Raw genomic sequence first — 144,179 nt, forward strand, 5'->3', positions numbered from 1 at the left:
AAAATCTAAGGTCAAGGAGCTGACCCAAAGGTCTGGTACTGAGTGCGTGCTTTATATGCAGGAGACCCAGGTTGATCCCTGCTCCATGTGGCTCTCCCTCCCAAGCAATGCTGAGCATAGCTCCTAGCACCACCAAATATGGCCAAAAAAATAAATAATAAAAGTAAAAATCTATGAAACTGATGGAACTTCTGACACTGCATATCAGCTTTAGCGTATAAATAGTTTAGGATGAATACAAGAAGAAAGGGAATTGCAAAATGGCAGGTAGGAATTGAGACATATGAACAGAAGGATATTATGCTTTATTATATGCTCCAAAGAGAACATAAATTCTATTTCACCCCTTCCCCTTCCATTTGCATGGGGGCCGCCCTGCAAGAAGGGCAGACAAGTCATCTCCATGACTACCTACTCAAAGTTATTATAGATCTCGGAACAATGTTATTCACAAAAAATTTCTTTGCTTCAAAGCAGATAGTCCACCCTTTCCTAGAGCCAAGATTAACATAAGAGAATCCAAGCCCACAGCTTTAGAAAAAATGAATTTCACTATGACCAAGAGGCACCTTTTTTTTTTATTTACTTATTTATTTATTAAATACTATTGAAACCATTGTGATTTACAAAGTCCTTCATAGTTGGATTTCAGGCATATAGTGACTGTGAATTAGGGCATTCTCACCACCAGTGTTGTTCCCAGCATGCATCCTATACCGCCACCCTTCGGTCCCTGGCCTGCCAGTGTAACCAGGCCCATTTTAAGTTTAGATCCTTATCATTTGGATCTCTTGATTCTATTATTGACTTTGGATTGGGTATTTAGTTCTGTCCTTTTTTTCTTTCCACCAGGTACCTGAGATTACTTGGCCCCTGGCCCCCATTCATTTTTTTTTCTTCTCAAACAAATCAGTGCCAGGTGGCATTAGGGCCTCCCTTGGTAGACGTTTGATTCTTGGTGCTGGTGCAAAAAACCATGAGGAGGCACCTTTTTACCTTTTTTTTTTTTAAGGCTCCTATTTTTACTTTGAAAGTCTACAGGTCACTGATTGCGTCCATCTTTTTCATGGTTCTGTTTTTTTTATAATAATCATTTACAATAGTTCAGATTATCTGTTTTCCAGATACACTCCTAAAAGAACTCTTGAACTGGGAGGTAGAAAAAAAGACTAAAACACAATACCTTATGTCATTTTAAAATAAAGCACAAAATTTATAAAGCTGATAGTTTTGGATTATTTTATTTACTCAACACTCTAAGATAAATTTTAATTGAAGACTGCTAAAAGTATGCCTGATTCATGCTACTTTCTTTCAAATACATGAAATTCATGTGCCATAAAGATATATAAAAACAAGTGTGCTTTTTATTTTGTTTGTTTGTTTGGGGGGCGACACCCAGCGCTCCAGGGATACTCCTGGCTATGTGCTCAGAAATTGCTCCTGGCAGGCACAGGCACCAACAAAATGTCAGGGATCGAACCCAGGTCAGCCGCATGATACTCTCTGTACTATCATTCCAGCCCCAAAGCTGTGCTTTTTAAAATCTATAATTAATACTATTCTATCTCTAAGACTTTTTAAATATTTGTTTGTTTTGTTGGGTTTTTATTTGTTTGGTTTTTTGTTTGTGGGTCACACTCTGCTGTGCTCAGAGGTTACTCCTGGCTCTGTGCTCAGGAATTACACTTGGCAGGCTTGGGAAACAATATGGGGTGCTAGGATCAAATCCAGGTGAGCCACAAATAAGGCAAATGCCCTACCTACTATGCTATCTCTCCAGCCCTAGATTCCCTTTTTAGAGAAAACTCTATCATGATGGAACAGCTCAGCAAATTTTCTATGCAAAATGTCAGGTAAAATGCAGTGTTGTCTTCTAGCTAGGAGTAAAAGAGAAACGTTTTTCCAAAACCATCTGGAATCTCATTCCAGCAACCTCTGTGCTATATTTTTTTCCTCCCAAAATGCGCCACTTAACTATCAAAACAACTCCTGCCCCGTCTACCTGACCACATTCTGAAGCTGTAGCTTTCCCTGAATTCACTTCTCAACAACACGCTGCTCATACAGAGCACCTAGCAAGCCGAATGTGATGATCTGCTCGTCACTTTCTTCCTTTCAGGGAATACTGCTGCCCATCAGAGGAAGTAATTAATGGGTTTATTATGTACGAAAAGCGTCATCCATCCGTTTGCTGTCTGGCTTGAATAGCTCACATCAGCTCTTCATTCATGCCAAGTGCTCACTGTCCACAGAGCTGATAAAACCGTCCCTCCTTTCAGATTTTCCCTCACTCTTCAAAAATCAGAGTAGCGCAACTATGTGATCCAGAGACTAAAAGTGACAGAAGAAATCTCTTCGTCCTCTGCATAAAGGAAGCTAAAGGACGAAAAAGACTAAACAGAACCAGGGAAGCCAGAGAGGGCAATGCTAGCCTAGCCTCAGTTCAGTCCAGATCACCGTTTGAAAGCTACTGGATTTGGGAGCGTGTGTAATTCTCAAATATGAACAACAGAACTTTTCCAGAAGATAAAGCATCTATAGAAATAAACGGGATTGCTCACTGCTGAAACATTGCATGAATTTTTAATAAGTTCTGAACACTCAAGTTGTCTGTGGTCAGATCAACTGCTGGTATCGGAGAAGGCAAAATGCAAGCTCCTATTCCTATAATCCTATCCAAATGGAACCTTTACCTAACTCACGTTGTCCTAACCAAGGCTGCAGGATTACCAGGAACACGGATAGAGAGAGACTGCAAGAAATAAACCCCAGTGTCAGAGAGAACACAGAGCAAAGTACAGAAGGCATCTGAAGTGCTGAAGCTTATTCCAACCACATTACTGCTCCTCAAACAAACCACTGCCAGGTAAGATTTCATTTATAACATTAATTTATATCTTGCTACTAAAACTAAACCTGCTGATGCTTTTCAGTGATCTAGGAGATTTGAATTTCATGTAATCCTCCTGCAAGCTTTATGCAGATTGAAGCGTCCTGAGTAAACACTTGTTTTTACTTAGAATGCATAAACCATTCATAACCAGATAATGAAACTTAAATCCTTTCCCACTGGATTTGTCCCATCCTTGTTTTCATTTCGTCATCCCATTGTTTATTTATTAGCTTAAAAATGTACAAAGATATATAAGAACCATTCATAGATGCTATTTACCAAAATCCTTGAATGATATTTACTTCACAGGACACTTGGTTAAACCAATTTTATGCATTTTTATCATGTCTATTAATGCAAATGAACAAAGCTCAATGACTGGCATTTAAAAGACCCCCCAAAAAGGCTGTGATGTCACTGTCATTCACACTGAAAAAAAACAATCTCTAGTAAACTAGGATATAATACTTCGGCAGAATGAAGCCAACTGAGCCTACAGGTGCCAGGCATGTTTTCATAACAAGCTAGACGGGGACGTTTATTCTGATTTAACAACAGACCAAAAAGATGCCTCCTATCCTAATAACTCAAAGCTTCATTCAGATCAATGGTCCAAACTGTGAAATACAAAGAACTACTGAAGCCACTAAAGAACTGTAATGGATGGGTGCAGTGCTTTTTGTAAAGTCCCTAGAAATCCCTTCATAATGACACTATGTTATGTTTAAAAAAGAAAAAGATTGTCAACATTTTAATTCCCTCCATAGATTTTCAGCCAAAATTCAACCATAATATTTTTATATAACCTTCAGTAAGACAAATTCTTTAATGCTAAGTTTTAATGTAAAAGGCTGTCCAACAACTAATTATCCTTCTATTACCACAGGAAATAAGCAACAGGGAAAATTAAAAAAGCAAATCATGCTAAACTATAGAGATCTGAAAATGCAAGGAGAAATATCAATTGCCATTCATCTTATCTATAAATTCAAACTGGTAATTCTTCTCTATTTCACTGCATTTTTCTTTTCTTCAAATGTTATTAGTGAGGTGAAATATAAAATCCTTTTGCCCTTTCAAGGCAATCAGTAAGTAACATTAAATAGCATAAGACTTTTGCTTCTGCTGATTACAAAAATTCTCCCATCATTCTCCAATATCAAAAGAAATACAAGCAGTGATGATAGAATATGCCAATTTGTTTCAGAGGAAAACATTGAACTTTGCAAATAAGTCACTTGTGTACCAGCATTTTACTAAAAAGTAAAATTACCTACATTTTACCTACATTAAGACTTACCTGAACCCTTATGGTCTTTCATCTTCTTTCCTCCTTATTGTGATGCTCTATTTTGTAAACTGACATGATTTGAAAATGTGTATTTGTAAAATGTACATTTTAAATGAAAATATCAATATTAGAACTCATAACTAATTTTAAGCAGGCAATACCTGATTATTTATAACATACTCAAATAATTTGCTCCTATTAAGTATAATTAAAAGGGACATAAATTACATTTCTGAAATCTTCTGGGTTTCATTTATTCAAGGCAATGGACACCAATATGGGGACTTCTATGCGTACCTTCTTTTGACAAGGAACCAATATCATCCTTCTCACCTTTGGCCCTTATCAACATCAATTCCAATGAATCTTCCCTCTTTCCTATCCTAATAAAGGTTTTCAACTACAATAATCCATCCTGACTAGTGATTATAGTTTAAATTACAGCTTTTAAAAATCTCAAAAGCAGGGGCCGGAGAGATAGCATGGAGGTAAGGCGTTTGCCTTTCATGCAGAAGGTCGGTGGTTCGAATCCTGGCATCCCATGTGGTCCCCTGAGCCTGCCAGGAGTGATTTCTGAGCATAGCGCCAGGAGGAACCCCTGAGCGCTGCCAGGTGTGACCCAAAAACAAACAACAAAAAAAAGTCATCCCTGTCTGAAATAATAAGCAACATGAATTTATATGTAAAACCATAAATATATTCCAGTATTATAATTTTCCAGTTTTAATTAGAATTTTTAAAGAATTTCTTTCATTGCAATATAATGGTCGTGTTTCAAGCATAATTCAAAGGAGTGTTTCAATCAGTGAGTGCATTTGTTCTTCATTATAACTGATTTTCCTTATGAAGGACCAAATTAAAATAAGGAGGACGATTCACAACCAAGATTCATCTCTTCTCCAGTTTTTCCTGCTGAGAGAATAATCTTTGGCTTCTGACATCACAATCTGTAGCTGGGAAAGCGACTGTGATGTCAAACAGATGATTATATCCTTTGAGTGGGAACTAGCTGCAAAGGTGTGAGCACTATCATCTCAAGTCGTATCACAGAGATGACAGAACTGAGTTAGACAGGGACGCTTACACTGTACTTGACACTTTCAGAGCATCTGCTTGTAAAGATCAAAGTAGCATTTCACAGCTTTCTTCATTAAAAATTTAGAAGATAAACATTTTCGTGTTGATAAAAGTCAGATGATAAAAAAGGATGTGAACAACACCAGTTAAAAACAAGCTATTCGGAGAATAAGAATGCAGAGGACTAAGCAGTAGGTGCAAAATTTCACCTTAATACAAAATTTCTACTAGTCAGAAAACAGAAAGCCAACCTACTCAAAACAGGAAAGTATTTCTCTAGATGAGAGATTCCCAAATATAGAATATGACAAAGTGATCTCATGATAAAAAAAATTTAATGTGCCATATAAAAGAAGTACTGTGACGTGGTGATAGGAATAATGTTGGTGAACATCCCATCCATTTCTTTATTAGAAGAAAATAATTCGCATTAGTAGGCAAAACTCCTGTCTCCTATGAAGCGCAACAAAAATGTACAGAGAATTATCAAAGTATCTGGAAGCCAGAGTTTCACAAAGGAAACAAAAGAAGTGTTCCTCTTAACAAATACATACTCATGCCTATATCTCACTCTTTTTATCATCATTTAGCAGCTATCACTACCAAAAACAAAGCAGATCACAAAACCCTTCCCTGCAAGAACATGCAGCCTCTCTGTTGGTGAGCTATAGTAGTCCTAATTCAAAATATCTAACTTTTTTATTATGCCTCTTAGATTCAGAACATAAAGATTATGTGTATTTAAAAATATAAACAAATGACTACAAGTCATAAGTAGTAAATCTGTTTATCTGCAGTTATACTGTTGATTAGTGGTATATTGAAACATTCTTTAAGCATTGAATCTTACATCGGGGTGACAGCTATCACTACATTATTATTTATTGCTGTCTAAATATCCTGCCATTTCCGTTTCTCAGATAATACTGGAAATATTAGTGGCCTAATTCCAGACTCCAAACCAACCACAAAGCCTGACCACTTTTTGCAGACCCGTAATCTGATGTTACACTTTTATCATCAATAAAATATGCGGGCATTTCTATTAACTAAGTACCATTCTATAAACATAGCACTGAATCAAGTGCAATTAGAGTATCAAAAGCCAAAAACAAGTTTCAATTCAATTATCCAAATAAAACATTTAATGGTTTATAGAATTTTCTTAGTAGAATAATCAAATATATTGGCTCATGCACAATCAATCAAGCTTAGAATATAACACAGTGCTAGAGTACAAATGGCACCGCACTCATGTGGTTTTTGTTGTTGTTGTTGTTGTTGTTGTTGTTGTTTTGGTTTTTGGGTCACACCCGGCGGTGCTCAGGGGTTACTCCTGGCTGTCTGCTCAGAAATAGCTCCTGGTAGGCACAGGGGACCATATGGGACACCGGGATTCGAACCAAACACCTTTGGTCCTGGATCGGCTGCTTGCAAGGCAAACGCCGCTGTGCTATGTCTCCGACCCAACTCACGTTTAATTCTTCATGAACTGCATGTTTCCTACACGTGGTTGCAAAAGCACAGTCCTCTGCATAAGTCATTTCTATAATGTATGATAACACCTCATAACACTTTTTCATACCAAAAACTTGTATTTGATTTTTTAAAAACTCTTTGAAAAGAGTTGTCTAATTGCATTGAAAAATCTATACATACACTTGTTCATCCTGATCTCTGCATTTTAAGGATTAGGGCCTCAAAAATAAAGTCAGGCAGCTGGCTCAAAGGGCTGGAATGATTACCTGTAAAAACAGAACCCCAGATTTGATCCCCAAAACTATATGGCCTCCTAAGTACCACCATTGTGTTAGTTCTGGTGGCCCCAGAACTGTGCAAAATACTCCCATATTTAAAAAAAAAAAAAGGAGGGGTCTATCTCCTTCATTAGCCTAGTCATAGCTCATCAATGGATGTGTTACATAATGTAAAAATGCATTTTGTTTGCTTCCTTGCTTGCTTGCTTTTGGGTCACACCTGAAGGCGCTTGGGGGTTACTCTTGCCTCTGTGCTCAGGAATCACTTCGGGCAGGCTCAGGCAACCATATGGGATACCAGGGATCGAACCTGGGTCAGCCACGTGCGAGGCAAGCGCCCTACCTGCTGTGCTATCACTCCAGCCCTCAGAAAACGCATCTTAATACTATCTCAAGTCTAATAGAAGAGTGATCTAAAATCTATTTCCCCCTCAATTCACCAAACATGAGTAAACAGGACAAATACGGAAAAGTCTCAATATGGAGAACTTAGAGCAAGCATACTAAAACCAAATCTTATTTTTTTTAAAGAATCAGCTCTGTTAATTACAGAATGTTATGAGGTATGCAAATACAGAATAGCAGATAGATCCCTTAAATGTTTGCTCTATTTGGCATATGTAAATCATGTTTAACTTACTCAATATTTTATATTCACTTCATCAATAGTCCAAAAGGCTCTAGACCTCCTGTAATTGTAATTATAAAAGAATGTGGGAAAGAATTCTGTGAAGAAAATTGAACAGAAACCACAATCAAATTACCAAAGATTAAGAGTGAAAGAACTACTGAACTTAAAATTTTTATTCTGGCATTTTATTCTTTCTGCCATCATCCTCTCTATGCCCCACCTCTCCCAATCCCATTCTCTTCCTCCTCTCTGCCTCCTCCTCTCTTTCCTCCCTTGGTGTGTACATGCAAGTATGGTCAAGTTTTCTTTCTGAATTTGAGAGCCATGGTAGATTTTACTGTTAATTCATGCCAACAATGGCAAACTCTTTCAAAGTAAAGACAAAGGCGAAAAAGCTCATCCATACCTCATCATCTCAAATAGGATTGAAGGTAAGAAGAGTGTTGAAGCAGGCTAAGACGAACGACTCTAGAATTCATGAACATGAACGTTAGGGTGATGTCACTTAAAGTCAATGTCTCTAGACATGCTCAAGGTATGTGGCTGGACAGTGGTTTGATGATTTCTGTGCACAATTCAAGACTTGTTTGTTTAGTATGGTCTTGTTTAGGAGGGGTCACACCACAGCAGTACTCAGGAATTTACTTCTGCTGCTTGGGGGACCATATGGGGTGCTGCAAGATCAAATCCTAATTTAGCCTTGTACAATACTATTGCCTCCAGACCTCTCAAGACATGTTTAGCACTCTGTTTGTGATGACTATCATTTTATAGCAGTTATAACCAAAGATCTTCAATAAAACATGAAAGGCATACAACATATAAGAGTAGATTTTTCTCATTGTTTAAGATGGAAAAAACTTGGAATCCTCCTCACTAGAAAACTGCCCTTTTCCCCTTCATCTTTCTTCTGCTTGTCCCCCTGCCCCACACTTTTGGACTGTCTCCTAGGAAAATTTGTCATAATTGTTCTGCCATCCTAGAGGGTTCCATGACAGGTATTCTCCATTTTTAATACTATTACATGGTTCTACATAGATAATGCCAAATACAGCCCATCTAAATTCTTGGTACAAATTATATCAAGCGGGGCCAGAGAGAGAGCATGGTGGTAAGATGTTTGCCTCGCATGCAGAAGGCAGTCGGTCTTGAATCCCCGCATCCCCATAGGGCTCCCCTGAACCTGCCCAGGAGTGATTTCTGAGAATAGAGCCAGGGAGGAATCCCTGAGCGCTGCAGTGTGACCCAAAAACAAAAAACAAAAAAAAAAAATATATATTAAGCAACAGTCTTATATAGCAAGCAACAGTCTTATCTAGTCCAGTGGACAAAGGCTACAAAGCAATGCTGCTCAGAATTTCAAAGTGCTAATTATTCTTTTTTTTTTTTTTTTTTTTTGGTTTTTGGGCCACACCTGTTTGACGCTCAGGGGTTACTCCTGGCTATGCGCTCAGAAATCGCCCCTGGCTTGGGGGGACCATGCGGGACATTGGGGGATCGAACCACAGTCCGTCCTACGCTAGCGCTTGCAAGGCAGACACCTTACCTCTAGCGCACCTTCCCATGCCCCTCCTATCAATTATACTGTTGCCTCCACAATGCTTATAAAGATATGACCCAGGATTCAAGAAAACAATACATTGAATAAATAAGGAGTAAATCTATTATATGGCTTATAATATCCCTGGACACGTAATCTCAGAAATTATACCATTTGCTATGGCAGAATTGCAAGAAAAAATGCTTTACAGTATTCCTTTATGTATAGCATACCAAGCATTTTAATTGCTTTTAGTTGGTTTCCAAATTAGGCTTTATCATGCACTTCAATTGTAGAGAGAAGTGGAGTTCAGTATATGCAATAAAAACCAGGGCTGGAGAGATAGTACAGTGAGTAGTAGAGGACCTTGCCTCGCACAAAGCCAACCCAAGTTCCTATCCCCAGCATTCACCTATAGTCCCTCAAGAACCACCAGCAGACTTCCTGAATGCAGAGGCAGGAGTAACCTTAAAATATCGTCAGATGTAACATAAAAACCCAAAATATATATAGGGGCTGAGATATAGCACAGTGGTAGGGCATTTGCCTTGCACACAGCAAACCCAAGATGGACCTGGGTTCAATCCTGGCAGCTCATATAGCCCCCTGATACTGCCAGGAGTGATTTCTGAGCACTGAGCCAGGAGTAACCACCTGAGCGCTGCAGGGGTGTTATCCAAAAAATAAATATATATAAATATATATAATAAAATATTTAAAATGAATAAAAGCCATCTTTATTTTATGAGTGTCTTCAATTGCCACCCACCCCACAAAAAAAGAAAAGCACCATTTCCACTATGGTGATATGCTGGTTATGTAAATATTAATTTATTTTACACTTCATGTCTTTCTCTAGCACCATTTCTTGTTTAGTAAGTTATTCACAACATTAACGCAAAATCTCAAATGATTCTATTTTGAAGCTAATTTCCCTCCTTTAAAATGTTTGACACATATTGGGAAGAAATGAGAGTACAGTAGGCAGCATGATTGTGCTTTAAATACAGTCTGTATACAGCCAACTTAGGTTCAACTTCCAGCATTCCAGTTGATCCCTCCGTGCACCATCAGGAGTACTTCCTGAGAGCAGAGCCAAGAGGTAAGCCCTGAACACACCAAGTGGGGCCCCAAAACAAACAACAAACCCCAAAAAAAATTTTTTTTTTGGTTCTTGTTTTTGTTTTTCAGCCACACCCCGTGTGCTCAGGGGTTACTCCACTGGCTGTCTGCTTAGAAATAGCTCCTGGCAGGCACGGAGCTGGGATACTGGGATTTGAACCAACCACCTTTGGTCCTGGATCGCTGCTTGCAAGGCCAACGCCGCTGTGCTATCTCTCCGCGGCTCCCAAAAAAACAATTTTTTTATATGTTTTGAGGCATATTGTTGAAATTCTACTTTTTAATATTTTAAATGCTATGATGACCAATGCTCATGTAGTTAGTTCTCCATCTTTGACAAATCAAGTTTTGCCATTTTTATCAGATATACATCCTTTACTTTTGACTTCTCTCTCTATAAATAGATCTGGGAAGAGAACCTCTAGTGAGCAATTCAATTTTATCTTGGATATAAATTAGAAGCTTGTAATAATTTATCTATCTTTAATGTTTTCCAGTGTAAATATACCGAACTGTCTGTAGTTGTGAATCTGCAATGACTTCTCTTCCATTACGGGGTAAGGGGTTAGGGCACACCCAATAGTGCTGAGCTTAGTCCTGGTTCTGCTAGCGTGTTTTGAGGACTATACAAGGATCCAAACAAGTGCCTACTTGCTGTGCTACAAATTTGGTAGGCTGTGGGGAGAGGGCATGGGTCACACCTGGGGATCATATATGGTGCCAGAGAGAGAACTCAAGTCAGTGCACACAAGGCAAAAGTCCTAACCACTCAACTATTGCTCTAGCCCCGAATACCAATATTTTAAAGAAAAGCAAATATCAAGACAAAGACTTTTGGTTTTTGGTGTTGGGCCCCACCCTTAGCTCAAGCTAAGTCCTGGCTCTGTGGTCATGGATCGCTTCTGGTGAACTTGAGGGGACCATGTAGGCTTTGGGGATTAAACCCAGTGACCATATACTGCAAGGTTTCTTCGCCGTTATCTTGGCTGGGTATTTGTGAATCCAAGAACAGTCCCCAGAATGAGAAATTACTTCCATCACCCTTGTCCCCTTTCGGGGGAAGACCTTGGTAATATTTATCCGCAGCAAGTAATAAATCCACACAGACGGGCCCGGGCGGGTGGCGCTAAATGGTAAGGTGTCCTGCCTTGCCAGCACTAGCCTAGGACGGACCGCGGTTCGATCCCCCGGTGTCCCATATGGTCCCCCCAAGCCAGGAGCGACTTCTGAGCGCATAGCCAGGAGTAACCCCTGAGCGTCAAATGGGTGTGGCCCAAAAACCAAAAAAAAAAAAAAATAATAATCCACACAGACAAGAACGATAGGGTTTAAAAGATCGGGCAAGGAGAGCCAGAGAATCCTCCTGTAGCCAGCAGCTTTTCACAGAAGGACCCCTCACTCCTGTCCCTCAAGCTATTTATTGCCAACTCCACAGCGCCCCACCTGGAAGGGTTAGGTGGGGCAAAAGTCACAGAACAATCCTAAGGAAACACTTTTATATACAATTCCAAGAATCATCTTATGGAAACTTTTTCATATGCTACAATATACAAGACAAATATCCTACCTACTGTACTTTTACTCTAGCCCTCAATCACTTTTTAATTTGTTAAATCTTTCATGTCTCAAACATTCTACAGAACCTTGGACACAAACACTCCATACAGCAAGGCAATGGGCCAGTTTAATCACCTCAAACATTCCTGGAGAGAAAAAAAAAAGAAATCATGAAGTATCAACAATGATTTCTTATTTTTTTCTTGTTTTTTTTTTTATTTTTATTTTGATCATAATAGCTTACATATCTTTCACAGTAGTATTTTAGGTACATATTAACATTGAATCAGGGGAATACCCATCACCAAATTTGTCCTCCCTCATCCCAGTTCCCTTTCTGCAACCCATTTACCCCACCATCCCTCCCCCAGGCTGTCTAGCTTACTATTAGTGATCATATATCTGTTTGGTACTGGTGCCCTCCCTTGTTTCCCCCTCTATTTAAGAGCCGGTGCTAGATAAATCGAGTTATGTGGTTTTGTTTTGAAAGAAGAAAAGCAATACATTGGGGTACAAAATAAGAAAAAAATTAAAAAATTAAAAAAATAGAAGTCAAATACGCTGAAAATGGGTGAAGTCCTTCTAGCAGGGGTCCTCAAACTTTTTAAACAGGGGGCCAGTTCACTGTCCCTCAGACCATTGGAGGGTCTGACTATAGTAAAAACAAAACTTATGAATGAATTCGTATGCACACTGCATATATCTTATTTTGCAATGAAGAAACAAAACAGATATAAATATAATATGTGGCCCGCAGGCCATAGTTTGAGGACCACTGTTCTAGAGGCTTTCAACCTCAGTTTGAGAGAGGATGTGAAAAAGGTAATTGAAACACCACAACAATACAGAAAGAAATATCAAATTAAATATCCAGTGAGCACTACAGCAATAAAGACAAGCACCACACAATAGTCTCGGTTCTGAAATCAAATCATGCCGGAGTGCAAAAAGAAAGAGAAAGATAAGATAAAATAAAGTAAAATAAAATAATATTGGAGACATCAACTTCAATCTCTACACCAAAATAAAGATGTCAAAAAAATCGATCAATCGATAAATAAATGTGGAAAAATGATTGTTTTGTGCTTTTTTTTTCCCCCTTTTTCTTTTTCCCCTTGCATAGGCACAGTAACTACTGGGGATATTATAGAGGGAATTCCCTTGGCCTAAGAGATACAGGGTTTCTCCACCCCTGAAGTATACTGTCATGGGATTAACTATAGACTCCTTGCATGATCAATTACTCTCCCCTCAGTGCTTTCGTGGTGTATGGAAGGAAGACTTCTGCTTCATCTTGAATGGTAAAATCAGACTTCTGTATCTAGAGATCTTGGTGACTGTGCAGCTTAAGGAATGGAGCTTATGGTGAAGTCTTTCTTTGTGGTTCTAGCAGTTCTGCTTCTTCGGTGTCATTTTAATCCATCTTCTGTAGTTGGTGGTCTTGGTCATTATGATGCTCCTAGAATGGAGCCTGAGATAAAGTCTTTCATTATGTTTCCGGAAGACCCGTTCAGTTGCGGCTGTCTAAGTCAGACCTCTGGAATTGGAGATCTTGTTTGTTGAACAAATCGTAGACCAAAAGCTAGGCTAGAGCTTTTTGTTGCTGTTGTTGGTCCCTGGATGCGTACTGTCCAGTCCTGGTTGTAACAACCAGTCATCTGTATATAAGCGATCTTGGCTTTTGCACAGATCAAAGGGTGACATGTTTCCTGATTTTGTCTTATCGTTGGCTGATGAGGAAGGACAACTTGCTCTTAGATCAAGTTGTTCCCATTTCCTCATTGTCAGGTTATCAATTTAGAACTGGCGCATGTTGGCGTCAGAGCAGCATTATGAATGCCCTGGAGGGGGTTTGGCTCCTGGAGCTGTTGTGGAGAACTCTGTCATTTCTATGTCTGGGATCCAGGAGTCAAAGTTGGGCTGTCGGTGTCTAGTTCCCTGGAGCCTAAGTTGTTTCCCCATGACATACGTTCAGGGTGGGAGATGTCCCTGTGTTGTAAACAAGTATGAGTTCGTATCCCTAGTAGATAAGAGCTTGTTTTTACACATAAAATTTCCCCTTTGTTTACTATGTCTTAGCAGGAACAAGTGGTGCTACATTATATTGCTGGTGGATTTGGGGGTGGAGAGAAGAAAACAGACACCCAACAAAAACTAAAACTATAATCTCACACATATCTAAAAAAAAAAAAAGTTTCTTTAAAAAAAAAAAGATTAAATAAAAGACATAATTAAAGGAATAAAGTGGGGCCGGGAGAGATAGCATAGAGACAAGGCGTCTGTCCTTCCAGCAGAAGGACGTTGGCTCAGATACCGGCATCCATATGGTCCCTTGTGCCCACCAGGGGCGATCTCCGAGCATAGAGCCAGGAGCGCCCTCCGAGTGCCGCCAGGAGTGACCCAAAAGAAGCAAAAACAAATCAAATCAAAAAACAAAAACTGAAACAAAACAAAACGAACAAAAAAAACAAACAAGAATAAAAAAGAAAAAAAAAAGAAAAAGGGAGGAAGTGATACAGGAGATTACATTTGGGGAGAAACAACATAAGAGATAGTGTTATATAGGTCTATACTTATGATGAAAATATAGGCCTCCCCATTGTCTTTTGAGATTTCCTTGTGAGGTGTGGAGTCCAGGCAGGGAGGTCTTGGGTAAAGTTCTTGCAGTGGGGGTCCTTTGGAGCTAGTTCCGGTATCAAGCCACAGTCCACATTAGGGAGAGGTGATTAGGAGGGCCACACTGCATGGGTCAGTCGGGGTGTTGGTTGTATTTTCTTGCCGGGAACGAGGTGAGAGTTTGAGTGGGTGTCTCTTCACTTGGGTAATGGGTACTGGCTCTTTGGGGTAGGAGGTCGGTCTTGATGCCTAATGGATTAAGAACTGAGGGTGAAGAGTTATAATGTGGTGGGGATATCGGGAGTGGGATTGAGGGGTGAAGGGATAGTCGTATTTCTGGAGGAGGGAGAGGGAATAGTATATGGGAGGGGTTATATAGGGTAGAGGTATGGGTTGTTTGTGGTTTAGGTTTGTCCCTTAAGGAGGATTCCTATCTGTGTGCTCCTGCCCACATATAAACATATGGAAGTTAGCTTAGGTGTATATTAATGTAGAGAGGTGAGGAGGGCAAGAGGTGCATTGAGTACAGAAAGATAGGTAAGTATAGTACTTGTAAGGAAAGGAAACTAATAGATCAATTTTTGGATATGTATAGGTTTCGTGTCTCAAGTACTGACCATTGTGTTAGTGAGTTTTATCTACATAGGTGTTTACTCTTTGCAGTACTGTCCTCAGCACCCTATATGTCAGCTTTCCTTTCCTATAGAGGAGGTAACCATGTGGTTTTTACTTGACATAGATTGAACTGATGATAGTAAGGAAGAGAAGGTGAAGAAGAGGGAGACAAGAAGAGAGAATAGGGGGCCAGAGAGATAGCATGGAGGTAAGGCATTTGCCTTTCATGCAGGAGGTCATCGATTCAAATCCCGGCGCCCCATATGGTCCCCCGTGCCTGCCAGGAGCAATTTCTGAGCCTGGAGCCAGGAATAACCCCTGAGCACTGCCGGGCGTGACCCACAAAAAAAAAAAAAAAAGAAAAGAAGAGAGAATAGGAAAAACAAAACAAACCAACAATCAAGCAACAACAACAACAACAACAAAAATACGAAGTAATGAGAAGGGAGGGTATAAGAGCAAGGGCATGTTAGTTTGGTTGAACGTGTTCGATGCTTAGGCCCTGTGGTAAAAAAAAATCTGTATGTCACAGTTGTTGCTTCGGTGATCAGGCTGGTCATGTGCTTCAGGACCTAAAAGAAGGCATAATCTAGAGATAAAGGTTATGTTAAAGTGTTTTATCCAGCCATTTTCATGATTCAAGCAAAGTATGGTGCCTCGTGTAACTGAACACTGAGGTACCACCGTAGGATGTTCACCCTTTGTATCCAGGAACCCCTATGGACAGAAAAACTGAGAGGTTATTTTAAATGTGGTAAGGTTGAGGCATTCAAACATAATGTTTTGAGATGTTTCCCGTCTTAATCTTTACCTGTAATCCTGTATAAGATCCCTAGTAAATTATTATGGGCCTTTGTAGTAAAACGATAATTACATACCTGTTCTCTCTACACTGCTGTTTCTGCTGTTGCTGGTTTCTTTATGATATAATGTGTAGTCAGGCTTTGTGTTGTTTCTCTTCGTTTTGGGCTCTACTACCCAGTATATGGTGATTATTACAGTGTTTGAGGTTTCTATCTTGTTACACCCTGTTATTTAATCGCGGGGTATTGGTTGTATATCTGGTGTATATTCTAGGTACTTCAGAATAGTGCTATCATTATGTTTATCTTTCGTCTTCTGGCTTGCTTCATTTAACATAATATGTTCTAGGTCCATCCATGTTGCTGCAAAGTCCGTGATTGTATCATTTCTTTTTTTTTTTTTTTTCTTTTTTGGTTTTTGGGCCACACCTGGTGGTGCTCAGGGGTTACTCCTGGCTGTCTGATCAGAAATAGCTCCTGGCAGGCACGGGGGACCATATGGGACACCGGGATTCGAACCAATCACCTTTGGTCCTGGATCGGCTGCTTGCAAGGCAAACACAGCTGTGCTATCTCTCCGGGCCCTGATTGTATCATTTCTGACTGCCATGTAGTATTCCATTGTGTATAAATACCACATCTTAATGATCCACTCATCTGTTATAGGACATCAAGGTTGGCTATTATTCTGAGTGCTGCAATAAACAGTGGGGTGCACACATACTTTGGGATGAATGTCCATCTGACTTGGGGGTAGATACCTAGGAGAGTAATTGCTGGGTCAAATGGCAGCTCAATTCTGAGTTCCTTGAGCACTCTCCAGACTGTTCTCCATAGGTGTTGGACTATAGGGCATTCCCACCAGCAGTGGATGAGAGTGCCTTTCATACCACATCCCCACCAACACAGATTGTTCCCATTATTTTTTATGTGAACCATCCTCACTGGTGTAAGGTGGTACCTCATTGTTGTCTTGGTTTGGATTTCCCTAATGATGAGTTAAAGTGAGCACGTTTTCATGTGTTTGTTGGCCATCTTTCGGTCCTCCTCGGAGAAGTGTCTATTCATTTCATCTCCCCATTTTTCTATGGCTTTATTTGGCTTTGGGGGAACTCAGCTTTCTGAGTGCTTTGTATATTCTGGTTATCAGCCCTTTATCTAATGTGTTGAGTGCGAAAAATTTTTCCCATTCAGTTAGCTGTCTTCTTGTTTTAAGTTGGGTTTCCTTCGCCATGCAGAAGCTTCTTAGTTTGATATAATCCCATTTGTTTATGTTTGATGCTAAAATCCTTGCCATTGGTGTTCCATCCTCGAAGACTTTTTTAATATATAGTACTTCTAGTGTTCTGCCTATTTTTTCCTCAATAAACTTTATAGATTCTGATCTAATTTCAAGGTCTTTAATCCATTTTGAGTTGACTTTTGTATAAGGAGTGAGGTATGGGTCAATTTTCAGTTTCTTGCAGACGGTTTTCCAGTTGTACCAACACCATTTGTTAAAGAGACTTTCTTTGTTCCATTTCAAGTTCTTGGCTCTATTGTCAAATATTAGTTGACTGTATATCTGGGGATTTATGTCTGAAAATTCTGTTCTAACCCACTGGTATGAGGCTCTGTTTTGGTTCCAGTACCACGCTGTTTTGATCACTATGGCTTTATAGTACAGCTTCAGGTTAGGTAAAGAGATGCCACTCAGCTTCTTGTTTTTCAGTATCTGTTTGGCTATCCTGGGTCTTTTGTGGTTCCAGATGAATTTTATGATTGATTGTTCTAACTCTTGAAAGAATGATGCCTGGATTTGGGTGGGGATAGCACTGAATCTATATCAATTTCTTTCTGAAGTGTTTTGAAATTTCCCTGGTATAGGTCCTTCACTTCCCGTGTAAGGTTGATTCCTAGGTACTTGATATATTTTTATACTATTTTAAATGGAATTGTATTTTTAATCTCTCCTCAGCTTCGTTATTTGTATAAAGAAACGCTACTGTCTTTTGTGTATTGACTTTGTAGCCAGCCCTTTGCTGTAATAATTGTTTCTAGGAGTTTTACTGTGGACTCTTTAGGGTTTTCGATGTATATCATCATATTGTCTGCAAAAAGAGATAGTTTGAGTTCCTCTTTCTCAATTTGGATTCCTTTGATTCCCTTCTCTTGTCGGATTGCTATTGCAAAGACTTCTAAGATTATATTGACTAGGAGTGGAGAGATTGGACAGCCTTACCTAGTTCCTGACCTTAGTGGAAATGCTTCTAGTTTTTCACCATTAAGGATAATGTTGGCTGTGGGCTTTTCATAGATTGCTGTAACTATCTTGAGGAAAGTTCCTTCTAACCCTATTTTGCTGAGTGTCTTCAACATGAAAGGGTGTTAGATTTTGTGAAATACTTTCTCTGCATCGATTGATATGATCATGTGGTTTTTGTCTTTCTTGTTGATGTGATGTATGATGTTGATTGATTTGCGTATGTTGAACCAACCTTGCATTCCTGGAATAAAACCCACTTGGTCATGGTGTATCTTTTTGATGAAGTGCTGGATTCAGTTTGCTAAGATTTTGTTGAGTATCTTTGCATCTATGTTCAATAGTGAGATGGGTTTGTAGTTTTCTTTCTTGGTGGTGTCTTTGCCATCTTTGGGAATAAGTGTGATATTAGCCTCATAAAAGGAGTTGGGGAGGATTCCTGTTTTTTCGATGGTTTGGAAAAATCCTGTGGAAAAATGGTAGTAAGTCTTCTCGGAATGTTTGATAGAATTCACCTGTAAATCCATCTGGGTCTGGACTTTTATTCTTAGGGAGTTTCTCAATTACATCTTCAATTTCCTCTGAAGTGATTGGTCTGTTTAGGCTTTCTAGGTCTTCCTTATCCATTCTCAGAAGATGGTATTTTTCCAATAATCTGTCAATTTCTACTGGGTTCTGTAGCCTAAATGAGTAGTTGTTCATAATATGATCTCATGATACGTTGTATTTCTTGGTGTTCTGTTGTAATCTCTCCCCTTTCATTTGTGATCCTACTGATTTGGGTGTTTTCCCTTTTTTTTTTTTTTTTTTTTTTTTTTGTCGTTGTTGTTGTTGTTGAGTTTTGCCAGTGGTTTGTCTATCTTGTTTTTTTTTTTTTTTTTTTTTTTTTCGAAAAACCAACTCCTGGTCTCATTGATTTTTTGTATTGTTTTCTTAATTTCTATGTTGTTTATTTCTGCTCTGGTTTTTACTATTTCTTGCCCTCTGGTTGTGGTTGGATTTCTTTGCTGCTGTTGTTCCAATTCCTTGAGGTGATCCTTTAAACTGCTGATTTTGTCATTTTCCTCTTTCTTGACATAGGCCTGTATTGCTATGAGTTTCCCCCTAATTACTGCTTTTGCTGTGTCCCACAAATTTTGACAAGTTGTCTCTTCATTATCGTTTGTCTCAAGGAATCTTTTTATTTCTTCCTTGAGTTGCTCTTTGATCCAGCTGTTATCAACAATGATTTCTATGTAGAAAAGATATTCCTGAATTCATGATCATGAAGGCATAGATTAGTTATAATAAGGTTAATTATCTTATAAAGAAAAGTGAAGACCAGAGCAACAGTACAGAACTTCAATTCTTGATACACCATATGGTTCCCTGAAATTGCCAAGAGCACTGAGCCAGGAATAAACCCTGAGTCCACCACAGCCCACCAGATATGTCCTTAAAACAACCCCCCCAAAAAATGCATTTTAGCTCTAGTTGGTACTACAGTGCAAGGAAAAGTAAGTGTGAGCTTCATAATGACAGCCAGAAAGTCTCCCCTCTCTCCTTTTGTTTCCTTTTTTTATAATTTTTATTTATTGAGACTGTGGTTTATGATCCTGCTAATGATGGTCATTCATGCCCATAAGTCCAGCCCACTCTCCTTTTAAAAATAAAAAAAAACTAAAACAATAACAACATGTAAGAGAAACACAAACTGAAATTCTACAGTGAGGCAGAGAAGCTTGACCTCAGGGTAACAATTAAAAATGGGCTCCAGGGGCCGGGAAGGTGGCCCTAGAGGTAAGGTGTCTGCCTTGCGAGCGCTAGCATAGGACGGACCGCGACGGACCGCGGTTCGATCCCCCGGCGTCCCATATGGTCACCCCAAGCCAGAGGCAATTTCTGAGCGCATAGCCAGGAGTAACCCCTGAGCATCAAACGGGTGTGGCCCAAAAACCAAAAAAAAAAAAAAAAATGGGCTCCAGGGGCGGGAGTGGTAGCACAACAGTAGGGCACTTGCCTTGCATGCGGCTGTCCCAGGATGGACACGGGTTTGATCCCTGGTATCCCATATGGTCCCCGGAGCCTGCCAGGAGTGATTTCAGAGTGCAGAACCAGGAGTAGCGCCTGAGCACTGCCAGGTGGGCCCCCCACCCCCCCAGCCAAAAAAAAAAAATGGGCTCCAGACTCTCACTTTAAAAGATACTCTTGGGGCCAGAGAGATAGCATGGAAGGAAGTAAGGCATTTGCCTTGCATGCAGAAGGTCAGTGGTTCAAATCCAGGCATCCCAAGACAAGAAACCAGGTGTTGTGGTGGGGGAGGGGTACAGGGAACATAATTTATTGTTTTTTGTTTCTAAAGAAGAGGAGGAGCTGGAGAGATAACACAGTGGTAGGGCATTAGCCTTGTATACAGTCAACCCACAACAGATGCTGGTTTGAATCCTAGCATCCAATATGATTCCCTGAGCCTGCCAGGAGTGATTTCTGAGCACAGAGCCAGGACTAACCCCTGAGTACCACTGGGTGAGACCCAAAAAAGGAAGGAAGGAAGGAAGGAAGGAAGGAAGGAAGGAAGGAAGGAAGGAAGGAAGGAAGGAAGGAAGGGAGGGAGGGAGGGAGGGAGGGAGGGAGGGAGGGAGGGAGGGAGGGAGGGAGGGAGGGAGGGAGGGAAGAAAGGGAAGAAGGGAAGGGAGGGAAGGAAGGGAAAGGAGAGAAGGAAGGGAAGGGAGGGAGGGAGGGAAGGAAGGGAAGGGAGGGAGGGAGAGAGGGAGGGAGGGAAGGAAGGAAGGAAGGAAGGAAGGAAGGAAGGAAGGAAGGAAGGAAGGAAGGAAGGAAGGAAGGAAGGAAGGAAGGAAGGAAGGAAGGAAGGAAGGAAGGAAGGAAGGAAGGAAGGAAGGAAGGAAGGAAGGAAGAGAAATCATGGCTCATAAATATTCCCCTTTATTAGTCTCTGCGAAATCTTGAATTTGGAAACTCAAGACCTGTAATTTTTCCAAGTTCCTAATAAGAGGATCATGGACAGCAATGGCCCTTGTTCAGGCAGCTGCACATCAATCAGAGACTATTTCAAACATCATTGTGCTTTCTTTAAACTATCAAGAATCTGACCCAGAAAAGCTTTGAGTAAACTAGAGAAGCAAATGAGTCCCGTAGCAACTGGCCATTTTGCGAAAAGCAGCACACGTGTGTTACCAGCATTTCCTGAGCACTCTCTGAGCACGATGTGATACTGGACTACAAGTCCACTGTACATAGAGGAGGTCACTAGAGGAATTTAAAAAGCAAAAAGAACAAGAGAGTAGTATAACAATAAAAATATACCAAATAAAAGCTACGTTTTACAAACATCCATAAACAGGGAAACAAATCAGTCTGTTTGTTTTTCCTTTTCCATGGTTATAACATGGAAAGGTAAGAAGCATAGAATATAACAAAAACTTAGAAACTAGTGAGTGATGCTCATACTTACCTTGAAGTCCCAAGTCTAACAGAAACAAATAAGAAAAATAGAAGAAGAAATATGTCCCTATTAGACAAGAGTAGGGAGGAACGAAGGAACAAGATAGATTGATCAAAAAAGGAAGCGATTACTTTTTAGGATACCCCAGGTTTGCCATCCTATACAAATCTTTATAGTAAAGACTTGAAAAATCTTTAGAAAATTCAGAATTTAAGTCGGGGGGGGGGGGGTGTGTGAAAATTTTCACTTCTCCTCTAATTACAGTTTATCCCAAAGGAATCAACTCCAATTACTCTAGAAATTAAAAAATTAAATTGGTGTCTATGACTATAATTTAGAGATAATACTATGGACTCACAGGAAAGATGGTTATTGAAATAATTATCTCCAACAAATATCTCTATTCTCCTAAGTTAAACTCCAGACTTTAAACTTCAGTTCTCCAATTTGAGAAGTGAGATGTTTGAGCTAAATGATAGCTAAGATTGTTTTCACTGTCAACATTCTATGAAGTCCCTTAAGGAATTAAAAGAAAACAAAAACAAAAACCTAAGATTCTGAACACACCACCACTCAAGTGTTACTGAGAATCCTGAAAATTTTAAAGGTCACAGACAGAGAAACAACAGGGATCTGAAATGGTCAAAAAGAAATCATATTCAGCTGCTTATTTTCCTGATGTCAACTGCTGTTTCAAGAATAGAAGGAAAACTCCCAGAGATTTATTTATGGCTAGACAAGAAACTATATGGGTGAACACTAACTTGTTCTAATTCATTACATAGTGACAGCTCTTAAATCTCTATTGTCAACCAAAACAATGAACAGCTCTCACTTGCACTGATTTTGAGTATTACGTTTTAAAAACATAAGCATAATAGGAGAGAAGACATCAAATAATCTCACTGAATTATATCTTTTTAAAATACATAACTGAACAAGTAAACTAGTATGGTCCATAGCAACCAGGCAAAGTAAAGGTATAGACCAAAAACAAAGAAAAAAACAAGGATGTAGCACGAAAAATCCATTGTTTTAAGCTACATAAGAAGCAGCAAATTCTTATTTAGAAGATATTCTCAAGCAAAATGTCCTCTGATTTCCCCATTTATGGGCAAATGAACCCAAAGTACAAAGATAACATAAAGAGTATGAATTTCTTAAGAAACTCAGAGAAGGGCCCAGAGAGATAGCACAGCGGCATTTGCCTTGCAAGCAGCCGATCCAGGACCAAAGGTGGTTGGTGCGAATCCCGGTGTCCCATATGGTCCCCCGTGCCTGCCAGGAGCTATTTCTGAGCAGACAGCAAGGAGTAACCCCTCAGCATAGCCAGGTGTGGCCCAAAAACCAAAAACAAACAAACAAACAAAAAAAAAACAGAGAAAACAAAAAAACGATTAAATCTAGTTTACCCTAATCCTGCTATCACTAAAGCTTGCAATAAAAAAATTGATAAGATTCCAAAATATTTTGCAAATAAGTTCACTCTCAGTTTAAAACAGAGATAATCTTTGGGGTCAGAGATGTAATTCAAGTGGCAGCACAAATTTTCACATATGCAGATCCTAGAGTCAATCCCTGATGCCTCATACACCTCAGGAGGCCCTTAAGGCACCACTGAGTCTCTCATCCCCACAAGTGACATTATCTTAAAAGAGATCATCAGTTTGCAAAAATGCTTACTGATCTACTCAAGGTCAAATTGAGTCAATGACTGGGTATAAAATCGTAATTTCTTAGACTCCCAGCAACTCCTTTTGATTTCCTCTTAAAACTATGGGTTTTGGACCAGAGTACTGAGGATAAAGCACTTGCTAGCCTGGCATATGGTCAACCTCAGTTCAAATTTCCCACAACAAATATGGTTCCCTGAGCTCAACCTAGACTGATCTCTGAGCAAAGGACTAGAAATACGTGCTGAGCAGCAACAGGTGTGACCCCTCACATACACACACACACACACACACACACACACACACACACACACACACACAATATATATATATGTAAAACATAAAGGGTTTTAAATATTTAAGCAAGAAATTCAAGAGGCAATGTGAAAAATATTAATAGTGATGTCTTATCAAATTTTTCTAATATAATGTGGATGAATTTCATTTACACACAGGATACATAGCTTGGCACATAATTATCTTTTTGCTTGAGTTAATTATCAACAGTCAAGAAAAACTAATTTTCAGATTAGAGCTTCTGAGAGCTCTTTCATAATATATGTAAGACTGTTAAACTACATCCTTTGTTTCCCAGATTTTTCTATTTAAATAAAACAAGTAGCACAAGTTGTATTTCCATTGTCACAAGATTAAAAGGCACCAAACTACTCAAAGAACTGAACAAGGAGAAAGCGTTTAAGGTTATGGCCACCAAGCAAGCAGTGCCTCAGCAACTGAGCTGTCTCCCAACCACTAACAACTTCTTGACCAAACACAAACCCTCTCCTAAGCTGAAAAGTTTCCAACCATGATTCCAATTCTCCTTGAGATATCAAATTAGCATCTCATGTACAAAATGCACAAAAACAGATCACCTAAATCCCTCAAATTTTAGGTAAACATACTTGGATTTCCCCATTACCTTTAAGATTTGGAACACATAATTACTTAAACTTTTTTCAGTCTGCTATTTTCTTTATCATCATAAGCTTGTCATTCATCCTGATCATCTTTTCCCATTTTTAATCATTTTTCAAGCTCCCTGTTTCACTTGTGTATTTGTAGACATGGAAACAGGTCAACAAATTACATAAAAGAAATTAAGTAAAAGAGGAAAGAGGAGCCAGGGATATGGCTCAATGGTAGACTAGAGATAAGGCATGCATGTTGTGAGGCCTGGGCTCAATCACCAGAATCAAAAAAAGAATGAATTAATGATCCTTTTATATTGAACTAATGATCATTTTATACTTTATAATCCAATTACATATGCAAGTACTATCATTGGAAATTTTAATGACAGACCAATGATAAAGGCCTCAATTCACATGACTTCTTTTTCTCCTCATTTATATAGTATATCTAGCCAAGAATAGAATCCAAAGTCAAATTTCAGTCAGCGTTTTTATTTTCTTTTTTCTTTTGTCTGTAAAATAGAACTAGAGAAGCCTAGGTTCAAAAGGCTCAAAAGACTGGCACATGTTCTGCATGCAGGCAATCACACAGTATGGTCATTTGAGCACAAGCAGGAATGAACCCGCCTCCCAACCACCAAGCCAGGAGTAGCCACAGATCATTACCAGGGGAGGGAGAAGAGGAGGGAAGATGGAGGGAAGGTAGGAGGATGGAAAGGAAGGAGGGAGCAAGGAAGGTGGGAGGGAAAGTGGAAGGAGGGAGGAAAGGAAGGTAAGTAACTGTAAGAAAACCAGAATCAATAAGGAATATTCATCAATAGTGTGTCTTCCTTTTCACAAAATATGTATGTTACACTTCATATTCACTTACTGAAACAGATGGCTTTGCTATCACAATGAGAAAGTTTTATTTGGCCTTTTCTTGTATATTATCGTATTTATATTAGAAGAGATTTTACCGGGGCCGGGAAGGTGGCGCTAGAGGTAAGGTGTCTGCCTTGCAAGCGCTAGCTTAGGATGGACCGCGGTTCGATCCCCCGGTGTCCCATATGGTCCCCCCAAGCCAGGGACAATTTCTGAGCGCATAGCCAGGAGTAACCCCTGAGCATCAAAACGGGTGTGGCCCAAAAACCAAAAAAAAAAAAAAAAAAAAAAAAAAGAAGAGATTTTACAATTACTTTCATTAACACGTTTGCCAAATAACTTGCTTCCTTTCTCTGGAGTGAAAAAGAAGTTATCAGCTTCCACTTTTTTTTGTGTGTGTGTGGTTTTTGGGTCACACCTGGCAGTGCTCAGGGGTTATTCCTGGCTCCAGGCTCAGAAATTGCTCCTGGCAGGCACTGGGACCATATGGGACGCCGGGATTCGAACCGATGACCTCCTGCATGAAAGGCAGACGCCTTACCTCCATGCTATCTCTCCGGCCCCTCAGCTTCTACTTTTGACAATGCTCAAGAACTTTATTTCTCTGATTCCCAAAATTCTCCTTAAAACAAAAGTTCATTTGGAGCTGAGAGATGTACAGAGGGGAGGGGACTGGCCTTCCATGTGGCTACCCAGGTTCAATACGCAGCATCCCATAGGGTTTCCTGAGCATTGCATCACATCACACTGGATGTGACTCAAAAACAAAAACAAACAAACAAAAAACAGAAGTTAACTGTCTTTATTAAATTCCCATGAAAAGTTACTTTTTTTTTTTTTTTTTGGTTTTTCAGCCACACCTGTTTGATGCTCAGGGGTTACTCCTGGCTAAGCGCTCAGAAATTGCCCCTGGCTTGGGGGGACCATATGGGACGCCAGGGGATCGAATCGCAGTCCTTCCTTGGCTAGCGCTTGCAAGGCAGACACCTTACCTCTAGCGCCACCTCACCGGCCCCAAAAAGTTACTTTTTAAGGGACCTACGAGTTCTTAAGAATAAGCCAAGAGGAAAAAGCAGTACTTGAGAGTATGGCAGGTGCCATTAAAATAAATAAATAAATAAATAAATTAGCTAAAGCAGCCCATTAGACATTTATCTATCGGATCAGTGTCTAGAATAACAGTAAAATCCAAAAGAGGTTTACAGATGTGCTGTGATTAAGATAGTTTCTGTAAGAACAATCTAAATTAACTATCCAAACATTCCATTACGATTAACTTGACACACTGTGGTCATTGTGAGCGCTTTCATGGTTCACTATGTGGCTTCTTTGGCTACAGGGAAGACAGCCAACATAGGGACTGAAGAGAGTAGAGAGCATAAGGGACTGCTGTGCACACTGCTGCCCCAGGTTCCATTCCCTGCAACACATACGATCCCCTGAGCCAGCCAGGAGTCATCCCGAAGAGGACAGCCAGGAGTAAGGCCTAAACACTTCCAAGTGTGGTCACAGAATCAAATAAACAAACCAAACAAGATCTACAACAGCTAAAAATGTGACCGTGAAAAACAGCTGCTCTGGTACCAAAATTTGACAGTAAATTACAAGTTTTTTAAAGACTTTAGCTGCCAAGAGACAAATTTTTATAGGGACAGATTAATCTAAGTAAAAGCTTAGGACCTCTGGAGATAATAAAAATTCAACAAATTGGACTGCCTAGCAAATTGGACCTTGATATAATAAAGATTAAGCAAAATCAAAGACAATACTCACGGAAATAAAGAGCAACTTAAAAGTCAAGAGTTCCCCACACACAACCTTTTCTGATCATTAAATGTTTCTCAGATGAGTAACGAATATAAAAATTATGTAAAATCATATCCATTTATATGAAGATTCCCAGCTGATAAAACCCCTAGTAATATAAAAGTAAGATTAGAAGATAAAGGTCAAGCACAAAATATTCTAATGAGAAACATAAGGCATCACATAGTCTTTAAGAGATCAAAATTCATAGTGTCTGGTTTTGCTAAGAAATTGATAGACCCCAGGTCAAGAGCATAAAGACAGACTTTCTTTTTTTAGTTCTTTTTTGGGGCCACACCAGTGGCATTGAGGGTTACTCCTGGCAGACTCAGGGGACCCTATCGGATGCCGGAGAGCAAATCTGAGTCGGCCACGTACAAGGCACTGTGCTATCGCTCGGGCCCTGAAAATTTTTTAAATTTGGGCCCGGAGAGATAGCACAGCGGTGTTTGCCTTGCAAGCAGCCGATCCAGGACCAAAGGTGGTTGGTTCGAATCCCGGTGTCCCATATGGTCCCCCGAGCCTGCCAGGACCTATTTCTGAGCAGACAGCCAGGAGTAACCCCTGAACAACGCCGGGTGTGGCCCAAAAACCAAAAAATAAAATAAAATATTTTTTTTAATTTGTTGACATTCTTTAAAATTTTATTTTGGGACCGAAGAGACAGGACAGCGGTAGGGTATTTGCCTTGCATGCAGCTGACCCAGGACAAAGCGGGGTTCGATCCCCAGCATCCTATACAGTCCCCTAAGCCTGCCAGGAGCAATTTCTGAGCACAGCCAGGAATAACTCCTAAACACAGCTGAGTGGTCAAAAGAAAAAAATATTTTTATTTTATCTGCTGGCTATTAACTGCAGGATTTCATCTTTTCTTATCTACCACCTCACACTGTACTTCATTCTATTCTATTGCAAATTGATAATGTTCTCTTTTGGGGAGGCACCACACCAAGAGGCGCTCAGGGGTTACTCCTGGCTCTGTGCTCAGGAATCACACCTGGCAGGCTTGGGGGACCATATGGGATGCTGTGGATCATACCCAGGTCCATCCCAGGTTGGCGGCATGCAAGACAAACACCCCACCCCTGTGCTATCGCGCCAGGCCCAAGACACAGACTTTCTGATGCTTTCCGAGGAAGAGTATTGTGCAACAAAAAGAGTGAATAAAGGGCCGGAGAGATAGTATGGAGGTAAGGCATTCACCTTGTATGCAGAAGGACGGAGGTTCAAATCCCGGCATCCCATATGGTCCCCCGAGCCTGCCAGCAGTGATTTCTGAGCATAGAGCCAGGAGTAACCCCTGAGGGCTGCTGGGTGTGACGCCCCCCCCCCCAAAAAAAAGAGTGAATAAAGCAAAATGAAGTTTAAATTGAATAAGAACAAAGGAAAACAAGAAGGGTGGTATATGTTTCTTCTTTTTTGTTTGTTTGTTTGTTTGTTTGGGGTTTTTTGGGGTTTTTTTGGGCCACACCCGTTTGATGCTCAGGGGTTACTACTGGCTAAGAGCTCAGAAATTGCCCCTGGCTTGGGGGGAACCATATAGGACGCAGGGGGATCGAACCTCGGTCCTTCCTTGGCTAGCGCTTGCAAGGCAGACACCTTACCTCTAGCACCACCTCGCTGGCCCCGATATATGTTTAATGCAATCTCTAGAAGAAAAATATGGATGTCTGCTGAAATCTTTGAATGCTCATCAGACTCGTTCAGAATATTGACACTTCACTTTCTCAAATATTGAGGAAATAAAATACACAGACTTCATCCAAGAAGCAAAAGAGAATAATTCTATTTAAAGCTAAAGCTGCCCCGGTTAAAGCCAAAGAATCCAATAATTGGAAACGACAATGAAGAAACAAATAAGAGAGGTGGGAAGGACTCAGAGAGGGGAAAAAGGAGTGTTGAGGCAGGGAATGAACAGGTGTGAGCCAAATGGAGGTTCAGCAAGATCCCTAAACAAATAAAAATCAAAAGGTCACCACTTTAAAGGAGAAGGCGATGGAATTAAAGCTGCCCAGGCTGAGTCTACTAAAAGGAAAGTACAGGTTGAGGCCAAGGAAATGAAAGTCAGTTGAGGTCAATAAAAAATGGTACATCTAGAATAGTAAAAAGAGATAACCTGCAGTTCAAGATACTCAACTGCTTTTATCTTTGCAAGTTTGAGGGGTGAGGGAGGATTTTAGAGAAAAGGAGAAGAATATGGCAGATGTAAAATGCTAAAATACAGATTAGCTAAAGCAGTCTATTAGACACTTCAATGCCCTGCTATAAGAAACCACAGATTGGGGGCCAGAGCGATAGTATGGTGGTAAGGCTACTGTTTGCCTTGCATGCGGCCAATATCGGACAGATCCTGGTTCAAATCCCAGCATCCCATACAGTCCCCCGAACCTGCCAGGAGTAAACCCTGAGCACCATCGGGTGTGACCCAAAACAAACAAACAAAAAGAAACCACAGATATTTGAGGCTGGATCAACAGCACAGCAGGTGGGGAATTTGCCTTGCATGCAGCTGGCACAGATTCAATACCCAACATCCCATATGGCCCCAGAGCATTGCCAAGAGTAATTCTTTTTTTTTTTTATTTTTTATTTTTAAGTATGAGAACAAAGATGCAAAGAAAGAGGACAAGGTAAAGTTACAGTGGAAGGACAGTCACCCATAACATAATTCTCAGATGAAGTCCCCTTGCTGATATCTTAACTTTGAACTTTCAGCCAAAGAACATTAAGATAAATAAAACAGAATCCATGTACAATTACTTTGTCCCTCAAGTCCCCAGATCGTAATACATTATAATATTTCTTAGCAGCAGATAAGGCAATCTAAAGCCATAAAACTTATGTAACTCCTTAGACATTAGAGGCATAGTATTTTTTTACATTTCCATGTACATGCATATTAGTTTAAGTTAACCTCAAAAGTTTAAGTGGATTTTTTTTTAAGGATTAGAGTCAAAGGAGCACAGTAAAAACGGTGTTAGAGTGGCAATTGTTGTTTGCATAGGCCCACCAAAATATGAGGGGCATGGAAAAGAATAACCTTGGCCTTAATACAAAGAGACCCTACCCCTGAAGTTTCCTGGCATAAGACCAACTCTAGGCTCCACGCAAGCTAGATTGTCCAATCCAAGACATTGTCTGTAGTGCCAACACACTTTTATTTTTCACATAGTCTCTGTTGTTGGTAACATGTTTCTGTATTAAAGATCCTGGAATCTGCATATCCTACACTGAAGTCAGGATGTGGAGGGTCCTCTAGTTTCACCTCACAATTAAAGGGCAATGCAGAGAGCCCTGTCCCGTAAGCAGGTCGTTGTTGTTGTTAAGTCTTCTCAGTGTTAAGGGAAGTCTCTTTTGAGCAGGTCGATGTCTGAGCAATGGTAGGGTCTTCCGTGGTAGAGGATTGCTTCCAGGTGATGTTATAGACAAACTTGGATGTTTCATTGATGGCTCCCCTGGTTCAAGGGTGAATGGAAAATGCCCATTCTTCTGAGGCCTGTGCCAGGTCGTTATATCAATGTTCAGGGTGTAAGGTCCCTTTACACTGCAAGATTTGTGTGTTCCAATCTCTATTAGATAAAATGTTATTTGTATGTATAGTATTTTCCCATTTTAATGTGCCTATGCAAAAAAGGAGTAATGCCACGTGGCGATACTGGCATATATGGGGGCCATAAGAACAAGTCCAACAATCCCCATGACAATCAACAGCATTAAACTGGGGGACTCTTTCACCAAACTTCCTTATTGAACAGCTCACAAAGAGAAGATAAAAAGTGGTTAGAATCATGACTGTGTAAGAGAATATTTAGTAAGACTAATAGCTGTCAGAGAAAAAAAACACATAAAATATTCAAAAGAAATACGTGTCCATTCTATGTCTTTTGAAATAGTTGGGGGTTGTTACACACAATGCACGGCTTTGGTCTGTGATTAGGATTGTGCAGTACTGAAGTTAAAAAGAATAATGTGGGTTAGTGTTGTTTGGGGGGGTGAGAGAGTTAAGGAGTAAAAATGAGCTTTGTAGGCGTGTGGGAAAGGGCAGAATACAAAATGGACATTCTGGATACGCAAAACATAACATAAGGATAGGGAATACTCTAGCTAGCCCCCGCGCGTTTTTCCACATGTAGACTGGTCAGAAATTGACAGTGACAAACTTAGTGCAACCGAGCAAATCTCAGCACACCCCAAGTTAGGACCCACCATTTCTGGCCGCCTGGGCTGGAACCCAGGGAAGGCCTGGAGGCCAGGGGCAGAAGAGGGGATGGCTAGGGCCTATCAAGGCACCCAGCGCACTCAAGTTAGGGAGAAGCCTTCCACATGGGGTCTCCCCAAACCCCATGCCGGCTAGAGCTAGCCTCCAGATCAAGAAAGGGTCGATAGAGAGCCGGAAGCCAGGATCTACCCGCCCTTCACCCTGTGCCCTTCCCACCCTAGTGCAAGGGGAAGGGTGGGGAAAGCTTGGGACCCCATCCAGGAGGGACCCCCCACACATACCCACCTTGTCTGGCCACCGGGGCTGCCACCCCAGGAAGGCCTGGAGGCCGGGGGCAGAAGAGGGGATGGCTGGGGGCCTATCAAGGCTCCCAGCGCACCCAAGTTAGGGAGAAGGCCTTCCACATGGGGTCTCCCCAAACTCCATGCCGGCTAGAGCTAACCTCCCGCCAAGAGTGATTCTTAAAATCAGCACCAGGGTAACCTCTGAGCATTGTCAGAGGTATGAATGGAAAAAAAAGAAAGAAAGAGGGGACGGAGCAGTGGCAAGGAGCGATAAGGCATCTGCCTTGCTGGTGCTGGCCTAAGACAAACCGCAGTTCGATCCCCTGGCGTCCCATATGGGCCCCCAAGCCAGGAGCGATTTCTGAGTGCATAGCCAGGAGGGAGGGAGGAAGGAGGGAAGGAAGGAGAGAGAAAGGGAGAGAGAGAGAAGAAAGAAAGAAAGAAAGAAAGAAAGAAAGAAAGAAAGAAAGAAAGAAAGAAAGAAAGAAAGAAAGAGAGAGAGAGAGAGAGAGAGAGAGAGAGAGAGAGAGAAAGAAAGAAAGAAAGAAAGAAAGAAAGAAAGAAAGAAAGAAAGAAAGAAAGAAAGAAAGAAAGAAAGAAAGAAAGAAAGAAAGAAAGAAAGAAAGAAAGAAAGAAAGAAGAAAGAGAGGGAGGGAAGAAAGGAGGGAGGGAGGGAGGAAAGAAGGGAGGAAGGGAGGAAAGGAGGGAGGGAGGAAAGAAGGGAGGGAGCGAGGGAGGGAGGAAAGAAGGGAGGGAGGAAAGAAGGGAAGGAGGGAAGGGAGGGAGGGAGGGAGGGAGGGAGGGAGGGAGGGAGGAAGGAAGGAAGGAAGGAAGGAAGGAAGGAAGGAAGGAAGGAAGGAAGGAAGGAAGGAAGGAAGGAAGGAAGGAAGGACGAGAAAGGTAAGAAAAAGGAAAAAGAAAGGATGGGAGGAAGGAAAAAAGAATGAATGAAAGATATTAATCAATTAGAACAAATGCAAGTGCCCTTCTATTGACTGGGGAAGGGGCAAGATGGTTCATAATTTATTTTTAAGGTATAGGCTGTGAAAGGCCCGAGCAGTGGCACAAGCGATAGGGTGTCTGCCTTGCACACGGTGACCTAGGATGGACTGTGGTTCAATCCCCTGGTGTCCCATATGGTCCCCCAAGCCAGGAGTGATTTCTGAGAGGATAGCCAGAAGTAACCCCTGAAAGTCACCAGGTGTGGCCCGAAAACAAAAAAAAAAAAAAATTTAATTAAAATTAAAAAATATTAAAGTATAGGCTGTGGAAACTGAAATCAGAAATAAAAGCACACATATAAATAATTTCTTTATAACAGATCCAGAGCATATAAGAGTATGGAAAGTCTGTTTAATAAAGTGTTAGAGACATTGCCTTGCATGCAGTCCCTGGGTCAACCTCCAGCACTTCAGTTCCCCTAAGCACAGAGCCAGAAGTAAGACCTAAGCACCTCCAAGTCTGGCTCCAAAACCATGGGAAGGGAAATCAAAGGGAAGGATCAAGGGAAGGAGAGGGGAGGAAGATAAAAAGAGAGAAGTAGGGGCCAGGCGGTGGCGCTAGAGGTAAGGGGCCTGCCTTGCCTGCGCTAGCCTTGGACAGACCACGGTTCGATTCCCCGGCGTCCCATGTGGTCCCCCAAGCCAAAAACCAAAAAGAGAGAGAGAGAGAGAGAGAGAGAGAGAGAGAGAGAAAGAGAGAGAGAGAGAGAGAGAGAGAGAGAGAGAGAGAGAGAGAGAGAGAGAGAGAGAGAGAGAGAGAGAGAGAGAGAGAGGTAACTAGAAAACCTGAAACAAAGAAAATACAAAGAAGCTAACTGGTTTCCATCAAACTAAAAAGCTACTTACAATGAAACTTGTATCAAAATGAAAAGACATCCTACCCAATGGAAGAAAATATTTGTATATAATCCATCCAACAAGGGACACTCAAAACTATCAAGATCAACAAGGGCACTCAAAACTATCAAGAATTCAAATCAAATAAAACAAAAATCAGATTTGGGGGCCGGAGTGATAATAAAGTGGATAGGGCATTTGTCTTACATGCAGTTGACCCAGGTTTGATGCCCAGAGTCCCATAAAGTCCAAGTCTGCCAGAAATGGTCTGAGTATAGAACCAGGACTAATCCCTGTGCACTGCCAGGCTGGCCCAAAACACAAAAAGCAAAAATACAGGATGTTTAAAATAGACTAACCATCAGGCCTTATATGTGGCCAACCCTGTTCCATCTCCGGCATCTCATATGGTCTCCTGAGCCTGCCAAGAGTGATTTCTGAGTGCAGTGATTTCTCAGTGCCGCTGGGTGTGGCCCAGAAAGGGTAAACACGGTGCAAAAAAGTTATCTAAAGACCTACCTTATTATATGTGCATGCTATTCGAAGTGGAATACCAGTCACAAAAGTCATGGAAAGTGGGTACTGTAAAATCAAGGTTCAAAAAGAAAAGCTGAAGGCAGAATATCAGTGTCAGAAGCTTCCAGAAAGAGTTCTAAAACACGATTCCAAAAGAAAGGCTAAAGGCAGAGTATCGGTGTTGGAAGCTTCAGAAAAGAGTTCTAAAGCACTGTCTACATATTCCTGGTCCTAAATTCTAGCTGATCTCACTCATCTTTGGTATATAAAGTCTTAAAAGAGAACAAACAGATATGAACAATAACAAACCTTTGACCTTAGATTACAAAACTGAAATGATCAGTGCGGGGAGGGTGCAGAGAGAATGAAGATCAGACTACAGGTGAGTCTGGGACAGTGGTGGTGAAGAGGCCGTTGTCACTTTTGTACACTAGAGCCAAAATTGGGAGCCGGATCACTACTACAATGGGCCTTGCATGCTCCCAGACCAAGTCCTATAGTGATACCCACTACGGACCAGTGAGTCAACCAGGAGTGATCCATGTGTGAGAGGCAGAAGGAAGCACTGAGCACAGCAGGTGTGGCCCAAAAACCAGAAACTTAACATTTTGAAAATAAGAACCATTCCAGGGTTACAGCCAACCTATCTAGAGAACATTCTCTGCATTGTATCATGATGAATCCAACCTCTTACTAGTTAAGTCGATATGATCAGGAAGAGATGGCTGAAAGAGCTGCATGTGGGAGCCCTGGGTTCCATCCCCAGAACCACAGGCTCTTAGAACAGTGGCCCCAATTCCAAAAGACATTGAGCCAAGTATAATAAATGCGGATTATGGCAGCACTTCTCAGGCTTATGACAGAATAAAAATGGAAATGATAAACCAGCACCAAAGTGGGTAGAAACATAAGCACAATTACAACTCAGGAACTGTAACCGTTGTGATCTTCTAAGATTTTTTTGTTGTTTTTTTTTTCCCCCGTTGGAGGAGACCACCCCCAGTGGCACTTAGGGTTTACTCCTGACACTGCACTCAGAAATCACTCCTGGCAGGCTTAAGGGACCAAATGGAATCCCAGGGATCGAACCTGGGTCAGCCGCGTGCAAAGCAAACACCCTACACGCTGCACTATCCTATTTGCTCCGCTCCTCCTAAGATTTTTTTTCTTTTTTTCTTTTTTTTTTTTTTTTGGTTTTTCGGTCACACCCATTTGATGCTCAGGGGTTACTCCTGGCTAAGCGCTCAGAAATTGCCCCTGGCTTAGGGGGACCATATGGAACGCCGGGGGATCGAACCGCGGTCCTTCCTTGGCTAGCGCTTGCAAGGCAGACACCTAACCTCTAGCGCCACCTCGCCGGCCCCAGATTTATTTTTTTCTAACAGTCCTTGAGAGAGATGAGAAAGGAAAGACAGGCCACAAGAGATACGCATGAGACCTCAACCATGCCAGGCTTTAAGCATTAAAATAAAATGCTTAAATAACCCAGTTCATAATCCAATATGCACACCTTCCTGGTTAGACTAAAATTCTGAATTACTTTCAAACATGTATGTAGTATATTTTATGGCCATACAACCTATTCAATTACATTCATAGGAAGTCAATCTTTAAATTTCATTACAGTAACTCAAATTTCCCCTAAATCTTTTTGCAAAATGGTTAACAAGAACTGAAAGTAATTGTTAGTGCCCATTATGAAGTGCTTATAACCCAAGGCTTGGCCAAAATGCAGGCAACAAGGGGAAAACAGTCAAGTGATTAGCAAAGAAAAATGAGCTTTCCGTTCAGGAAACAACCAGTAAGTTTAAAGTTAGCAACAAACCTCATCCTCAAGTGGTTACGTGATAGGTAGTGGAGCTTAATGGCAAAGTACTGAACCTGCTCTTCCACTGAAACTCTCTCCTCTGCCCTTTCTCCTTATTCTATTAAGTTGGAGAAAGACCACTGCTCGATTTTTAGGCATTCCAAAATACAGATGACAGAAGAGAAGAGAAAAGAAAGAAAAGAAAAGAAAAGAAAAGAAAAGAAAAGAAAAGAAAAGAAAAGAAAAGAAAAGAAAAGAAAAGAAAAGTATAATTCAACAGGAACAAAAAAAATGAGGGAAAAGAAATTTAAAACAAACTGAAAAACATGTTCCTTTATTTCTCCATTTTTCAAATATTCAGTCTTTCACTTTTTTGAACTTGGCAGTAATATTTTATATAAATTATTATAGATTCATGAGCAGTTGTAAAAAATAATGGAGAGCTCTCCAATATCCTTGGTCCAGTTTTCCACAAAGACAGTGACATTAGGAAACATTAGTGTAACATAACGCTCAGAATGCTGACAGATAATACACTCATGTCTTATGTATATTTCCCAATTTCACTTGTACACATTTGTGTGTGTGAATTTCTGGACAACTTTATCACTTGCATATGTTTGTACAACCATCACCCAGGTCCAGACATTGCAAAGCAGAGCACTGCAAGGATCCCTCAAGTTACCTTTATAACCAGACGCCCCTCCTCTGCTCCTATCCCTCACCCTGAACAATTATTGATCTAGCCTCTATTCATTTTATTTTAATTCTTACACTATGTACACCCAGCCCTGCTCCGTTATTTCAACTTCACTCAGCTGCACACAATGGGGAAAATCAATCTTAAGCAAGCTGGTCAGAAAATAAATTAGTTGGGTTTTTGTTGGTTTTTTGGTTGTTTTCCATTTTGTTTTTGTTTTACCTTATTACAGAGAAAACCTTCCAAAAGCAAGACAGAAAAGTTTTGATGGTAAACTGTACAGGGTTCTTTTAAGTATACATATACTACATGCATCTTCAAAAAAATGTAAACATTCCAGACACTTTGTAAAATGTTATATAAACATAAGTACTTAATTCTCTTCACTTTAAAAAAAGATACACTTAATCAGACTACAGAGCCAATTTAGATAGGCATAATTCAGCATTTTTCATTTCTACAAAACCTTTTAACCATTTCAACCAGTACATAAATCATTCTGTAGTCGGTACATGAAAACATTAACTTACACTTTCAAGCCATAGATATGAGGAGAAGGTGGAAGCAAAGGAAGAGGAGGAGGAAGAGGAAGTGAAAGAGAAGGAGAAGGATGAAACAAAGGAGGAAGAGGTGGTAGTAGAGGAGGAGGAAGAAAAAAAGAAAGGAGGGGGAAGGGATGGGGAGGGGGGCAGGGGAGGAGGAGGGGTGGAGGAGGAGGAATAGGGGGAGGGGAGGGTAAGGGGGAGGAGGAGGGGGAAGGGGAAGGAGAAGGAGAAGGAGGAGGAGGAGAAGGAAAAGGAGAAGGAGGAGGAGGAGGAGAAGGAGGAGGAGGAGAAGGAGGAAGAGAAGGAAGAGGAGGAGAAGGAGAAGGAGGAAGAGAAGGAAGAGGAGGAGGAGGAGAAAGAGGTGGAGGAGGAAGAGGAGGAGGAGAAAGGTGGAGGAGGAAGAGAAGGAGGAGGAGGAAGAGGAGGAGAAAGAGGTGGAGGAGGAAGAGGAGAAGGAGGAGGAGGAGAAAGAGGTGGAGGAGGAAGAGGAGGAGGAGGAGAAGGAGGAGGAGGAGAAGGAGGAGAAAGAGGTGGAGGAGGAAGAGGAGGAGGAGGAAGAGGAGGAGGAGGAGGAGGAGGAGGAGAAAGAGGTGGAGGAGGAAGAGGAGAAGGAGAAGGTGGAAGAGAAAGAGGTGGAGGAGGAAGAGGAAAAGGAGGAGGAGGAGAAAGAGGTGGAGGAGAAAAAGGAGAAGGAGAAGGTGGAGGAGAAAGAGGTGGAGGAGGAAGAGGAAAAGGAGGAGGAGGAGAAGAAGGAGGAGGAGAAGGAGGAAGAGAAGGAAGAGGAGGAGGAGAAGGAGGAAGAGAAAGAGAAGGAAGAGGAGGAGGAGAAGGAGGAGAAGGAAGAGGAGGAGGAGAAGGAAGAGGAGGAGGAGAAGGAGGAGAAGGAAGAGGAGGAAGAGGAGAAGGAGGAGGAAAAGGAGGAGGAGGAGAAGGAGGAAGAGAAGGAAGAGGAGGAGGAGGAGGAAGAGAAGGAAGAGGAGGAAGAGAAGGAGGAGGAGGAGGTGGTGGAGGAGAAGGAGGAGGAGGAAGAGGAGGAGGAGGAGGAGAAAGAGAAGGAGGAGGAGGAGAAGGAGAAAGAGAAGAAGGAGAAGAAAGAGGAGGAGGAGGAGGAGAAGAAGGAGGAGGAGGAAGAGAAGAAGGAGGAGGAGGAGGAGGAGGAGAAGGAGGAGGAGGAGAAGAAGGAGAAGGAGAAGGAGAAGGAGAAGGAGGAGGAGGAGGAGGAGGAGGAGGAGAAGAAGAAGAAGAAGAAGAAGAAAGAAGAAGAAGAAAGAAGAAGAAGAAGAAGGAAGAAGAAGAAGAAGAAGAAGAAGAAGAAGAAGAAGAAGAAGAAGAAGAAAGAAGAAGAAAGAAGAAGAAGAAAGAAGAAGAAAGAAGAAGAAGAAGAAGAAGAAGAAGAAGAAGAAGAAGAAGAAGAAGAAGAAGAAGAAGAAGAAGAAGAAGAAGAAGAAGAAGAAGAAGAAGAAGAAGAAGAAGAAGAAGAAGAAGAAAGTTGTAATTAATAAAGTGCAATTGCAAAAAGAACCTTAAATGTCCATGACTTTCAGGACACTAAACACACATGTAGCTGGAATTCATACCTGCAGAGCTGAGAAGGACACTGAAATCTGTTCCCCTCTGTGACTCTCCACTTTCATTATCGACCTCTTTCTCAACATCTTGATATCGATCCCAGTTAGAGACTATTTTTCTTTTAGAGTAATTTCCCTGTTCATCATTCTCTTCTCCAAAGGTCTCTGCATCACTGTCTTCAACCTGCAATCATTAGAGACAAATCAATAAGCAAGCAGTGGAAATCTCGACCTTAGTCGGAGAGGTACAATAAAAACAAAAAGTAATGCCTGGCATGGGTGTTATGATACACAGCAACTTGGAAGGCCACGCTCTCTGAGAATGATCTTTCAGAAGAAACCAGTTAAAAGCTATGGGAGCGTACAGAAATAAAAATGCAGAATATGAACAACTGAAAAAGACAAAGGGTCTAGTTTATTTCTTTGTCAAGTAAGTTGCGGGTAGTGGTGGGAAATAAAAATATAGTTTAGAATTTAATGGTTACACTACCCACTGCAATGTCAATAGCTTACTTGTACTTTGAAACGGAGAGAAACCACTTACATACTTTGAGAACCATAACCACTGACTAGATTCCTGCTCACATTGAGAAAACAGTTAGGGGGCTGTAGTGATATTTACCAGGCACCCAGAAGACCAGTTTCAATCCCCAGCATCAATCCCCAATATTCCTTATGGTCCCAATTACCAGGAGTGATCCCTGAGTATACAACCACTGAGTACAGTTAGAGGTGGCACAAAAAAAAAGAAAAAATATATGTTATTTGGGAGCCGGAGAGATAGCATGGAGGCAAGGTGTTTGCCTTGCATGCAGAAGGACGGTGGTTCGAATCCCGGCATCCCATAGGGTCCCCTGAGCCTGCCAGAAGCGATTTCTGAGCAGAGAGCCAGGAGCAGCTTCTGAGTGCTGCCGGGTGTGACCCAAAAAAACAAAAACAAAAAACAAAAAAATGTTATTTTACCATATTTTCCAGCATATAATATGACTTTTTAACCCATGGAAAACTTCCTAAGTCAGGGGTCATCTTATACACTGGAAAATACTTGGTATTCACTGAGAGATCAAGATTGTGATTTTTTCAATATTCTAAATTTTTTAGAAATAAATATTAAAAAATGGATGGATGGAAAGACATGCATGTAGAATTTTCTTCAAGTAGGTGGAAAGCTGGAAATGTGGCCCAATAGTAAAGCACAGGACTCAAATCTGTGAGGTTCTGGGTTCAATTCCCTGCTAAAAATAATGTTAATAGTTGGGGCTAGAGTGATAGCACAGCGGTGGGCATTTGCCTCGCAAACAGCTAACCCAGGACAGGCCTGGGTTCAATCCCCGGCATCATCCCATATGGTCCCCCAAGTCAGCCAGAAGCGATTTCTGAGCAGAGCCATGAGTAAACCCTGAGCACCATCGAGTGTGGCTCAAAAAAAAAAAAAAATAATAATAATAATAACAATGATCTTTTTTTGTTTGTTTGTTTTGTTTTTTTGTCTTTTTGTTTTTTGGCCTCACCCGGTGGTGCTCAGGGGTTACTCCTGGCTGTCTGCTCAGAAACAGCTCCTGGCAGGCACAGGGGACCATATGGGACACCGGGATTTGAACCAACCACCTTAGGTCCTGGATCGGCTGCTTGCAAGGCAAACGCCGCTGTGCTATCTCTCCGGGCCCAATAACAATGATCTTAATAGTAGGTAGAGAATAATGATTGGAAGGGTGAGGGAAAATAGACTATATAATGGTTAACTGCTAAAGCTGTGTGTATGGAAATTTAATATAATCCTATTTTTGTATCCCAAAGATTATAAAATGTTTACCAGTAAAAATACTTGTAAAATGGGGCTGGTGAGATAGTATGGGGGTAGGGCATTTGCCTTGCATGCAGAAGGACGGTGGTTCGAATCCCGGCATCCCATAGGGTCCCCCGAGCCTGCCAGGAGCGATTTCTGAGCGTAGAGCCAGGAGTAAACCCTGAACACTGCAGGAGGTGACCAAAAAAAAAAAAAAAAATACTTGTAAAATGTACTAAAACAGGGGCCGGAGAGATAACAAGGAGGTAGGATGTTTGCCTTGCATGCAGAAGAATGGTGGTTCAAATCCTGGCATCCCCCAAGTCTGCCAGGAATGATTTCTGAGTCTAAAGCCAGGAATAACCCTGGAGCACTGCAGGGTATGACCCCCCCCCCCAAAAAAAATCTACTAAAACAATACACCTGTACAGATGGGCTTATACACACTTTTTCTTTTTTTTTAATATTTTTATTTGAAGAAAATGCATCACATAGTTGGCATAACTGATCATAATACATTTTTCAAGATAAGAAAAAGCAAAGTTATTGAAAAAATAAAAGAAAATAGAGAAAGGGCCGGAGAGATAGCATGGAGGTAAGGCGTTTGCCTTTCATGCAGGAGGTCATCGGTTCGAATCCCGGCGCCCCATATGGTCCCCCGTGCCTGCCAGTAGCAATTTCTGAGCCTGGAGCCAGGAATAACCCCTGAGCACTGCCGGGTGTGACCCAAAAACCAAAAAAAAATAAAAAATAAAAAGAAAATAGAGAAAAACTAAAAAATAAAATGGGAAAGAAGAAAAGTTCAGTGGCAAGTATATTTGTGAAAATTATTACAATAGAGAAGGTTTAGTAAGCTTTTTTCTAAGATAAGAGATTAAAAAGTACAACACAAAAGACGTGTGTACACACTTTTTCTAAAATAAGATTTTGTCAACACAAAAGCAGGACATGTGCGTTATCAGAAAATTAGGATGGAGAGACAAACAAAATAAACTCTACCACGTTCTGACCACTAGCGTATCAGTACTTACACCTTAGTGAATATATTTCCGATTCCTTTCTGTGTATTTTTTGCATCTACTTTTTCTGGTAACCATATCTGAGCCATTCCCAGCATGGCTCAGGGCTTATTCCTGTCTGTGCTCAGGGATGACTACTTGCAGTGGTCAGGGGACTGAATGAGGTACCAGGGATTAATTGGGGGCCAACTGTGTATATGCAAAGCAAGCACCTTAACTGCTATAATATCTCTCTTACCTCATAACTATATATATATTTTCTGGCTTTGGGGTCATATCCAGCAGTACTCAGGGGTTACTCCTGGCTCTGCACTCAAGAAACACTCTTGGCAGTGCTCGGGTAAACAGAGGGATACCGGAGATCAAACCTGGTCAGTCACGTGCAAACCCAGAGCTTCACCCACAATACTACCCCTCTAGCCATAGCACCCAGATTCTTTTTTATTTTTTTTGGTTTTTGGGTGATGCTCAGGGTTACTCATAGCTATGCGTTCTGAAACCACTCCTGATAATGGGATGCCGGGGATCGAACTGAGGTCTGTCGTGGGTCAGCCACGTGAAAGGCAAATGCCTTACTGCTGCACCACCACTCCGGGCCCAGTAACCGTATTTTATACCAAATTTTGAAAACTAGATTTTCATACTTCTACCTCTCCATTTCAGTAAATTTTCATAACATTCATATTATTTCCAATTTCCCTGACCCAACACATTTATTTCCTGGTTTGCCAAAGCCAGCATGCAATTCAATTAATTGTATTAATTCATTATATATATTATATATGCTATATATTATAATTATAATATAATTAATTCGTTAATCATATCTCAATATGGCTAATTTTCTGAGTCAAGCATGATTTCTATTTTTTTCTTATGGTCTGGAGTGGGGCTTGTAGTTGGGGCTGGAGTGGCAGCAGAGCAGTAGAGCATTTGCCTTGCATGTGGCCAACCCAGGACAGGCCTGGGTTTGATCCTCAGCATCATCTCATATGGTCCCCCAAGCCTGCCAGGAGCAACACCTGATGTGTGCCCTCCCCCAAAATAAACCATAATCAAAAACCCTTACTTGAATCAAATGTTATACCCTTTCATGAAGAATTAGCTTTTCAAAACCACTTTCAGTTGCAAACATCATAGCTTCGAATACAGCAAAACAGAGAACTGTATTGTAACCCAAAGGCAAAGACTTCCTAAAACCTAAAAGACTCTTGCCAGGCCCACAAGTTTCACTCAACAAAAGATGCTGGCAATTAAAAGCTCTTTTACAGAAAGACCAAATACCATGGACATTCCAGAAAATAGGGTTGTAGGGCCAGAACGATAATACAGCAGATAGGGTGCTTGCCTCGGACAGAGCTAATTTGGGTTCAATCTCTGGCTCCTTATATGGTACCCCCGAGCCTACCAGGAGTGATTCCTAAACGTAAGAGTCAATAGTAAGCGCTAAGCACTGCTGAGTGTGGCTCAAAAACAAACAAAAAAAATTTTATAACTGAGGGGAATTTAGAAGACAGAACTAGAGCTAAAAACATCAGCAGATTTAATCTAGGAAAATCCAGTATTCCTTTGTTGCCCCTCTGAGTAAACAAGTTCAGGGAGCTTTCTCGAGTTAGTACAGAACTTGTGAATGAAACTCTTTTTTTTTTTTTTTTTTTTTTTTTTTTTGGTTTTTGGGCCACACCCTGTGACGCTCAGGGGTTACTCCTGGCTATGCGCTCAGAAGTTGCTCCTGGCTTCTTGGGGGACCATATGGGACACCGGGGGATCGAACCGCGGTCCGTCCTAGGCTAGCGCAGGCAAGGCAGGCACCTTACCTCCAGCGCCACCGCCCGGCCCCGAATGAAACTCTTATACATGGTCAAAGCATAAACCTGTTCAAAGCTGTTAGTTTTGATTCAAAGAAGGGCTAGACAGTGAAACTCTTGAACAACTATTGACAAAAATAAACAAGCGCTTAAATGGGAAGCAAGAGACCCAGACAGAAGTATTGGCCTTACCATCACCATCTTTTAATATTTACAAAGCGTTCATAATGGGTTGGGCCTCACACAGCTGAAGGAGTCACGAATCCCTAATTCAGAAGAATCACTAAGCAAGGAACACATTACCCACTGCAGAGACAAGGGTGGTCATTACGCTCAGTCACTCGGGGGTAGTAAGAAAGATGAAGTTTAGAAGACATTTTTTCTAATTCAGAGAAAGGTATAGAGGCCAGAGAGATAGCACAGTGGTAGGGCGTTTGCCTTGCAAGCGGCCAACACAGGACTGACGGTGGTTCAAATCCCGGCATCCCATATGGTCCCCTGAGTCTGACAGGAGCGATTTCTGAATGTAGAGGCAAGAGTAACCCCTGTGCACTGGCTGGGTGTGACCCAAAAACAAAACAAAACAAAAAATCCACCCAGGATAGAGAAAGGTACATCTTTATATTTAGGGGCCAGAGTAGATCAATAGGCTAAAATGCATGTAGAGTCCCAGGTTTGATCCACAGGACCACATGATCTCCTGAGTTATGAGAGTACCTGAGCACTGCCAGGTGTGACCTACAAAACTAAAAAGAAAATAACAGCGATGAAAAGGGGTTAAGGTACTTGCCTTGCACAGTTGTTCCTGGTTTGATAACCAGCACCACATATGGCCCCCAAAGCACAGAGCCAGGGGTAAACTAGTCCTAAGCACAGTCACATGTATACCCAAAATTCAAAATTTAAATAAAGGGGGAGGACTCATTCACTTGTAAGTGTATATGACAGGTGCCAGAAAGATAGTACAAGAGTGAAGTACAAGTCTGCATAAGGCCAATTGGGGTTCAATCCCTGGCATCACATATGATCCTCTGAGCACTGCCAAGGGAGAGCTGAGCACTGCCAGGTATGGCCCAAAAACAAACAAACAAAAAATACGGTATAAAATAATACCTATAAAGTCCCAAAGGAAAAGGTCAGTACAAATAAAATATTGATGAAAGCAATACAAAAACTTATTATAAATATAAAAGCTGTTACTATTTTTAATCTATTGCTATTATTTTTACATCATAAAAAATATGATGTCATGTACTCTGAAACTCTTAAAATTACAGAAAACTGGGGCAGAGTGATAGCACAGCAGTAAGGTGTTTGCCTTGCATGCAGCCAACCCAGGACGGACCCAGGTTCAAGCCCCAGCATCCCATAGGGTCCACTGAGCCAGCCAGGAGCAATTTCTGAGCACAGAAGCGGGAGTAACCCTTGAGTGCTGCCGGTTGTGGCCAAAAACAACAACGTAAAAAATTACAGAAAACAAAATATACCAAAATATACCCTTGCTCAATGATTAGAAAACTAGTGTCAAGGGGCCGGAGCAGTGGCGCAGCTGTAGGGCGTTGGCCTTGCACACGAGTTGCACCTGGGTTAGATCACTGGCGTCTCATATGGACCCCACAAGCCAGAAGCGATTTCTGAGAGCATAGCCAGGAGTAATCCCTGAGCTTCACCAGGTGTGTCCCCCCCCCACCAAAAACAATCCATTCAAAATGAATTAAAGCCTTAAACGCAAAACTTGAAGACCTGAAACCTTCAAACACTAAGAATAAAACAGGATATGGAGTAACTTCTTAGCTTTGGGCTAGGCAATGCTTTTGTTTGTTTGTTTTAGATTTGTCAACAAAGCAAAAAAAATGAGACGAATAAGCTAGAAAGCTTCTGTGCAGGCAAAAGAAACCATCAACAAAATGAAAAGACAACCTCTGGTATGGAAGAAAATAATTACAAATCATATCTAACAAGGTTCCACCCAATAATTTATTTTTAAACCTTTCAGAAAATAGAATTCAATGTGGACATAATCATCTATCTGTATATTTTGGAACAGTACATAAAGGAGGTGAGTGGGAGCAAAACTGTTAGAAATTACTGCGCATAGGAACTCAAATACAAGAAACAAATAAAGAAAACTAGAAATAGAGGGTACCAAAGCTATAAATAAAATGCTTATTCTTCTTTATGTCACACTCCCTAAAAGACACAAAATTAGGATAATAAGCTCAATAACAAATTACCGTTGTAATAACACATTTGAACAATGCCCACCATTAAAGAAATGAAAGGGAAACAATTCAATAGAAGTAATACTTCTCTATCTCGCAAAACTGAGTCAAAATAAATCGGAAATAGGTCTGGGTAGGCTCAAAAGCATCTGGTAAGCCTTAGATCACTAAGAAAATGACCTTTTATTTTGTTCTTGTTTTTTGGTTTGGACTGCACACAGTGATGCTTAGAACTTACTCCCGGCTCTGTACTTGGGCATCACTCCTGGCAGTGTTCAGATTGAGTGGAAGTCAGAACAGTCGGATGCCAGGCAAGCACCCTTCATGCTGTACCATCTCTCCTGCCTCATGAAAACAAGTTTTAAAGAGTAGGAGTAAAATGGGCCAGGGAGATAGCTCAACAGTCAGGGGATGCTCAGGGATTGAGTTGAACCTGACATGTGTCCCCACTTCAGACGATCTAGTAAAATTTGAGAAACGGGGCTCTCAAATACAATAGTATAGTACAATAGGTCAGGCACTAACCTTGCACGTGACAGACCCAGATTTGATCCCACAGCACCACATATGAACTCCTTCCCTCACCAGGAGTGATTCCTAGTTGAGGAAATTAGAGTAAAAGGAGAACCTCTTTGAGAGTAAAGGTGAAATAACTTTCATGGAACTCAATAGTTTTAAACTATGTTTTGTGGAAGTATTTTTATGGAGTCTTTGTAGAAAGGAAACAGCAGCAAAATCAGTTTCCCTTTACTGAGACTTTACATTTTGAGCTTCATAGGAAACTTGGGTTGGAAACATTTTTAATCCCTTGGTTAGGGCTGGAATGGATAGGCCGTTTGCCTTGCATGCAGCTGACCCAAGTTTGATCCTCCAGAGTCCATATGGTCCCTTGAGCCTGCCAGGAGTGATATCTGAGCACAGATTCAGTAGTAATCCCTAAACGACATCAGATATGACCCCAAAATAAAAAATAATAACCTTTTTAGTACTGCATTAATATCTATCAAGTTTGCAAGGCTCAACTCCAGGTAAAATTCTATCAATCTATCAACTAGATTAATGCCAACACCTTTTACAACTCCATATGGAACTATAACCAGGATGATGTGCCTCTTCGTGTAATTATGATCTGAGAAAAAGTGTCTTACATTGCTGATCTAGTGAAGAGACACACAAATGAGATGCACATAAAGAGGCCTTAAAGAGATGCATTAAAAGTCAAAATGTCTTTGTGAAATCATTTAAAAGTTTCATATGAAGGATGGAAGCAATAGCACAGTGGTAGGGCGTTTGCCTTGTACATGGCTAACCCCAATGAACCTTGGTTCGATTCCTGGCATCCCATATGGTCCCCCGAGCCTGCCAGGAGCGACTTCTTAGCACAGAGCCAGGAGTAACCCCTAAGCGCCCTCGGGTGTGACCCAAAAACCAAAAAAAAAGAAAAAAAAAGAAAAAAGAAAAACACTTTGCTGCAAAGCACGATTTCACAGTTATAAGTATGTAACCAGAATGCATAGATCTCTTTGGTGACCACTAACTTTTTCTTTAGATTAAAATATATTTTTATTATCAAGAGCACTTATACACCACTTTAATATAAAGAGAAAAGAAAGCCACACTCTGCAGCCACTCCCTTACAAGTCCAGAGAGATCAAACAATTTTTTTGCAAGATTGGATTTAGAGAGTCCAAGAGAAGATTCCCCAGAAACTCGCCGTGATTCCAAGTACAAAGGATTTGAAGAGGGAATAGGATAGAAGCATTTGCATCAAATCTGAAGCCCACTTTAGTCAGTCAATGCATGAGATCTGGAGGATGCTCAGCTAACACCCTCGTTTCTAGCTGAACTGCACTCTCCTGTTTCTCATTCAACAGCTGGATGGCCTCATGGCCATTACATATTAGCTGAAAACAATCCGAAACACTGACTAAAATTGAGAAATAAAGAGATTGCACCTGTCGGAGGCAGGTATCTGAGAAACCATTTTTCCCTGAAAGTACAGAATACAATTATCTGCATTTCCCTCTGCAGTTCTTTAAAACTGTGACCTTTCAGAAGCTCTTCCAACATTAGGAAGAAGAAAACTTTAATTAAAAGAAAGGGCAGCAAAGACACCTAAGGAAGGGAGAGTGCTTCTTACCCTGTGTTACTGTAAGGTTTCTTAGAGTTCCCCACTCAGAAGGACAAAATGCAAACCTCTGGGACAGGATTACACAAAAGCACAGACATGCCAAGGCCCACAGCACAATGAGCCTGACTTAAGGGTGGTGAATTTTTCTCTAAGTTCCAATTGCTGCACACTATGAGCATCTTATCTTTTGAACAAGTATGAGTCAATTTATCTCTAATTGAAAGGAACGCTTAATTCAGTTACACCTTCTCTCTAAATCCCACCATTTAAGTGTCCAAATATCCTTCTACTGAAAGCCCAAATTAAACCTCAGTATTGTGTTTCTTTAATGAGGCCTACAGATTTAAATTTGTAATAGAAACTCTCCTGAAGAATAAATCTGAAAAAAGCTAAAGCCTACAAAGTATGAGCTCTGGCAGAACAAAAATGCGGCCTGTCTTTAGAGGCAACCTGGACTTAAAGGAAAAAGCTAGAAATTCAAAGTCCTCCCCTGAGAAAAGCACATTGTCGGGCCCGGAGAGATAGCACAACAGCGTTTGCCTTGCAAGCAGCCAATCCAGGACCAAAGGTGGTTGGTTCGAATCCCGGTGTCCCATATGGTCCCCCGTGCCTGCCAGGAGCTATTTCTGAGCAGATAGCCAGGAGTAACCCCTGAGCACCGCCAGGTGTGGCCCAAAAACAAAAAAAAAAAAAAAAAAAAAAAAAAAGCACATTGTCGTTATCCTAATTATGATAAGGAGAGATAAAAGAGACTGGGAGAGTGCTCCACCCTAGTTTTCTAAATGGGCTCACTTGGAAACTGCCCTTTTGTATGCACAAGGGGCAAGGGAGAGGGATAGAAAAATAGTCTATCCCAGGGGAGTTGTCAGGGTGAGCCATCAAGAAGACAAGCCTCACTTCTCACAATCCCCAGAACAGCCATCAGGCTTTAGCCACAGCAGTTCAGTGTGTTCAAGTTAAAGGGGAAAAAAAAGGAAAATTCCTTCCCGTGTTGAGTGATCCTGAAGCCACCCCAAGAATACAAGAACATAGTTCCTGGACTGGGGCGAGCACAGGGAGCTCATGCCTTCATGCGGTCAAACCCACTTTAATTCCCAGTACTTCGTGGTCGCCTGAGAACTTCTGCCAGGAATTATCTGTGAACACAGAGTTGGGAATCAATAACACACCCCAGCAGCACCAAGTCCCAGGAGAAATGATCTGTGGAACCCTGAGTTCTGCGTGGTGGGCCCACCCACCCACCCCCCAAAGAAGGCAAGTAGTAAACAAAAAGTAAAGTTAGATAAGGAGTTGGGGATTAAGAGGAACCTTTGTTTATATGAAACAATGAGGGAAAACCTTTGGAGATATTTGAGTCGAGAATCATAAGAAAGCATAATAAAGCGAGTATGCAAACATTGGAGCCCCAAGGCAGAGGGTTCCCGGCAGCATGAACACAGACTCTCAGGAAACAAGGGGCCAGAAGGATCCTCTGATTAGGTGGCACAATAGTACAGCACGTTGGTCACTTTTCTTGCATGTGCCTGATAGGAGCTCCCTCCTCATATCCCATATGGTCCCTGAGCCCACCAGAAGTGAAACTGAGTACAAAGCCAGGATTAAGAGGGGCCACCACTGGGTCTGACTAAAAACAATCAGTGACGCTAGTAAGGCATTTATTTGCCTTGCAAGCGCTAGCCTAGGACAGACCAAGGTTTGATCCCCGACATCCCGTCTGGTCCGCCCCAAGCCAGGAGCGATTTCTGAGCACGCTGCCAGGAGTAACCCCTGAGCATCACTGGGTGTGGCCCAAAAGAACAAAATAAAAGAACCAATTGATTATCAAGAGGTGTGGGGTATGAGGTGGATGAAGATGGGATGAGAGGTGACACAGAGACAATGAAGAAGGTGCATTTTGGTGGTGATAGGGTGCAATAATTTGATACATTAATATTATAAACTTTAAACAGTAATTTTACCTATTACTTGGAAATGTGATGCCAGGGATGGAAATGAACTCAGGGTCTCTCTCACACAAGTCAACCAACATCCCTGATTTTGATTTTGTTTGTACCTGCAATCTCCTGCTAACCTCAAATGTACAGATAGACTTATTGTTTGGATGGCTGGTTTTCAGGCCACATCCAGATAGTTCAGGGCTTAATCCTGGCTCTTAATCTTAATCAGAGATCACTCCCGGCAGGACTCAGGGGAATTTATGAGGTGTCAGAGATTGAACCCAAGTTGGCTACAGGCAAGGCAAATCCCAGTGGTGGGACTGGTGGTGGAATGTTGGGTCCCTGTAACAGCCCTGGGGCTCAGGGTTTCTTTCTCAGCAGAACCAGAAAGTCACTTGAGGTAATTATTCCTATTTAAAGACATTGTGTTGTTAAAATCATTTCACTTTTTGTTTTTTTAATTATGTATCCTGCAATTTCAAAAGAAGGATTCTATCCCTAACTAGCCCTCATGCTCATGCACAAGCTCTCTTTCTCTTTCTCTTTTCCGTTTTTTCTCTCTCACTCTCTCACACATACATTACTACACACATACAAGGGGCATGTTAAGGGTCTTTTCAGTGTCTCCAGTGATAGGTACAATGAAATCGAGCAAACCTTAGCTACAGAGGTAATCAGCAAGACAAAGCATACACAAAAAAAAAAAAAAAAAAAAAAAAAGCTCTAAATCTTTAGACAACCAATTCTTGAATTGGGACACAAAAATAAACAAGATGAATCTAAGCATGTCCCTGAACAATATACGTATACTAAGACCACATACTAATAAAAGCTCTTGCCTAGTAGGAGATGGGCCAGAGCAGTAGCACAGTGGGGAGGACACTTGTCTTGTAAGTGGTTGACCCGGGTTCAATGTCCAGCATCCCATATGGTCCTCCGAGCCCACCAGGAGTGATTCCTGAGTGCAGACAGTAGTAACCCCTGAGCACTGCCAGATGTGCCCCTCTTCCTCCAAAATAAAGCTATAGCCTAAGGAATGGAGCAACAGTACAGCAGGTGGGGCATTTGCCTTATATGAAGCTAACCCAGGTATTACCTCCTGTAGTCCCCAGCACTGCTAGGACTAATTCCTGTGTGCAGCACCAGAAGTAACCTCTGAGAATCACTGGGTGTGGTCCAAAAACAAAACATAATAAAAAAGCATGGCCTCATCTTACTAACTGCTTAAATCAATACAACTATGTCACAGAAATTTAGTTTCAAACCAACTAGAATAAAGATTGCTAGTCTGGGCCCAGAGAGATAGCACAGCGGCATTTGCCTTGCAAGCAGCTGATCCAGGACCAAAGGTGGTTGGTTCGAATCCCGGTGTCCCATATGGTCCCCCGTGCCTGCCAGGAGCTATTTCTGTGCCAGGAGTAACTCCTGAGCACAGCCGGATGTGACCCAAAAACCAAAAAAAAAAAAAAAAAAAAAAAAAGATTGCTAGTCTTTCACCTTTATTGAACAAGCTATCTGTACTTTACCTATCTCTTACATTTATGAACATACTTAGAAAACATATTAGACTGAGGCAATAATAATTACTAATGAGGAAATGAAGATGATAATAAGATTAAAGCAAACACTGGGTTAGTCTGAAGCAACGTATGAATGATGGGTCTCAAGGTCTAAAATAATGCACGTGTCTAAAACCCAGCCTGAGTCAGGCTATAACAGGTGTAATGAACTTATTCAGCCTACAGAGCTGGAGGGCAGAAAACTGGTTACGTGAGCACTTTAAGGAAAAGAAAACCTCTGATAGGCTGGGCCGAAACCAAGGTTTAAGGCACTTGCCTTGCATGCAGCTGAACCAGGTGCAATTGGGAAACCACAAATGGTCCCCCGAGCACATCTAGAAGTGATCCCGTGCACCGCTGAGTGGGACCCAACACCTCGCATTCTCAAAACGAAACACAAATAGTTATCACTGACCACAAAGCAGAGTTTTGTTTCTTGAGCGGGCATGAGTTGAAAGGCTGAGAAGCATTACTCCAGAAAGGACAGGCTGCAGATCAAGATCTCTAACAGGGGTCCGATCTGGTCGTCTGAGTCCCACCAGTGAAGTCATCATTCAATACTGTCTTTTCCCTTGTTCTGTTTCTCTCTATATCTACCACAAGTGAGATATTTGTTTTCCCTTTGACTTATTTAACAGAATGCCCTCCAGGTCCATACAAATTGCAGCAAATTGCAAGATTTCAATCTTTCCTTATAGCTGTGTAATATTCCTTTGTGTTTATATGCTACAATTATCCTTCATTCATCTGCCATTTGGGCTCTTTCCACATCCTGGCTATTGTACTTCGCATTGCAAGTGAACATAGGTGTGTACATATCTTTTTATTTTAGGGAGATGCAAATCGAAGCAACAATGAGATAACATCTCACACTTAAGAGTTGCAGTTGGTTTTGTGGCAAGATATTGATCGTTTCTCTCTTCTATTACCATTATCTAAACTCCCTTCATTCCTGTCTAGCATCTTCTTTAGTCTAGGTTTAGAAATACCTGGAGCTTGAGCCTTTCTACTCCATGTTGGTTTTCTGTTTTGTTATTTTCTGTTTTGTTTTGGGTTTTTTTTGTTTTTGTTTTTGGGCCACACCCGGTGACGCACAGGGGTTACTCCTGGCTATGCGCTCAGAAGTCCCTCCTGGCTTGGGGGACCATATGGGACACCGGGGGATGGAACCACGGTCCATCCAAGGCTAGCGCAGGCAAGGCAGGCACCTTACCTCTAGCGCCACCGCCCGGCCCCATGTTTTGTTATGTTTTAATATCTTTATTTAAGCACCGTGTTTACAAGCATGATTGTAGTCGGGTTTCACCAGTGCAACATTCCCACCACCAGTGCCCCCCATTTCCCTCCTCCCCAACGCTTACCTGTATTCGAGACAGGCATTCTACTTCTCTCTTTCACTTTTCACTCACTGAAATTGTTCTGATAGTTGTCAGTGTAATAATTTCTCTAACTGCACTCAGCACTCTTTGTGGCGAGCTTCATATCGTGAGCCGGTCCTTCCGGCCTTCATCTCTATTGTTTCTGGGCATGACTACAATAATGTCTTTTATTTTTCTTAAAACCTATAGATGAGTGAGACTATTCTGTGTCTATCTCTGTCCCTCTGATTTATTTCACTCAGCATAGTAGTTTCTATGTCCATCCATGTATTAGAAAATTTCATGACCTCATTTTTCCTAAGGGCTGCATAGTGTTCCATTGTATATATGTACCTCAGTTTCTTTACCTACTCATCTGTTGTCAGGCATCTGGGTTGTTTCCAGATTCTGGCATTTGTAAATAGAGTTGCAATGAACATAGGCATGCAAAGGGCATTTTCGTATTGTATTTTTGTGTTTCTGGGGTATTTCCCTAAGAGCGGTGTTTCTGGTTCATATGGGAGCTCAGTTCAACCTGATTTTTTTTTGGTGGTGGTGGTTTTGGAGTAGATATGAGGATTCTTTTTGCACTCTATTCCCACAAACACTAAATGGGATCTCACAGTCACTTTGATTTGCATTTTCCTGATAACAAGTAACATTTTTTTATGTGCCTTCTAGCCACCATGTGTCCTTTTTGGGAAAGGGTCTGACTATCTCTTCTCCCTATTTATGGATGAGGTTATTGGTTTGTTGTTGTTGTTGTTGTTGTTGGACTTTGTGAGTATTTTATTTATCTTCGGCATTAAACATTTACTTACAGTATTTATTTCTCTATGTTAAGACTGTTAAGACTGTTCTAGTCTAACAAAGCAAGGATGAATGTCCACTGTTTCTAAATTTTTCACAGTAGTTTAAAATAATCTCAACAATAGAATAGTCTAAATTGTGGGTTAAAAAATTAAGAATGGGGCCGGGCGGTGGCGCTGGAGGTAAGGTGCCTGCCTTACAAGCGCTAGCCAAGGAACGGACAGCGGTTCGATCCCCCGGCGTCCCATATGGTTCCCCCAAGCCAGGGGCGATTTCTGAGCACATAGCCAGGAGTAACCCCTGAGCGTCAAACGGGTGTGGCCCAAAAACCAAAAAAAAAAAAAAAAAAAAAAATTAAGAATAAAAAAAAAATTACGAATTGTGGGCCGGAGAGATAACATGGGTGTGGCCAAAAAAAATTATGAATTACAAGCAAGTTTTGTGTCCTTATTAATCTATTCTGCTTAGGTTCGCCTCAGCTTCACTTATATTCTGAAGCAGTTCAATCATGGACTAACATAGGAAATGAGTTTTCCCTTTGGGGAAATGTCAGACTGTTACTCCACCTGCTGTTCGCTACTCAAATTGCTTTAGTTGCTAGTTTCGTATCATAATCAGCAGACACATCCTGGGTAGCAGATGATGTCTGGGACTGACCTGAAATACTTTTGTCATTTTAGTTTGAGAACTAGACAAGGTGTTTGAATTAACACACCTAAGATCAACCCACATTTGCTAGAAGGCTTTATTCTCTTTTTTTTGATTATCCTAGAAATAAAAATGCACCTGCACATTTGTTTTTAACTGTACAATCCACTTCATGTATTTGTATTTTGCTGGACCCTCATTCGGTGCATATATGTTTAGGAGTGATTTCTTCCTGCTGTACATATCCCTTGATTAATATAAAATGTCCATCTTTGTCCCTTACAACTTTCCTGAGTATAAATAATATCAGCATCATCTGATATTAGTATGGCCACTCCAGCTTTTTTATGGGTGTTGTTTGCTTGGATGATTTTCCTCGAGCCTTTTATTTTGAATCTATGTTTGTTCTGACTATTCAGGTGCGTTTCTTGTAGGCAGCAGAAGGTTGGATTGAGTTTTGTGATCCATTTAGACACTCTGTGTCTCTTAATGGGTGCATTTAGTCCATTGACATTGAGAGAAAGAATTGTCATGTGATTTAGTGCCAACTTTGTGTCGAAGTTTGGTGTGTCTGTTGGTCAATTTTGTCTTAAAGTAGGTCTTTTGGTTTTTCTTTTAAGGCTGGTTTGGAGTCTGTAAAGTTTCTGAGCTGTTGTTTATCAGTGAAGCCCTGTATTCTTCCTTCAAACCTGAAAGTGAGTTTTGCTGGGTGCAGTATTCTAGGCGAAGCATTTATTTCACTGAGTTTTGTCACTATGTCCCACCACTGCCTTCTGGCCTTGAGTGTTTCTTGTGACAGGTCTGCTGTAAATCTCAAGGATGCTCCTTTGAATGTAATTTTCCTTGTTGTTTAATCTTGCTGCTTTCAGAATTCTGTCTCAATCTGTGGGATTCATCTTTGTGACTAGGATGTGTCTTGGGGTATTTTTTCTGGGGTCTCTTCGGGCATGCAGGATTTGATCGTATGTATTCTTTAGCTCTGGTAGTTTCTCTTTAATGATGCTCTTGACCAGTGGTCCTCAAACTATGGCCCACGGGGCACATATTGTATTTATATCTGTTTTGTTTCTTCATTGCAAAATAAGATATATGCAGTGTGCATAAGAATTCGTTCATGGGGCCCGGAGAGATAGCACAGTGGCGTTTGCCTTTCAAGCAGCCAATCCAGGACCTAAGGTGGTTGGTTTGAATCCCGGTGTCCCATAGGGTCCCCCGTGCCTGCCAGGAGCTATTTCTGAGCAGACAGCCAGGAGTGACCCCTGAGCACTGGCTGGTGTGGCCCAAAAAAAAAAAAAGAATTTGTTCATAAGTTTTGTTTTTACTATAGTCAGACCCTCCAATGGTCTGAGGGACAGGGAACTGGCCCCCTGTTTAAAAAGTTTGAGGACCCCTGTTCTTGACTGTTAATTCTTTTTTGGGGGGGAGGGGTTTTGGGGGGGCCACACCCGGTGGCGCTCAGAAATTTGCTCAGAAATAGCTCCTGGCAGGCACGGGGGACCATATGGGACACCGGGATTTGAACCAACCACCTTAGGTCCTGGGTCGGCAGCTTGCAAGGCAAATGCCGCTGTGCTCTCTCTCTGGCCCCTTGACTGTTGATTCTTCCTGGAGATTTTCTTCCTGGATCTCTGGGACTCCAATGATTCTTAAGTTGTTTCTGTTGAGCTTGTCATAGACTTCTATTTTCATCTGTTCACATTCTTTGACTAATTTTTCCATTGCCTGATCATTTACTTTAAGGCTTTTTTCCAATCTCTCCTGCTGTATGAAGTTGTTATGTATCTCATCTTCCAGAGCACTAATTCTTTTTTTTTTTTTTTTTTTTTTTTTTGGTTTTTTCGAGTCACACCCGGCAGTGCTCAGGGGTTACTCCTGGCTGCCTGCTCAGAAATAGCTCCTGGCAGGCACAGGGGACCATATGGGACACCGGGATTCCAACCAACCACCTTTGGTCCTGGATCAGCAAACGCCGCTGTGCTATCTCTCCGGGCCCCCAGAGCACTAATTCTATCCTCAGCTTGTTACCCTGATGGAGAGGTTATTCATTTTGTCATTCAATTTGTCTACTGAGTTTTTCAGACCTGTTATTTGACCTGTTATTTCAGTTTGGAGTTTTCTGATTTCTGTCTTCATATTTTCTTGGTTCTTATTAGTGTACTGTTCAACTCGATCCATGCTTTCTTTGAATTCTGTGAGCATCTTCCATATTTCTTCTCTAAACTCCATATCTGAGAGACTGCCTAGTTGGTTGGCCATTTTCCGGTCATCAGAGTTGCCATCTTTGTTCTCTATGCCTGGTGCTGGCCTGCGTTGTTTCCCCATTGTCACACTTGTATTGTGGGTTTTTCTACGCATTGTGGTGGTATTCGTTGGCAAGATGATGTGCGCGGCTTCGTTCCTCTGGCTCCACCCTTTCTAGGCTGGTCGACTCACCTCCAAGGAGGGGGAGCCCTCCGTGGATGAAGCCACACAGAGGGTCAAATCTTAGGCCTGAGCACGCAGCAGAGAAAACAGTCCAGAGTAATTCAGCTTCAGTAATCCAGCACAGTTCCTAATGTGATTTTTCCTGTGTGTTGCAGTGGGGTTCATTCATTAGAAAGAGCCTCTAGGAGAGCAATTTTTCTGGGCCCTTTTCAGCCCATTCTCGAGAGGTTCAGGAGACAGGACAGTAGAAAAACACGCACAGGCAACACTCACAGTCTCTCGCAGTTGGGAACCAGTCGGCAGGCGGAGATTTCTCACTTCATGTATCTGAAATTTTCTTTAACCAAAGAATAAGGCCCTGTCACTTCAGTCACTTTTGCTTTGTTCTGGGAATCACACCCAGCGGTGCTCACGGTTCACTCCTGGCCCTGTGCTTGGTAGGGATCACTCACAGCAGGGCTTAGGGATCAGCTGCTTGCAAAGCGAGTGCCTACACCACCACAACAGGCCTGCAGTACAACACAGTTGGATGTGAGCACTAAGCCATGAGGCCTGCACAAGTATGGCCAGGAATGGTCAAAGCCCTCCAAATGCCTGTGAAAGCTTCACCTGACACACAAAGAGAAATAATAATAAGACTGGGAAAATAACCCAACCTGCAGAAACTCACTCATGCTTGGCATGCTGGAGCCCTGGGTTTGATCCCCAGAAACACTTTGTCTCTCCCAGCTGACAGAGCCAGGAGCAACCAGCAACACTAGACTGCTAGTAGCAGCTAGCACTGCTGGGTGCTACCCCAAATGAATAAAAAATTTCAAGTAACCCACGACTGCTATTCGTCAAAAGCTAAGATCAGTAATCATTTCTAAAATGACACTGATTCTATCCCAGACCCACATGTGGGCTGTCCTCTGACCAACACCCACTGAGCATAGGGCAGGAGTAACCCTGCCAGGTGTAACCCAAAAACAAAAAGCACAGGGAAAGAAAAGATCTGTGTCAGGCAGATGTGTAGCTCCATGGCTCACTATCTAGAGAAGGTGTCATACAGATGAGGCCCTGAGCAGAGACACAGTAATTAAAACAAACTAAAATAGGAAGATACATGAACCTGATGCATTTGTATTGGAACTCAGCAGCAAGAGAACACAAAGACAGAACTAGATCCCTGCAGTGGGAAATTCATTCTATCATCGTCAACATATTTGTATGCTGTCTGTCTATGCATAACAGTGGCATGACACAAAGGGTAGGAAACGCATCCTCACAGGCAGTACTGTGTCCAGAAACTCTCTTTTAAGCAACAAAGACATGGAGTCGGTCAAATTTTTTTGTTGTTGTTGTTGCTGTTTTTGGTTTTTGGGCCACACCCGGTAACGCTCAGGGGTTACTCCTGGCTATGCGCTCAGAAGTCGCTCCTGGCTTGGGGGACCATATGGGACGCTGGGGGATCGAACTGTGGTCCGTCCAAGGCTAGCGCAGGCAAGGCAGGCACCTTACCTCTTGCGCCACCGCCCGGCCCCATATTTTTTAAAGTATTCTAGCAACATCATAAAATTAAGTACATCCGTTTTTTATTTCTTTTCAACATCTTTTTGACACAATTGACTCCAAAGTGAATTGTCGTCTCTAACAACTGTTTGTACTGCTCCACGACATCTTTTAAAACATGTTCAGACCGCAAAGTTGTGGGTTATTTCCATCCGAAAGAAAAAAGGCATTAAAGCATATATTCTCAGCACCTCATCACAGACACACAGACACATGGGCATGTAAAAGGGTTCTAACAAAAGAAAATGAAAGTTTAAAGAGATGAATCTAACACCCAATAGGTTCATCGGTATACATCTATAAAATTGAAATAATTATGTATCAGCATGGCCTTTATTTCTCCCTGTGACATTTTAAACTGACATCTAAATTTAAAAAATGCCTTTTCAACTACTTAAATTAACTCCTAAAGAAAAGAAAAAAATGCCAGTATGTCATGCAGCAGAGGAGAACCGAAATGATCTACATGCTTTCTAAAGGTCACTTACCTAGACTGTGAAAATAATCACTTCTTTTCCTGTACGAAATAGGAGGGGGTGGGGGAAATCTGTGGTTTAATAACTAATTCCACAAGAAACAAAGCCTAGGGGTCTCAAACTATGAACTTGACATTTTTACTTTGTGGGCAGTTCAAGGAAAAGTAGTGATATTAAGAATGATAGGGGCCGGAGAGATAGCATGGAGGTAAAGGCGTTTGCCTTTCATGCAGGAGGTCATCGGTTCGAATCCCGGTGCCCCATATGGTCCCCCGTGCCTGCCAGGAGCAATTTCTGAGCCTGGAGCCAGGAATGACCCCTGAGCACTGCCGGGTGTGACCCAAAAACCACAAAAAAAAAAAAGAATGATAAAAAGTGGGGCCGGAGGAATAGCATGGAGGTAAGGTGTTTACCTTGCATGCAGAAGGTCAGTGGTTCGAATCCCGGCATCCCATATGGTCCCCAGTGCCTGCCAGGAGCGATTTCTGAGCATACAGCCAGGAGTTTCCCCTGAGCACTGCCGGGTGTGACCCAAAAACCAAAAAAAAAAAAGGCAAAAATAGGCTAACAGCTAACATCCATAATGACTAAAGGTGATATCAGCATTATCTTAAAACCTCACAATCATACTGAAACACCAGGAAAATGAGTGTGACAAAGCTTGGTCATCCTCCACACATTCCCTTTTCAAATTGCAACAGAAGCGGTTGCATTTCTTTCATATGTAAAGCCCCTGGGTTTGATCCCCAACACCAGAAAAGCAATACCCACCTCATAATCACTCCACATGCAGTTTAGGATAGTGAAAGAAGATGATCTGAGAGGAGCAGAGAGAGAGCACAGGGCTTAAGGTGCTGGCCTTGCATTTCCAGTCCAGGTTGGAATTCTCAGCACCAAGATCTACCAGGGAGGCCTGAGTCATCACTCAGGACAGCAGGTAAAGTGCTTGTCTTGAATGCAGCTGACTAGGTTCAGTCCCCAGCATCCCATATGGTTTCCCTAGCTCACCAGGAATAAGCCCTGAGCATTCCGAAGAGTGCCACCACCTCCACCCAGAAAAAGAACACAAGTACCACCACGGGAACTCCCAGGAATAGTCCTGAGCACTTTCTAATAGGGCTCTTCCCCAAAAAAGAACAGTCTTTGGAGTAAAATCATCAGGTTGAATCAAGATGCGGATCTTGCTGGCTAAGAGATAATAAGTAAATTCTTTAAACCCCTTACACTGTGTGCTATAAACTCGATAAATGTGAGTCACTATTACCACTCTGGGAGTAAAAAAAAAAAATTTTCTAAGAACTACCAACAGAACTTGACTTCCCTCTATCAACAGATCATCAAAAGATGTATATAGAACGTATATATTACTAAACAAATCCTAACACTTGGGGTTTTTCTTTTTGTTCATGACTATATCAAGAACAATATCTAGAAGGTATCCAATGAAGGTAAGTAAGCGGCTTTATGATATGCTTAACCAGCTTCATAGGCTTGGGGTTAAAAGATTAGAAAACAAGGCAGGAGAGGTGGCACGGAGCAGTAAGGTGTCTTTCTTGCAAATGCTAGCCTAGGACGGACCGCAGTTCGATCCCCTGGCATCCCATATGGTCCCTCAAGCCAGGAACGATTTCTGAGCACATAGCTAGGAGTGACCCCTGAGTGTCACCGGGGGTGGCCCAGAAAAACAAAAAAAGATTAGAAAACAGTAAAATCGGGGCCGGGCGGTGACACTGGAGGTAAGGTGCCTGCCTTGCCTGCACTAGCCTAGGACGGACCACGGTTCGATCCCCCGGCGTCCCATATGGTCTCCCAAGAAGCCAGGAGCAACTTCTGAGCGCATAGCCAGGAGTAACCCCTGAGCGTCACAGGGTGTGGCCCAAAAACCAAAAAAAAAAAAAAAGAAAACAGTAAAATCATGCAAGGCCAGTATACATGCACATCACAACACGCAACATACTCACAATACACACTTTCTGTATTAGACCACAACTCTTCACCCTCTTAATACTTGTGGTCCCACCCCTGTGTGCATATAGGTCCAGAGACTAGCAGTCACCACCCAGGAGGTAGGCCAGTGTTTTCCCACTTTTCTACAGCTCCCAATTGGCACCAGCCCACTGCTTTAAACCTCTACATCCACCTGACCTATAAACCCCGGACTTACTCCTGGCTCTGTGCTCAGGGGTCAGTCAGGTCCTGGCGGGGTGGGGAGACCAGATAGTAAGAGTGCCAGGGGGCCGGCGAGGTGGCGCTAGAGGCAAGGTGTCTGCCTTGCAAGCGCTAGCCAAGGAAGGACTGGGGTTTGATCCCCTGGCGACCCATGTGGTCCCCCCAAGCCAGGGGCAATTTCTGAGCGCTTAGCCAGGAGGAGCATCACACGGGTGTGGCCCAAAAAAACAAAAAACAAAAAAAAGAATGCCTGGAAACCAAACCAACCCAGGTCATGTCCCAACAGCTTTACCAGTGTGGCATGGCTCCAGACGCCAGGGTTTTAGTTTCACAAAGGGAAGAGAACTAAGTATGTGACGCCCCACTCCATCGCAAAAGTCCAGTCCGTCCTCAGAGTCAGTGATGCCAAGAAACATTTCTCATGGGCCTAGTGTGTGTCAGGCACAAGGTGGGGCAGAAGAGGAAGGGGAAAGATGTAGGTCAATCAATAAAATTTAATATCTTAATGTTATATTTAATTCTATATTTTATTTATATTTTATATTTCATTCTATATTGTATTATAGTGTAATGTCATATGTAATTTTCTATTTTATATACATTATAATTTTCTATTTAACTATATAGTTTATATCACATTTCAACCTATATTTTATTTACATTATAACTTGTTTAATTCTATAGTTTATATCATATTTTATATTTTATTCTATATTATATTTTAATTCCATATTTAAATTTTTTCTTTTGGTTTTTGGGCCACACCCTGCAGCGCTCAGGGGTTCCTCCTGGCTCCAAGCTCAGAAATTGCTCCTGGCATGCTCGGGGGACCCTATGAAATGCCGGGATTCGAACCACCGTCCTTCTGCATGTGAGGCAAACGCCTTACCTCCATGTGATCTCTCTGGTCCCTCCATATTTAATTTCATATCACACTTTATATTCGGTTTTATATTTTTATAATATATATAATCTTACATGTTTAGTTTTGTATTTTATATGTTAGAGTTTATATTACATGCCTAAATTATATTTTGGTTTTATTTTAATTCTGTATTTTATTTATATTATGTAGAATATACTTGTTTAATTTTTTTCTTTGTTTTTTTGGGCCATACCTTTGACACTCAGGGGTCCCTCCTGGCTCTGAGCTCAGAAATCACTCCTGTCTTGGGGAACCATATGGGATGCGGGGGGAATCGAACCATGGTCTGTCCTAGGCTAGCCCTGGCAAGGGAGACTCCGGCCCCAAACTTTCTGTGTCATTTCATATCAAATTTTTAGGTGTATATCCTACTTTAATTGCAAATTTAATTTTATAGCCTATGCTATATTTCCATTTTATATTTTATGCAATATTCAAATACTAATTTCAATATTACTTATGAGGATCAATTCATTTTAATCGGTTCAGATGGATCATTAATTGATTGATTGATCGATTCTGCGGGTAGTGAGGAAGTCTCCCAGCCAACTAGCTGCCTAGGGCAGTCCAGGTCCCTTCCCTCCCTCCATCCCTCCCTCGATTCCCCGGGAGCGAGCGCGAGGAGAGGCCTTTTGGCACCTGGGGGCCACCGTGGCGCGGCCACGCGCACGCTCCCTTTCGCCCCACCCGACGTGCGCGCTCCCGCCCCGTCATGCCCCGCCCCTCACGCCGCTTCCGCTTCCGGCTCCGGCGCCGCTTACCGGCACGCCCGGCTCCGCGCGGCCGCGGCCTCTTCCTCCTCCGCGTCCTCCTCCCCGGCCTCGGTGGCCGCCGTGGGAGCTCCGGCCTCGGCCCCGGCCCCGCCGGCCGTTGCCGTCGCCGTCGCCGTCCCCGCCGCCCCGCACGGCCCGGCGCCCGCGCCCGCGCCCTCCGCCGCGCGCGCCGCGCTCCGCCTGCATCCGGCCGACGCCGCTTCGGCCCGGCCTAGTCTGGTCTGGTCCGGTGTGGTCTCGTCAGGCCGCGCTCTCGCGAGAGCGGGGACCGGAAGCGCGCCGCGAGAACGAGACCCGACCCGAGCGGACTTCCGGGAGGGGCGGGCCCGGAAGTGGGCGGGAGGCGGGGCGGAGGGACGGAGCGCGCGTGGTCGAATCCCGAAAGGCCGCATATGGCTGTGTGTCCTGTCAGTGTACATCGGACCTGACTTATATAAATTGCGATATGGAGGGATACATGGATTTTGCATATTTGTGGGATATATTTTTATAGATCACAGTTAATTGGATTTTGCATATATTTATTTTATATGCTTTCACATGTTATGTCTATATATTTTGTATCCTGTTCACATGTGATTTTCTATTGTATTTATGTGTCATGTTTGCATGTAATTTTATTCATTATATTTATGTAGTTTATATATCATTTACTTCTGGTTTTATTGATCATATTTATAGATCATGTTTACGTATGATTTTTATATGTTTTATAGATCATATTTACATAGGGTTCTGTTTATAGATATTTTATGTCCTGTTTACATCTTTTATTCACTGTATTTATAGATTTTACGCCCTATTTTCATGTGATCTTGTGTCTTATATTTATATGTTTTATATGTCATACATTTACAAATGATTTATATATCACATTTATACAGTATATGGTTTTAGTCCAGTGGTCCACAAACTCTGGCCCGCGGACCACATATTGTATTTGTATCTGTTTTGTTTCTTCGTTGCAAAATAAGATCTATGCAGTGATATAAGATCTATGCAGTGTGCATAAGAATTCGTTCCTAAGTTTTGTTTTTACTAGAGTCAGATCCTCCAATGGTCTGAGGGACAGTGAACTGGGCCCCTGTTTAAAAAGTTTGAGGACCCCTGTAAGACTGTATCTTCATATAACATGATTTTATAGATTGTACATATAGAGCGTGTATTTGTATTTATGAATTCTGTAGTATAAATTTATAAATATATAATTGGGTGTCATTTACATATCTGCATTGTGTGTCATTTTTACATATCTGCATTGCATGCATTTACATATGTGTTTATAAATATGTGCTATGTATTTACATGTGATTATTTATAGTATGCATATTGTAATGTTTTATATGATATATAAATATCTAGACGTGCATGCCCTGCGTAAGCACAGACTAGAGACTCAAAGGTTAGCCAGCTGTTAGACTTTTGTTGTTGTTTTTGTTGTTGTTGTTGTTGTTTTGGGGCCACACCCGGCAGCGCTCAGGGGTTCCTCCTGGCTCCACGCTCAGAAATCGCTTCTGGCGGGCTCAGGAACCCTACGGGATGCCAGGATTCGAATCACCGTCCTTCTGCATGCAGGGCAAACACCTTACCTCCATGCTATCTCTCCAGCCCCCAGCGGTTAGATTTCCAAGAATGCGGTACATGTTTGCAGCAATACTTTGTGAAGGAGTTAACTGGAGATGCTGGAAACAGACTGACAGCAGGCAGAGAGCAATTGCTTGGAAGTGGAGAGGAGGGGCACCCGACTGGGGAGCCTTGGGGAAGTGCGACCTGACTGGCCCAGGCTTACCAGCCCTAAGACCTTCAGGGGGGGGACCCAAACTCATCCTTCCTTTGCAGAAGTGAGAAAAGGGGCCAAGATGAGAAGTGAAGTGTGACTGGGGATGATGCTCCAAGTAGAGCGGAACTGGCACTGCACCTTCTCAGGGCAAACTCTTGCGTGCCGTGTCATGTATGTAGTGGGAACCCTCAGGAGTTCGTCCATGTCGCGTTCATCTTGTTTCTGTTCCTAAGGCCAGGACATTTTGTTAATTCAAACTTACTTTTTAGTCAAGGTGGAGATCAGTTGGTTAAACAGATGCAAGGGAGCTATTTTAAACATCATGTTACAGACACCACATGAAATTAATTGTAAAAAAAAAAAAAAAAAAAAGAAAGAAAGAAAACTGAAGGGACCAGAGCGATGTGGAGTACAGAGAACAGAGAGGAGGCTGTTAGGCTTGCACACCGCCAACCCGGATTCAGTCCCTGACATCCCAGATGGTCCCTGCGAGCCTGCCAGTGATTCCTGAGCACCACCAGTGTGACCTAAAATCAAAGATGAACCACCGTCCAATCAGCTGAGTCAAGCAAATGATGTCATTCGTGGAAAGGGAATTCAGGGTGGTGTAGAGGATTTGGAGGGGAAACTCGTCAGTATAATCGTTTTCGGTTTTGAGTTTGGGGGCCACACACAGCCATGCGGTGCAAGGCAAGCCAGCACCCTCCACTCTACTTCGGCTCCGAACCTCCCTAATGGCTGATTTTTTGTTTGGGGTTTCATTTTGTTTTCCTGGTTTTGGAACCATCCCCCTGGTGTGGGGATCAAACCTGGGCTTCCTGCCTGCATACAGAGCTTGCACTCACTCAGCCTTCTGAGCTATCTCACCAGCCCAGATAACAGTATATTTGGGGCCTTGTATTCTTTGTTTTTTCTAGGTAAAATCCAATAAAGATTTTTAATGTTACACCAATTTTCTTTCCCTCTTTATAATCTTAATCTTTTAATTTCCTACTCCTTCCCCTTTTTGTCTGTACTTTTAAAATTAAGACTGGTATTCAGGGTTGTTTCTTATATCTATGAGAAACTCATTCAGTTGTTCTGGGCCAGAGGAATAGCACAGCGGGAAGGCCATTTGCCTTGCATGTAGCTGACCAGTTTTGATCCCGGCATCCCGTATGATCTCCAATCCTGTCAGGAGAGATTTCTGAGCAGAGTCAGGAATGACCCCTGAGTGCTACTGCTGTGGCCCAAAACCAAAACAAAAATTTTTTTCATTTATTCCAACCCTATAGAAGTGCTAAATGAAGGAAGATGAGAATGATACTAAGAATTTTATCCTTTACACATTCTAAAGAAGCTAATTAAAATTACATGCAGATATAAAAGGTATATTTAAGAATTAAGTCCCTAGACTATGTAACCAGGAACAGTAATGGCTCTGGTAACTTGAATTGGATCCCAGTTAAGTGTTTGCACCAGAGAAGTTGGTAAATTTGGGCACATTAAGATGTTATTAAGAGAAATAAGGCATGACTGTAATAATACCCAGGGACAATAGAGATGAGGGCTGGAATGACTGGTCTGCAGTATGAAGCTTACCACAGTCAGAAATTACACCAACAATTATAACAATGGTAGTGAGTGAGAAAGGACAGGCAGGGGTTAGGGGAGGAAGAAGATGGAAGGCATTGAGGGTAGGAATGTTGCACTGGTAAAGGTGGGGGTGTTCTTTTTTATGACTGAAACCCACCTATAAACATGTTCGTAATCATGGTGCTTAAATAAAGATATTGTTTAGGGGCAGGGCGGTGGCGCTAGAGGTAAGGTGCCTGCCTTGCCTGCACTAGCCTTGGACGGACCGGACCGCGGTTCGATCCCCCGGCGTCCCATATGGTCCCCCAAGCCAGGAGCGACTTCTGAGCAAATAGCCAGGAGTAACCCCTGAGCGTTACCGGGTGTGGCCCAAAAACAAAAATAAATAAATAAATAAATAAATAAATAAATAAAGATATTGTTTAAAAAAAAAAAAGATTGAGGAGTGGGGCCCAAACCCAGTTCTTTATTTACCAGCAGCCCACCAATGTCTCTCTCTAAATAGAGAAGCACCTAATACTCTGAACTGCAAAGAAAGATGAGGCATATTTAGGACTGGGTGTCCTTTTTTAATTAATTTTTAATTGAATCACCTTGAGATATACAGTTACAAATTTGATTTGAGTTTAATGATTTTCAGTCATACAAATTTTCCAACAGTCTCCCTTCTTTCTTCCCTCTCTCCCCCACATCCCTCCCTCCTTTTAGGCCCTATGATTCACACAATATTATTCCTTTTTTTTTTTTTTTTTTGGTTTTTGGTTTTTGGGCCACACCCGGCAGTGCTCAGGGGTTACTCCTGGCTGTCTGCTCAGAAATAGCTCCTGGCAGGCACTGGGGACCATATGGGACACCGGGATTCGAACCAACTGCCTTAGGTCCTTGATCGGCTGCTTGCAAGGCAAACACCACAGTGCTATCTCTCCAGCCCCACAATATTATTACTTTTACCTCCTTTCAGCACCCAGTTCTTGTCCAGAGTGAACATTCCCAACTGTCACCTCCTAACTTTCACTGGCAATACCTCTCCGCAACCCCAAACTGCCACCCGAAGTGTCCCAACATTGTTAAATGTTTCTTTTTTTTTTTTTTTTTTTTTTTTTTTTTGGTTTTGGGCCACACCTGGCGGTGCTCAGGGGTTAATCCTGGCTGTCTGCTCAGAAATAGCTCCTGGCAGGCACGGGGGACCCTATGGGACACCAGGATTCGAACCAACCACCTTTGGTCCTGGATCGGCTGCTTGCAAGGCAAACGCCGCTGTGCTATCTCTCCGGGCCCTGTTAAATGTTTCTTAAGGCAAAAATCACCTTGGATGAGAACCACTAACAGACGGATTTAGCTATGGAAGTACCTTCAAAGAGTCTCAAGAAAAAGCGGCCCAAAAGATGGGTGTGTTTCAAGTAAGTCAACTTCAAGAAGGTCGATGAGCTCTGGGGCCGGAGCCAAAGCACAGCAGCAGGGCAATTTGCCTTGCACACGGCCAACAAAGGATGGACCCCGGTTCAAATCCCAGATTCCCATATGGTCTCCCAAGCCTGCCAAAGGCGACTTCTGAGCGCAGCGCCAGGAGGAACCGCTGAGCAATGCAGGGTGTGACCCAAAAACCAAAATTAGGCTGATGAACTCTGCTTAGTACTTTCACTTAGTCACTTCACACTCAGCAGGAGGTGGTGGGCTTGGGGAAGCAGCACTGCAGAGAAAAGAGTAATATTCATTCTTACCTTTGAGTTCGGGAGGGCTTGGAGCCACACACAGCTGTGCTCAGCACTATCTCCTGGCTCTGTCTCAAGGATCACTCCTGGTCGGTCTGGAGAACCATATGGGATACTGCATATCTAACACGGGTTGGCCACATGCAAAGCAAGGACCTTACCTGCTGCACTATCTCACTGTCTTCACACACACACACACACACACACACACACACACACACAATTTATTTTATTTTATTTTATTGGTTTTTGGGTCACACCCAGCAGCGCTCAGAGGCTCCTCCTGGCTCTACACTCAGAAATCGCTCCTGGCAGGCCCGGGGGACCATATGGGATGCAGGGTTTCAAACCACTGTCCTTCTGCATGCAAGGCAAACGCCCTGTCTATATGCTATTTCTCCAGCTCCCTTATTTTTTTTTAAATCTGGAGATTGTTTTGTGGGAAAAGCACTTTCCTTACAGCCCACCTTAGTTTAATCCTCAGCACAACACAGTTTTCCTCAGCCCCAGCAACACAGAACCAAGAGCAAAGCCTGACTGCAGCAGGTGTGGCCCCAATCTACCCTCAAAAAAGTAATTATAAATAATTGTTTAGATAGCCTTAAATTCCAAAGCTTATTGAGTCTATCACATCCTATGGGGGATGCTATTCTGGGCCTGAGCAATAGCTCAATGGGCTGGACCATGCATACTTTAGACCAGGCCTATCCAAGTTCAATCCTCAGCATCCCATATTGTCCCCTGAGCATGCCATGTGTAATTTCTGAGCGTAGAGCCAGGAGTAAACCCTGAGAGTTGCAGGGCGTACTCCCCCCACAAAAAAAGAATTTAACACTGTTCTCCACTATTGAAGGGTAGTAAGTATTATGTTGCTTTGGCCCAAAAGCCAAAATAATGACAATAGTAATTGAATATAGAGATATCTGAGATTTCCACTTCCTAACTGGAGAACTACGAACTTTCGCTCCATTGGCTGAAGTTCTGTAAGGTTTTTTTTTTTTTTTTTGAATTGTTTGGGCCACATCCGGGGACTCTCAGGGGTTACTCCTGGTTCTGCGCTCAGAAATCTCTCCTGGCAGGCTTGGGGAACCCTAGGGAAGCCAGGAAACGAACCACCGTCAGTCCTGGATTGACCGCTGCAAGACAGATGCCCTACTGGTGTGGTATCTCTCTGGCCTCTTAAAGGTCTTTTCTTTAGGATATTGAGAAGCCTTCTCATTGGCTTCTGATCACATAGGAAGATGTCAAGAATGAAAAATGTAGGGCTGCTGAACTTCTGGCCTCCCAGCTTCTTGAAGGATCTCTCCTTCCTGGGAGTGGGGAGTCTAGCAGGAGGGGGTTTGGCAGGCCACGGCCATGCCGGAGGCCTTCCTAACCAGGCCTAGTGGGGATGCGGGACTTGGGTAACCCCAGCACCCCTCTACCGCCTTGCTCCAGATCTCCAGGGCTTCCCCGGGCCACATGCCTGGGCAAGCCGGTGAGTTGGGCCCCTTGGTGGAGCTCGGAGGTACCCTAGGCTTTCCCCCACTATCCATTCAGCTCCTTAGGGAGGGTCTGGGTGGGGCCCTGAACTTCTGGCCTCCCAGCTTCTTGAAGTCACTGGTAATCCTGTCCAGTCTATATTTTCAAAATCGCGCGGGGGGCGCGCACAAGAAACATTAATAGTACTATCATTGAATTATGTTTTTATATATGCAGAATGTCCATTTTGTACTCTGCCCTTTTGCATACCCCTTCATAAGATCTCATTTCTCTTTAACTCCCTTAACTCCTATCATCATTACTCCTCATTTACCCTTTCTAACTTAAGTACTGTAGAGTCCTAAGTCACAGATCAAAGGGGTGCCCTGGAGTTAACACCCACCCAACTATTTTAAAAAGGCATAAAAAGGACACTTATGTCTCTTTAACATTTTATGGGTGTTTTCTTTGATGGCTATAACTTTTGCTGAATATTTTCTTTTTTTTTTCTTTTTTTTTTTTTTTTGTGGTTTTTGGGTCACACCCGGCAGTGCTCAGGGGTTACTCCTGGCTCCATGCTCAGAAATTGCTCCTGGCAGGCACAGGGGACCATATGGGACGCTGGGATTCGAACCGATGACCTCTTGCATGAAAGGCAAACGCTTTACCTCCATGCTATCTCTCCAGCCCCCTGAATATTTTCTTATACAGTGAGTATTCCCCCCATGTTTTTTTATCTTTTTTTTTTTTTTTTTTTTTGGTTTTTGGGCCACACCCGGTAACGCGCAGGGGTTACTCCTGGCTATTTGCTCAGAAGTCTCTCCTGGCTTGGGGGACCATATGGGACGCCGGGGGATTGAACCGCGGTCCGTCTCCTAGGCTAGCGCAGGTAAGGCAGGCACCTTACCTGCAGCGCCACCGCCCGGCCCATGTTTTTTTATCTTCTCTTTGTGAACTGCTCAATATGAAATTTGGTGTAAAAGAATCCCTCAGTTTAATGCTTATGTTTGAACCAAGTCATGGGTATTGTTGGAAATGTTCTTACGCCCCCATATATCTGATAGCACCACGTGGCTTTATTTCTTGTTTGCTTAGGCACACTAAAATGGGAAAATACTATACATACCAATAAGTTCTTATCCAATAGAGATGGGAACACACAAATCTTGTAGTGCAATGAGACCTTACACCCTGAACATTGACATAAAGACCTGGTACAGGCCTCAGAAGAATGGGCATTCTCCATTCACCCCTGATCTAGAGAAGACATCTACAAAACATCCAAGGTTGTATATAACATCACCTGGAGGCATTCCTCTACCAGGGAAGACCCTACAGCTGCTCTGACATCGATCTACTCAAAAAAGACTTCCCTTAACACTAAGAAGACTTAACAAAAACAATGACCTGCTTACTGGACAGGGCTTGCTGTATTGCCCCTTAATTGTGAGGTTTGTCTATAACATCACCTGGAAGCAATCCTCTACCACAGAAGACCCTACCACTGCTCAGACATCGTCCTGCTGAAAAGAGACTTCCCTTAACAATGAGAAGACTTAACAACGACCTGCTTACAGGACAGGGCTTCCTGCATTGCCCTTTAATGGTGAGGTGAAACGATAAGATGCTCCACATCATGACTTCAATTTAGGATATGCAGATTCCAGAATCTTTAATACAGAAACATGATACCAACAACAGAGACTGTGTGAAAAGTGTGTTGGCAATACGGACAATGTCTTGGATCGGACGATAACTTGTCTGAAGCCTAGAGTTGGTCTTATGCCAGGAAACTTCAGGGGTAGGATCTCTTTGTATTTAGGCCAAGGTTATTCCTTTCCATGCCTCTCATATTTTGGTGGGCCTATGCAAACAACAATTGCCACTCTAACACTGTTTTTACTGTGCTCCTTTGACTCTAATCCTTAAAATGCACCCACTTAAAATTTGAGGTTAAATGCACCCACTTAAAATTTGAAGTTAACGGGGCCGGAGAGATAGCATGGAGGTAAGGTGTTTGCCTCTCATGCAGGAGGTCATCAGTTCGAATCCCGGCGTCCCGTATGGTCCTCCCGTGCCTGCCAGGAGCAATTTCTGAGCCTGGAGCCAGAAATAACCCCTGAGCACTGCCGGGTGTGACCCAAAAACCACAAAAAAAAAAAATTTGAAGTTAACTTAAGCTAATATGCATGTATATGGAAATGTAAAAAATACTATGCCTCTAATGTTTAAGGAGTTACGTAAGTTTTATGGCTTTAGATTGCCTTGTGTGCTGTTAAGAAATATTACAATGTGCTACAATATGGGGACTTGAGGGACAAAGTAATTGTACATGGATTCTGTTTTATTTATCTTAACGTTCTTTGGCTGAAAGTTCAAAGTTAAGATATCAGCAAGGGGACTTCTGAGAATTATGTTATGGCTGATTGTCCTTCCACTGTAACTTTACCTTGTCCTCTTTCTTTCCATCTTTTGTTCTCATAATTTAAAATAAAAAAATTAAAAAAAAAAGAAAGAAAAATGCAGGGCTGGAGAGATAGCACAGTGGTAGGGAGTTTGCCTTGCACACAGACCCAGTATAATGATTCAATTCCCGGCATCCCATAGGGTCCCCAGAGCCTGCCAGCAGCGATTTCTGAGCACAGAGCTAGGAGTAACTCCTGAGCGCCACCAGGTGTGACCCAAACCCCCCCCCCCAAAAAAAAGAATAAAAATGCCATCTGTCCTTTCTATGTTCTAAGAAAACTAAGTTTATGCCCAGGAGGGACCCCTGAGCACAAAACCAGAGAACACCCTGAGCAGAGGCAGATATAACGCAGCCTTCCCAAGATGTGGCCCTCAAGCTCCAAAAAGTAAATAAAATTTATTAACCAAATAAAGACAGCTTTGAGGGGCCAGCGAGGTGGCGCTAGAGGTAAGGTGTCTGCCTTGCAAGCGCTAGCCAAGGAAGGACTGCGGTTCGATCCCCCGGGGTCCCATATGGTCCCCCCAAGCCAGGGGCAATTTCTGAGCACTTAGCCAGGAGGAACCCCTGAGCCTCAAACAGCTGTGGCCGAAAAACCAAAAAAAAAAAAAAGAAAGAAAGAAAGAGAGAGAGAGAGAGAGAGAAAGAAAGAAAGAAAGAAAGAAAGAAAGAAAGAAAGAAAGAAAGAAAGAAAGAAAGAAAGAAAGAAAGAAAGAAAGAAAGAGAGAGAGAGAGAGAGAGAGAGAAAGAAAGAAAGAAAGAAAGAAAGAAAGAAAGAAAGAAAGAAAGAAAGAAAGAAAGAAAGAAAGAAAGAAAGAAAGAAAGAAAGAAAGAAAGAAAGAAAGAAAGAAAGAAAGAAAGAAAGAAAGAAGGGAGGGAGGGAGGGAGGGAGGGAGGGAGGGAGGGAGGGAGGGAGGGAGGGAGGGAGGGAGGAAGGAAGGAAGGAAGGAAGGAAGGAAGGAAGGAAGGAAGGAAGGAAGGAAGGAAGGAAGGAAGGAAGGAAGGAAGGAAGGAAGGAAGGGAGAGAGAGAGAGGAAAGAAAGAAAGAAAGAAAGAAAGAAAGAAAGAAAGAAAGAAAGAAAGAAAGAAAGAAAGAAAGAAAGAAAGAAAGAAAGAAAGAAAGAAAGAAAGAAAGAAAGAAAGAAAGAAAGAAAGAAAGAAAGAAAGAAAGAAAGAAAGAAAGAAAGAAAGAAAGAAAGAAAGAAAGAAAGAAAGAAAGAAAAAGAAAGGGGTCGGAGGGATAGCACAGTGGCATTTGCCTTGCAAGCAGCCGTCCCAGAACCAAAGGTGGTTGGTTCAAATCCTGGCGTCCCATATGGTCTCCGTGCCTGCCAGGAGCTATTCCTGAGCAGATAGCCAGGAGTAACCCCTCAGCACCGCCGGGTGCCCAACAACCAAAATAAAATAAAATAAAATAAAATAAAAAGACAGCTTTGATTTAAAAATATACTAACATAAGAAATGTCTGATATAAGATATAAAGATATATTTGATATATAAAATATATATAAGATACTGATATAAAATAAAATAATGCCTAATAAAAAATAAATTCAGAGTATAAACATTCACTCACCTATAAACAATATTTTAATGTCAGTAACACATCTCAATTAAAATTTTCGCCCATTAGTCTGGGTAAGCCTTGCAAGCAGCTAACCCCTGGCACCATAAATTTGTATGAGAATGGTCAGGAGTGATCCTTGAGCTCAGAAGCAGGAGTAAGTCCTAAGCACTGCCAGTCTCAAAACAACAACAAAAATTTCATCCACAAGCATGGAGGAATGTTGTACTGGTGGTGGGATTGGTGTTTTAGTACCAAATGCCAACAGTAACCTTATTGAACAACTCTGTAAACCACAGTGTCTTTTTTTGGGGGGGAAGCCCCATACCCAGTGGCACTCTAGTTACTCCTGGCTCTGTGCACTCAGAAATTGCTCTTGACTGGCTCAGGTGACCATATGGGATGCTGGGACTCGAACCCAGGTCTGTCCTGGATCCGCCACATGCAAAGCAAACACCCTACTGCTGTGCTATCACCCCAGTCCCAGTGTCTACAGTAAAGAAATTTAATTAAATAAAAAGAAAGTGTTAGAATGGAAAAATTAAAAAATATCTCACGTTTATAGATTTGAAAGAAAAACACTGTAAAACTAACCATCCTAAGCAAATTATTATATACATTCAATGGAGGCCCTATCCAAGTTTTGATGATATTCTTCAAGAACTTAGAACGGGGGCCGGTGAGGTGGCGCTAGAGCTAAGTGTCTGCCTTGCAAGCGCTAGCCAAGGAAGGACTGCGGTTCAATCCCCCGGCATCCCATATGGTCCCCCCAAGCCAGGGGCAATTTCTGAGCGCTTAGCCAGGAGTAACCCCTGAGCATCAAACGGGTGTGCCCCCCCCCAAAAAAAAAAAAGAAAAGAAAAAAAAAGAACCTAGAACGGTCTATAATAAAGTATGTATGGAATCATTAAAAGAAATTCATTTGGGGTTGGAAAGATAGCGTGTTTGCCTTGCATGCTGCCAATCCAGGACGGACGGTGGTTCAAATTGCAGCTTCCCATATGGTCCCCTGTGCCTGCCAGGAACAATTTCTGAGAGCAGAGCCAGGAGTAACCCCTGAGAGCGCCAGTGGGTGTGACCCAAAAACAAAAAAATGAAAAATTCATTCGTTAAAAAGTTGAGCGATGAGGGCCGGAGAGATAGCATGGAGGTAGGGTGTTCACCTTGCATGCAGAAGGACGGTGGTTCAAATCTCAGCATCCCACATGGTCCTCAGAGCCTCCTGAGCGTTGCCAATCCAGGATCAATCTTCGGCATCCCATATGGTCCCCAAGCCTGCCAGGAGTAATTTCACAGAGCCAGGTGTAACTAAGTGCTGCTGGATGTGGCCCAAAAACAACAACAAAAGAGAAATGCAAACAAAAGAGTTGTCACCTATACACAAAAGATGTTAGTATTGTTTCCTCTGTAATGAGTTTTGTTTTCAAACCCATACACTGTAAATTTGTGCTTTTATAAGAGTATTAATTTATATTCATATATATTAATTTATAAATAAAATGTAAACTGCAAACAGCTCAAGAATGGAGGAAGGCAGCTTCAGCCGGGGAATCAGGTCTGCACTAGAATTTTCCACATGAAGTCAAGGAGAAATTGAATAATCTAGTCCTGGTTCATAAATGCCTCAGTAATGTTTAGTAGTTGAATGTTCATTCATGCTTAGTAATTGAAATTTGTAGATATGATTCGACTTTTTCTCCAATGCACGACAGAATATCTTTATCACCAGGATCTTGAAAAATAGTGCATGCCCTTAATGCCATTTCATCAAAAGTATCGTATGTCATCTGCTTCCCCTCTTGGCTGCCCCCCTTTCTCTCTTTTCCCTTGGCACCGTCCTCTCTGCCCTCTTTTTCGTAATTGCTATTAGAACCACAAGAGGGTAGCACTCTCATGCGAGAAGGGCTCTCATTTTCTTGATGTAGAAGGCAAAAAAGCACACGTGAATTCTATAAATGTAAGCAAAACTTTAGCCTCTGTATATGTGTGTATCATATGTATATGTGTGTGTACATATATGTATATATATATATATATATATATATATATATGCCCAGCACTCACAGAACTCTCCTCTTCTCTCCAGCCCAGTCCCAGGGACTGGTTATGGTTAGACTGTCAGTTCTAGCTGCAAGTGCAGAACACGAGATGGCTGGGCCTCAAGGGCCTCATTTCACCAGGCTGTGTGTATATATATATATATATATATATATATATATATATATATATATATATATATATATATATATATCCACGACTAACATTCTGTGATAATGTGGTGAGTAATGGATGGAAGAGAATTCCATGTCGGTGAGTGGAACTAAGCTGCCTCCCTCTCTTCCAGATGCTGAGCAGAGATGAGGCGATAAGAGACCAGCCCAGAAGGATTCTTTCACTCTTCGCGTCATTCCTTGCACCAGGATGGAAGGGGAATCTTACCACAACGCCACTCCCGCCAATGGCACCCCCATAAGCCACCAGCCCCTGGGACGCCACGGCCTGCTGGAAGTCATCACGATCGCCACCGTGACAGCCGTGGTCAGCCTCATCACCATCGTGGGCAACGTCTTGGTCCTGATCTCCTTCAAAGTCAACAGCCAGCTGAAGACGGTGAACAACTACTACCTGCTCAGCTTGGCCTGTGCGGACCTCATCATCGGGGTCTTCTCCATGAACCTCTACACCACCTACATCCTGATGGGCCACTGGGCCCTCGGCAGCCTGGCCTGTGACCTTTGGCTGGCGCTGGACTATGTGGCCAGCAACGCTTCTGTCATGAACCTGCTGGTGATCAGCTTCGATCGTTACTTTTCCATCACAAGGCCCCTGACCTACCGGGCCAAACGCACCCCCAAGAGGGCCGGGGTCATGATCGGTCTGGCCTGGCTCATCTCCTTCGTCCTCTGGGCCCCAGCCATCCTCTGCTGGCAGTACTTGGTGGGGGAGAGAACGGTGCCTCCACACGAGTGTCAAATCCAGTTCCTCTCGGAGCCCACCATCACTTTTGGCACTGCCATCGCTGCCTTCTACATCCCTGTTTCTGTCATGACGATCCTGTACTGCCGGATTTACCGGGAAACAGAGAAACGAACCAAGGACCTGGCGGACCTCCAGGGTTCAGACTCTGCGGCTGCAGCTGAGAAAAGAAAGCCAGCTCCCAAGGCTCTGCTTCGCTCCTGCTTCCACTGTCCCCACCCCACCCTGGCTCAGGGGGAAAGGCACCAAGCCTCCTGGTCATCCTCCCGCAGAAGCCCCTCTACCGCCAGGAAGCCCCCTCAAGACACTGGCCCCAGCAGCGAGTGGGCCAACTCTGAGCAGGTCACTACTTGCAGCAGCTACGCGTCCTCAGAAGAGGAGGACAAGTCTGCCACCGACCCAGTGGTCTTCCAGGTGGCCTACAAGAATCAGGCCGAGGAAAGCCCGAAGGAGGAATTTGGTTCTGAAGATGCCCAGGAGACATTTATGAAAGACCAGGCTGGCAAAAATGACTATGACACTCCAAAATTCTTCCTGACTCCGGCTGCTGATGTTAGAGCAAAGAGCCCAAAATGTGTGGCCTACAAGTTCAGGTTGGTGGTAAAAGCGGATGGGACCCAAGAGACCAACACCGGCTGTCACAAGGTGAAAATCATGCCCTGCTCCTTCCCAGTGTCCAAGGACCCGTCAACCAAAGGCCTCGATGCCAACCTCAGCCATCAAATGACCAAACGGAAGAGAATGGTCCTGATCAAAGAGCGGAAGGCAGCCCAGACCCTGAGTGCCATCCTCCTGGCCTTCATCATCACGTGGACCCCTTATAACATCATGGTCCTGGTTTCTACCTTCTGTGACAAGTGTGTCCCAGTGGCCCTGTGGCACCTGGGCTACTGGCTGTGTTATGTCAACAGCACGGTCAACCCGATTTGCTACGCCCTCTGCAACAGAACCTTCAGGAAGACCTTTAAGATGCTGCTTCTATGTGGATGGAAAAATAAAAAAGTGGAAGAGAAGTTGTACTGGCAAGGGAACAGCAAACTCCCTTGAAACGTTTACAACTCCCCTCAAAAGAAGGACCACTGTCAACCTCCTTTAAGATCCCCAGAGTCAATTCTGGTTTAATTTCCAAAAATACCCATCGTTTTGAATCCCTGAGATCTTTGCGAATGCTCAAACCCTGTTGTGAAAAGAAATAGGTTACAGCTCCCATGACTGCTGTCCTATAGAATCATATTGTCTTATGCCCAAGGTTTTCAGGTGCCACCGGAGTTTGACATTGAAAGGAAAATTCAGATGATCGGTGTCTCCCAGGAGGAAGCAACTGGACTATGACAAACAATGATTTAGTCCTTCTGTCTGATCTAATGTGGGGAAAAGCAGGGACTGGGGGAAGATTTTCCATAAATATACCAACCTATTATAGAATTTTGTGCAATAGCAATGTCTCCAAAGCTGCTCGATTCCAGTTTTCACTGGGAAAATGTAAATCAATGTGACCTATGATCAAGCGTGCTATTCAACTGGCTTCTGTTTCTTTCCAAACTGACCGGTATTAATTTAAGACCTAGCACTTATGTGTTCTAGACTGTGGGTTTCCTCTCCCTACATCAGAAGGAAGCTCTTACTCTTTCCTTTTACAACCAATGCCACTTCCTGAGAAACCCACTAAATCCCACTAAAAACCATGCTGACTCCCATGGAAACAGCCTTCCGGTCAAAATTTTGATCCTGTAAGGTCACAGAAAACTCACCACAACCAGCCCTGGGAGTCAGGAGTGGGGGGATCTCTATCTTGCTAATACAGATAATTAAGTCTGCAGTCCTTTTACCTATCACAGTGCATTCTATTTTTGTTTCCATATTAACCCACTTAGGGATGCTATTAGAACGGAATAACAACAGACTTTTATGGGTAAGGATCTACAAGCTATCATGGTTCTCAGAGGCCTTATTTATTTATTTTTGTTTTTAGAACACACCTGACAGTAGGGGACCATATGGAATACCAAGAATCGAACTCAGCTTGGCTGCATGCAAGGCAAGCATCCGACTTGCTGACTATCATTCTAGCCCCGTTTCTAATCTCTTTACACAGTAAACCTGAGACCAAATATAAAAATAAATTTGCTACATGTTTTCTAACATCTTCCAGAGCTCTTTCCAAGCCTTCAGTTTCCCTCATTCAGAAGCCAAATACACATTCAACACAAGCCAGTAGCTGCGCCTCGAATCAGAAGGCCACTTGCAGGACAAAGGGGGAGAAGACTTTTTGCTTTTTATAGGTGTATCACAGCATGAGTCGTTAGAAATTTCCAAATTCGGGCCCGGAGAGATAGCACAGAGGCGTTTGCCTTGCAAGCAGCCGATCCAGGACCAAAGGTGGTTGGTTCGAATCCTGGTGTCCCATATGGTCCCCTGTGCCTGTCAGGAGCTATTTCTGAGCAGGCAACCAGGAGTAACCCCTGAGCACTGCCAGGTGTGGCCCAAAAAACAAAAAGAAAGAAATTTCCAAATTCATTGTAAAAGATGAGAAACCAAAAAATTAATATATGAGGCCCAGTGATGTCTGCCACCTATGGTTATTAAAAATTAAAACTGGGGCTGGAGAGATAGCACAGAGATAGGGTGTTTACCTTGCAAGCAGCTGATTCGAACAGACGGTGGTTCGAATCCCAGCATTCCATCTGGTCCCCTGTGCCTGCCAGGAGCGACTTCTGAGCACAGAGCCAGGAGTAACCCCTGAGCACCACCGGGTGTGACCCAAAAAACAAAATAATGATAATAATAAAATAATAAAATAAAGGGGCCGGAGAGATAGCATGGAGGTAAGGTGTTTGCCTTTCATGCAGAAGGTCCGTGGTTCAAATCCCGGCGTCCCATATGGTCCCCCGTGCCTGCCAGGAGCGATTTCTGAGCAGACAGCCAGGAGTAACCCCTGAGCACTGCCGGGTGTGACCCAAAAACCAAAAAAAAAAAAAAAAAATAAAAAAATAAAATAAAATAGGGGCCGGAGAGATAGCACAGCGTTGTTTGCCTTGCAAGCAGCCGATCCAGGTCCTAAGGTGGTTGGTTCGAATCCCGGCGTCCCATATGGTCCCCCATATTTGCCAGGAGCTGTTTCTGAGCAGTTAGCCAGGAGTAACCCCTGAGCACTGCCGGGTGTGACCAAAAAAAACAAAAAAATAAATAAATAAATAAAATAAAATAAAATAAAAATGAAAGCTTCAGTTAGGATAGTACAAGGGATAAGCCTCTTTCTTTGGGTGCAGTTGATCCAGGTTCAGTCCCTCATACAGCACTCTGTTCTCTTGAGTTTCACCAAGGGTCACTTCAAGCGAAGAGCCAGAAATAGCTGCTAGGCACTGTTAGGTGTGATCCAAACCTACCCCTAGCCCAAAGAAAATAAACCCTATTACTAAAAGCAAAATGTAGGCCAGGACCTATGACTTGCCTTGCATGTGGTCACCTGGCTTTGGTCTCTGGCACCCCTACATAGTCCCCACACCACCAAAAATGATCTCTGGATACAGATCCAGGAGTGAGCTCTGAATCCAGCCAAGTATGCCCCCTTAAAAATAAAACCAAAATGTATGCAAGAGTAACAAAGCAATTAATTCATTATTGGGACCAGAATAGTAGTAGAGCAAGTAGGACTCTACCCTTGCTTACAGCAGACCCAAATTTGATCTCTGGCACCCAATATGCTACCCCCACCCCCACCCCAGTTCTACTAAGACTGATCCTTGAACACAGAGCCAAAACTAATCCCTAAGCATTGCCAGCTATAGCTCAAAATTAAAAAAAAATTTTTTGTTTAATCATTATCAACATAAGAGTACTAAGGTTACTATGATCTCATTTTAGTAAAATTTTCTGATTAAAAAGGTATTTCTTTGATAATTCTGAAAATAAGCCAAAATGTAAGAAATCACACATAAAAACAGTGCGTAAAATTATCATGGAAGACCTGGGAAGAAAGCATCGTGTAGAATACAGAAGGGATTTGGGAGGTGAAGCATGACTGCCAGACACAAACTCATTCCTATTTAGCCGATAGATTTCATCTGCCATTGTGTTTAAGTTCATGTCACTTAACATAGGCATTATGTTCTTTCTGCAGTCTTGTTAAAAAGGATATAAAAATAGATGGCTTAGTGTCTTGGGAATTACATCTGTACCTGGGTATAAGAGAGCTTCAAACTACCACTGAAAGACAGATCAGCCTGGCACTGAATATTCCAGGAGGCAGGAGTGTGGGAAAGGCTCTGACAGGACAGGATCTGATCGGTGCATCTGGGCACCCCGCCAGCTCTGCACCGACTTTAAGTGGAGAGAAAATATCCATGTCATAGCTGAGCCCTGGGAAGGGCAGGCTGACACCTGCCAAGAATTTGGCAGGGAACGTCAACGAATTGGCTCGGTTCTCCAGGACAGAAGTTCCCAGGACTATATACTGCAGGGTGTGGCTTCATGGGCAAACCTGTTCTTCTACCAGGTCTGGAGGAACAGTGAACTCTTAGCTGAAGACTTTCATTCCTGGAACTGTCCTAAATTAACAGAACTTTAGGCCCATGGCATTCACTGTCCACCATAGAGAAAACGTAGAAAGAACGTAGAAATGGAAGTAGGAAGGGAATTCTGAGGGAGTACACATTTGCCACAATTGCCTTAGCCGCGAGCCTTTTTATTTTTTAGTTCAGCTTTTGTGAAATTGAGACGCCAAAGCTTTCTTCTTGACCATTTGTTTGGGGAGGCAGTTAGTTCTGCAGACTACCTATAGATTACCTGTTGCCCTGAACACAGACCCTCCAAAAACAACACAGACTCTCAGAAGAATCTAGACTTGTTTAGAATAGGGCCTTAACGGGTCTCTGTAAACTGATCCAACTGTAAACTACAGGGACCTCGTGGGTGGGTAGATGGAGGGAACTAACTTTATACTTTAATAACTGAATGCACCCTTGGCTCCCAAAACTTGTCAATGAACCGTGTGCAGCTTTGACTTCTTATGTTTTGGAGGCTGTTTTGTTGCCAAAACTGTGGTTTCTTTCTTCATGGTTGTAAATTTAAAGGCTTATTAGAGACCCTATTCTCAGTACAATTTAAGGTTAAACAGTCTCTATTTTGTCCTTATTTCTGACCTCTGCTCTGTTCCCTCTTTGTAACTGTGAAATCTGTACCTAATCTCTGGTTTGACATAGCCACTTGTTTACTGTAAATACTGGAATTACAGCAAAGAATGTGGGGATAAGAGCTTTCCCGTGTCATTAGTATTATTCTGATTATTAAAGAAACTTAACCACATAAAAGTCTAGTGCAAAGTGTTTAAGGAAAATGTAACTCAGGTGAGCTCTATACATCTATCTGTGTAAAAGATTTCACACTTCTGCATGGTTAGACCTTTTTATTTATTTATTTATTTATTTATTTATTTATGTATTTATTTATGTATTTATTTATTTATTTTTGGTTTTGGGTTACAACGGCAGTGCTCAGGGGTTACTCCTGACTCTGTGTTCAGAAGTTGCTCTTGGCAGGCTCAGGGGACCATATGGGTGCCGGGATTCAAACCACCTTCTGTTCAAATCAGCTGTGTGCCAGAAAACACCCTACTACTGTGCTATCTCTCCGGCCTCATGGTTCGGCCTCATGGTTAGATGACACACATACAGAGAGATGTCCTTATTGCTACCCTTTATGATCTCTTTGTGCTCTTACCAGTGATGGAATTTACATGAAATAATTATCATGTTACTCCTATTAAAGTGCTCCTCCTTTCCTCCTGGACAAGGGAAATGAGAAAACCCTTACCATTCCCTACTAGTTGGTGAAGTCCTTGGAACAGGCTGAAAAAGCAGCATTTCTATTTTAATTTCTCAAACAGCTAAAGCCTCAGTCATTCCATTGCCATTGTAAGTTTATGAATCTTCATCTTCCTGCACCATTTCCCCCGTGATTTTGTATCTGAGGAGGAGAAAGAGTCTTGACAGCAAGAGCTCAGCAAGCCTGGGGACTACTCACAATGATTGGACAGAAGATACTATGTTAGGGTACAGGAAATAAGAACTGCTAGAATCCTAAATGCTAGGGATCAATAGTGTCACCTAGTGATACCCAGAGGTCACTAGGGCTATATGCAGCAGTGCTCAGGAGGGCACGCAGTTCTGGGGATCAAAATGGAATCCTGTGCAAGCAAAGCTTACACCTCTGGAGCTGGAAAAATAATACAGTGGATAAGGTGTTTGGCCTTGCATGTGGCTGACCAAGGTTCAATTCCCAACATCCCATATAGTCCCTTGAGCAACACCAGGAGTAAGTCCTGAGTGCAGAGCCGGGAGTAACCCCTGAGCACCAGAGTGCGTCCCCAAAACAAAAACAAACAAAAAACTTACACCTGAATCTCTTCAGTCCCAAGTTTAATATTTGTTTTCAGGCCATATCTGACAATACTCAGAGCTTACTCCTGGCTCTGTGCTTAAGGTTCACTGGGAGTAAGGGGTAATCAGGCAACCATATGGGGTCACTGGGGATCAAATCTGGGTCAGCTATGTGTAAGGCAAGCACCTTATTGGCTATATTATCTCTCCGGCCCTGGAAAGTTTGAGATTATTTATATAAACTTTTGCTCAGTAGATTCTTATGAGGAGGAAAGAAAATGGGAAGTGTGCTTCAAGCATTTGAAAAGGATTTAGAAACAAAATAAAAATTGTGTGCCTGTGTGAGGGCCTGAGTGATAGCACAGTGGTAGGGTGTTTTCCTTGCACGTGGCAGACCCAGGACAGGCCTGTGTTCAATCCCCAGCATCCCACATGGTCCTTGGAACCCGACAGGAGCGATTTCTGAGCGCAGAGCCAGGAGGACTCTGAGCGCTGCCTGGTGTGACCCAAAAACAAACAAACAAAATTGTGTGTGTGTGTGAGAGATGGGGGGTGGGAAGACAATACCCAGTGCTCAGGATTCACTCCTAGCAGAGTAGGGAATGGAACAAACGGTCAGTCACATAAAAAGCAAATGCTTTAACCCCTATGCTATCTCTATAACTTATTTCTTTTTTTTTTTTTTTCTTTTTTTTTTTTTTTTGTGGTTTTTGGGTCATACCCGGCAGTGCTCAGGGATTATTCCTGGCTCCAGGCTCAGAAATTGTTCCTGGCAGGCACGGGGGACCATATGGGACGCCGGGATTCGAACCGATGACCTCCTGCATGAAAGGCAAACGCCTTACCTCCCATGCTATCTCTCCGGCCCCCTATATCTTATTTCTTAAATAATTTAACCTTAAAGAAAAACTCTGAGTATTAAAACAAAAGCTTTCTATATCATTCATCCATATCCCTCAAATGTTAATATTTCAGCATATTTGTTCTCAACTCTGTGTGCACGTATGTACTGTGTGTGCCTTGCATGCAGCCCACCCGGGTTCAATCCCCAGCATCCCATATGGTCTCTCGAGCCTGTCAGGAGTAATTTCTTTCTTTTCTTTTTTTTTTTTTTCTTTTTTTGGTTTTTGGGTCACACCCAGCGGCACACAGCGGTTACTCCTGGCTCTGTGCTCTGAGGCCACTATTGCTAGGCTCAGGGGACTATATGGGATGCTGGGATTCGAACCACGATCTGTCCTATGTTGGCTGCCTGAAAGGCAAACGCCTTACCACTCTGCTATTGCTCCAACCCCAGGAGTAATTTCTGAGCTCATAGCCAGGTGTAATCCCTGAGCATTGCCGGGTGTGGGCCCCCCCCCCCCAAAAAAAAGGGCAGGGTTTATGTTCTTTCTTCTTGATCCTGGGCAAACTCCTGATCCAGAGATTAGGGCAGAGCGATGCTTTCTGCTTCTCAGACTGGATTCTAAAAAGTTTGGAATCTTCTGCCCTTCATTAGACAATCGGTCTTGCATGCTTGAGCTTCAAAAAACTGGCTAACCAGGGAATATGCTATGCTGTGCTGGGGAGGTGGAAGGTGGAAGATATCCTGAACAGTTCTACTTGAGCCCAGCCTTGCAGCAAAAGTAGCCAATAGGTGAGTTATCCTACAACACACAGAACAGTTCTAAACACGACTGACTGATACCTGATGGCGCCATGAACACGCCAAGCCCTGTCCAAGTTCTGAAGCTGGTGGGTATTTCTTAAGAACAAAATTATCTTACATAACCACAAGACAAATAAAAAATCAGGAAATGTAATATTGCTATCACATTGTATGTCACCTACAGTCCATACTCAAATTTGCCAGTTGTCCAAATGAAATTAATTTTAAGACTTTCTTGTATAGTTCCAAATCTAATCCAAGATCACCAATTGCATTTAGCTGCCAAGTTCCTTTAGCCTCCTTTAGTCTGGAAAAGGTGCTTTGATTTCATAACATGGTTGGTTGGTTGGTTGGTTCTTTCCTTTCGTTCATTCGTTTTTAGACTACATCAAGCATTCTCAGGTGCTGCTACCAGCATGTTGCTTGAAGCTTCTTCTCCCAACTAAATACTTAAAGGGTCACTCCTGGCTAATGAGACCAGGCGGAGCTGGGGATTAGATACAGGTCTCCTGCAGACACAGCATGCACTCCAGCTCATGGAGGCATCTCTCCAGCCCCAATCTTCCTCCCTTTGGGTTGGAGGCCACACTCAGCTGTGATCAGGACTTACTCCTGATTCCATGCTCAGGGACCTGATGGCACTCAGGAAACCACATTTCCAATAGACTGAAGCCAGGTCAGCTGCCAATATTGCCCTCTGTACTCTCTCTTTAGGCCTCCCACTCTTACTTAATTACATAATTATTATCATTATGAATTCATAAACTTATTCTAGTAATTAGCTGTTAAATCCATTACTGCCTTCCAAAGCTGAAACTTAAATAGTGAAGGTAACTTAATAGGACTTCTGGGCCAGAGAGATAGCACAGCTGTAGGGTGTTGGTCTTGCATGCAGCTGATCTGGGGAAGGACCCGGTTTGATTCTTGGCATCCCATATGGTCCCTCAGGACCCTGCCAGGGTCGATTTCTGAGTGCAAGGCCAGGAGCGACCCCTCAGGACCCTGCCAGGGTCGATTTCTGAGTGCAAGGCCAGGAGCGACCCCTGAGCACTGCTGGGTGTGGCCCAAAAACCAATCAATAAAGTTAAAATAAAAAAGATGACTTCTGATTCTTTAACACCTGAGCATTCCCATACTATCTGGTACAAGATACTCTGTGCGCATTCTCACTCCATCCCAGCCATTTCTTTAAGGAACTCTTTTATTTTATTATGTAAAGGATGACATCTGTCTCAGGTCTGGACTCAGGAAGCATTCAATTCTATTAATCTTTCAGTGGATGTGTCTGCCTATTAAAAGCAAAGAGGTCAGATTCATGTGTCATTCCAACTCTACTACAAGGTTTCTGGTTTTTCCTATCCATATTTTGTTTTGTTTTTTGTTTTTTTTTTTTTTGTTTTTTGGGCCACACCTGTTTGATGCTCAGGGGTTACTCCTGGCTACGCGCTCAGAAATTGCCCCTGGCTTGGGGGGACCATATGGGTGGGATGCTAGGGGATCAAACCGTGGTCCTTCCTTGGCTAGTGCTTGCAAGGCAGACACCTTACCTCTAGCGCCACCTCACCGGCCCCTGGTTTTTTTTGTTTGTTTGTTTGTTTGTTTGTTTTTGGCCACACCTGGAGGCACTCAGGGGTTACTCCTGGCTCTGCGCTCAGAAATTGTTCCTGGCTTGGGTGACCACATGGGATGGCGAGGATCGAACCCAAGTCCATCCTAGGTCAGCCATGTGCAAGGCAAACACCCTATTGCTGTGCTACCACTCCAGCTCCTCTATCCATATTTGTAACCTATGCTCTTCTATTGTAAAATCCATCATCTGTTCTATTCCTAAAGTAAGATCAAAATTGCAACACTGACATCACTATGAAGAAAATGTACTTGCGTTCTAAGACATTTGCATTTCTTAAGACTGAAGGAATATAACCAATCACTGTTCAGTTTTTCTTCTGCTTTTTAGTTGATTTTTTAAATAGTAATATAATCATAGAAAAGTCAGATCCATAAGATATATATACTCAGAGAACTTTCCACTATGCTCTTAATTTCCCATACATAATCTCTTCCTTCACTTACTTAATTTTCTTTATTTTTAGACTTGGGGTGTTGTTTCTTTTTCTAGCAAACAAATTTTTCAGCCATCTCTTCAGATGTTTTTATTCAAAATTAAAATACCATGCATATGATTATATTTTATATTTTTGGCTTAAGAATAGCTACCAACTTTCTATCAAAAAAGACTTTATATGGTAGAAATAATGGCAGCAATTGTAAAGGCTTAATCCCAAACACTTTCCCTCCCAACACCCAAATTACAAAATCACAACTAAAGTACTATGATAAAGTGGCCCCACGGTGACAGACTCTCCATCCAGCCCGGAGGTGGATCCTGAAGAAAAAGCCTTCTTGTTCTAGCCTTGGAGCACCCACTGACACTGAGAGCAGTTAAGGACTCCATGCAGAACAAGTTGAACGACTTTGGAGACATTCCATACTCAGCAAAGGGTTGACACTTAAGCAGTCATATTAAAATCAAAGCTTGCACCATCAGTCAGGGTGAAATTACCCTCCCAATGAAATTGCTTCCCATATATATATAATATAGATTATATATAATGTATATATTATATAGAATATATTATATATATTATATATATTATATATAATGGTGTATGCATATATATGCAGGGCTGGGGGCATGGCAGGGGACCTACAACCTAAAATTTATGTCTTTTTTTTTTTTTTTTGAGCCACACCCGTTTGACGCTCAGGGATTACTCCTGGCTATGGGCTCAGAAATCGCTCCTGGCTTGGGGGGACCATATGGGACGCTGGGGAATCGAATCCGGTCTGTCCTACGCTAGCGCTTGCAAGGCAGACACCTTACCTCTAGCGCCACCTCTCCAGCCCCAATTTATGTCATGTTTATGAGAGCATAGCTCTGCTGACTGGCCTACTCTTGTCATAAAGCGCCCACTGCTGTCTATCCAAAAAGTCCTCATTTTTTAGTTTGTTTGGGGGCACATCTATCAGTGTTCAGGGTTTACTTCTGACTCTGCTCCAAGAATCGCTCCTAGTGGGGCACTGGGACTTTATGGGTTAACTTGGCTTTACGCTCAGAAATCGCTCCTGGCAGGCTCGGGGGACCATATGGGATACCGGGATTCGAACCACTGTCCTGCCTGCAAGGCAAATGCCCTGCCTCCATGCTATCTCTCCAGCCCCTTCTGATTAGATTTTGTAAAATATAGAGGTATATGATAATTCTTATGTTTATATCTCATTTTGTTTTGGTTTGGTTTTGGGTCACACCCGGCAGTGCTCAGGGGTTCCTCCTGGCTCTACGCTCAGAATTTGCTCCTGGCAGGCACGGGGGACCATGTGGGATGCCGGGATTCGAATCACTGTCCTTCTGCATGCAAGGCAAACGCCTTATCTCCCTGCTATCTCTCCGGCCCCGTTTATATCTTATAGAAAATAGGTATAACTATTCAAGTTATTTAGAAGTTAATGAGCATTCTTGGGGTGAGCTAGAGCACTGGCCCCACTTTAATCCTCAGCACCAATGGGAATAATGCCCAACTGGAGTCTGGAATAGCCTATGAGCACCACATTGTGCGGGGGGTGGGGGGGAATGCTTTCCATTGGCAATGCTGTACCAGCTATTTGTTAAGGCTCTATCCATTCTTTTCGCTTACAGGTTGGCCTTCTTAATTTATTTCTCCCTTGTCTCAGGCTGCCTGCCAGGCTGGCACAGTAGCCACTATTCTCCCATAATAATTGTGTCACTGTAGGGAAAGAGAAATATTTGGTGCTATTTGGGGAAATATTTCTTTCTAAAGTAGCTCTTAAATATTTTTTTTTTTTTTTGGTTTTTTGGGTCACACCCGGCATTGCTCAGGGGTTACTCCTGGCTGTCTGCTCAGAAATAGCTCCTGGCAGGCACGGGGGACCATATGGGACACCGGGATTCGAACCAACCACCTTTGGTCCTGGATCGGCCGTTTGCAAGGCAAACGCCACTGTGCTATCTCTCCGGGCCCTTTTTTTTTTTTTTTTTGGTTTTTGGGCCACACCCGTTTGATGCTCAGGGGTTACTCCTGGCTATGCGCTCAGAAGTCGCTCCTGGCTTGGGGGACCATATGGGACGCCGGGGGATCGAACCGCGGTCCGTCCTAGGCTAGCGCAGGCAAGGCAGGCACCTTACCTCCAGCGCCACCGCCCGGCCCCAGCTCTTAAATATTTAATCACTATAAAAAAATTTTTTTTTTTTGCTTTTTGGGCCACATCCAGCGGTGCTCAGGGATTACTCTTGGCTGTCTGCTCAGAAATAGCTCCTGGCAGGCACGGGGGACCATATGGGACACCCACCGGGATTCGAACCAACCACCTTTGGTCCTGCATCGGCTGCTTGCAGGGCAAACACCGCTGTGCTATCTCTCTGGGCCCATAAAATTTAATATTAAAAATTACATCATCTCAACTTTGTAAACCTATCTCATAATTCTCTTGAATAACATATTTTTGCCAATTAGATATTCTGATACTTTACAAATTAAAAAGTAATTGACTCTAAGGATGTTCAATGAACTGGAGTGCATGTTTTGCATGTGGAAGGCCCCAATTACCACCAAGAGTGACCCTTGAGCACAATGCTGGGAACAGTCCCAAAACAAAACAAACACATAACACACACCCAAAGTTCGAAGGAAGAAAAGAAGGTAGACCGAGGCCAAATGGGAAAGAGCAGAAATAAGCCAGTTAGAGAAATAATGCATTAACAACTACCGTAACAATAATGGTGAGAGAGAAAAATAGAATGCCTGTCCCAGGACAGATAGACGTGGGAGAGGAGGGAGATGGGGAACATTGGTGCCAGGAGGGTTGCACTGGTGCAGGGCAATGGTGATGCCTGAAACCCAATTATGAACATTTTCATAACCATGATGCTTAAATTAAAAAAAAAAGAAAAAAGAACAGCAAAACCAGTTTGGCACAGCTCACTGGTTCCTAAAAGGTGCAAAATTATAGAACTAGTATACTGAAATTTTAGACCCAAAAAGGACTTAATAGGTCTGATGCCAATCTCTCAAATTACTGATGAGAAAACTTGAGGACCATGTATTTATTCATTCAACAAACATTTATTGTGTGCCTTAAATGCCCAATGCTAAAATCAGAACAATGAACAAGATTGTCCAATGAGGCAAAGTGACTTGCCCAGTCACAACACAAATTAGCAGCTAAACAAGGGCTCTCTGCACTGAACCCGTATCTAACAATGTACAATAAATTCTGCATCTGTCAGCACACTGAGCCTTTTATGAAGTCTATGCAATTTTTCTATACAAATGATGCAATAACATTCTGTAATATAAGGATATATATTTGTATATGAGGGTAGTATTAGAATCTATATATTGCTTTTAACTAGAAAGTGAAATAGTAATTCATTGAAAGTGCTTTCTAATTGTTCGTAGTACGTATAAATGTTGATAAACCAAATTTTCAATTTTTCAACATTTCTGGTCATATGACTACTACTCATTCTATCTCTTAAAATCTTTCATTCAACTGGTGTTTTAATATTTTCAATAAATGCCTTCAAGACAAAAACACCTATTTCTAAAAGTAACCCGTTTCCCTAGTTTAATTATCATAGCTTTATCAACTGGGCGTGTTACAAAGAGTTAATGTTTGCACAGGAACTTGTACTTTGGAAGAAAAACCTATGTACCTCACTAAAAAATGAACAACTTCAAAGTGAGCAAGCACTTATTACAATAGGGAGATTGGAACTAGTTCACGGTTTTTCTAATTTGGGGGCGCGGGGCCACATCTGGCAGCAGTCTGCTCACAGCTGTATTCACTGACACCAGGGATTGAATTTGCGTTGGCCAAATACAACTTGTGTCTTCACCCCTGTATATCTCAGGTCCAATTATTATTTTTTGGCTGACTTGATAATCTTAAGAAAGCAGGAGAGGGGGCCCGGAGAGATAACACAGCGGTGTTTGTCTTGCAAGCAGCCAATCCAGAACCAAAGGTAGTTGGTTCGAATCCTAGTGTCCCATATGGTCCCCTGTGCCTGCCAGGAGCTATTTCTGAGCGGACAGCCAGGAGTAACCCCTGAGCACCGCCGGGTGTGGCCCAAAAACAAAAAACAAAAAACAAAAAAAAAAAAAAAAAAAAAAAAAAGCAGGAGAGGAATTCTTTTAATACAGGAAAGAATAGAGGAGCCTTTCATTATTATGTACCTTCAGAGTTCATCTCTAGTTAAAATAATCCAAAAGATTTCAAATTTTTAGAACTTACTGGAATAAAGTTTTGTGGGGATCCTGATTGGAAAGTACTTACTTATATTCCAGCAATTCTAAGAATCAATAACAGGAGATGAGGACATTTAAAAGTTATCTGTGCAGGGCCAGAGCAATAGATAGCACAGCGGGCAAGCGTTTGCCTTGCATGCGGCAATCTCGGGTTGGATCCCTGGCATCCCACATGGTCCCCCAAGCCTGCCAGGGGTAGCCCAAGTGTCCTCCCCCACCTGAAAAAAGTTATCTGTGCTGGGTTGGGAGTCCATGTACTTTGCATGCAGGAGGCCTGGATTTAATCCTTGACACGACACGGTCCTGAGCATCTCTGGGGGCAAGGCCAGAGTACCATGTTGGAGTGGCCGAGCACCTTTAGGTGCCCCAAATGGGAAAGATAAGGTTCTCCCACTGTGGTACTTTTCTTCTCTGGCCATTCATTCACTGTTGTTATCTGTGCTTCCCAAGCACAGATTAGAACTCATCTCTGTGTCTTACCTTGAAACAAAGCACAAAGCTTTCACAAATAGTGAATACCATACACAGAAACCAGAACTGAAAAAGGGTTATGCATATTTTAATATTCTACAACTAATTTTAATCAGGAAAAACTAAAGCTACCTAAGGAAAACAGTCCTTATACTTCAAATAGTGGGTCACGTTAAATGGCAGAGTCGGGGTAACAAGTTTTAAAGATCTGGATATACAAAAATCATAGTGCACGCTGCTCTATAATTATCAACCAACCTTTTTGGACAGGAAAGGTGAATTTCAAGACTCATTTAAACAAACAACAAAAAAACTGTGAGAAATAAAATAAACACCAAAAAACAGCCAAGATAGTTTAACTCTGTGTTAAGACTTACTTTAATATAATGTATAGTTTTTCATATAATTTATTAACGTCATTTTCTATAGGACACTGTAATTAATTCAGTGACATCATATTGACCTCATACAGACCAAGATGAAAGCTGTATCCTCTTGTGTACCAAGTACAAAACATGTGCTCACAACTTATCACACACAACAGTTATCAGAGCCCGACTCTCAGGATGACTCAAGCTGACAGTCACTGCTTCACACAATTTCCCTCGACTGGAATGCCACCCAGGACTGCCATGTTTGTGCAAACGCCTGCTCCACGACACCTGACTACCTCCTTTTACCAGCTCCACTTTTGCCGGCCTTACTGCTGCCACTGCTAGATTTGCCAGATGACTTTGAGGAGAAGAGTCTTGTCATAAACTCTGAAACATCAGGTAATTCATGGTTGGAATTCAGCATGTTCATTGATTGTTCCATCTCCTGTACCAAGACAAAGTACAAAGATGATGAAAGATATGAAAGGCATTGTGATCCTTCAAGTCTTTTTTTTTTTTGGCAGGAAGGGGGCACACCTAGTAAGGCTCAGGACTTACTTCTGACTCTGTGTTCAGAGATCAGGGGACTGTATGTGATATTGGGGACCGAACCTGGGTAAGTTGCATGCAAGGCAGGTGTCCTACCCATTGTACTATCATTCTCACTCTGAGTGACAGTACCAGTCTTTTTTTTTTTTCCAAATGTTTCCCCAACCTTTTCCCTTCCCTCTGCAACGACCAGGAAGACTGACTGGCACATCCTCTTGACGATCATGCTTGCATTTAGTTGTCATGCTTGTTAGGCACTGCACATCAGGTTGTGGTGCTTATACAACTTGGCTGTGGTACACTTGGCAAACAGTTGTAAAGCAGAAAGAGCAGAGGGTTGATGGTACCGAAGATCAAACTCAAAACTTTACATTGCAAGGCAGGTACTCGAAGTCAACAAAGTGTCACCCCACTCCTTTTTGTTTTTCAAATCCATTAACTAAACTAGCACTTCCACCAAGAAAAGGGGTTATGGTGTGCTTTGCGAGCTATCAGCACACAGCTTTATGAAGTAAGAGATTAAGATTTGCCTTGGATACAGCTGACCATTTCCATCCTTGGCACCAAATGGTCCCTGGAGCACTAGGAAGAAACCCCTCATCAGAGCCAAGAGAAGCCTCTGAGCACTGCCAGGTGTGTCCTCTGCCTGCCCCATCCCCCAAGAAAACCTTAAGGGATCGGTGTCTTCAAGGATCTCACCAGGTCCAAAATGCTGTTGAGAGGATAAAAATCGTATCATGTTTCAAATGTAAAAGTTGTACTATTTTGGAGAAATTCTGTCAAAAAGTAATACTTATTACCTCTGCTCAAAAAGAATCCATGTCTTGGGGCTCAAATATCCTGAGCATTGCCAGGTGTGGGGGGATGTGAAGGAGAAGTGAAGAAGGGAAGAGGGGAAGAGGGAGAAGGAGAGAGAAAAATAAACAAGTAATTCTAAATCAGAATGTTTCAGGAATTTGTGATCAGCTTACCCGTCTCATATCAGGATCGCTGGTATTGACTACTTTGGGCAGAAGGACAAATATCAATAATGGGAGGATCATCATCATAACCTGTGGAAGTCAATAAAATTTAGAGAATGTTTCTCCCAGTTGTTAACAGTATCACAAAATCCACACTTAACATCAAAAATCAAATTAGAAATTCAAACGATGTCTACAGAATGAAACTGGAAGCAACCACCTAAACTCTACTAAATTTGTCCTATCAATAGCACAGTCCTCCTCGATCCCTGTTGTACAGTTTAAAAATCTCATCTCTGCATGCTTGAATTTTAGGCTTCCTTCTTTCATATTTATGACACCTACAGTTTTGTGAACTCAACAGTTTTGATAAACGAAAGCTTTGTAAACTATTTCACTTTTGGGGGAGACAGAGGGGAAAAGGGGATCTCTCAGTTAAATTGCTGAAACTATCTCTCTGACCCCACAACGGTGCATCTAATACATTTAATAGGAGAGACCTCAATGTGTGTGACTTCTTGTAATCTCTTCTAGGTGAATTTTAAATAATTCAATTTTAGTTATCCAACTTATGTTTCACATTTCAGCGACAAATAACAGGCAATTCTCACTCTATTCTTTTCACCATTTCCAAAGCAACTATTAAATTTTTCTAAAATTCAGCAACTATTGGCAAGTGTCCTTTCATCCAACACTGGAGTCAAGGAGCTTTTGAATACCGGGAAGCACATGTAGAGATTAGCAAATGCTTTCCACAGACAGATACGTACCATTGGGTTCATGAGGAAGTCTGTCCAGCCCCACAACTCTCTTTTAATAAAGTAAGAAGGTGGGCCGGAGGACTTCATTTGGAGAGGGTAGGGCAGTCGGACTACTTCTGACGTTTTGATGTAATTCACGTATCTTGCTCTAGGAAAGCAACATTAAAATACCATCAATAATTCTGTTTAAAATGATCATATAAAAACTTTCCTATCATGTATAAGTGATGCACTATAATTAGAATTAACATTTCCAAAATGCTTTGGCACCAAATCGGATTCAAGTATTATTATCAATATGTCTAAAATATTTAACAAGACGTAGGTATGGAACAAAACGTAGACTTGGAAACAACAGGCCTACTTTTTACTTGCAGTTATTATTACCTAGATCAGACAATCTTGTTTGTTGCCGTTTTCTGCTTTATTTTGTTTTCTGTTTTGTCTTTGGCAACACCAAGCAGAGCTGAGGACTTATTCCTGGCTCTGTGATCCAAGATCACTTCTGGTATTGCCAAATACTGGCCTGAATGTCTACACCCTTTCCACAAAAATACCCCACTAAATCAAAAAGTTCTTAAATAGTCTTCAAAGTCCACGGAGACAGCTCCACAGACCGAGCATATGCTGTGCGTGGGGTTGAGGGGGACATGACAGTTTCCATTCCCAGCACCTAATACACTCCCAACCACATATAGGTATACAGCCAGGTATAGGCCCCAAAAATCATTCAGCTCCAAAGCTCTTCAATTATATTTAATAAGAATACCTGCAACAGCATCATATTTGTAAATTATTACAAATAAAATTTAATTACAAATTAAAATTAAAACGCTGTACTTTGTATGAGATAACCAATTGATCATGAAATTGGGTATATAGAGATACAATTGGATACATTATGGGATAAACTCTTATTTTCAACTGTGTCTGACAGGAAAAAGTTATGATTTTAGAAACACTTGCAACAGTGTTATAGGTAACAGAAAATATTAATTTTAATCAAGACTTTGATATTTGGACACATTTCAGATTGACTTTTTGAAAATTCCCTCTTCTATCATTTCCTTCTGAAATTTCTATTAGACATATGCAGTACATTTTCTTCTTTACTCCACATTCTGTTACATTCTCACTTTCAGTGTCTATCCCTTAACTTTACAGATATTTGGTAATTTTGGTTTTTTTTTTTTGTTTTTTTTTTTATTTTTGGGCCACACCCGGTAATGCTCAGGGGTTACTCCTGGCTATGTGCTCAGAAGTTGCTCCTGGCTTGGGAGACCATATGGGACACCGGGGGATCGAACCGAGGTCCGTCCAAGGCTAGCGCAGGCAAGGCAGGCACCTTACCTTTAGCGCCACCGCCCGGCCCGATTTTGGTTTTTTTTTTTCTGATTTATTTTAGTTTGGTCAAGGACCATTGCTGGCTCTGGGAGGGGAGAGTCACTCCTGGATGCGCTTGGGTGACCAAGTGATGAGGGAGATCGATTTCCCACTTGCAAAGCATGTGCTCAATTGGTTGGTTGTTCTCTCTGGCGACTTATTGTTTTAACCACCTTTCAGTTTATTAAACATGTTCAGCTGCTTAACACACACTGAGCATTGTATTCTGATGTCTGTATATTCTGTAGAGGTTTTATTTTGCAAACACAAATGATCCATTTTTTTGCTTTTGTTTTGGGGCCATACCTTGCGATACTCAGAGGTTACCTCTAGCTCTGCACTCAGGAATTACGCCTGGCGGATTTGGGAGACCATATGTGATGCTGGGGGATAGAACTCAGATCAGTTGCATGCAAAGTAAACACCTTACCCGCTGTATTATCACTTTGGACCTCATCAATTATCAATTTAAAAATATATATACAGGGGCCGGCACGGTGGCGCTAGAGGTAAGGTGCCTGCCTTGCCTGCGCTAGCCTAGGATGGACCACGGTTGGATCCCCGGCATCCCATATGGTCCCCCAAGCCAGGAGCGACTTCTGAGCACATAGCCAGGAGTAACCCCTGAGTGTCACCGGGTGTGGCCCAAACCCCCCCCCAAATATATACACATAGACACACACACAAATTTCTTTCTTTCTTTCTTTCTTTTTTTGCTTTTTGGGCCACACCCAGTGACGTACTCCTGGCTATGCGCTCAGAAATCGCTCCTGGAGGGGTCGGAGAGGTAGCTCAGCGGTAGGGCAAGCCGCAGGGCAAGCAGCTGACCCAGGACCAACAGTGGTTCGAATCCCGTATAGTCACCCGTGCCTTCCAGGAGTAACCCCTGAGTGCTGCTGGGTGTGACCCAAAAACAAACAAACAAAAAAAATCGCTCCTGGCAGGGAGGACCATATGGGATGCCAGGGGATCGAACCGCGGTCCGTCCTAGGTTAGCTGTGTGCAAGGCAAACGTCCTACTGTTTGCACCACCGCTCCAGCCCTATTATTTTAATTTTTTTTCTTTTTTTTTTTTGGTTTTTGGGTCACACCCGGCGGTGCTCAGGGGTTACTCCTGGCTCTCTGCTCAGAAATAGCTCCTGGCAGGCACGGGGGACCATATGGGACACCGGGATTGGAACCAACCACCTTTGGTCCTGGATCGGCTGCTTGCAAGGCAAACGCCGCTGTGCTATCTCTCCGGGCCCTATTATTTTAATTTTTATTTCAATGTCTATATCCAATAATTTCATTATCTAAAGTTCTTGGAAATCAGGGGCCAGAGTGACAGTACAGGAGTTACGGTGCTTACCCTGCATGGGGCCAACTCCATTCTATCCCTGCACTTATGGTCCCCTGAGCATCGCTAGTAGTGAGCCCCAAGCACAGAGCCTGGATAAGCCCAGAGCACAGCTAGGTACAGCCCAAAATAATAAAAAAATGTCTTTAACATATATAAGTTTAAAATGTATCCGTCTGACCCCTAGCCAGAAGCTTTCAGCTCTTATATAAAAATGTCATGAATTACTAGGTTTATATTTGACATAGAATTAAGTGTATGTAGGTATGTGTATATATAGACACACACACATGCTTATATCCATGTCTAAATCTTCAGGTCTCTAAAAAGACATAAGGAAACCAATGCCTAATGATGTCTATTTACTTTGAAATAACTAGTATTCCATAAAGAAACAATTAATGGGGGCCGGCGAGGTGGCGCTAGAGGTAAGGTGTCTGCCTTGCAAGCGCTAGCCAAGGAACGGACCACGGTTCGATCCCCCGGCGTCCCATATGGTCCCCCCAAGCCAGGGGCAATTTCTGAGCGCATAGCCAGGAGTAACCCCTGAGCATCACCGGGTGTGGCCCAAAAACCAAAAATAAAAAAAAAAAAAAAAAAAAAAAAAAAAAAAAAAAAGAAACAATTAATGAAAGGCGGGGAAAAACTGAGGATACTGGTGGTAGGAGACATACACTGGGAAAGGTGGTAAAAAGATGAGTGTATGACTAAAACTCAATCATCAACAACTAGGTAATTATCTTGCGGTAGTACAATTAAAATTTTATTAATTAAAAAGTTATCTTCCAAAAAAAATCAACGAGGAGGCAGGGATATATTACTCAGCAACAAAAAATAAATATTTAAGTATAAATACATATAAACTTATAATATATATATATATATAGGTTGGAGAAAGAGAACAAGGGTTAAGTACATGTATTGCAAGCAGCTAATCACAGTTCAATCCCAAAGTTACGCATCACCAGACATGCTGAGTACAACCATTACAACCCATAATCCCCAGTACCACAGAGCTGGAGAAGCGCTGTATCCTTGCACCCCGCATTCAACCATCAGCAGGGCTGGCGAAGGATTGCTGGCAAGAACCCTGGGGCTCCTGAGCAACGCTTGGGAAACACCCCACCGAAATGAAGATTATAGAAGTCAGGGAGACAGCACAAAGGACCGAATGACACCCTTTACGACAGAGCCAACTTCCAGCCGCAGAGCGCCATCTGGTTGGCCCTGACAGTTGTCATGGCACTGAGATGTAGCATTCCGTATTTAAGCATTGAGCTGTCCAGAATTCTTTTACTTGAAAGCATATGTTCATCGACTTAATTCTAAGGCTTTTTCCTAATTTGCCAGCCTCTAATAATATGCTTTTCTTTTTGGGGGGAGGGCACACCCATTTGATGCTCAGGAGTTACTCCTGGCTCTGCACTCAGAAATTGCTCCTGGCTTGGGGGACCATAAGGGATGCCAGTGGATCGAACTGCGGTTCGTCCTAGGCTAGCGCTAGCAAGACAGACACCTTACCTCCAGTGCCACCGCTCTGGCCCCCTAATATGCTTTTCTGTTTATTATCATGATCCTTACTTTGAGATACTCTACAATGTAATCTATCATTTTCCCTAGAAAGATCAAAATTTCCCCATAGACTAAATACTTAGAAAAAAATACTACAGCTTCTTATGCATTCTGGAATCTTCAGTTTGAGAACATTAGTAGACATTAATAGATGCTCACAGATGTGAGCAGTACAGAACAGCATCAAACTGAGATGACACGAGGAAGATCTGACTTTGGAAAATGGTTTGCTTAGACTAACCCACATTATGACTATAGCAATAAAGTTTGCAATGCTTTATTCATTTTTATGAGTGTAAGGGTCACACATGGCGGCGCTCAGGGGTGACTCCTTGTTCTGAACCAGGAAGTCATTCCTGGCAAGCTTGGGGGACCACCTGGGATGCTGGGGATCTGTCTGTCTGATCTGGGTCTGTCCCAGGTTGGCCGCATGCAAGGCAAACGCCCTACCACTGTGCTATCACTCCAGCCCCTATGAGTGTAAAACTTTATTTTATTTAATTTTTGGTTTTTGGGCCATACCCAATCCAGTGATGCTTAGGGGTTAGTTACTCCTGGCTATGTGCTCAGAATCACTCCTGGCTTGAGGGACCATATGGGATGCCGGGATCAAACTGAGGTCCATCCTAGATCAGCTGCGTGAAAGGCAAATGACTACCACTGCGCTATTGCTCCGGCCCTGTGTGTAAAAGTTTTGAGTAGTTTTTTTGTTTTGTTTTCTTTTTTTTGGGGGGGGGAGGGGCTTGGGCTACACCCGGTGACACTCAGGGGTTACTCCTGGCTATGCACTCAGGAATCGTTTCTGTCTTGGGCACCATATGATCAACAGGGGATCAAACTATGGTCTGTCCTAGGTTGATGCACGCAAGGCAGACACCCTACCACTTGCATCACATCACCACTCCAGCCCCTTTTGAACAGTTCTGATGTAACTTGATTTCAGAGATTTTAAAATAAACTTGTGGAGGGGGGAATAAACCTACAAAAATTTCCAGATCAACATACAAATACACATTAAGAGGAATTATTAAAATAACCCAGCTCAGGGGCCAGAGCGATAGCAGAGCAGTAGGGCATATGCCTTGCACGTGGCAACTCGGGATGGATCCGGGTAAGAAAAAGTTTCTGATAATTGCTGGGTATGGCCCTAAACAAGGAAAAACAGCTAAGAAATAGTAAGTCTAATTTAGAAAAGTTAAAATATTTCCAACTAATGATAACTTTTAGGGTTTTTGGTCCATAGTAAACAATCTTACCTCTTTCCTTTATTATATTAGAAACTTCAAAATGGGGTTGGAGCAATAGCACAGCGGTAAGGCATATGCCTTGCACGCAGCCAACACAGGACAGACCCCGGTTTGAATCCTGGCATCCCATATAGTCCCCTGAGCCTGCCAGGAGCGACTTCTGAGTGCAGAGCCAGGAGTAACTCCTGAGTGCCACCAGGTGTGACCCAAAAACAAACAAACAAAAAAAGAAACTTCAAAATAAAATTTAAGCCGGAGTAAGGCCAGAGCAGTAGCACAGCAGGCAGGGCATTTGCCTTGCATGTGGCCGACCTGGGTTCAATCTCTGGCATCCCATATGGTCTCCAAGCCTGCCAAGAGTAATTTCTGAGCGCAGAGCCAGGAGTAACCTTGAGCACTACCAGGTGTGGCCCAAAAACATATTTAAGCCAGAGCAAGTCTAAATTCAATTTAGTGTATTAGCGCTGCTAGGAGGCTTTGGCTATTTTAAGCAATACCTTTACTTTAAATAAACTTTTCGTCACTATGTGCCTTAAATATTTCTGTGAAATGACTGTAATTCACTTTGACCACAACAAAAATGAAAAAATAAACTTTTCAACCATAACTAAAAACTACAAAAGAAATCCACAATATACTTAATCATACATCGCTACATAATACATAGCTCTCTAATCTAAATTCTGATAAAAAAAAAATTAAATCTGGTGCTCTCACCTCATTTTTCCTTTTGAGGTAATATCCACTCGGACAGGATCAAACTTATATGCTGGAGAAATGACTTCTACTACGTAAGATCCAGACGGTATATCATGAACCACAAAACTCCCATCTGTCCTGGAAAAATGAAAACAGTCAGTCTCCTGTTCACAGCTTATTCTAGTGTTTTAAATTGTATGAACTCAGGATTTAAGCCCCACCCCAACCTGACCCTAGCAGAAAAACACAGACGTCCTCAAAACCAGCAGAGCTGGGGCCGACGAGGTGGCGCTAGAGGTAAGACGCCAGGTCAATCAAACCCAGGTCCATCATGGGTCAGCTGTGTGCTGACCACTGTGCTATCTCTCCGGCACCAGGAGTCTAGTTTCTTACACTACAGAAATGTCTTCATGGAAAGTCTCAATATACAGTATTGCTACAAAATTAGGGTTTGAATTTTGCCAAAGTCTAAACAATTGGCAGGCTTAGGTCACACTGTGTGGTGGGTGGGGGGCTATTCTTGGCTTTGTTCTGAGGAGTGACCTTGGACAGTGCTCAGGACTATATGAGGTTCTGGAGGTTAAATCCAGGGTCCTGGCCATTGCAGCTGCAGCCACAAGAAGTGGCTTACTTCACCTAACACTTTCTTTTTCTAGTGAAGCTTTTTTTTTTTTTTTGGCGCGGGGGAGGGGGGCGGGGGCCACAGTCAGCAGTTCAGGGACCACACTTGGCAGTGCTTGGGAAACTATCTGGGATGGCAGAGATTCAATCAGGGACGACCATGTGCAAGGCACATACCTTACCCACTACACTATCTCTTTGGCCCAAGCAAATATTTTTTTGTTTGTTTGTTTTTGTGTCACACCCATAGCACTCAGGGTTTACTCCTGGCTCCATCCACGCTCAGAAATCACTCCTGGCAGGCTTGTGGGACTATATGGGATGCCTGGATTTGAACCACCGACCTTCTGCATGGAAGGCAAACGCCTTATCTCCATGCTATCTCTCTGGCCCCACCAAGCAAATATTTTCATTGAAAGAAATTTAGAGAAATTTGAGGGAAGAGAGAGAGAAACAAGTGTTCAAGAGAGAGCACAGGCTTCTCTAGAGGGGAAAAGCCTTGCCTAACAATTTCTTAATTTAAAATGGCTTTTCAAAAAATCATTAAAATTTGTTTTGTTTTATGGGCCACACTTGCTGGTGCTCAGAAATCACTCTAGGCAAGCTTGGGGAACCATCTAGGATGCCAGAGATCAAACCTGGGTCAGTTGCCCTGCCCATGTGATATCAGTCTGGCCCCATAATTTACATTTTTCATCTTGCTTTGGTCACTTTTCTAATATAAGATAATAAAGTATTGTCTTTTTTTGGGGGGGTCCACATTCGGTGACACTCAGGGGTTCCTCCTGCCTATGCGCTCAAAAATCGGTCCTTGGCTTAGGGGAACATATGGGACGCCGGGGATCAAATAGTCTGTCCTAGGTTAGCGCATACAAGGCAAAAAGCTCGAGCCAGTTTTGTTTTGTTTTGTTTTTAACAGGTAGTTCCCATCTGCTTAGGTCACATTTTAACCAGATCTAAGTTTAAAATGTTCACATTGTAAAACAAAAACAAAAAAAAAAAAATAGAAAAGGGGCCGGAGAGATAACATGGAGGGTAAGGTGTTTGCCTTTCATGCAGAAGGTCATCGGTTCGAATCCCGGCGTCCCATATGGTCCCCTGAGCCTGCCAGGAGCGATTTCTGAGCATGAAGCCAGGAGTAACCCCTGAGCGCTGCCAGGTGTGACCCAAAAAACAAAAAACAAAAACAAAACAAAAAAAAAAATGTTCACATTGTTAAAAACCACTTATATTTTGCTTAGTGAATTCTAAACTTAGAAATCCAAGAGGGGCCGGCGTGGTGGCGCTAGAGGTAAGGTGTCTGCCTTGCCAGCGCTAGCCTAGGATGGACCGAGGTCCGATCCCCCTGGCGTCCCATATGGTCCCCCCAAGCCAGGGGCAATTTCTGAGCACATAGCCAAGAGTAACCCTTGAGTGTTACCGGGTGTGGCCCAAAAACCAAAAGAAAAGAAATCCATCCAAGCAAGAACTGATTTTTTTTTTTAGGATACCACTTTTTATTTAGTATTATTTTGGGCCATACCTGGTAGTGCTCAGGGTTACTCTTGGCTCTGCACTCAGGAATCACTCCTGGTATGTTCAGGGGACCATAAGGGTTGGCAAAGATGAAATCTGGCTCAGCTGTGTGCAAGGCAAATGACCGATATGCTGTGCTATTGCTAAAGCCCCTACAGCTGGTAATTTTGGGCCAGAGAGAGAACAGAACAGCTAGGGCACTTGCCTTGCATGTGGTCAACCTACATTTAATCCCTAGTTCCCCAGATGGCTCCTGAGTCCCTACAGCAATGATCCCAGAGCACTGTTGGATGGGGCCTAAAAGCAAAACAAAAAGCTGATCATGTCACATTAACAGATCAAAATAATAGTCCTTATCATTATTGAGCCCTCTCACAGTTATGGAATAATTGATCCTAAGACATTTACAGTAGTCATTGAAAGATAATTGCTCTTTGCTGCTTCAAAAATCAAGCTATCCTAAAACAGATTTGAAATTTAAAAAAATGTTATTTCTTTTTTTCAGGCCACACCATTTGATGCTCAGGGGTTACTCCTGGCTAAAGCGCTCAGAAACTGCCCCTGGCTTGGGGGGACCATATGGGATGCTGGGGGATCGACCCGTGGTCTTTCCTTGGCTAGTGCTTGCAAGGCAGACACCTTACCTCTAGCGCCACCTCGCCGCCCCCCCCCCAAAAAAAATGTTATTTCTAAGGTGGAAGCCTCCAAATGCAGATCGACACTCCACCCTTCTGATCCCAGACTAAACGGAGGGAAGAAAATTAGTCTGTTTAGTATTTTACCTTATTCAGTACATTTCCCTCCTGGCTCTCCCCCTGGCTGTGTAAAGGGACAGTGCTCCTCTAAGGCAGTCCCTTCTTCCATTCTAGGTTCCAAAATCTTTATTATAACAATCCTTTTTTTTTTTGGGAGGGGGCAGACCTGGCAGCACTCAGGGGTTACTCCTGGCTCTGAGCTAAAATGTTACTCTTGGCTTGGGAACCATATGGGATGCCAGAAATTGAACCCGGGTCTCTCCCGGGTCAACTGTGTGCAAGGCAACTGCCCTACTGCTGTGCTACCACTCCAGCTCTAACAATCTTATTTAATTACAACAGTATGTTATAAGTCTTTAGTTTTATTATAACTGAATATTTAAGCTTGAAGGTACAAACCGTAATCCTATACCATGACTATATTGTTTAATTTTTCATTAACTTATCTAGAATATCTTCTGCATTTAAAAAAATTTGGGTTGGGCCACACTTGGCAGTGCTCAGGGCATATTCTTGGCTCTGTCCACAGGGCAGCAGACTTGGGGGACCATATGTGGTTCCTAGGTTGGCTGTGGTCAAACCTGGGTTGGTTGTGTACAGGAAAGCACCTACCTCTCTAGCCCCCCTCTTTTTTTTTTTTTTTTTTTTTTTTGGTTTTTGGGCCACACCTGGCGGTGCTCAGGGGTTACTCCTGGTTGTCTGCTCAGAAATAGCTCCTGGCAGGCACGGGGGACCATATGGGTCACCGGGATTCGAACCAACCACCTTTGGTCCTGGATCAGCTGCTTGCAAGGCAAACACTGCTGTGCTATCTCTCTGTCCCCCCCCTTTTCTTTTTAATAGAAGACACTCCTGGTGATGCTCAGCCTGGTACTCAGTCCAGGGGTTTGGGGAGAGGGGTGGTCTGGGCAAGGGGATACTTGCAGTGTCAGTGATTAAACCATAGCAACATAAATGTTGGACTTGTGTTCTACCACTTGAGCCAGATCCCTGGCCCTTTCTGATACTTGATGACACACTGCCAGATATATTTTAAAACATTTGTCCAGGATCACAAAATGAGTGTGTATGTATGTATAAATACATACATACACACACACATACATACACATACATATGTCATATAATGACTAGGCAGTGCTCTCTGGCCCCAAGATAACAAATTCTATAATAATTTCTGGGTGGTTTGTGGGCCACACAGCAGTGCTCAGGCATTAATCCAGATTGTGTTCTGGGGTTACCCTTGAAGGTGTTTCGGGTATTATGCCAGGGACTAAACCAGAATTGGTCATGGGAAGGCAAGCACCTTAAAGCCTACATACTATGCCTGGTTCTACATTAATAATTAAATTGGCTTTGCCAGAGAGACAGAAGCAGGTAGGGTGCTTGCCCTGCAGAGTGCTAACCCAGTGATTCCTGAGTACAGGCCAGGAATAAGCCCTGAGTATATTCGGCATAGTCCATAAACAAAACAAAATAAAATAAAAATAATAATAGTAAAGGTTTTAAGGTACCTGCCTTGCACATAGTAGGCTTCTGCTAGATCTAGGCTTTAGTGACACCATGACCACCACTGAAAGACCATCTTCAGACCAGATTTTAATTATGACACTCACGATGAACATTTACTAATTTAAGTTGAAATTCTCATTTTAGGGCCAAGGAGATAATAAGACAGGTAAGTCACTTGCTGAGGCTGTAGTAGACCAGGGTTCTATTCTCAGGGCTCCATATGTTTCCGTAAGCTCTACCAGGAGTGATCTCTGGGTGCAGAGCCAGGAATAATCCCTGAGCATAGCTGGTTATGGTCCCCAAGCAAGCAAACAATTTTTTTTTTATTTTAAAGGCAATTGGAAGATGTGGATCTGTACAAATCAGATTTATAATTAAATATCCACATTTAAATTGTCTTTTTCAGTTACCACTTGCTGAAGTACTAATCTACCAACCACCCCTATTGTTTTCGGCTTACAATTTCAATTTCAAGACAGCGATTCACTTTGTATAACCCACTGTGTATTTAGGTTTAAAACCTCCTACCTGTTCCTAAATGTCTTTAAAAAGCAAGGTGCTGCAGAATTAAGAGTGCTAATTAATTCATATCTCAACATAGTCTGGCATTCCCTGTCTACTAACAGCTCGAACAGACAACAAGAAGTAGCCAAAAAGGGAGGAACTCTCGTTTTATATAAACGCCAGGTGCAAATCCCTGGATGAACTTAAGTGAAAAAGAACAATCCCACCTCCAGCTTAAAAAAGCAAAAAAAGAAAAAGAAAAGTGCTTTGATTAGGGACTTGAGGGCCCATTAATTTCAGAGGCAGCGACATTAGCCTCCCGCTTGTCATCACCAGCAGCCCCGGGAGGGTTTGGAGAATTCCCACTTGCTTTGCCTCTTTCTGCACATCACCAAGCGACCCAAAGATAGATCGGAATGCTCAAGCGGCCGGATTCCAGGGCGACGAGAAAAGCAAAGGAAAGCATTCAGTGAGCGTGAAATAGGGGTTCACTTCTCCCTGGAAAGGGGGGGGCCCAAGGGCAGCTCTTTTTCCTTTTGCCCCTGGTGGTTGGCTAAAGCAGCATGGAAGAGGGGGGGTCGGAGAGATGGTAAATCCAGCTGCTAAGACTAACACTTGGGTCTTGCTTGCCATAGGTAAGATGCACGAGCTGTGTGGGTTCCATCTTTTGGGGGGGGGGGTACCTAATGTAGGGGCACCCAGCTGAGTGACCCCTGGAGCTTAGTTAGAGCCAGAAGGCAAGGCCTGAGCAGCACCGGGTGTGGCCTGAGACCTAAATAAATAAATGAGTAGACAAACAAATAAATAAGACAGAAGAAAATCGACCCCCCCAAGGTCGTTTGGGAGCACTGTCACCCCCATTTGGGGGAGCACCCAGGGGCCACCTCCCTTAGCCCCAGTCCCTGAGACTTAACTAAATAAATGGATATGTCGATAAGTCAATAAATGGGATGGAAGAAAACCAACCCCCAAGACACCATCCATTCGTTGGGAGCACTGTCACCCCAGTTGGGGCGCACCAGGGGCCACCTGCCCCAGCCCCTGAGACCTAAGTAAACAAAGGATCAGATTGATCAATGAGTAAGTAAACAAACAAACAAGGAGACAGAAGAAGGCCGACCCCAAGGTCGTTGGGGAGCAGCGTCCCCCCTCAGCCCCACAGACGCCACTCAATCCAGTCATCACTGGGGCCGAAGGAAGCAGACCCCAAAGCACCATCCGTGCGTCTGGAGCCCCGCCACCCGAAAGTTTCGGGGAGCCCGCACCCGGCTCACTTGAGGAAGCCGACGTGCTCCTCGCCGTCCACCAGCACGCGCGCCCCCGACACCCAGTCCTGGGGCTTCACGCCGGGCACCACGGCGCGGCCCTCGATCTTGAAGCGGTCGCCGCCGCCGCCCGCCGCCTCGGGCGCGGCCCCGGGCCCCTCGGACGGGTGCGCGGCCCCGGGGAGCAGCGGCAGCAGCAGCGGCAGCAGCACGGCCAGGGAGCCCCACTGCGCGCCCGCCATGACAGCTGCTCTCCGCGGGCGGGCGGGCGGGTGAGCGGAAGTCCCGCCCCTTCCTGTCCCGAGAGTCGCAGAGAGTGCCGTCATCACTGCGCGCCGGGCCTGGCCAATCCGCTCGCGAGCGGGCGGGGACAGAGGCGGAAGTGAGTTCGTAGCCGCGCTCGCGATTGGCAGGGAGTCGTGTCCGTCAAAGGGAAAGGCTGGAGGCCCGCCCCCTAGCGGGTTGTTGCTGTCTCAGTCCCGGAAGTCTTGGGCCTCTAGGTAGGCCAGGATGCTGAGATGCTGAGATGCTGAGATGCTGGTGAGGGGCAGGGAGTCAAAGAAGTAAATGGGTGAAACCACCCAGAGGGGCCCCCGAATGAGGTGCAAAGGCCCCCTCAGGCGTGTTGGAAGACTCTGCGTGGAGAAGGGGTCCTAAAAGCACGACACCTCTTCTTTTTGTCTTTTTTCTTTGGTCATGACATGGGTTTTCTTCAACAATGAACATTTTTGATACAGTTGTTTTAATTGATACTTCATAAATATTATGATTAACCAAATAAGAAATCCAGATGAAGATGTGATGAAGAACCTTGGATTCCAGTTGAGGGAGACAGCTAGTTCACACCAATTCTAATAAAGAATAAAGAGTGTGGTGTGTACAGGTTAAAAAATAAGGATTATGATGAAATGATACTTAAATAAGATTGACTCGTAGAATAGAAATATGGGAATTTTCTTGGGCTTCCACGTTGCCCTCTCTGCTGCAGATCACTGAAGATCACTAAGAGCAGTACAGGCTTTGACCTGTCACTTTAGGGTTTGACTCCTGCAGAGTGACAATAATGGGGGCTCTGGGTGGGGTAGGAGGTGATGAGATAAAAGAGCCCAGAACATTCAGAGATGATGGAGGAGGAGGGTCTCAGCATCCTGGCCCATGTGGCCACACCCTGTTTCTGTTCCCCACATCTACAGCTGCTACTTACAGCCATGGTGTCTTTTCTGTAGATGTTATTTCTCCCTTCACATCTAGTCTCTGAAAGAAAGAAGCAGGGTTTGGAAAAGATGATCGTTCATAAGACCACCAAGAGCCATTAAAGATAACCAAACTAGGACATAAAATTTTATTTTCCAAAATGAAGACTTCTAAAACAAGCTTAAATCAAAACTGCTTCATTCGAAAGTTGGCAGGTTTTCCTTCACCTAACTTTGGTTTTCATGGTGACTGATGCCTTGTGTTCGGTTAGCTTCAGCATTAAAATCCCAGATAGGAGCTAGGGGCCACAGTGATAGCGCAGCGGTAGGGCATTTGCCTTGGCACGCAGCTGACCCAGGATGGACCTGGATTCAATATCAGGCATCCGGTATGGTCCCCCGATCCAGGAGCAATTTCTGATCTTAGAGCCAGGAGTAACCCCTGAATGTTACAGGGTACAGCCCCAAAACAGAACAAAACAAACAAACAAAAAACCAATAGAAGTTGGGAAGTTGACTTCATGTGGGGCAAAAATGATATGAGGATCTGCAGCAAACAGTAACTGAACCCTACATCCCTAGTTCTGACTCTCTCTTCCTCTACATTTTTTGTCCCTCACACCAAAATAATCAATTATTTGAACCCTTCAAATGCTATGCTTATACCTCCAATTAACATTAGAGAAACCTATCTAATATCTTAAGACAGAAATTCTGGGGCCGGGCGGTGGCGCTAAAGGTAAGGTGCCTGCCTTGCCTGCGCTAGCCTTGGACAGACCGCGGTTCGATCCCCCGGTGTCCCATATGGTCCCCCAAGCCAGGAGCAACTTCTGAGCACATAGCCAGGAGTAACCCCTGAGTGTTACCGGGTGTGGCCCAAAAACCAAAAAAAAAAAAAAAAAAAAAAAGACAGAAATTCTGTTTTATCTCGTTCTTTTCAAGTAGGCAATCAGCTACATAGGTATTCAACTTTAAATTAGATTAAGTTTGGGGCCAGAGTAACAGTACAATGGTAAGGTGCCTGCCTTGTACACTAAGATGTCCAGAGTTCAATCCTCGGCATTCCATAAGGTCCCTTGAGCTCACCAGGAGAAATCCCTGAGCACCTCTAGGTGTGGCACAAACCTATCCCTGCCACTTACAAAGTAAATGATTATTCATTTTAACCTATAGACTAATGCCTTAGAAAATAAACAGGTCAGGAGCAATAAATGTCTCAGCTTCTTTGAAGAAAAAAAAAAGTTCTTGGACAAGTTTGCAGCATGAGAGCAATAAATGTTTCAGCTTTTTTGCAGAAAAAAAGAAAAGAAACAGGTCAGAGAAATAGTACAGCAAGTAGAGTTCTTGCCTTGCACACAGCCTATGAGTTCAATCCTTGGTGTCTCATATAGCCCCCAAACACAACCAGAAGTGACTCCTGACTGTCTTAGAGCCAGGAGTAGCCCACTGAGCATCTCCAGGTGTGACTCCCCTGAACAAAACCAGATTTTAAATACAATAAAAGTTAAAGTATTTTACAAAAATTTTGTTTGCCCAGCTTTACACATTCTTTTGTTTTTTTCGTTTTTGGGCCACACCCGGCGGTGCTCAGGGGTTACTCCTGGCTGTCTGCTCAGAAACAGCTCCTGGTAGGCACGGGGGACCATATGGGACACCGGGATTCGAACCAACCACCTTTGGTCCTGGATCAGCTGCTTGCAAGGCAAACGCCGCTGTGCTATCTCTCCGGGCCCTACTTTACACATTTTCTTTTTTTATTATTTATTTATTTATTTATTTAATTATTTATTTTTGATTATAGTGGCTTACATATTGTTGACAATGATATTCTAGGTACATATTTACATAAAATCAGGGGGGATTCCCATCACCAAATTGTCCTCCCTACACCTCCGTTTTTGTCCTACCACCCATATCCTCTTCCCTCACCCCCAGGGTAGCTAGGATGTGTGGTCTCCTCTGTATCTAGCCTACTGCATAGTAGTCTTGCACCTATTTGGTCCTGGTGTCTCCCTTGTTTCCCCCTCTAATTGGGGGGGCAGGACTAGCTAGTTCAAGTTACGTGGTTTTGTTTAAAGGAGAGAAAAGTAATAAACTGGGGTAAAAGTCTAATACGCCGAAAATAAGTGGAATTCTTCCAGACTTTACACATTTTCTATCCTTCTCTCTGCCTTATGCTTTAGAAGACTGGATTTTGAAGGATTGCAAAAACTGGCTCACTGTCCGTTGGGTGCTTCCAATTGGGTTCGGCCACTGGGAAGTAATCTGTTTTGAGTTCCCTTACCACCTCCATACTTCAGAAAAGCATAATGAAGAGATAACTTATTATCTCCCCTTTCAACTCTTCCATTTATTTATTCACTTTTGCTTTTTTGGGGGGCCACATCCATCGCTGTTCTAGGCCTATTGCCAAGTCAGTAGTGGGGAACACTAAACAATTTGAGAATCAAACCCTGAACTCTTGAATGCAAAGCATGACCTTGAGCCTCTTGAAGCTCTCTCCTTGACCCCACGACTAATTTGGGTGTTTTGTTTTTTTTTTTTGGTTTGGTTGGTTGGTTTTGGTTTCTGGTGATCACCTGGTGGTGCTCAGGGACCATATGGGATGCTGGGACTTAAACCCAGGTCCGTCCCAGGTTGGGGCTGTACAAGGCAAATGCCCTACTAATGCTACTGCTCCAGCCCCCCACCACTAATTTTTCTGATAAAAACACCACTTCCAGAACTGACCTATTTATTTTTATCATTGAAAAAAGTGTTAAAGCGAGAATTGATTATCCAGACCTTTATTTCCCAGATCTTTGCTTTTCTCTCTTGCAGTCTGGCGCTTGGTTTCACGTATGGCCACAAGGGGGTGAACAAGGATTAAGACAACCAACACTTAAAATCCAGACTGCAGGAATTTTCATAAGTCAATAGGTTAATTCTGAGTTTTAAAGTAATATTTATTGTCTTTTGTTTATTTGTTTGTTTTTGTTTTGGGGCCACACCTGGTGGTGCTCAGGGATTATAACAGGCCCGTTTTTAAGTTTGGCTTTTTGAGCCATATTCTGCAGCACTAGGGTTACTTCTGACTGTGCTCAGAAATTACTCCGCAAGGCTTGGGGGAACATATGGGATGATGGGGATCAAACCCAGGCTGGCCATATCTAAGGCAAACCTCTTCCCCACTGTGGTATCATTTTGTTTCCTGTTATGTCCTTTTTTTTTTCTTTTTACACTCTGGCCCCCATGTTCTGTCCTTTTTCTTTTTTCTTTTTTTAAATTTTTAAACATTTTTATTTCTTTTTTTAAATTAATATCTTTTTTTTTTTTTTGGTTTTTGGGCCACACCCGGTAACGCTCAGGGGTTACTCCTGGCTATGTGCTCAGAAGTTGCTCCTGGCTTGGGGGACCATATGGGACACCGGGGGATCGAACCGCGGTCCGTCCAAGGCTAGCGCAGGCAAGGCAGGCACCTTACCTTTAGCGCCACCGCCCGGCCCAAATTAATATCTTTATTTAAAAACGTTGGGGTCCGGAGAGATAGCACAGAGGTGTTTGCCTTGCAAGCAGCTGATTCAGGACCAAAGGTGGTTGGTTCAAATCCCGGTGTCCCATATGGTCCCCATGCCTGCCAGGAGCTATTTCTGAGTAGACAGCCAGGAGTAACCCCTGAGCAACGCCAGGTGTGGCCCAAAAACCAAAAAAAAAAAAAGTTGATTCTGTCCTTTCTTAACACTACCAATGTACTTGAGTCCCCATTGGTTGAAATACATTTGCTTCTAGATAAGTAGGAGCAAAATTATTTTTAAGGAAAAGAAAGAAAAGAAGCAGGAGAGAGAAGTATAGTCACAAGCAAGTTTGTGAAAATTATTGTATCGTCCAAGAGTTCATTAAGTCATTATCAAAAGGTTTAGTAAACTCTTGTTACTGGCTAATCATTCTACTACTTCATTTGTTTATAAATATTATGTGATCTCAGCTACAAATTGGCATCTAAATCGGTGTATTCTTATGGGAATGATCGCATTAAAGAAGAATGAAGTTGAGCAGCCTCAACAGCCACATGGTCCAGGAATTCCAAGCACTGCTGCTCATACAGTGCCTTTTGTGGGGCATGTTTTCGACTGCCAGGACTGCCAGAAGTACAAGAAAGCAGGGTGGGGGGAGTGTGTCCACATTCACTCCAAAAAGTTCTAATGATATCAGCTCAAATATGGCAGTTTTAAGTTTTGGAAATATTGGTCATACCTGGAGTTTTGGTCAGATTGTGTCTCTGCAAAAAGTCATAGAGAAGTGGTGAAGCAGGGCCATAGGCAAAGTGGTGATTGTGGCTGATAGGTGCAGCAGGCGTGGTTTTGGCAGGGCAGGGACTTGGCCTACTCTTTCGTCCCAAGACTCAGTTGTCAACTGTGTGGCCGGTGTACCCATAATTTTTCATGGCTTGGTTTATATCTTTTTTTTTCTTTGGTTTTTGGTCTTTGGATCACACCCGGCAGCACCCAGGGGTTCCTCCTGGCTCTACGCTCAGAAATCGCCCCGGCAGGCTCAGGGGACCATATGAGATGCCAGGATTCGAACCATAGACCTTCTGCATGCAAAGCAAACACCTTAACTCCATGCTATCTCTCCGGCCCCCGTTTATATCTCTTTTGAGAATAGAGTGAGTCTATGAAACTGGCCAGGCAAGGTGAAGACATGGCAACTGTGTTTGCCCCTCTATTTTATTTATTTATTTATTTGTTTGTTTGGGGGTTGTTTGTTTTGTTCTTATTCTTTTGACAAGCACTCTACTCCTGTACTATTGCTCTGGCCTCTGTTTTTTGTTGTTGTTGTTTGGTTGGGTTTTGTTTTGTTTTGTTGGGGGGGGGAGTTTTGAGTCACACCCAGTGGTACTCTGCACTCAGAAATCGCTCCTGGCAGGCTCGGGGGACCATATGGGATGCCAGGATTTGAACCATCTTCTGTCCTGAATCAGCTGCATACAAGGCAAAAACAAAGAACAAAAACAAACAAACAAAAAAACGTCCTTCTGCTGTGCTATCTTCAGGCCCCTGGCTCCAGAATTTTATAGGAAGTCTGTATAGTGCCCAAGGTCCTGCATTTATACCTTATTTTACTTCTAACTTATGCTTCAGACTTTGAATGGGGGACCGGATAGATAGCACAGCGGTAAGGCGTTTGGCTTGCAAGCAGTCGATCCAGGATGGACAGTGGTTCGAAACCCAGCATTCCATATGGTCCCCTGTGCCTGCCAGGAGCGACTTCTGAGCACAGAGCCAGGAGTAACCCTGAGCACTGCCGCCAGGTGTGACCCAAAAACCAAAAACAACAACAACAACAAAAAAAAGACTTTGAATAGGTAGGTGGTAGGTGGTAGACAGGAGTGTTCATGAGGAGGTAGGGTTAGTCATCAGATTATGTTCCACTTTTCATGGGCAGACTATTAATTTCTCCAGCCCCCATGCTAAATTATAAGTTCTTTCTTTGATCTTACGATTATTTGGCAAGCAGCTCCACAGAAGTTCATGTAGAACTGGATGTCTTGTAAGTTAACAACCATCAAAATTTAGTGTCAGTAAATTGCATTAGCAGAGTATTAACTTTTCCCACAGGACTGAAATATCATAAATATCATTTTAGGGGACCGGAGAGATATCATGGAGGTAAGGCATTTGCCTTTCATGCAGAAGGTCGTTGGTTTGAATCCCGGCATCCCATATGGTTCCCTGAGCCTGCCAGAAGCGATTTCTGAGCACAGAGCCAGGAGTAATCCCTGAGTGCGGCCGGGTGTGACCCAAAAAAAAAAAGAAAAGAAAAAAAATATCATTTTAGGGAGCCTGATGCACTCTTGCCTTTATAGGTTTATTTAGAAGAAGAAGAAGAAGAAGAAGAAGAAGAAGAAGAAGAAGAAGAAGAAGAAGAAGAAGAAGAAAGAAGAAGAAGAAGAAGAAGAAGAAGGAAGAAGAAGGAAGAAGAAGAAGAAGAAAAAGAAGAAAAGAAGAAGAAGAAGAAGAAGAAGAAGAAGAAAAGAAGAAGAAGAAGAAGAAGAAGAAGAAGAAGAAGAAAGAAGAAGAAGAAGAAGAAGAAGAAGAAGAAGAAGAAGAAAGAAGAAGAAGAAGAAGAAGAAGAAGAAGAAGAAGAAGAAGAAGAAGAAGAAGAAGGAAGAAGAAGAAGGAAGAAGAAGAAGAAGAAGAAGAAAAAGAAGAAAAGAAGAAGAAGAAGAAGAAGAAGAAGAAGAAAAGAAGAAGAAGAAGAAGAAGAAGAAGAATAAGAAAAAAAGAAGAAGAAGAAGAAGAAGAAGAAGAAGAAGAAGAAGAAGAAGAAGAAGAAGAAGAAGAAGAAGAAGAAGAAGAAGAAGAAGAAGAAGAAGAAGAAGAAAGAAAAGTTTAGAACCGGAGAGATGGCACAGCAGTAGGACATTTGCCTTGCACAAAGTGGACCCAGGACAGACCCAGATTCAATCCCCGGCATCCCATATGGTCCCCTGAGCCTGCCAGGAACAATTTCTGAGTGCAGCACCAGGAATAACCTCTGAGCGCTGCCATGTGTGGTCCAAAAATCAATCAATCGATAAACTAAATAAAATAAATAAATAAATAAAAGCACCATGTGCCCCAGACTCTATGCTCACGGTGTTTAATGTATAAGTTGGTTTTGGTGAACTAGATGATAAATCACAATTCCATAAGAAAGAGTGGCAGCCTTTTAGCACTTGGGAAAAAAGAAGATCTAGGGTAGGACAAAATGTGCAAGAATTTAGGGCTTTTGAGTAGAAAACTGTATTCTCATTATGACCCTAGGAAAGGGATACGAAAGAAAGCATGCATTGTTCTCCTTTACAATAAATTATAGTTGATCTCCAGACATTCTTTTATGCTAATATGGAGTAGAATTTTCATTTGTGATTGGTAATTAAAGTAGATTTCACCATGACCACCTGTCACACCCATCCTAGTAGTAATGAACATTTATTTGGCTTATCTCTGAAACTTGGAATTTACCTCCTGAAGTATACCCACAAGAAGTAAGTTCTGCCACAAAAATACAACTATAACCTGACTTATCTTGGCTGTGGTTGCATATGACTCATTGGACTCAGAGCATCAAAGGAGGGCCAAGGAGAGTGCATGCATCACTTGTGTGAGGTCCTGGGTTCCATCCCTGGCACCAAAACCAAAACAAGAAGGTTAATATTGGTAGGAATTGGACAACTGGTCAGCAAGACATTTGATGTTTTTCTCTTGGACTCAGAGTTCCGGTCTGTGGCAAAGAATAGCAAAAGGAAAACATATCCCACACACAGCAATGTCAGAGCCAAAAGTTTTCAAGCAGTGAGGAGACAAATATTCTTTATCTCATGAGCTTCAAAGGAGCAAAGAATCGCTGCAACCTGTTGTGCAGTGTTTCTCATCTAAAAGAGGCGACCCCCGGGTTCTTAGAAGGCTTTGAACAACTCGGAGAAAGTGAATCGCTTAAGCTTTCAACATGGTTGCTATTTCTAGAAGAGCATGTAAGTGAGATTAATATCAACTAGAAACTCTCAAGATGTTGTGACTAGATGTAAGGTCACATTCCTTCTTCTGTCACTTGGGCCTCTAAGCACTCCATAACAAAGCTTTTGAGATAGGATCACTTGATATACTTATAAAAATACCAATATGAGACCTGTTGCTCAAAGAGGTGGACCACATGCCTGGCGTGTGCAAGTTCAACCCCTGCCCTCACCTGGCCCCACACTGCTAGTTTGAGCATTAGTGGGTGTGGCACCTATAAAAATCACCAGTGTGAATAATTAATGTAGCTTGTGTGCTATGAGTGTAAGTGTCTATACACAGAAAATAGACTAGGTAATATGGCCAGGGAACAAGCACAGTTTATCTCTAATGAGAAGGCTACGTGGAACTTCATTTTTGGCTAATTTGATTTTTTTGTTGTTGTTTTTTTGGAACATACCTGGTGACACTCAGGGGTTACTCCTGGCTATATGCTCAGAAATCACCCCTGGCTTGGGGACCATATGGGATGCCGGGGGATCAAACCTTGGTCTGTCCTAGGCTAGTGCGCACAAGGGCAAATGCCTTATATGCCCTGTGCCATCATTCTGGCCCCTTAATTTGATTTTTTTTATCAAAAAATTATAAGGAATTTAGAACTAGTGCCAGTCAGTGAATGAAATATCTAGAGAAATGCACTTTACCTTACCCACAGGGAAGAACTTACTAAATCAGACAGATTATACTGTTACCAGGAAGTGCTAATATATATTGAGACTAGGCCACTTGGTCGCTTGGTAGAAAAGTCATAAAAAGGAGAATTCAAGTAACACATGGCTGTATAATATGACTTTAATCCCGGGCTTTTGTGATTCTTTATTTGGAGTCGGAACAGTTGTTTTAAATTGCTTGGCATATTATTAATAGTGGTTACAGGAAATACAATCAGCATTTCTCGCATACCAAAGGAAAACCAACCAACACAAAAATCAAGGCTTTATCACTATTCAACAATCTTTAAAGAAAAATATGATGACCTCTCATTAGAATAGGTCATACTACAGATGCTGCCGACAGTTAAATTTAGATGGGCTGATGATATGGAAGTTAGGCATTTTAATTTACTCGTTCCCAAATACCCTGTGAGGCCATACGTAGTGTACACCCAAGAATTGTCTTTATCAACAACCCTCTCCAACAGGCCACAGACCCTCTGTGATTCTAAAACCCATGTGTCAGAATCACCTGTGAAGCTTATAAAACATCAGCTGCCTGGACCCTACGCTACACGGACTCTGACTCAGTGGGCCGCAAGGCTGTGTGCTGGGCATTTTTACAAAGCTTCTGATGTGACTCTGATGTGCCCCAAGTATGAGAGCTGTTGATTCATCTCAGGAGGATATATTTAAGATATACGAGTAATCTAGTAATGTTCCTTAGAAATTGGAGTATAATATAATAATGGAGCATTCTATTTTTAGACTCAAATGGGTGACCCAGCACCCCTCTCTCAGCAACTCGGACTATCAGGTGAAAGTAAGGACCCGAGGATACAATGCTGCGAGACCCTCTGGAGCTGGGGTTTCTAGGCCAACTTCAGTGGTACTAGAGAACTCCCAAGCTCATACAAGGTGGTGCTCAAGGGCGTTCAGGGCCACTAGGTTTCTGTGATCAAGTTTTTCCAGGTATTAAACATGCACATCAGAAACATGCAGGCCATGTATCTTAATGCCTGTCCTATCTTTTCAGTCCCTCTGAACAGATTTTAAGCAGAATGTTTCCTCTGTGGCTATTATTTGCAGGTTTCCAGAAGCAGAAAATATGTCCATTTTTTAAATTACTAATAGATGTCTCTCTAGTTCCAATTGAACTTTTTAAATAGCATGGGGGCTGAGAATATACCCACATGTTTCGGAGGTCACTCAGGATTTGAATCTTGAATCTTGACTCCGGCAGTTACTAATAGTGAGACCTTGGCTGAGTGGCTTCACCTTGATGAGCCTTAATTTTCTTGTGGGAAAGAAGCTAATTAGAATCCTTACCTCAGTGGCTTGTTATGTTCAACAAGAGAATGTATGGGAGGCGTCTCTAGGAAAATGACTAGAAATACTAGTCCTATTTTGGTGATGGATTATTACATAGTTTTATTGTGACCTTTTGTGATTAATGCAGGATTCAAAGTAGAATTAATTTTTTTGTTTGTTTGTTTTTGGGTCACACCCAGTGCACGCCTTAGGGGTTATTCCTGGCGTCTGTGCTGAGAAATTGCTCCTGGCAGGCTCGGGGGATTCATATGGGATTCCAGGGAACTAACTGAGGCCCATCCTTAGGTCAGCCGCATGCAAGGCAAACACCTTACCACTTCGCCACATCCAGCCCTCAAGTTTGTTTTTTAAGGAAAGGTTTGAGCTTAGACTAACACCTTGGGCGTGTGTGAACCCCCAGGCAGGGAAGGGAGCCACTTCTGGGGTCCCTACTGGCTCGCCCAGAAGCCCACCCTACAATGCTTTCATGTAAACTATTGAGATGAGCACGGGGATTGAATCTATTTGAAGCCAGAGAGGCAGAAGAACCTCCCTGTCCATGTCATGAGCACAGTAACTGACCAGGAATAGAACTTCCAGAGAGAAAGAAGGGGAAGGAGGTTCCTTTCAGCACCAAGGACTTGTGACAAGTGAAAATCAACCAAGTCTCTGTTTTCTTCTTGCATGCAGAAGCAAGTCTGCTCTTTCAAAGAAGCAAATAGAGGGAGGGGGCACTGTTCATAATAATGAGGCACATCCCTAATAACAGGTATGAAAGAAAAATGTAAAGTAATAATAAAATAGAATGATAGGAACTGAAGTGATAAGCACAGTGGGTAGAAGGTTTGCCTTGCATGCAGCCGACCCAGGTTCAATCCCCAGCATCCCATATAGTCCCCCAAGCCTGCTAGGAGCAATTTCTGAGCACAGAGCCAGTATTAACTCCTGAGCACAGGTGTGGTCCCCCAAAAAATAGAATCTTCAACAGGTGTAGCACAGCAGGTAGGACTTTTGCCTTGGATGTGGTTGACCCAGGTTCGATCCCCAGCATCCCATGTGGTACCCAAGTATTACCAGGAATGATTCCTGAGTGCAGTGCCAGGAGTAAACTTTGAAGCATTGCTGAGTGTGGCCAACTCCCATCTCACAAAAGAAAATAGCCAAAACCTTCCAATGGAGCAGTTCAGTTTCCCACCTCACACTAAGTCAGTTCTGATCTTTAGGTATATTTTTTGGTGTAGTGGGGAAGGTGTTGAGCCACATCAGTGATGCTCAGTTTTACTCTGGGTTTTATGATCAGGGGACCATATGTGGTGCCAAGAATCAAACCAGAATTGGCTGTACGCAAGGCAAACACCTGGCCCTATACTACCTCTCTGGCCCCTAACACTGATTTTCAAAAATCCCTAAACATTTTCTTTTGGGGGATCCACACCCAGTGGCACTCAAGGGTTAGTTCTGGTTCTATACTCAGAAATCCTTCCTGGCAGGCACTGGGGACCATATGGGATGCCAGGGATTGAACCCAGTCAGCTGTGTGCAAGGCAAAAGCCCTACACACTGTGCTATCACACTGACCCTTTAATCAATTTCTTTAGGAAAATTTTTCATGTTTTAAATAGTTTAGGGTGCAGGAATGGGAATGAGATATGAAGACCCTGCAGTTAACCGTGAAATCCCCCAAAGAGACATGAACCATGCTGACAAGAGTCGCTCAGCTTCCAATCGGCTTCTCTGGGAACTAGGCAGATATACGAGGGGCACCATCCTTCATGCCAGATTCACAGAAATCCTGATAGTTCCTAAATTTTCTGGCTTTGTAGTCATCAACAGCATTCATTTACCAAACAATGGGCCTGAAAGGGTATCGTGCTAGGTGCCTTGAGCAAGCTGCTGACATCAATTCTTCAGTGCAACAAAATACGCATTCTCACCATTAAGGATGCATGCACCAGGCAGTGACAGAGGGCTCGCAGACAGGACACACTCACTGACAATCTGGCAGGGTCCCATTACAGGGGTTGTGTTACTGAATAAATTTGCCCAAATAACAAAGCAAAACAGGTGCTACTTGGTAGCTACAGACCAGAAGGATGGAGAACTGATAAATTCTGGCACCTGCGTCTGAACTGGCTATTCCTCTTCAGTAAAGATAACATGTCGCCCTTTGTCCCTTCGTTTATTTATCCAACTAGTTGTTATTCAGCACTTCGATAGGATGCACCACTAATAAGTCAACGTGTTAGATGCAGTTGGGAGGATAATATTTATGTACCATGATGAAAGAAGTGCAGGGAACTCTGAGCACAGAGAAACACGTGGCATGAACAAAACCTTGAGGGAAGAATAAACAGACACAAAGTCCCAAGGATGGAGTTAGTTTAGGAAAAGCTAACACAGTTGAAGACAAAAGGCCCAGACGGAGAAAGCAGGGAAAATGAAATCTTGATTTTGGTTGCAAGGAGATTTTCTGGATCACACTTGCCAGAACTCAGGGGTTCCTCCTGACTGCTCTCAGGGATCACTCCTGGGTGCTGCTCAAGGGGCCCTCTAGGATCAAACTCAGGATCCCTGCATGCCAGGCAAGCACTTTAAGGGCTGGACATTTACTCAGTCCTGGAATCGCATTTTGAGAACTTTGAATGGAACTGAAATGTCAGGTTGTGTCAGGAAAGATCGCTTAGGGATGTGCTGTGTGCTGAGTCATACATGCAAATATGTTTGCGTGATGCCATGTCAAGGTGAGATGAGGCTGGAGAGGGAAGCAAACAGACAACTGAGGTGTCTGAAATCAGGGACTTGCATGTTCTTATTACAAGTTGGAGATTCCCTACGTGTCTTGGTTACAAGAGACCAGAAAGACTTAGTCATTGTCTCTCACCTTCTGCCTCAAAGGCTCCCAGCCAAGTATGTTTATAAAGTTGCAGCATCCAAGTCACAGCCTTTATATTTTAAGTTTAGAAACCATAATATTTTCTATTCCCCCAAATTTGTTTTTGGAGATTACTACTGGCTCTGCACTAAGGAATTATACTTCTAGTAGTGTGCCCTACATGCTGCACTCTTGTCTCTTCCAAGTTTTTTAAATTTATTTTTATTGTATTACTTTTAAGCCACACCCAACTATGCTCAGGGGTCACCCCCGGCTATGCACTCAGAAATCGTTCCTGGCTTGGGGACCGTATTCTTGTTTGTGGCTAATGGCAGGGGCACATCCAGCGTTGCACAGAGGCTCTTCTTCCTAGCTTTGTGCCCAGGAGTGACCCCTGGCAGTGACCTGTGGTCATTTGCGATGCAGGCAGCCACAGGCAAAGCAAAGGCCTTAACTACTCTTGTAATATTTCTCCAGCCTGTCTGCCTGTGGTATTTTTCTTTTTCTTTCTTTCTTTCTTTCTTTCTTTCTTTCTTTCTTTCTTTCTTTCTTTCTTTCTTTCTTTCTTTCTTTCTTTCTTTCTTTCTTTCTTTCTTTCTTTCTTCTTTCTTTCTTTCTTTCTTTCTTTCTTTCTTTCTTTCTTTCTTTCTCTCTCAATCTTTCTTTCTTTCTCTCTTTCTCTCTTTTCCTTCCTCCCTCCCTCCTTCCTTCCTTCCTTCCTTCCTTCCTTCCTTTCTTTCTTTCTTTCTTTCTTTCTTTCTTTCTTTCTTTCTTTCTTTCTTTCTTTCTTTCTTTCTTTCTCTCTCTCTCTCTCTCTCTCTCCCTCCCTCCCTCCCCTCCCTCCCCTCCCTCCCTCCCTCCCTCCCTCCCTCCCTCCTTCCTTCCTTCCTTCCTTCCTTCCTTCCTTCCTTCCTTCCTTCCTTCCTTCCTTCCTCTTTCTGTCCTTCCTTCCTTTCTTTTCTTTTTTTTTTTTTGGTTTTTGGGCCACACACAGTGACACTCAGAATTTACTTCTGGATGTGCACTCAGAAATTGTTTCTGGCTCGGAGGACCATATGGGATGCTGGGGATCGAACCCTGGGTCCATCACCCTAGGATGGTACTGTCCCTCCTGCCCCCTTAGACATCCTTTTTGAGAACTGCCTATTTATATCTTTTGCCCATACCTTAATTGGATTGTTACAGTCGTCCTTTGTATATTCTATCTTACCAGATGTTTTTATTTATTATTTACACATTTATTTCTCCTGTAAGTTTTCTTGAACTTATTATTTGTTTGCTTCTTTGGGCCAGGGGTGCTCAGGACTTTACTCTTGGCTTAGTGGTGTTGCACCAGCCCTTTGAACTATGTCCTCAGCCCATGTCTGTTTTTCTTTTTATCATGTTTTTTGAAACACAAGATTTACATTTCTTATTTTTTTTGGTTTTGGGGCCACATCTGGTGTTGCTCAGGACTTACTCCTGGCTCTGCACTCAGGGATCACTTCTGATATGCTCAGGTGTTAAATCAATAACTGTATTTTATATATTTTATCTCCTATGTGTGCCAGGAATTGAATCAAACCAAATTGGTTGCAAGCATGTACCCTACCTGCTGTACTATCCCTTCAACTCAAAGTATAAAATTATTTTTTTTTGTTTGTTTGTTTGGGCCACACCCGGTAACGCTCAGGGGTACTCCTGGCTATGTGCTCAGAAGTTGCTCCTGGCTTGGGGGACCATATGGGACGCCGGGGGATCGAACCGCGGTCCGTCCAAGGATAGCGCAGGCAAGGCAGGCACCTTACCTGTAGCGCCACCGCCCGGCCCCATAAAATTATTTTTTAAATTTATTTCTAAGCATTTCATTTTTGGGGTACTATTGTTAGTGTATTCCTTGTCTTAATTTAATTTTAATGGATCCAAAAAAATTTTTTTTGGATTTTGGATCACACCCAGCAGCGCTCAGGGGTTCCTCCTGGCTCTGCTCAGAAATCACTCCTGGCAGGCTCGGGGGACCATGTGGGATGCCAGGATTCGAACCACTGCTCTTCTGTATGCAAGGCAATTGCCCTGCATCCATGCTATCTCTCCAGTCCTCTGGGCTCTAATTTCCTTAGCCCACATCATAGTCCAACACTTTTCTGTCTATTCACTCTTTCTTAACTCGATCTGTTACAAAACAGCTTCCTTTAGACTCAAAAGGAACAAGTTTTGGGGCTGGAGTGGTGGCACAAACCGTAGGGAGTCTGCCTTGCACGTGCTGACCTAGGATGGACCTAGGGCTGATCCCCCAGCGTCCCATATGGTCCCCCAAGCCAGTTTCGATTTCTGAGCGCATAACCAGGAGTAACCCCTGAGTGTCACCGGGTGTGGCCCAAAAAGCAAAAAAAAAAAAAAAAGCAACTAGTTTTAATTTCCCAAAACATAAGCATCATTACACAGAATTAGAAGCTCCGCATTTACTTTTGGGACAAGTCAGGGAATGTATTTAGGCTAACTACGCCCCTACAAAGGGAGTTCTTTTTCTGCATATGGTTTTATCTTTGCTTTAGGAATGCAATATGTAATCATTGCATAACCACTGCATAATTCCAGTTTCATTAGGCAGGTTAAATTGTTAGTTCAGGGACAAGAAGGTAGATAATAAAGACTATGATTTTACATAATTTATACAAAGTAGTTCTTTTATCTAAAGAATGATGGCATCACTAACCTAGAAGATATACATATGGTTTTGCTTTTAGAATGTAATTTAAAATTATAATGATACTTTTTCTTTAAGAGCCAGAAGAGAGAGAAAGGGAGTGAGACTCTGAACTATCATCCACAGTAAACCATGTATGACTGTATGCAAAATTCTATATGTCAATTACATGTGTAAATAAGAGGTGCAAAAAGTTAGCCTAACTGAGAGAAGAGTGATAGCACAGTGAATAGGGTGCTTGCCTCGGATGTAGCCAACCCCAGGGTTGCACCATATGAACCCACCAGGAGTGATCTCTGGGTACAGAGTCAGGAGTAAGCCCTGAGCACTTCTGGGTGTAGCCGCCAAATCAAAAAAGAAAAAAAAAAAAAAAGACAAGTCAGAATATGCAGGGAATGTGCAAAGAACTAGGGCAAAATGTCCTTGAGAGTTGTAGCATAATTCTCTTGTCGTTTTCTCTAACAACAGTGTGGGTCATGAAGTAGTAGATAAGAATATTATCTGTCTAATTTATAAGCACACAAAAAGTCGTTCTGGTATACAAAACTACCTATTAAACTTAATACTGCAAAAACAAAACAAAACTCCAGGGCAAATAACTTTCTTCTAATTTACAGTTTGGCTATCTAGTAAAAAGTTATTGTGCACTAAGAAATAACTTGGGGCCGGCGAGGTGGCGCTAGAGGTAAGGCGTCTGCCTTGCAAGCGCTAGCCAAGGAAGGACCGCGGTTTGATCCCCCGGCGTCCCATATGGTCCCCCCCAAGCCAGGGGCAATTTCTGAGCATTTAGCCAGGAGTAACTCTGAGCATCAAATGGGTGTGGCCCGAAAAACCAATAAATAAATAAATAACTTTAGGAAACATAGTACAAAGTACGTAGTGGAAAGGTGAAGACTTCTCTTCCTAGTATGAAGCTTCAGCTGTGAACCTGGTTAAAATCCCAGTACACTCGAGAAATCACTCTTGGAGGGTCGGGTCTCAGAGGACCATATGTGGTGCCAAAGATTGAATCCAGTTCAGCTGTGTGCAAGGCAAGTGCCATATCCACTGTACTCACCATCACTCCAGTTCATCAGTTGCTATATCTCCCCTTTTATAAAAAGAAGCGAATGATTAAGAGATAAAAGTAGCAGCCACAAAGCTCACGCCACATGTGATATGACGGATTGGGATACACCAGCTGCTACAAGCAGCTCTTCGGAGCTGTTATTATTTTATAAATATCGTTTAATTAAAGTATTTGATTTCTGAGACATAATGCAGTGACTCAAATGTGCACGAGTCAACAGGTGAATTAATGTTCTAAAGAAAACCACTAAGTTTATGCCATTTAAAACTTACAACTGGGGCCCGGAGAGATAGCACAGCGGCGTTTGCCTTGCAAGCAGCCAATCCAGGACCAAAGGTGGTTGGTTCGAATCCCGGTGTCCCATATGGTCCCCCGTGCCTGCCAGGAGCTATTTCTGAGCAGACAGCCAGGAGGAACCCCTGAGCACCGCCGGGTGTGGCCCAAAAACCAAAACAAAAAACAAAAAAAACCTTACAACTGGATCCTTCCTCCCTTACCACTGAGATTTTCAGTTGGTAGATCTCACTACCTAACAAAAATAACAGAAAAGGAACTCACTTCTCGTTTCAAAAGTATCTTATCTTTCTAAGGAAATCGAAGAAGATATATGGTATAAGATGCTAAACATTCTTTTCTTTTATAGATAACACCAAACATGTCCGTTGCAATCACTGTATCTTTTATTATTTAGTTCAAGACTTACGTTGAATTTGAGTTAGTACAAAATAACTAGTTTAGAGAAAAAATGCTGTGAAATGTGATTTTTAGTTATCATCAGAAACTTTTTGGCTCTGCCAGGAATCGAGTCCAAGTCTCATGCATTGCACACATTTTAGATGTACCACATTCCCAGTCTTACTAGGAACACAGGCAGAATAGACTCAACACAAATCTTAAAATATGCATTACAATTTGAGTAGTAGGATGGTGATAACGTAGAAGTTCATAGTGTTGGTGCACAAAGTTACTGCACTCCCCTACCTCTGAAGTCCCCACGGGCACTGCCCTTCCCCATTCCTGTCACTAACTCTAACCCCAGGCTCACCATTATTTGACTGACTGACCCTGTGGGGCACCATTACCTCCTTCAACACCGTATGTTCAGACACTTCATTTATGTTCCTATATTACGTCCAGTAAGCCAAATTAATTCCTAGATCCTCCCTTAACTGCCACCCCCAGCACTCTCAGCTGTGCAATCCAGTGTCCAATTTTTTTTTTTGTTTTTGTATTTTGGGGTCACACCCAGCAGCACTCATGTTACTCCTGGCTCTGCTCAGAAATCGCTCCTAGCAGGCTCCAGGGAACATATAGGATGCTAAGATTCAAACCACTGTTTGTCCTCAATCAGCTGCGTGCATGGCAAAGGTCCTACCACTGTGCTCTCTCTCTGGCCCCATTGTCCAAGGTTTATTATCAGCTGATATTGTCCATGCCCTTGATTTCTTTCTGTACATACCACTTGTGAACAAAATTATCCTGCATTTCTCCTTTGCTTCTTGTTTATTTTGCTCAGCATGATGTTCTCCAGTTTCATTCAAGTTGCTGAAATGCAACTTCTTTTTTTTTTTTTTTTGGTTTTTTGTTTGGGGGCCACACCCGGCAGAGCTCAGGGATTACTCCTGGCTCTGCTCTCAGAAATTGCTCCTGGCAGATACAGGGGACCACATTGGATACCAGGAATCGAACCACCATCCATCCTGGATTATCCAGCATGCAAGGCAAAAGTCCTACCGCTGTGCTATTGCCGACCCAAAGACTATTTTTTTCTTGTGGCTGCATAGTATTCTATTTTGTATAGATACAAAATAAATTGTTTGGGGACTGTTCTGGCTGTTCTCAGGTTTGTCTCCTGGCCCAGAGATCACTCCTGGTGGGTTAGGGGGACCATTTGGGGTACTGGGGATTGAATCATGGTTGATGATGTGCAAGGCAAGCACCCTGTTCTGTTGGTGTTTGCTTTTTCTTTTTTCAGTAATGTCTCTCCTGTCCCGAATTCTTCAACTTCTTTACCCATTTATCTGTTGCACATTTAGATTTGCTTCCATATTCTTGGTTTTGTATTAAGAACTTAACACATTGGCTGGAGAGACAGCACAGTGTTAGGGCATTTGCCTTGCAGGTGGCCGACTTGAAATCTGGGTTAAATTCCTGGCATCCCATATGGTCCCGAACCTGCCAAGAGTAATTTCTGAGCGGAGAGCCAGGAGTAACCCCTGAACACCACCGGGTGTGTCCCCCCCCAATAGAACCTAACACAATTAAGGGCCACACAACTTTTGAAATCACTCAAACATTTTCTTCAGAACATAAATTAATCCTAACAAGAGAACATGCAGGCCTTTGACTATGCGAAGTAAAGATTTTTACTTCTCTATAAAAATGCTCTGTGACACCCTGACTCGGACATAGGATCTGTGCAAAAACCAGGATCTCTACCTACAGAAACCTGACCGCGACAACCTGAGACCTTTTCCTGGGACCATGGAGAAAGACCTGTGGGGTTGGACGATCAGTATGCCCAAAGCCTGCAGTTGGTCTTATAGCAGGATGCTTCATGGGTAGGGACACCCTGCTTTTAGGCCAAAGGTTTCTCCTGTCTATTTTTCCATCTTTTGCTGTGCTTATGCAAACAAAACAAACAGCAACAACAACAAAAACCCTGCCACACACCTTTTTCTTATTTTTAAATAGGGGTTCCCATCTTTTTCATATAACCTTGGGACAGATTATTTTGCTTTACCACCTATTCTACATTTTTTCTATAAAAATAAGAAAGGAATAAAGAAAGGCTGCGGCCAAGTGGTCTTTGCATTGGTGGGAAAAAAAATAAGGACAGAACAAAATAACCAAGCCAAAGTCAATGACAATAGAATCAAGAGACTTCAACTTGACCAATCTAAACTTAAATGGACCTGTTACATTGGCAGGGCAGGGGGCAAAGGGTGGTTGTATAGGATACAGACTGGTTTTATTGGTGAAGGGAGGTCGACACTGGTGGTGGGAATGGCCCGGTTTATTGGCATTATCTTTGTTTTCTTTTTTTTTTTTTTTTTTTTTTTTTTTGGTTTTTGGGCCACACCCAGTAACGCTCTGGGGTTACTCCTGGCTATGCGCTCAGAAGTTGCTACTGGCTTGGGGGACCATATGGGACGCCGGGGGATCGAACCGCGGTCCGTCCAAGGCTAGCGCAGACAAGGCAGGCACCTTACCTTTAGCAACACCGCCCGGCCCCTATCTTTGTTTTCGACAAAGAAAATTTGCAATAAGGAAAGTTTGTTTTCATTACAATGAATTCCTAGCTTTTATGTTGTTTTCGGAAGTGCTCAGGGATTATTCCTGTCTCTGCACTCAAGGATTCAGTCCTGGCAGGCTCTGGGGAATCGTATGTGATGGCCAGGGATTGCCTCTGGTCGGCAGCATGCAAGGCAAGTGCCCTTTCACTGCCCTGTTGCTCCAGTCCTGACCCACAGCTTGTTAAAGCGCCTGAATGCTTAGCGATCACTGGATGGTTATTTAAATGCCATATTGTCTCAGTCAATAAGAAAGAGTGAAAATGAAGACATGAAGAGATATTCGAGCAACTGTTCAAGAAGCAGTCAGAGACACATTATTAGGTTTTTCATCTTGTATGGACAGTCTGTGGCAGTGGTCCTCAAACTATGGCCACATTTTGTATTTGTATCTGTTTTGTTTCTTCATTGCAAAATAAGATATATGCAGTGTGCATAAGAATTCGTTCATAAGTTTTGTTTTTACTATAGTCAGACCCTCCAATGGTCTGAGGGACTATGAACTGGCCCCCTGTTCAAAAAGTTTGAGGTTCCCTGACTCTGTGGCATTATAAAACAAATACAACAGTCACATTATAGGTCACTTATAACAGATGTAATAGTGAAAACTTTCAACTATTATTACTTATCAAAATGTGATAGAAATGAAGCACATACTAGAAAAAGAAAAAAAATGTAGGGGCTGGAGAAATAGCACAGCGGAAGGGCATTTGCTTTGCACGCAGCTGATCCAGGAAGGATGGTGGTTCGAATCCTGGTATCCTATATGGATCCCCAAGCCTGCCAGGGGCGATTTCTAAGCTTAGAGCCAGGACTAACCCCTGAGCGCTGTCAGATGTGACCCCAAAACAAAAGTAAACTTGCTCAACACAGGGTTATCGCAAATTTTAGAATTAGGAGGCCAAAGAGACAGTGGGTAGGGTGCTTGTCTTGTATGCAGCCAGCCTGGATTCAATCCCTAGCCCCCCATATGGTCCCCTGAGCCCTGCCAGGAATAGTCCTTGAGTGGAGAGTTAGGAGTAAGACCTAAGCACCACTGGGTTTGACCCAAAGACAAACCCCCCTGAAAAAAAAAAAAAACATTGTGCTGACCCTGTCAGCTGGTGGGGGATGAAGGGCATTCCCCCACCTCATGACCAGGAAAGAAAGAAATCTCAGGGTGGCACCAGAGTTTATTCCCTTACAATGCTTACCTAGGACCAAAAGAGGAACTGAGATATAGGACACAGCCCACAGGATAGGGGAGGAGCCGGGGAGAAGCTCAGCATGAACCACGGAGCTTAAGAGTGCCCCCAGAGTAAGTAGGTATTGAGAGATAACCAGAGCTCTCAGTCAAGCCCAACTGGTAACCTTAGGCAGATGGTGCCCCTACTTTTGTTGTCCACCCCCCCACCCCTCTCTGGTGCCGTGTCTCTTGAAGTTTTCAGCCTCAAGGAGAAGCCCTGAAATTATCGCTCTAAGGACCCCATGGAACAAAAATGGCTCTACAGGGGTACAATCTGACAGGCGGTTCAGGGACAGTTGCACAGAAAGCATTTAACAAGCCAAATCTGGGAAATACCATAAAGCCAGTTATGTAATAACTTGTAGGGTTATTGCATTGGATAATGGTCAGATCCTGAGCATATACTATTCATACACATACATGCATGTATAATTAGATTTATCCAATTACAGAGTCTGTTTTTACTATTCAGCCCCACATACATACCATCTTGCACATTAGTAGTAACACAGAATCGAAAGAATTAATTGAGTAGAAGAAAAGATTTATTTAGGGACACCTCAGTAGACTCTCAAATATACTTGCAACAAAGCCAGATCATTAGGAATCAATTTATTTTAATCTTAAAAATCAAGTTCAGGGTCAGAGCAATGGTACAATGAGTAATGTATTTGCCTTGCGTGCAGCTGGCCCAGGTTCAATCCATAACATCCTATATAGTCCCCTGAACATTGCCAAGAGTGATCCTTAAAAGCAGAGCCTGGAGTAAGCCCTGAACACCATCAGGTGTGCCCCCACCTCCCAAAATATCGTTTTGGTTCTATAGCAACTTAATATTCAAAGTATTTTCAGTTTCATAGACTGAACCACTATATGCTTAGAAAATTATGACAGCCAGAGCAAACCCATCAGTTACAAGTTGAACTTGTTTTCAAATACTTTGAAACAAATGTTTCTTATCAAATACAGAAATTAAAATTTTCATATATCTTCATACCTTCTTACATTTTTTTTTTTTGCCACACCTAGCAATGCTCAAGGAGCATATGGAATGGTGAGGATCGAAGGAGCCCTCCCTTGATTTTGTTTTGGGGTCACACTTAGATGGTGCTCAGGGGACATGTTTTTATCAGGGACAGAATCTGGGGCTCCTGTTTGCAAAGCAGGCTCTCCAGCATTGATTCATTGTCCTGGTCTCCTTAACAAACTATGGTGAGGCAGGGCCTCATCCACCTGTTTCATTTCATACAAAGAGCTAACAAAGTTTTTCTTCCTTAAAAAAAAAAAGTGTGAGGGGCCGGAGAGATAGCATGGAGGTAAGGCGTTTGCCTCTCATGCAGGAGGTCATCGGTTCGAATCCCGGCGTCCCATATATGGTCCTCCCGTGCCTGCCAGGAGCAATTTCTGAGCCTGGAGCCAGGAATAACCCCTGAGCACTGCCGGGTGTGACCCAAAAACCACAAAAAAAAAAAAAAAAAAAAGTGTGTGTGTGTATGTGTGTCTGTGCATGTGTGTAGAGGGGTGTTATGTGTGTGTCAAGTAGATGCTCAGTACACTCCTAACCTTGCCAATCCAAGCTCCATTTGCAGATATAATTGACAAATGCAAGAGAGTGAGGCTAGGAATAAGGATTTTTAGCAATTCAGTTATTTCATTACTGCTGGAACAATTCTTTCTTATCCTAGGAAGTATTTTGAACCAACTCTTGGTAGCTTTGGCTTAAAACCACTGTGTCAATAAGGGCTTGGATGTACAGGATATTAATAAAAAAAAAAAATAACACCAGGGCCCGGAGAGATAGCACAGCGGCATTTGCCTGGCAAGCGCCGATCCAGGACCAAAGGTGGTTGATTCGAATCCCGGTGTCCCATATGGTCCCCTGTGCCTGCCAGGAGCTATTTCTGAGCAGACAGCCAGGAGTAACCCCTGAGCACCACCGGGTGTGACCCAAAAACAACAAAAACAAACAAAAACATAACACCCTAGATTAATCTGAAAATACTGAGTTCCAAAGAGTATAAAATACTGGTTATGAGAATGGAGTCCTTGACTCCATACATATCTACCTGAAAACAAATACACTTAGCCAAGTTGACCATGTGCAAGGCAAACACCCTCCCCGTTGTACTCTGGCTCCAGCTCCTGATAGACACTCCTTTTATACTTAGTGCTATTACTGAATCAATCGATCAATATTACAAATTAGAAGCACAGAAGGACTGACTGGTCCTTTGGGTCAGCAGTAGAGATCATGTCCTGCAGGTTTTAGGTCCTAGGTTTGATCCCCAGAAAATTAAAACTGCAAAACTACAAAATTAAAACCACAAAAATAAAAATAGTATATAGTTTAGGAAGAATTTTTATTCAATACTCATGTTATAGAACAAGGGGGATAAAAATATAATACTTCACGAGAATTTTCAGTGAGAATCAAGTGACTGAGGGAGAAAAAAACTCCCACAGGTGTAAAATACCAACAAACATCCAGTAATCCTATTCCATCTAAAGTCAACCAAAAAATAAAAAGCCCATCTTGTGGATCATTGCAGTTAAGTAGTCAGGAAGCTGGGATTCTACTTTTGAGGGTGGCAGGGAATCCCAAACAGCGCTGGGAGGCTACACTGGGTGGCGACTGGGAAGGCCATGTGCTGCTGAGATCAAACCCAGAGCCCAGAGCATGCTATGTCTGATCTAGCCTCCAGACATGATTTTTTTCTTTACATTAACAACAAAGGCAATTAACATTGCTGTCTTGGTTTTTTTTTTTTTTTGGGGGGGGGAGGGGGCAGGGGAGCCACTGGTGATGCTCAGTGGTTACTCCTGGCTATGGACTCAGAAATTGCTCCTGGCTTTGGGAACCATATGAGACTCCAAGGGACCGAACCTTGGTCTGTCCTGGGTCATTCGCACGCAAGGCAAACGCCCCACTGCTGCGCCATTGCTCCGGCCCATGCTGTCTTTTTAAAAGGAAAACCACTAGAAAAAAGATTAATACAACAGGGGCCGGGCGGTGGCGCTGGAGGTAAGGTGCCTGCCTTACCTGCGCTAGCCTAGGAGACGGACCGCGGTTCGATCCCCCGGCGTCCCATATGGTCCCCCAAGCCAGGAGCGACTTCTGAGCGCATAGCCAGGAGTAACCCCTGAGCGTCACCGGGTGTGGCCCAAAAACCAAAAAAAAAAAAAAAAAAAAAAAAAAAAAAGATTAATACAACAACAAAAATTAACTTAAACTTTGCCTTTTCAGACTCCTTGACTAATTTACTGTAAGATTCTGTCTTTTATGATCAAAATTTAATATCTAATTATTCAAGTCAGCTTCCATTAATGTTAATTATAAGAATTTGCCAAAACTAGAAGTGTCCACTGCACTTAAAGGACAAGACTGAAGGGAGAATGAAAGGACAAGGGACAGCTTCGGAAAGGAAAGGTGAGAAGTGAGCTGACGGGCCCGGAGAGATAGCACAGCGGCGTTTGCCTTGCAAGCAGCCGATCAAGGACCAAAGGTGGTTGGTTCGAATCCCGGTGTCCCACATGGTCCCCCGTGCCTGCCAGGAGCTATTTCTGAGCAGACAGCCAGGAGTAGCCCCTGAGCACTGCCGGGTGTGGCTCAAAAACCAAAAAAAAAAAAAAAAAAAAGAGAGAGAGAAGTGAGCTGACACAGTAGCCTAAAACAAACACACACAAAGCAATGTTCCAAGTTAAGCAAAATAGCTTCTAAAGGCTAGAAATATAATTATAAAACCCACATACCATCTTTTTGTTTGTTTTTGTCTTGGGGCCACACCCAGCAGTGCCCAGGGGCTACGCCTGGCAAGTTCGAGTCCATATGGGATATTGGGAATAGAACCCTGGTCAGCCAAGTGGAAGGCAATGTGCTAAATCATCCCAGCCTCCCATATACCATTTTTATGATTAGGACATCATACGTACTAAATATATTTCGGGGCATTAGTTTTTAATTTTCCAGTGGCCTTGAGTTAGCGCTGATATTGATGACACCTAAAGTGGATAGACATTTATATCCAAATTTTCATATCTCAGTTTCACTGAAATAATCTGTGCCAATTACGTTTGAAATTGTCAAAAGCTTAGTATTAAAACATTGATAAAGTTTCCTAACTTATAATTATCATAATATCACTCACTACAAACATTCATTAATTCTATCCCTAGTAAGAGCAAACTGATAACCTTCTTTCCGCTAAATACACCACCTGTTTTTTATACTTGGAAAGCTACCAGTCAAGCACAGAAACCTGAAAGATTAAAAAGTAAGAGTAAAGGGGAAAAGACCATGGGTGGCCCCTCAGTTCTATGTACTACTTAGCACACCAGCAAATAACCATAAACAATGACGGGCAGCAACTGTCTGAACTAGGCCAAATTCCTTGCAAGCATTGTTTTAGGCTCTGGCTGGAAATCGACACTATTGTGATTAACAGTATGAAAAGAGCCTGACAGCAAGAGAACTAACTGTCCAACAGCATTTACCTATCCAATTTTTTTTCAGGAATGTTAAAAGTCACACTGCTCAGTAATTGGGAGGTAGGTACAAAAGTAAATTGTGAAGACCAAGAATGAACATTTTGAGTAGGTGCTACTGATTAATCTTTGATGCCTGAGTCTGCAATTTATCTCTCAGTATATGAAGTAAAAAGTTATATACCCTCCTTCCACAAACACAACTCTAGGCATAAGAACTCAGTGTTAATAGAACAGTACATCTTAAAACTATATTTCATTTATATTTTTATCTAGTTTTTTATTGGTTTGCTTTATTGATGTTAGATTTGGGGGGACCACACCCAGTGATGCTCAGGGGTTACTCCTGGCTCTGCGCTCAGAAATCTCTCCTGGCTTGGGGGACCATATGGGACACCGGGGGAATCGAACGTTGGTCCGTCCTGGGTCAGCTGCGTGCAAGGCAAACACTCTAATGCTGCGCCATCGCCTCTGGCCCCTACTGATGTTAGATTTTTAAAAACCTCTATCAGTGACCTGTTTCAGAGCGAATTATAGTAACATAATAGTAATATTTTAGAAATAGTATTATACCAATTATTTGATTCAGGAAGAATTTATACTGTTGCATACATTATCTTCCTTGTGACTAAGTTGAATTTTTAAGATGAATACCTAAGGGAAAATTAAATTAAGACTACTTCTCACTGTATGTTTTGAGCTAAAGTATCTAGAAAAGGATGAAACTCCTGTCCATAGCACCATTCTCCATGTGAGTTAACCTGGTTCAAACTGTTGGATAGGACAACAGTAACTAAAGGAAGAATATATTCTATTATCAGAGATTGTGCAGATTATGATTTAAATTCTACCTCCAAAAAAACCAAAAATTTTTTTTGGTTTTCGGGCCACACCCGTTTGACGCTCAGGGGTTACTCCTGGCTATGCGCTCAGAAATTGCCCCTGGCTTGGGGGGACCATATGGGATACCGGGGGATCGAACCACTGTCCTTCCTACGCTAGCGCTTGCAAGGAGGACAACTTACCTCTAGCGCCACCTTCCCGGCCCCAAAAAACAAAATCTTCAACAACTCTCATCAACTAAAGTGCAATTACCTGAAATCATTCTCATAGAAAGATTTAAGAAAATAATTACAGTTTACTGTGGAGGATAACATAAAACAGAACTCCATGAAAGATAACACTTTTAAAGCAGGAGAGATGATTATATGCTGGGTTTTGTTTTGGGGGGGTGGGGGAGGGTGGAGGCCCCACACGTGGTGGTGGCTCAGGAACCACTCTTGGTGGACTCGGGGAAACATATGGGATTTCTGGAGACTGAACCCAGGTTTGCTTTGTGCAAGTCAAACACCTTCCCTGCAGTACTACTGCTCCAGCCCAAAGATGACAGTTTTGATTCAGATCAGTAGTTGCTAGTTGGGTAAATACTGAAATTTACATTCAAGAGAATGGACTATCTTGAGAACTTTGATTACTAAAAATATCTGTTCACATGCTTTTCACACATGAAAGAGATGTACTAACCACAAGTGGTATTTAAACCCAATCACTTTCAAGATAGGTCAGGAACACAGCTGCTAAAACAATTTCAAGAAAAGTTCATCGACAATAAAAGTAGCATGAAAAAGAAACGAAAAAAACAAACCTCATATAGTCTACTGGCATTTTATACCAACCAGTGAATGAGGTAGTAGTGTAAAGTGGTGGAATTTAAAAGGTAAGGTCAGTACTAACTGTAAACATTTATAAAGCACTATAATTTTTAAAAATATATTTAGTGAAAAAATCAGAATTCATATAAAATCAGAAAAAAACAAAAATAGAAATATTTAGTGATTTACTCAAATGAAAGAAACTTAGGTGATACAGAACTGATAATATAAGAAATCTATATACAATAAAAAGTAACATAAATTAGCCAACTCTGCAGACATTTTCAGTTAAACATTCATACAAATACATATCGCCATTTTCTTTAATATAGGAACAGGACGCACATACATAACATGATGACTCTGGCAAAAAATAAAAATCAGAGATACTGAAAACATTCTCAAGTTTTAAGATGGTGCGAAACAGTTTTAACAACTTGCTCCGTGAATGGAAGGAAACCCCTGATTTTGTCATGATTTTATCATGCCAGAAGCACAGCTGGTTTCTTCTTTTTTGAAACAGATATTGGTATCATATACATTGGCTTATTAATAATTAAGGCATGTAGGATACAGTTTCTCAGTACGAACATAATCTTTTAGTATTGATTATTTGCTATGATGTCTTCAACTTTCAAAGTCTTCTCAACATAAGAAAATAGCTGCACTTTTTTAATTATAAAACACATTCTTTGAAAGATGATTGGTCTCGTGGCTTGTTTCTGTCTTGTTTCTGTCACACAGCATAAATTATACTCAAGTAGAATGGCAATAAGACCCAGTAGTTCTTAAACAGTGTTACCAAATAACCATAGAAGCCCCCCATGCAGCCGAGGTGAACAATCTTCATAGTGCACTTTTCACCTCACGAAAGTGCAAGCTGTTCCTTTCTGGTACTTTCCACTTCAATGTGAAGTAGAGGATTAGGGTTTGTTAGTGGTTTCATTATAAAGAAAAGAACGGTTTGCTTTCTTCGACAGTTCACAGTTCTCGGATGAAACTTTTTTTCTTTTGGAATTCATATGGTCCAGGACGTTCTGAGTAAGGAAATGCTCTTTAGCAGAAGAATTCTATCAATGCAACTGTAATAAATAGGCATCTACGTCCTTGGGGGAATTAAAAAGAAACGACAATTCATTAGGCATTACGGTAAATACATACATACGTTCAATGCATTTTGTTCTATCTTCAGTCATTTGATTTTTTTTTTTTTTTTTGTGGTTTTTGGGTCACACCCAGCAGTGCTCAGAGGTTACTCCTGGCTCTGCACTCAGAGATCACCCCTGTCAGGCACAGGGGACCATATGGGATGCTGAGATTTGAACCACCGTCCATCCCAGATCGCTGCTTGCAAGGCAAACACCCTATCACTGTGCTATCTATCTCTCTGGCCCTGTTTTCATTATCAGCATATGGTTTAGCACAGGGTCTCTGGCACACAGAATATGCTCCACAAATTTTTGCAGACCTCAGAATGTCTTGGTACTGTGATAGAAGAACTCTTTCTAGCTAAGCAAGATCACTGAACCATTCAGAGCAAACCCCTCCGTGTTATACAAATTCTAGGCCAGTTTGATCAAGATCTCTCCGATTTCTACTCTCAAAATTAAAGGCTTAATATTATAAAAGAGGACTTATTTGCTTAATGGTTTTCTTAAGACTCATGACTACTTAATTTGGTTCTCAGTATTAAATACCATCTCCTAAAAAATGTATAATAAGGGGCATAAGCGAGAGGACAAGAGTTCAGGCACATGCTTACATGCATCCTATGCAATTAATTCTCAATACTGCATGCAGTTCTGGAGGCCCTGAACACTGTTGCAGTGACCTCGCTAATCCCAGCACTACAACATCCTCTCATGGTCACCTGCCAGCTGGCTGAAAACTTCTGGAGATGTCCTGAGCACCTTCCGGTGCTAGAAGTCCCCACTACACGCCCCACACCATTGTAACAGAAAGAAAAAGTCTTTCATTTTGGAGCCATACCTAGCAATGCTCAGGGCTACTCCAGCTCAGTTCTCAGGAGCATGCAGTACTGGGCCTCCAACACAGATCCCATGAGCACGAAGCATGTGCTCCAGCTCAGTTAGCTCTATCTCTAGCCTTAAAAGCAAATTTCTGGGTTTTTGTGTTTGTTTTTGGGCCACACCCGGCAGCGCTCAGGGATTACTCTTGGCTCTGCGCCCAGAAGTCACTCCTGGGCCAGTTGCAAAAAAAAAAAAAAAAAAAGTCACTCCTGGTAAGTTTGGGGGAACCATATGAAATGCCAGGGACCAAACCAGGATCAGCCATATGCTAGGCATATACTCTATCGCTCTGGGCTTATACTTTTGTTTGTTAAGTCCATGACACAAAACCCTTTTTTTAGATTCTTTTTTTTTTTTGGGGGGGGTGGGGGTCCACACCCAGCAGTGCTCAGCGGTTACTCCTGGCTTTATGCTCAGAAATCGCTCCTGGCAGGCTACGGGGACCCTATGAGATGTCGGGATTCGAACCACTGTCCTTCTGCATGCAAAGTAAATGCCCCACCTCCATGCTATCTCTGCACCCCAAGATTCTTTATTGAGAAAAAAAAAAAAAGAAGTCTTTAGGGCCGAAGGGAAGTACAGGGCTTAAGGCCTTATATATCGCTAACCCCAATTCAACCCAACCCAAACTATGGTCCCCTGAACACTACACCAAGAGTGATGCCTGAGCACAGCCAGGTGTGGCACAAATCTCTCCCACACCCCTGAATAAAGTAAATAAAATGATTTTTTCAATGTTTTCATAATTGGGGGTCAGAACAATAGCACAGTGGGTAGGGCATTTGCCTTTCTGAAAGTTGACAGGTCTGACCCCAAAACAAAAACAAAAGTTTTCATAATTTAGTTGATGTATATCTATGATAGCCATATGCTCAGTAAGTGGGCAAACATTTTTTAACAATTTAATTTTTTGTGTATATTTCAATAATGTTTTCTACACAGTAAAAATCTTTTTCCTGGGGCAGAAGAAATAGCATGGAGGTAAGGCGTTTGCCTTTCATGCAGAAGGTCATTGGTTCCAATCTGGCACCCCATATGGTCCCCCGAGCCTGCCAGGAGCGATTTCTGAGCGTAGTGCCAGGAGTAATGCCTGAGCACTGCTGGGTGTGACCCAAAAACCCAAAAAATAGGGGCTGGAGAGAGAGCATGGAGGTAAGGTGTTTGCCTTTCATGCATAAGGTCATCAGTTCGAATCCCAGCGTCCCATATGGTCCCCCGTGCCTGCCAGGAGCAATTTCTGAGCATGGAGCCAGGAATAACCCCTGAGCACTGCTGGGTGTGAACCAAAACCCACAAAAAACAAAAACAAAACAAAACAAAACAAAACCAAAAAATAAAATAAGTGAAAAGCAAATTGTCAATAATGCACACTGTAATTTGAGCGATTTATCTTCCCCAAAAGCATAGCATCAACAAAAAGAACTTCGTAAAATTGTTATCGTCAAATCACTTGTGCTCTGAGTATTTGGCCTTCTGGACACACCAACAGTGTTGCTGTCTTTCCAAATGCCTGTCTTACTTAGATTCTTCTTTTCAAATGTATTTTTCTAATTTGAACTAAGTCACTACCCTCTACCACATCACTTCTTTTTGCTGTATTTGAAACACACATAGAAGCTAATTCTGTCATACTCAGCGGATCATAGCATTTTTAAATATGGAATTTCTATTTCTTAGACCATATTACAATAGAACTGAATTACTTTTCTACAAATTAGAAATTTATAAATGAATGACACTAATAAATTATTTCTAATTAATTGGGGGGAGGATTTTAAGGCCATATAGGCAGTGCTCAGAAGCCAATGTATAGCATGGATCAGGGGCAGAAGCTTGCAAGACTTCAACTCATGCATTATCTCTTTCTTTCTCTCTCTCTCTCTCTCTCTCTCTCTCTCTCTCTCTCTCTCTCTCCTCTCTCTCCTCTCTCTCTCTCTCTCTCTCTCTCTCTCTCTCTCTCTCTCTCTTTCTTTCTTTCTTTCTTTTTTTTTTTGGTTTTTGGGTCACACCTGGCAGTGCTCAGGGGTTACTCCTGGCTCCACACTCAGAAATCACCCCTGGCAGGCACAGGGGACCATATGGGATGCCGGGATTCGAACCGATGACCTTCTGCATGAAGTCAAACGTTTTACCTCCATACTATCTCTCTGGCCCTACATTATCTCTTTCTTAAATTTCTTTTCTTTTGGTTTTTGGGTAACATTTGGCAGCGCTCAGAGGTTACTCCTGGCTCTATGCTCAGAAATCGCTCCTGGCATGCTCGGGGGATCATATGGGATGCCGGGATTCGAACCACCGACCTTCTGTATGCAAAGCCTTACCTTCATGCTATCTCTTTGGCCCCTCTCACATTATTTCTAATTTTTAGTAAGGTTAAAGATATTTTTTCCCTATCTGTCTTAAAATATGGATTTTTAAGCTTAATTCCTCAAGTTTAAATATAGATTACCTTAGCTATGTTACCAGTATATCCTGGAACCAAAGTGAGATGATTTTCCTGTTCCCACAATCCGCTTAATTGTTGTTTTAATATCCGAATATTACTAGGGAAAAAATGGAGAAAATAAGAATGTAAATATACATGATACGTACTTCAGAAATAATCAAAACAGGTTAAGATATTTCCAATTTTCACGAAGAGAAAATTATACTATTTATAAGCAATTCTAAAAATTACATATGCCAATTCATAAAATATTAAGTTAGAGCAGATAAAAAAAGAGAGGCATTTGAAACAACTGAACCATCTGTTCTTGCATTAAGTGAGAAATGTTGACAGTTTAGAAAGAAAATCACTAAGGAAACTGGTGGTCAGTTTTTGCACCTTTGTGGAAATCTGGTCCATTTGGTGGACCATGTAGGTCAGGGGTCTCAAACTCATGGCCCGCGGGCTGTTTGCGACCCTCCGTACAACATTTTGTGGCCCGCAGCCGGCCTTCAAATATCGCAGTATTTGCGATTATCGCAATAAAAATCGCATTAGTAAGAAAAAAATCACATGGAACATTCGCATACCCCGAGCAGTTCCGTTTGGGCTATGCAAATGTTTAATGCGATTTTTTATTGCGAACGTTCGGTAAGCGAAGTCCCTTATGCGGCCCTGCCTCACCCCGACTTTGCCTCCTGCGGCCCCCAGGTAAATTGAGTTTGAGACCCCTGACGATACACAAATTATAATGATTACAACTTGGTTTTTAGGACTGTAGACAACCACACTGACTCTGGGATTAAGGTCCAGGCAGTCAAAGAATCCTGCAGGAAATAGCCATTCCAGAGCCTCAAAATTAATTCCATTTCGGGTTGCCTCTTTTTCGTTCCCTTACTCATTATAATGGAACTGATTAAATCATGGCTAAGATTTTCCTTCCAAAATAAAGTCTGAAAGTCCTCCTACAAGAAATTTAGGGGATAATTAGGCTTTGGAATTCCATTTTCAAGTAAAATTTTCACATATAAAAAGTATCCCAGGCCCAGAGAGATAGCACAGCGGTGTTTGCCTTGCCAACAGCTGATCCAGGACCAAAGATGGTTGGTTCGAATCCCGGTGTCCCATATGGTCCCCCGTCCCTGCCAGGAGCTATTTCTGAACACCGCCGGATGTGACCCAAAAACCAAAAAAAAAAAAAAAAAAAAAAGTATCCCATTAATATTTCTGTACAAATAAAGAAAATTATTATATGCCAGCAAGCATGAGATGAAAATTATCCCTTAATTTAACCAAACTGCTTTATTTACTGAAAAGAAGTGATCAACAACAACTTATCTTTTTTTAACCCCAGCAGGGCTCAGGTTCTGCGCTCAGAAATCATCCCTGGCAGGCACAGGGACCATAGAAATGCTGGGTGGGATTTGAACCACTGTCCATCCTGGATAGGTTGCTTGAAAGGCAAACAGCCTATGGCTGTGGTCTCTCGCCAGCCCAACAATTTATCCTTTTTTTTTTTTTTTTTCCGGGCCACACCCGTTTGATGCTCAGGGGTTACTCCTGGCTAAGCGCTCAGAAATTGCCCCTGGCTTGGGGGGACCATATGGGTCGCCGGAGGATCGAACCACAGTCCTTCCTTGGCTAGTGCTTGCAAGGCAGACACCTTACCTCTAGCGCCACCTCGCTGGTCCCACAATTTATCCTTTTCTAAAATTTATTTAATATTTTTATTTAAGCACCATGATTACGAACATGTTAGTAGTTGGGTTCAGTTATAAAAAAGAAAACCCCCTTGGGGCTGGAGGTAAGGTGTTTGCCTTGCTTGCAGAAGGACAGTGGTTCGAATCCCGGCATCTCATGTGGTCTCCTGAGTACTGCTGGGTATGACCCAAAAACCAAAAAAATAAATAAAAAATAGATAAATAAATAAAATAAGAAGGAAGGAAGGGAGGGAGGGAGGGAGGGAGGGAGGGAGGAAGGAAGGAAGGAAGGAAGGAAGGAAGGAAGGAAGGAAGGAAGGAAGGAAGGAAGGAAGGAAGGAAGGAAGGAAGGAAGGAAGGAAGGAAGAACACACACCCCCTTCACCAGTGCAACCTTCCCACCACCAAGGTCTACTCACCCATCATTTATAATTTCTGTTTTTGATGATAGTTCTGACCACCATCGTTTTATGACTGCTTGAAGCCAGTTTAAGCCAACAATTATATATCTGAAATGACATTTTGTTACAAAATTCAAATGTTTTCATATAAGAAACTTTCACAAAAAATGATACTCTCCACCTCTATAAACAAATATTCCAAAATTTCACCCCCTCCTTATGTAACTGATAATTTCTGTAATTTTGTAGTTTTTTCTGACATGTCTGTTTCCTGTAGCTCAAAGTACTACTGTGTATACAAAGCACAAAAATTAGGAAGGTGAACGAGAAAACCTGTTTCAGATTAAGACTTACTCTTCAAATTTGCTTTTAAGCAGTGACTTGACTAGCGGCAACAAATCTACACAGCAGCCAAGCGAGATGTACTGTTTTTCTTCCTGTAAACTAAATGAAATATAAATTAAGAAATATGAACAGCTATAACTGTTTGAATTATTTTATTTTGAAAAAATTCTTTTTTTACCTATTGGTAAGCACAGGAAGGCAATCCACCACCACACCAAGGTCTTCTATCCTGTTGGTACAAGAGGGGGCAGCACAGTTTAGGAGTATAATTTTCTTATTTACTTGCATGAAAGCTAGAACACTTTCAACAAGAGAAAGTGAGAAATTCGGGCCTGGAGAGATAGCACAGCGGCATTTGCCTTGCAAGCAGCCGATCCAGGACCAAAGGTGGTTGGTTCGAATCCCGGCATCCCATATGGTCCCCCATGCCTGCCAGGAGCTATTTCTGAGCAGACAGCCAGGAGTAACCCCTGAGCACTGCCGGGTGTGGCCCAAAAACCAAAAAAAAAAAAAAAAAAGAAAGTGAGAAATTTGCTCAACAGGTAGTCTAAGATAAGGTTGGTGCTAAGGACACACACATCAGTGAGCAGAGACAGAGCATACGGGGTAGGGGTCCGGGTATTGGTGAGATGGGAAAGAGAAGGCAGAGACAACAGACAAGAAAATTTTAAAAGCATATCAATGTTGTTATTTAAAAAAAAAAAAGGAAGTAAGAAATTCATGTGAAGTGAAGAAATTTTGCTCTATGCTCAGAAATCCCTCCTGGCAGGCTTGAGGGACCACTGTCCTTCTGCATACAAGGCAAACACCCTACCCCCAGGCTATCTCTCCAGCCCCAAGAAATCTATTTTATAAATGAAAGCTGGTCAAAGGCCCGACTAATGTAACACTTGAGAATGTAAGAAGCTGAGTCTGAGAAGAGTTGTGAATACAGTGAAAGAGACATTATTTGATTTGTTTCACTTACAGAGGATTTAAAAAGATTTAAAGTTTTCCCATACTGAAATCTGTTTTATGAACATTTAAATCCAAAAATGTAACTTTTTTTTGTGTGTGTGTGTGTGTGTGTGTGTGTATGTCTGTGTATGTGTTTTTGGGCCACAGCTGTTTGATGCTCAGGGGTTAACTCCTGGCTAAGCGCTCAGAAATTGCCCCTGGCTTGGGGGGACCATATGGGACGCAGGGGGATCGAACCGCGGTCCTTCCTTGGCTAGCGCTGCAAGGCAGACACCCTACCTCTAGCACCACCTCACCAGCCCGAGATTTTTTTTTTTTATTGAATGAAATTTCCTTTCCTTCAAGATAATTGGAGGGACTGGAGTGATGGCACAACAGTGAGGGTGCATGCCTTGCTTGCCAAAAATGTAACTTTTAATCAACTTATAAAGCCAATGGTCTTCTAATTTTGGTTACACTTAATCTACTGATGTTTTATTTATCTGTTTATGTTTTGGGGACACACCAGCAGTACTCAGAACTTATTCCTGGCTCTGTGCTAAGGGGTCACTGACTCCCCGTTGGCTTAGACGCAGAGGTCTTAACTCATGGCCCGCGGGCCGCAAAAGGCCCTCCGTACAACATTTTGTGGCCCTGCCCTAGAGGAATCATTTTTTGTTTTGTTTTGTTTTAGTTGTTTGGGTCACACACACACACACACCAATGTTCAAGGCTCACTACAGACTTTGCCTCCTGTGGCCCCCAGGTCAATTGAGTTTGAGACTCCTGGCTTAGAGGACAATATGGGGTTCTGGGAATCAAACCTGCATTGGCCGTGTGCAAAGTCTTACCCACCACTCTGGCCTGATAAATGTTATTTTTAAACCATATTATATTTTCTAACTAAAGTTTAGCTGAAAGTTAAAATTTTTAGCCAGTAATGAAAACAAATGCTCATGATTTCACATTGGAAATTACATTCATTAAACATTAAGATCATACTTACCTCACCAAATAAGCTACAAGTTCACTTATACTTCTCTTTCTCCAGAAAGTTAAAGCTACATTCAGTCTCAAATTCCTGCTGAATAAAACTTGTGCCATTGTTTCATGGTCCTGAGAAACCTGAAAGGCAAATAACTTAATTTGTTAAAAAAAATTATATGACTGCCTTGCCTGCGCTAGCCTAGGACGGACCGCGGTTCGATCCCCCGGCGTCCCATATGGTCCCCCAAGAAGCCAGGAGCAACTTCTGAGCGCATAGCCAGGAGTAACCCCTGAGCGTCACAGGGTGTGGCCCAAAAACCAAAAAAAAAAAAAAAAAAATTATATGAAATCTTTTGTTTTTGGGCCATACCCGGTGATGCTCAGGGGATGCTCCTGGCTCTGTGCTCAGAAATCACTCCTGGCAGCACGAGGCATCATATGGGATGCCAGGGATCGAACCCAGGTCTGTTCTGGGTCAGTCACTTGCAAGACAAACCCTACCACTGCATTATCGCTCAGGCCCCTAGGAAATGGATTTTTCTTTTTTTTTTTTTTTCTTTTTGGTTTTTCGGGCCACACCCGTTTGATGCTCAGGGCTTACTCCTGGCTAAGCGCTCAGAAATTGCCCCTGGCTTGGGGGGACCATATGGGACGCTGGGGGATTGAACCGCTGTCTCGATCTTTCCTTGGCTAGGGCTTGCAAGGCAGACACATTACCTCTAGCGCCACCTCGCCGGCCCTTATGAAATTTTTTTTTTTTTTTTGGTTTTTGGGGCCACACCCGTTTGATGCTCAGGGGCTACTCCCGGCTAAGCGCTCAGAAATTGCCCCTGGCTTGGGGGGACCATAGGGAACCATATGGGACACCGGGGGATCGAACCGCGGTCCTTCCCTGGCTAGTGCTTGCAAGGCAGATACCTTACCTCTAGCGCCACCTCACTGGCCCCATGAAATATTTTTGTATGAACTTATTCTATAGGCCTTTCAAAATTATTCAGAGGTAACTCCTTTTACAAGAAATATTGCAAATAAACATAGTAAGCTTATAATAAAGACCTTGTTTATGGTATACCAGGGAGCCACAAAACTTAGTTCTGTGATACGTTTAAATCCAATTATTCCTTCATTTTTTTCTCTTCTAAAAAAGTATTATATAAGATTCGTAATTCACAATAAAAATTATTTTAAAAAATAAATGAGTATTAAAAAGAATTATATAAAAAGAATTATAGTAAGGGGAATAGAGGAGAAAAAAGTATTCTATTAAAAGAATCATATAAAAAATAAATGCTTTCAAACTTCCCCTAAAACACAAATTAACATTTATCAAAAACAATCAGTTAACAGGTATGCATCTTTCCAAAGCATTTTCTTTTTTTTTTTTTTTTTTTTTGGGGGGGGGGGTCACACCCGGCGGTGCTCAGGGGTTACTCCTGGCTGTCTGCTCAGAAATAGCTCCTGGCAGGCACGGGGGACCATATGGGATGCCGGGATTCGAACCAACCACCTTTGGTCCTGGATCGGCTGCTTGCAAGGCAAACGCCGCTGTGCTATCTCTCCGGGCCCTCCAAAGCATTTTCTAGACAAAGTAAGCACAAATAAAATTAAAATATTATTATTATTATATACCCTAACTTTGCTTTTATACTTCAATATTCTAACAATTTCTCTATCAAACTGGACAACCTAGTTTTAAAATAGCAATTATATATTCTCCTCATGTTTATGTGCCAGGACTTAAACTGGCCTTGTTTCTTTCCCCCTCCTCATTAAAACCATGTGTTGATAGGAGAGATAATCCAGCAGGTACACCACATATGGTGTCTTAAGCTCCACCAGGAGTAATTCCTGAGTACTGAGCAAGGAGTATGTCCTGAGAACAGTCAGCTGAGGTTCAAAACAAACAAAACCTGTATCAACAACAGCCTATATATATATATATATGGTTATTTAAAATATTTCAGAAGGGGGGCTGGAGAGATAGCACGGAGGTAAGGCATTTGCCTTTCATGCAGAAGGTCATTGGTTCGGATCTCGGCATCCCATATGC

The 144,179-nt window shown here is 42.6% G+C and overlaps 3 protein-coding genes across 3 annotated transcripts in view; 1 reads left to right on the forward strand and 2 right to left on the reverse strand.

Moving 5' to 3' along the window:
• The first annotated feature begins 2,416 nt into the window (after positions 1–2,416).
• CHRM5 (cholinergic receptor muscarinic 5) lies at positions 2,417–76,592 on the forward strand. The gene is made up of 2 exons (XM_049789795.1): positions 2,417–2,869; positions 74,820–76,592. The coding sequence occupies exon 2, from the start codon at positions 74,897–74,899 to the stop codon at positions 76,496–76,498; it is 1,602 nt and encodes a 533-aa protein (XP_049645752.1). The 5' UTR covers positions 2,417–2,869; positions 74,820–74,896; the 3' UTR covers positions 76,499–76,592.
• A 14,042-nt stretch (positions 76,593–90,634) lies between these two features.
• EMC7 (ER membrane protein complex subunit 7) lies at positions 90,635–105,582 on the reverse strand. Its single transcript, XM_049789809.1, has 5 exons — positions 105,341–105,582; positions 99,178–99,297; positions 92,929–93,067; positions 92,168–92,248; positions 90,635–91,092 (listed from the first exon to the last, which is right to left on the reverse strand). Exons 1-5 carry the CDS (start codon positions 105,571–105,573, stop codon positions 90,940–90,942), a joined length of 726 nt encoding a protein of 241 aa, XP_049645766.1. The 5' UTR covers positions 105,574–105,582; the 3' UTR covers positions 90,635–90,939.
• Positions 105,583–133,610: 28,028 nt separating this feature from the next.
• The window catches only part of KATNBL1 (katanin regulatory subunit B1 like 1), a 21,667-nt gene continuing 11,098 nt past the window's right edge, over positions 133,611–144,179 (reverse strand). The window contains exons 4-9 of the mRNA XM_049789805.1: positions 142,149–142,267; positions 140,385–140,435; positions 140,216–140,305; positions 139,880–139,969; positions 137,785–137,878; positions 133,611–134,411 (exon numbers count right to left, since the gene is read on the reverse strand). Coding sequence (XP_049645762.1) covers positions 134,379–134,411; positions 137,785–137,878; positions 139,880–139,969; positions 140,216–140,305; positions 140,385–140,435; positions 142,149–142,267 — 477 coding nt within the window. The 3' untranslated portion in view covers positions 133,611–134,378. The remainder of the gene's footprint in view (positions 134,412–137,784; positions 137,879–139,879; positions 139,970–140,215; positions 140,306–140,384; positions 140,436–142,148; positions 142,268–144,179) is intronic.

Source organism: Suncus etruscus, chromosome 16 (assembly GCF_024139225.1).
Source record: "Suncus etruscus isolate mSunEtr1 chromosome 16, mSunEtr1.pri.cur, whole genome shotgun sequence".
Taxonomy (NCBI): domain Eukaryota; kingdom Metazoa; phylum Chordata; class Mammalia; order Eulipotyphla; family Soricidae; genus Suncus; species Suncus etruscus.

What these genes read in the sequence shown, in the direction of transcription:
- CHRM5 (XM_049789795.1), top strand. Translation starts at nt 74,897, where the DNA reads ATGGAAGGGGAATCTTACCACAACGCCACTCCCGCCAATGGCACCCCC.
- EMC7 (XM_049789809.1), bottom strand. Translation starts at nt 105,573, where the DNA reads ATGGCGGGCGCGCAGTGGGGCTCCCTGGCCGTGCTGCTGCCGCTGCTG. An exon ending in ACTTCCTCATGAACCCAATG is followed by an intron (nt 92,249 to 92,928) that starts GTACGTATCTGT and finishes TGACTTCCACAG; the next exon opens with GTTATGATGATGATCCTCCC. An exon ending in GCGATCCTGATATGAGACGG is followed by an intron (nt 91,093 to 92,167) that starts GTAAGCTGATCA and finishes GTCTTGGTACAG; the next exon opens with GAGATGGAACAATCAATGAA.